Source organism: Thalia democratica, chromosome 9 (assembly GCF_965202585.1).
Source record: "Thalia democratica chromosome 9, ktThaDemo2.hap1.1, whole genome shotgun sequence".
Taxonomy (NCBI): domain Eukaryota; kingdom Metazoa; phylum Chordata; class Thaliacea; order Salpida; family Salpidae; genus Thalia; species Thalia democratica.
In genome coordinates, this window is record NC_139173.1 from 17,188,165 (window position 1) to 17,332,343 (window position 144,179).

General features: G+C 24.8%; 4 protein-coding genes across 4 annotated transcripts in view; 2 read left to right on the forward strand and 2 right to left on the reverse strand.

Annotated features, from left to right (window-relative positions):
- Positions 1-11,039: 11,039 nt before the first annotated feature.
- LOC145844642 (short transient receptor potential channel 5-like) lies at positions 11,040-46,240 on the reverse strand. Its single transcript, XM_082952041.1, has 19 exons — positions 46,137-46,240; positions 45,856-45,949; positions 44,601-44,698; positions 44,183-44,392; positions 43,403-43,598; positions 42,614-42,754; positions 41,982-42,129; positions 40,658-40,786; positions 39,154-39,273; positions 38,359-38,547; positions 36,822-36,899; positions 35,469-35,571; positions 30,797-30,945; positions 17,368-17,529; positions 15,357-15,459; positions 14,984-15,123; positions 14,654-14,784; positions 12,228-12,423; positions 11,040-11,247 (listed from the first exon to the last, which is right to left on the reverse strand). Exons 2-19 carry the CDS (start codon positions 45,864-45,866, stop codon positions 11,119-11,121), a joined length of 2,433 nt encoding a protein of 810 aa, XP_082808167.1. The 5' UTR covers positions 45,867-45,949; positions 46,137-46,240; the 3' UTR covers positions 11,040-11,118.
- LOC145844643 (very long chain fatty acid elongase 4-like) lies at positions 23,200-29,046 on the forward strand. The gene is made up of 6 exons (XM_082952043.1): positions 23,200-23,293; positions 25,733-25,920; positions 25,979-26,059; positions 26,734-26,905; positions 28,295-28,422; positions 28,524-29,046. Exons 1-6 carry the CDS (start codon positions 23,233-23,235, stop codon positions 28,704-28,706), a joined length of 813 nt encoding a protein of 270 aa, XP_082808169.1. The 5' UTR covers positions 23,200-23,232; the 3' UTR covers positions 28,707-29,046.
- Positions 46,241-58,743: 12,503 nt separating the features above from the next.
- On the reverse strand, positions 58,744-60,455 carry LOC145844016 (pre-mRNA-splicing factor Syf2-like). The gene is made up of 2 exons (XM_082951327.1): positions 59,970-60,455; positions 58,744-59,584 (listed from the first exon to the last, which is right to left on the reverse strand). The coding sequence occupies exons 1-2, from the start codon at positions 60,421-60,423 to the stop codon at positions 59,226-59,228; spliced, it is 813 nt and encodes a 270-aa protein (XP_082807453.1). The 5' UTR covers positions 60,424-60,455; the 3' UTR covers positions 58,744-59,225.
- A 77,839-nt stretch (positions 60,456-138,294) lies between these two features.
- Positions 138,295-144,179, forward strand: part of LOC145844860 (uncharacterized) — a 6,719-nt gene continuing 834 nt past the window's right edge. The window contains exons 1-5 of the mRNA XM_082952280.1: positions 138,295-138,347; positions 138,745-138,888; positions 140,902-141,031; positions 141,909-142,039; positions 142,210-142,358. Of these exons, the coding sequence (XP_082808406.1) occupies positions 138,295-138,347; positions 138,745-138,888; positions 140,902-141,031; positions 141,909-142,039; positions 142,210-142,358 (607 nt within the window). The remainder of the gene's footprint in view (positions 138,348-138,744; positions 138,889-140,901; positions 141,032-141,908; positions 142,040-142,209; positions 142,359-144,179) is intronic.

Below are 144,179 nucleotides of genomic sequence, written 5' to 3' on the forward strand. Positions count from 1 at the left end.
TTTCAAATTTTTCTTAAATAAAGCCTTTTCATCATCAAAAGATATACCCATTTCTTTACTGAAAAAATGTTATTAGTACGATTTTATTTTGCTAACAGTCCAGATTTATGCTGAAACTTCTTAAATAGTCTCAAATACCGCAGCTAAATAAGTATAGAAAATTAAAATATTTAGTAAATTGTATTAAAATGAATTATCTCTGTTAGTAAAATAACTTATATATAGTTTTTGGAGCTAAACAGTTTTTTATTCCTTGTACACTGTACACTAGGGGTGGGCAACGGACGGTTTGTGAGACGGATCTGTCCCGTGAGTGAAAATAACTTGGCTACTAATATTTAGAAAATTTAAGTTAAATTCGGCACGCAAAATGTAAAACAGCGGCCTGCGAAATTTGTAACTTACATTAGTAGAAAAAAAAAGGTTACATACATTTAGTATTTTGTTGAAATGAATTAAACAACTGTACAACTTTGTGAAACTTATGAAACTGAAGTGTTACGGCCCGTCAATGACTAAACTTTTGTATATGTAGTCTGCACCTTAAAAACGTTGCCCATCCCTACTGTACACTTTATACAATGGAATATTCATTTTAATTAAAAACAAACGTTGTTTACTGTTTTTAAAATACTTTTAAGTGATTTAAAACTAAAAAAGATAAATTAGAATAAACATTAATAACGATATAATATTAGTTTTTTTATTACCTACTTTGGTTAAAGTTATAATATAAAAAAGCTATAAATAATAGTAGACACTTACTTCATTTTCAAAACTGTTTTGTTATAAGATTCTACAAAAAATACTCTACTATTTAACAAGTAAAGTATGTGCTACCACGCTTAAATTAGTCGGCAAACTGCGGCCCGTGGGCCAAATGCAACCCTAAAAGTCAAACTATGTGGCCCACGAGGTACTTTTTAGCTCTAAACATATCTCTTTAAAAACTTTAAAATGAAAATTTTTTATTGTTAAAGCTTGCAATTTGGCTATTAATTTAATGATTACTCATTACTAATGCTCAAACTTATTACTAATGAAATAGTATTTATATGTTGATTAATACAAGTTTTTCGAAATAACTGCGGCCTGCGGAATATTTTTTTATACACTGCGGCCCGCAAGCACGTTTAATAAGAAAAGTGGCCCGCGACTTATAAAAGGCTGCCGATCCCTGGTCTAAGCACTACACAAGTGCATCATTTTAATATATCTACTTATACTAGCATTTTCAATTGAGAAACTAATGCAGACTAGTGCAGGGTCTTCTTTTTAATATACGCTAACGTTGGTTTAGAACTAGTTATGACATCATAATGAATCTACATATTAAAACTATTATTAACTGCTTTGAAGGTATTCATTTCATACTTATGCTAGTTTTTATCTAACATTTACATTTAGAAGACAATTTGTAAATTGTACAACCATTATTGTTAAATTTTCAAAGAAACAACAAATTTATAAGCATAACTAAATGTTTAAATTAAAAAAAAAGTAAGCATTAACTTTAGTTTATGAAGGGGGTAGCATATGTTCTAGCAAACAAATTTTAAAACTAAAAAGTAGCTTTATGTACTCTTAGTTCTACTAACTTGTAATTACTAATTAAAAACATATACAAAATGATTAAAAAAAACATTATTTTGTTTCACTGAAAACAAAAAACTTCAGTTTTATAAGGATACTTTTAACTTTTTAATAAATATCTAATATCTGTAACTAATAACTGAAGTGACTTCTACGAATTTCAAAATAATATTGTATAAAAATACACAACATTGAAATATTTACAGATTATCTTGCGTCAATACCGTTAGCGGGCTTATTGGTCGGGTTCAGTTAAAAGTTTATTATTGTTAATTCTTGATCAGTCTTTAATATATTTCTTCTTATTCTCTGGGTTATTTATAATTAAATTGCAATTTTTCAGTTTAATATAAAGTGGAAAGTGGTCTGATATATCTGATGATAATATATAAGAACTAGTAACTTTTTCAGGACTTAAACAACAAAATTGATCAATCAATGTACCTCCCATTCTGTTTATCCTAGTTGGTGCTGTGATAAGATTTGTTCAGCCAAACCCTTGGATTTGGTTATAAATATCTAACTACAAATATAAATATCTAATATCTTATATATTATAAAAATAACAAAAAAATAACAACAAAACAAATCTAAAAACAAGAACAAACAAAGCAAAGATAAGTTAACTTGTACATAACTTGTTTTTAAAATAGGCTAACTAAAATTATTCAATTTTAGTTGAAACGTCACAATGTGTTTTTTTGTTTTATTTTTTTTAAATTTTACTTTGTTCTTTATTATCGTTCTGAGGAGATGCATAAAGCATCGAAACTAAGTAAACGATTTGAAAACTAGTTGTTTTTTTTATATTATAAATAATATATTATATATATTATTAATATCTAATATATGTAAGAAATAAAAAAAACTATGTCACACTCAGACAAGATCTCTCAAAAAACTTTCCTTTTTACACCAATAATATTTAAAATATTAATATGTATAAGTTGTTTTATATATTTATTTTTTCATCAAAAAGAAAATTATTCTTATGATTGTTAAACGGAAACAAGATTTTTTTACAAAACTCCAGTTCAAAAAATTTGCTTTTTTTCAATAAAGCTAAAACACCTCATTGCGATTTTGTAGCAACTTTTATATATTTTATAATTATAAAAAATCTATACGATGTTAAAGCAAAAAGGTAATCTTTAATTAATTGTGTTGTTGTTAGGTTTTTCATTAAAACACTAATAAACTATTTTAAAGAATAATTCAACTCTTAAGTTTTAAACTTTTCTTCAAAAATATTTTCTATAAAAAGCTTTTTTTTTTAAGTATAACAATTAGTTAGACTATTAAAATTTAAGTTAGGTTGGCTAAGAGATTTTTCACCTTTAATTTCAGTAGTTGTATATAAAGTTAAAAAGAGTTATTGTAAATTGGCTTATGCCAGGGTTTCTTAAAGTGAGCTATATGGCCCCCTTGGAGGCCATAAGTAGTAAAGGGGTCACAGGGAGCCATTAGTTCATTATTTGAAACTTACACTAGATATTCTGGAGTTGATGGTGAAAAGCAAAAAAAAAGGTCTTAAATGTATTTAACGGTAATTCTGGAACTTATACTAGATATTATGAAAAAATTTCAGAAGATTCGGAGACCATAAGCTGTAAAAAGGGGAGCCATGAGGCTATAATTTAAATTTACATTATAAATTATATCCTCTGGAGTTGATAGTGAAAAGAAAAAAAAAGGTCTTAGTTGTAAAAAGGGAAGTTTTTTGAGAGATCTTGTCTGAGTGTGACATAGCTTTTTTATTTCTTCAAAGCAGGCCTTATAAAACGAAGTTTGGGAAATCCTGGTTTAGGCCCTTAACTTATTCATTTACCAAAACTGTTAGAGTTTTTTATTTATTTAAAGTAATTTTATGGTATATATCTTTTAAACTTTTGCTGCCTCGTAATTTTTTTTTCATGCTACGTTCCTAAACTTTAAGGAGTTTAAAGCCCTTTTTTTTTTTAAACTGAAATAGTCCTAAATACTTGTCTTAAAGTTTTTTAAGCAGTATTTTATTAATTTATAAACTGTTAAATTTCAATTTAGTTACAGATAAGCGACTAAACCAGGTGAACATTTATTTATTTACACTTTCATATGGTATTTTTAACTTCCAATAGAATCTAAATTTTAGTTTGCATGTCACCAAAACTTTGTTTCCCAGTCTCTTTTTTTTTTGTTATCACTGTACAACTTTACCGACAAGATGGTTCGGTTTAACTGGTGGCTACACTTGAACGACAAATAGCTTCTTGTGGTCTTAGAATTAAACAATTATTTTTGAATTGTTCTTTTCGTATCAATTTCAAAACACGGGGCAAGCGCAAGACTATTAAAATTCCGACAATAAAAAATTCAATAGTTCTGAGTTTTTATAAATAGTTTCTTTTAATTAAAAAAATACTTCACCACCATAATCTTAATTTTAAGATGTACAATAGTAATATGTTTTTTTATTGATTGAAAACTTTTTTTTTTTTGAAATATGGCTAAACTACTTTTTAAAACTTGATAAAATATAGTAGTTTCAATAAAGTATTAATATAATGTTTCTATAAACCTAATTTATAGATGTTTTACCTATATAGTCTTATTACTTAGGCCTAAAGGAGCACATTTTTCAAATACATATAAGTTTTGAGATAACGTATTTTTAATTATTTGAAATGTTGCAATTTGAATTGTCATGTAACAAAAAATTTATATACTTAATGGAGTTTAGTTTGTAACCAATTAAGTTGATTTGTAGAAAAACCCGACCAATAAGCCCGCTAACGGTATTGACGCAAGATAGTCTGTAAAATACTTCAATGTTGTGTTTTTTTTATACAATTTTATTTTTAAATTCGTAGAAGTCAGTTCAGTTGATAGTTATAGATATTAGATATTTAAAAAAAATTAAAAGTATCCTTATAAAACTGAAGTTCTTTGTTTACAGTGAAATAAAAGAATGTTTTTTAATCATTCCTAATATTTTTCTAATTAATAATTACAAGTTATTAGAACTAAGAATACATAAAGCTATTTTTTAGTTTTAAAATTTGTTTTAAAATTTGTTATGTTATGTTGTATATAAAGTACCTCGTGGGCCAAATAGTTTGACTTTGAGGGTCGCATTTGGCCCGCGGGCCGCAGTTTGCCGACTAATTTAAGTGTGGTAGCATGATTTTACTTGTTAAATAATACATAACCTCATATACTCATCAGTAAAGCTAAAGTTTATTAATAGTGTTTAACAAAAGTTTAGAATTTGAAAATTTTATGATTATTATGACGTAGTAATAATGAAGGTTTTTTGTACAGAAGTTAAGTTTGAAAAAATACGCTGATCGTTAGTTTAAGAATTTATGTATTTGCAAAGTTTGGAAAGTTAGTATTAGAAAAAGGTTTTGAACTATTCGTGTTCCCGGCTTAATTTTCTTTAATTTAATATTGGGCAGTTTTTATTTTGCTAAAAAAGTATTTTTGGTAATGAATGCATATATATTGTCAATCGCTTTTCTTGTTTAGTGTTATAAACTTGTCTGATTTATCAGTTTATATTTTTTCAAGTAACAAAGGTTCCAGCCGAATTTAGTATTGAATTTTTATTTTGTCCTGTTTAGTATTTCCCATTTAGTGTTATAGTCTGTATTGTTATATTTTAAGTTCCAATTATAGTTTGCCAGTTCTGTTGTATGTCTTTTGTTAAATGTTGTTGAATGAAGGTTTGTGATTCCCATACTTTTGTTTGAAAGTATTTCCTATAGATCCTGCGTACTGTTTGGATGTTTTACTGAATGTTATTGTTGCTCTATATATTATGTTTGAAACTAGGCATTGGTTGTTTAAAGGGCAAAGTTCTTTGCGGCAATTGCAAAATTTATCTTTTGTGTTGCTTTTATCGTTTATATTGTTTTTGTTTAATACTTTATTGTTGTGTGCTGTTATTTTGCTTCTAAAATTACTTGTACTACTGTATGATATTTTAATTGTGTTGCGGTTGAATATTTTATTATATGGATGGTTTTTATCAATAGATGTGGTAATCAGTTTTAAAACTGTTTGCCTATTTTAGAACTTACACTTAGACTAAACGGTGGGTTGAAAAATATTATATCTCTCTTTCTTTATCTTTTATTTCTTTAAGATAGAGTGGTCTTATCTTAATTTAAGGTATCTTTGTAGTTAGCTTAAATTAATGCTTTTTGGTATTCATTTTTTACATTGTTAAAAGATTCTTTATTATTAGAAAGTTTTATTAGTCTTCTGTTTATTGTTTCGGGTAGTTGTTTTAGTACTTGTCGGGGGTGATTAGAGTTGTTGTTTACGTATAAAGTTGGTGAGTTTGGTTTGTTGTAGGGTAACTTGATTTTAATATGTTGAAGGATACATCAAAAAATCTATTTGGAGTAATCCGGATTTTATTGTTATTTTAAAGCCGTTTTGTGTAAATAATTCAGTTAAATATAGCTGTATTTTCAGCTGATCTCGGTGAATTGCTTCTTACTATCCCTAGTGCGTCATCTCTATATTATGCAAATTTATTATTTGTAAAATCTTACTTTTTTAATTTTATTAAGTAAAAATAACCCTATCAAATCGCAGATTTCTGCCCAGTTAAATGATCCTATACTTACATGAAATAACTGGTTTGAACTTATTTTTTCCCATGTTTGATTTTTTTGTGTTAAAATTGCTTTACAAGAGTGTATTATTAGATTCATTTCTTTGTCTGTTATTGGGTAAAAATTTTTAGCTAATTCTAATACGCTAATTAAAATGTTTTTAGTAATACTTTGGTAAAATTTTGTGATATCGAGCTTTATAAATCTGTAGTTTTTATCAAATTTTGAATTTTCGAACCAGGTGATCACTTCGTCTGTATTTTTCCATTGGTTTAGTTTAGAATGATTTCGTATTGTTTATACAACCTTTTCAAATTTTTCAAAATGCATGAATTCTTAAACTAACGATCAGCGTATTTTTTTAAACTTAACTTACTGTACAAAAAACCTTCATTATTACTACGTCAGAGTAATTATAAAATTTTCAATTTCTAAATTTCTGTAAAACAATGTTAATAAACCCTAGCTTTACTGATGAGTATATAAGGTAATATATCTTATATACTAAACAGTCGTATAAACCTATTGTTTTTTATGTAATCAAATAAATATTTAGCTCCAATTCAATTTGTCGAGCCCTATCGACCAGAACTTTAAAAAAAAAAATTAATACATATAAAGTAAAAAAGCGGTTGTAGGTCTTATAAATAAGACTATGATAATAATAATATTTTTTTTTATTAAAAGAAAACTTTAAGTTACTAAAAGTTTTTTTTTTTTAGCCATTTCTGGAGAAATTTTGAAAATTTTGCAAAAATAAAAAATTCTATTGTATATAATAAAAAAGGTTTCAATAACGTACAAAAAAAATTTGAAAAAATATTTATTAAAATAGATAAATAAAAAGAACTAAAATTTATAGAATTTTGTTGTCGTGCCTCTCTGGACAAGACATTAAAATGTATCCGTGGTTTAAGAATTGATAACCGAAAGGTTTTCGTTCATCAGTTTCTTGACTATACTTTTATAGCACTTTTCTGTCGTCCAATAAACAATATAACAATATATAACTTAAAGAAAAGATGGAAAAAAAGTTGTCTAGGTATAAATTTATAATCACCTAATCAAATACTTATAATTGTTTAACTAATTAAAAAGTTTAAAATGATTTTAAGTTCCTTAATTTCTATTTAACTTAATCAGTTCTGAGTTATAAAGTCCTATAAGATATGAGAAATTTTCTTGAGCATTTTAGACTGTCTTTAAACTGTTTTAATACTATCTTTAAAATATTTTTACGCTATTATAAACTAGTAGTTTGAAAAATATATATAAGTGGTCTATCAATAAACATTAAAAAAATACCTAAATGTTTATGAAAACCAGCTAAAGCAGTATAATTGCTATCTTATAAATGATTAAGTTTTTCATTTATATGTGTAAAATTTTAGTCGTATTTTTAAGCAAGACTGTACTTTTTACATCGAAATTAAACTTTAAATCTTAGTTTCTTTTATTAATAAAAAGTTATAGAGTACAAAGCTTGATTTTTTTTTAATTTGTTACGTAAAAAGGAACAAAATAGTTTAATTTAAAGTTATACCTGTACTCATTGTTAAACTTTTGTTATATTTAGCATGATAGTAGCTTATTAGGAACTTAATCGAAAAATAGTTAGTCAACGATTTGCTATATCAAAAAAAAATAGTTAGCTTTAGCTAAACAAATGTATAAAAATTCATAAAAAATTTCAATCAACAATAAAGATAATACAACTTTGATAAAACTAACTACTTTCTTTTTGCTAGTAATAAAAAATTTGTTAATTAGAAATATTAGAAAGTGCTTTTTATGCTTTTAATACTGATATAATCGGAATAACAAACTTTATATAAAGTTTAAACCCTTTTAGTAATACATTCATATAAAACATATTTTTTCTTCTTTTTTTTTCTAATAGAACAATTCAGAATTTAACATAAAAAAGCATCAATTAAATTTTCCTGTACAACATTAGTACTAGTTATTGTATAGTAGACAGGTTGTAGTAAGGTTTTAATGCGAGGACTTTTTAATATTTTACAAATATCTTTTTATTCAAACTGTTTTTCTCTTTCGACATCAATTGAAAAATTTAAAGTATTTTATGATGACACATTTTTCAAGCACCATTTATGATTATTATCATTTTAAGTATCAAAATTAAAACAAAACAATCAAAATAAAGGCATTTTTTCTAGTTCTTCTATTGTTTTGATCATTTTTATTTTAAAACGCTATAGTTTATAAAATTCCCTGAATATAAAAATATTTGCTTTAGCGTTTTTATACATTCTTTAAGTAAAAAATCATCCCTAATTCATTTTAGTTTAATTAAGTTAAACCTTAATAAAGTCCTTTGAAATTAGCACACATAATAAGTAGACCAAAACAGAGGTTCATACAATTGAGTTACGTTCAAAAATAAAACTTAAGAGATATCACAACATTTTTTAACCAAGAAAATAAAAAAACATTTGATAAAGTTTAAAGAATTGTTCAAAATAATGCTTTGTATATAATATGTTTATCTAAATATGGTTTATGAAACTTAGTTTTACATACTTTTAACAAAACTTTAATACTTAAGTTTTACATACTTCAAACAATATTTAATACTTAAATTTATTTTAAGATTAGTCGAGTTTCTATTCTACTTCGTTGTGGAAGTTTTATTACTGTTCAAAAACTAACAGTTTTAAAAACTAACTACCCTTTATACCAGGGTTTCCCAAAGTGGGCGGTACCGCCCCTGGGGGCGATTTTAGTAAGTCAGGGGGGGGGAGGGCGATTTTCTATTTTTGGGCAGTCATAATTTTTTTAGTTTTTAGCTTGCTATTATATTAGTTGTAGCTTGCTGTTGAATATTTGACCCTGAGGTAAAACTTAACCAAAAAAAGTCCATTTTGTTTACGTAGAATATATTTAAAAAAATTAAGTGCTTAGGACTACTATTTTAAAGTAAATTACATATTTTTATTCATATCTTTTCTCATTTAACAACTACATAGGTCATAGATGAATGGAATCCCTCTCACCATTTCATAACCTGACATATATGCTATTTGGGATCATAAATTGTTTGTAAAAGTCTATGTTATCTATTATAAACTATCACCTCATGGTATTTCCAATTGTTTTTTTGAAAAGACACTTAATAAGACTAAAAAATAAAGCTATTTAAAGTAAAATTTTCAATATAATAAAAAAGTTGTTGTAATTAATTAAGATATACTTTTTAAGTTATGCTTTAAAATCAATATTTTTTTTTGAGCTTTAACAACTTAATTTAAAATAGTAACTTTTGATTATCATGTACTCACAAGGTAATCAAATATCTTAAGTATAGGTAGTATGGGTAGCTGTCAAATTTGCATAAGCGTACAAAGTTGCACGAAGATACTTTTGCACGAGGGGATAAAATTGCACGAAGATATTTTTGCACGAAAGGTCACTTTTGCACGAAGAAACTTTTGCACAAGCAGACTATTTTGCAGGAAAACATTTTTGCAAGGGTTGAATTTTCTTTTTTTTATAATTTTTTTTTTTCTTAGTTTATTTATTATTATTTTTTTCTATCACTATTACCCCCTAACCTTAACCCTCGGTCGGAAGCTTTTTTTTTTTTAATTATCTTTTATTTATTTATTTTTTTTTTCTGTTATTTTTTCTCTCGTGCAAAATTGTTTTCGTGCAAAAGTATCTTCGTGCAATTTTGACCCTTTTGGAGGTAGTGTATAAGCAAATTAGTTATCAAAATAAGTATTTGATAATCACAATAATTTAAGTATATTGTGCGTCTTAATTAAGTTACTTAGCATTAACTACTAAATATCCGAAATTCGTTATATCAGAGATTATTTTAATATCAGGTTTTAGTTAAGATTTCAGATGGGTAACGTACGGTCCAGATCCAGTCAAATTTCGGCCTGCTAAGTAACTACTTGTGCAAAACAAGTAAAACTTAGTTTTTTGATACTTAATATTTTGAAATACGCTTTCAATTTGGTGTTCAGTTCACAATAGCACTTCATAGATCACAATAATACGAGATCATTTTATTAAAATTTTGCTCGAGTTTTTTAAAATTCTTATATGTTAGTTTTTTAAATAACGCAGCCAGCAAGTACGTTTTTCTAACAAGTCGACACAAGTAAATATGACATGCTGACTAACCTAAAGGGTTCATTAGTTTCAAAACATTTCATATTTGAAAAGAATTGATTATAGAATACATAAGGCTGTTTAATAATAAAGTATTTTGAAACCCTTTACCAGGCTAATAATAAAATAACTGCAAGTTAATTTCACAAGCCCTGTAAATTACTTTGAACACAGCCCAAACGTGCGTGCCTATGAAGTACCAGTCTAAATTAAATTTCAAACACAACTTTTTTGACTCAAAAGTGCGTACTCAAGAAGAAATTACTGTATAAATTCATGGGGGCGATTTCTTTTCAATTTTCTGAAAAGGGGGAGATTTAGTAAATGAGTTTAGGAAACCCTGCTTTACACGAACCTCGTCAGATACTTTATCTTATTTTAAATTTTAATATGTTAATTTTTTCCTACTGGTTATATTCATTTACTTAAAAGTTAAAAAAAAACTTTAACTTCTTTTTTAATAAAAAAACAGTCATATAAAGTTAATACTATTAACAATTTACAACAGTTATACTTAATTTCTTTAGTAATACTAAATTTTGATTTAGAAATTTAATGTCATAGTAATTATTTTTTGAATTCTAAGTATAATCAGTTCATTTAACAGTATGACTAGCATATTAGTTTTGTATAAAATCAAAATACAAATAGAACGTACAAAAGTTTAATAAGCATATAAATGAAGTATATGAAACTGAGTAAGTGTAAAAAAGTTTTTAAAAGTTAAACATTTTTTAAACAAAATAAAGGCTTATTTTTGTAAAAGTTGTTGTTAGTTTTATACAACCATTTTACCATTAAGTACTTTCTTTTTAACATATCGTCGGACTATCAATCTAAGTACTTTTTCATATTTTTCGTCTTGTATTGGTCTTTGTATTCTAATTTGAGCATTTCTTCTACATTGCTACAATATATTTAGTAAAGAAATATTTTATCCAAGAATTTGTTTTAAGTTTATGTTAATTACTTATTGTAGTATTGAGCTACGATTAGTGTTATATACACTTTTTGAGTAACTTTTTTTTTTTTTTAATTTAAGATCTAAGTTTTACTTTTTACTAAGTAATCGATATCTTTAATATGTTTAACAATGTAGTTAATTAATTATAACAATATAAACCTTAATTGATTTTTTTTCCTGAAAAATGACTTTTCAAATTTTAAAAAGCTAGCTTGTTCATTATTGAAATTATTTCTCTAAATTTTTCTTTTAATTAGAATTTGAAAAGCTTCTAAAGTATTTGCTATTCATATCAACAAATCCGAATAAGTTTGATTTAAAATTTAAATTTTAGTAAGAATAAGAAATGTTTTCAGCTAGTACTTTTACTACTTAAAAAGTAGTTTTGTATTTGAAAATAAAAATAATTGTTTTAAGTACGATAAACTTTCTTTTTTATTTTTCTTTTAGCACGCTGATCATAACTTTTGTAAATACCTACAATCTAAACTTGTATATATAAAAACCTCTACTGTAAAATTAATATTTTACATTAGTTTAAATACTATAAGAAAGTTTTATAAAATATAAGTTTTTAAGTATTTGGACTCTTTTTAAGCACTGAGGCATTTGTTTGTAGGTAAAGTCGAAAACTATCTAAAATTTACTTTACAATTTTTTTATCTACCCTTGAAAACTAATTAAAAGGCATAAAAGGGCAGCTGTGTTCAACACTCTTTTACTAAATTAAATGAAAATAATTTATTTGTATAAAGTAAGCCGCTTTTATTCTATAGCAAAATTGTGTTCTGTCTACCAGTATTAAGTTTTAAGATTCAACAACAAAATTTCATCTTTTTTATAATTTAATTTAAACTAATATGAAGAACACCGTTTATGTTATATGCACTATTTAAACTGTCAATTTACAACAAATACATTACCATTTCAACGGGATTTTCACTTTTAATAATGTCATCTTCTGTACTTTTTCTACATTCCTTAAAATACCTCTTCACTTTTGTTACCATTGACTTGCAAGCATTAGCAACCTTGATAAATATTTTCTTTTCTGGTATGATATTCATAGGTGGCAACCGAGTCATCTTTTTACTAACCAACTTAAGCCACAGTTGTGTCCTAAATTTTTCAATTAAACTTAAAACAAGTTAAATGGAATTTTCAGATTTGAAAATGTTTTTAGTTTGAAATACGTCAAACGTAAAAAAAATAAATAAATATTTTTATCTAACACAATGATCGATTCACTTTTGTGTTGACTTTAAACCAATCTAAACAAGTTTCCATGTGAACTATACTTTTAATTATATAAACTCGTTGATATTTTTTAGTTTAAAACTCAATACGAAAAATGTTATTATTTAAAATAAAAGCTGTATCTCTTAAAAAAGTACTAGTTATAAAACAAGAACTATGTGTTAGGTTTAATTAGACGAAGCGATTTGTTAAAACTAACCCTATAGAAATGCAACTAATAAATGTTACAAAAGTTCAATAAACAACTAAAAGATTACGTTTTTTGTACATATAGACCATAGGTTAGCAGCTTTTTATAAAAATATAATCAACTTTATATATTTTTCTCGCGGGCCGCATATTGAAAAAAAGTTGTAGTGCTCATTTAAAAAGTACTATTTTAAAGCAAACATGTATGATAAAATTAGCAACAATAAAGAAAACTATAGTATAATCTAAATATTTATTAAAAAACAATATTGTAAGTTTTTACAAAAAAAAAAAGATTTAAAAACGTTTGTTTTTAGCTGATAGTTGCATGGCAGCGCAGATTTTTGCTTTGAGGAACATATTTTGCTCACGGGCCGCAGTTTTTCGACTGATTTTATTTCTTAATAGTTTTAATGGGTAGCTGTCAAATTTGTACGAGGGGACAAAATTTCACGAGTGCTCAAAATTGCACAAAGATACTTTTGCACTAAGATACTTTTGCACGAGCAGACAGTTTGGCATGAAGACATTTTTGCACGGGTTGAATTTTTTTTTTTTTATTTAAATTTTTAATTAATTAAAATAAAATCTTTTTTTACTATCACGGTTATTCCTAACCCTTGCCCTGGTCGGTAACTTATCTTTTTTAATAATTTTTTTTTCTTATTATTTTTTTTAATTAATTTCTTTTATTAGTTATCTTTTTATTTTTGTTTTTACTGTCACTGTTACCCTAACCCTTACCCTCGGTCAGTAATTTATTTTTCTTTTTGTGTTTCTATTAATTTATCTTTTTTTTTCTGATTTTTTTAATCCTTTATCTGTTTTTTTTTTACTCTCGTGCAAAAATGTAACTCGTGCAAAATTTTCTTCGTGCAATTTTGTACCCTCGTGCATATTTGTCTTCGTGTAAAAGTATCTTCGTGAAATTTTGTTCTCGTGCAATTTAGTCCCCCCGTACAATTTAATAACCTCGTGCAACTTTGTCTTCATGCAATTTTGACCCGTTCCCAGTTTTAATACATCACTACACTATGAAATTGTCTACTTAATTTTTGCTATAGTTGTCTTGTTGTTAAGTTTTAGTAAAGCTATTTATTACATATTGTCATAGACTATATAAATATACTTTTACAACAGCCTTGTTAGATAAGCATGAGTTATATAAGCTTTTTTAAGAAATATTTACATGAATTTTGTTTTCTACATCTCTGCAATAAAAATACTATCACCTGATCTAAAAATTTTATGTGTATAAGCAGAGTTAACAATATTCAAACATTATTTTTAAGAAGTATGTATTATCTTTTGAACATATTTATATTTTGATTAACTTTTAATTTTTTGTAAGCTAATATTTATTAGATTTGATGAGTTTTTAACTTAATTCCTTTTTTATACCGTAAGTAACTCATTAAAATTGTTCTTTCACTATAAAAACATATAACATAACTCGAGCATTACTAAAACTTTACAAGGTCTTTTTTTAACTTTAAGTAATTAGTTTTATTACAAAGTTAAACGAGCATTATAAGTTTAAATACATCATCAAGAATAAGTTACATTTTTTTTGGGAGAATTATGCGTTGATACGGACTTTATTAAAGACGTTTTGCATTTTTATTCATTTAACGGATAGTTATACCTTTTTTTTTTGTTTCGAATATATCTTTACTTTTAGGACTAGTAATAAAATATCTAAACTTGACTAAGTATGAATAAACCTTAATATTACCGGAACAAAGTAAACATAATCTGTTGTAAGCACGATCAAATAACAATAACTAAAACAAAGTAGTCTGAATAAACGCATCGTTCTTTAAAAAATCTGTTAAATAAAACTGGTCCCTACTACTAGAAAATAACTTTCACAAAATAAACAGTTCAATTACTTTAAACTTACCTGTAAAATTTCCATTCTCTTACCGAGTCATCTTGAGTCAGTTGAAAGCTGTTACTCATCATTGCAATTAACATATTAAATAGAACAATTATAACTGTAAAATGGTACAAGGATACAATGAAAAATCCTACCTATAGTTTATTATAATTATATAGTTTTTGTTCATTGTTTTTATTGATTTTTTGTTTGTAAAAATTGCCCGGTGGATGAAAAAACACAGTGTACTTATTTAAATTTAAACGTAAAAATTGTACTCTGTTATAATTAAAATCTTAGCTAAAATGTTTGTATGAAACTACTACAATTAATAAACTTTCAAAAATGACTTACAAACTGTTGGAGAAAAAACTTATCAGGACAGTTTGATATTTCGTACCATTTTCGAGGATCCCCAAATCCGTATGTGGTCCACCAAATTGCTTGGAGTGAACTAAGCAAAGTAGCTGGGTCTTCTTCATCTGAACTATTTTCTAAGGGACAAATAAATTTAATAAGATTTAAATTTATAGCTTGTAGTTACAGAATTACGCCTAGAGGTTGCTACAAATAAGCTTTTAAATTTAAAAAAAAAGTAGTCATTGACAAAGGGCTATACTGTGAGTTAGATAGAAAATTTACCACTAAAAAGTTAATAAAACTTTTATATTATTAACTAGAATAACAATTTTTATTTACTACAGTTAAAATTTATTAAAAAAATTACTTCTACATAATTGGCAAGGTGGTAGATATGACTGAATATGAAGTTCGTTCGAGTTTATATTCCAGTCACTAGTATTATAATGCTTCTGTGTGTATGGCAAGCTCTGAGAAAGGATTTTTTTATATATAAAACTGCAAAATTGAAAAACTTAGAAAGTTTAAAGTTCTTTATTCTGGAAATATTATAACTTTAGTTGACTAAAACAGTTAAAAAAAGTTGGTAAACTTTGTAAAAAGATTTGAATTAGAAAAGGATATAGTTTTTCAATTGAAAGTAGTATGTTGTTTTCGGTTTATCACTTTGGTCTCTTATATCTTAAAAAATGTTGTTATTGTTTATAAATATTTATTATATATTAATTTTATAACATATAAACATTAATATCATTTTACCTAAACTTCCAAAAACAAAAACTAGGTTTACTGTAAATCTTAAATTGCTTTAATTCAAGCATTAATTAAGACATAACTTAAATATTTAAAAATTAAAATAATCATCATATTTTTATAAAGCTTCTTGAAGAGGTTAAAAACTAATTAGTTCTTCGATACATTTAAGTTCTTACAACTTAAGTTTTTTTCTTAAATGTTTATGACATAACAATTATTGAGATAAGACCTAATTTTTAAATGTATATATAAATTAACTCTTGTTAAAGTAGCGTTTTCAGCTATATACTTTATTAATAACATTCGACCAACTAAAATGCTGCAATTCTGCAAGTACCCAATGCTATTTGATGCACATTAGTAAAATATGATATAAAGACAACTCTAATATTTTTATCAACAGTTTATCTACATACAGTAGGGACATCAATAAGGTACACACGTTAACCGTTACAAAAATATGTAACTGAATGAAATGCGTACCTTGTAGTTTTTAGTGCAGTTCTACCCTTTCCACATTAATTACTAACTAAATTCTATGTTTTTTTGATAAATTTGTAGTTATAAATAAACGTTGTACAAATTAAAAAAAATATACTTTTATTCTGTTCTATTAATCATACTAAAATCATGTTTTTGTTCGTTTATTTTCATTCGACCAACAAAAAACAACTTTATTTTTTTAAACAATTGATCCCACTCATTTTCGAGATTTAAAGCCGTACCTAACGCCGGTAAGTTATCGATATTTTTTGTATTTTTATCCTGGGAACAGAAAATTAAAAATATATACGAATTTAATCCTTTACAATTTTAAGTGAGCTTTGCTGTTTAATTTATTTTGTAGTAAAAATGTAATCAAACTGTAAGAACAAAACTTAAAAATCTGAAGAGTTATAGGAAAAAGGTTTCGTTTTTTAATAAACCTTAATTTTTTGAAAAATTAAAAAGATGCTCAAATAAACTTTAGTCCAAGGATCTGTCTGCACGAAAAGACCTCTCGATCATCGATTTGCACACCAATTAAACCATTAATCCTAACTATTTATGATAACTAAGCTTTTTTAGAGCTTTTTATTTCTTCAGAAGCTACAAGTAAGTAAATAGGGATGTACTCACTGACATTGTTTCATTAGATTTCTTATAAACTGGATTTGTAAGTATAACTCTTTTATCTGCTTTTTTAGTTATACACACTTGTCTAAGTATTAACTTTTAGTTTAGATATTTTGTTAACCTCACCAATGAATTAACAAATATATACTTTAGTATAAACATACATTTGTTTCTATATTATCAAGTTTTACTATCAATAAGATAATGTTTTTCTTATATTGTTCTGTTTCATACATTTTAACTTCAAATCGTTCTTTTATAAGATCAAATATAAATTCAGGTATACAAGTTTAGCAGAAAGTAAATTTATCTAAAAGGTAAAATTATTACAAGCCATGAAATTGTCAAGTTATATACATTTAAGTTTTCTATTTAAGTTCTATAAAAGTGTGCCTAAAATAACTAAAAAAATAATTTTAAAGTCAAAAAACATCGTTGTATATCTGACTTAAAACAAATACAAATAAAACCTATATAGAAATATGTCTAATTGATGATAAGCTTACAGTGTTGCAGTGTTCTTTAGCAGGGTAATCTTGACAAATACAGTGATGTGTTGGTCCATAAGGTGCAAAAAGCTCAGTCAAACCACTGCTAAATGCAAGAAATATAATCAAAAGAATAACCATAAAGTTAATTGCATCGCCTGCCATCCTTTCTAGTGAAACCTGAAAAAATAATTAGTGATGTTATTAATCGATGTTATGAATTAATAAAAGACAGGTAAGTAAATGTAAACTTTAAGTACTACGTTTGGTTAAAATAAAATAAAAAGAATGACAAGTTAATTGCATTACTGGTTTTTAAACGAAAAAAAAGTATGGTAAAAGGGCACAGGAAGCCGGAAAATAATTGGGGTATTAAAACTTAACAAAACCTTTTAAAGTGAACCAAATGCTATTTTTACATAATTCTTTTTATACACATTTTAAAAGACTTAGAAAAACTTGTCCTTTTCAGTTTTGGCAAAAATTACAATGAAAATTTGATATATCTATCGTTATAAAATCCTACAAGTGCAGTAACTTAAAAACTTTAGACAATTATTTTCTAATAAAAAAATAGTTTAAATAATTCATATGTTTTAAGTCTCATTAAAATAATCAATAAAAACACTGTTTCACGTACTATTTTTCATTTCAATTTTTTGATAACGTTGGAATTTGGATCATTAACTAATTTTAAATTAAAGTAAAAGTATTGTTAAAAAATTTGCTATTTAAACACAAAAAAAAAGTTAATTAACTATTTAATGGCTAAGTGATAAAAGACAGTAACAGTATATTGTTTTGAAAATTAGCTTCACAAAGTTTGTTTAAAAATAAAAAAATTTTGTATGTAAAAAATTTACTGTTTTAAGTTAAAAATTAAATCTTTATTTTATGTTAAATTAGGTGTTGTTTTATAAAAAAAATTAATTAACTTTATGATGTCTTATAAACTTTAACATTTTCTTAACCTTTTTTTCATAACTTGTTTAGAGTTTTTATTTAAGTTTGTATTTTTTTAAACCTAAACTGAAAAGTAAGTAACTTTATTACAAAATTACTTTTTTAATTCGACTATTACAAATCAGCAACAAAAGACAAATCAAAAAGTTTTTTTCTCTCTCTCATTTCCGTTTACATAGTATACCGAATACTAAATCATTTTTAAAACAAAGTATAAAACAGGTTAATACAAAAAATTATTCATTCATATTGTATTTTTAATCGTATATTAATAACTTCAGAAGTTTCAATAATTTTGAACTTAAACGCTTCATTTAGTACCAGCTATTTTAACTTATTCAGTCATTACAAGCTTTCGTTAACATGCAACATGTTTGTTTTACAGCAACATACTTTCTCTGAAATCTTTAAGTTTTATTCTAATGGGAAAACTAGTCTGTTTTACATTTATGATAGTTAGGTTCTGAATTTGTTTCTAGAAATAATAACTTTGTTTTTATTTTTGTTTTTTTTACATTTAAGTCAATTTTGAATATAGAGTATGGTAGATTAAATTAGTTAATTTTTATTCAAAATGATCTTTTGTTACATTTTGCGTTGTTTCTGATTTGTTTGCACAAAATTTAAAAGCTCTTTGTTCTGCAATTCGTTTAGTATACATTAAAAAACATCAAATAATCAAACAACTAGCGCTATTTAGTATTTTTTTATTAAAAGAATTCAAACCATTGACAGTTTTCGAAAATAGGCTTGTTTTTAAATTAAATATAGTGGAGTGTTTCATAGTTAATATTTTTATATTTACTGAACGTTTTATTCTGTAAAACACAAACTATTAACACTAAGCAGCTACTAACTTATTAAAAATTGTGCTCCCAAATTTATTAAAATGCTGTGCATAATTAAATTTAAATAATTATTTTGTGCAAATTAGACCACTAAATAAGTATCTATTTCAACTAAACTTGTTTTTTAAAGTGTTAAACAAATTTAATTTAATCTAGCAAATACCAAATTATCATTACCTAGTAAATTTACAGATCATAACATTTGTGCACTCTTAAAAAATTAACATTTTACAATAAAAACTAAAGAATATTTTGTTTTTTTTCTGTATAAACATTATTTTATTTGTATGATATGCTTTGTTTATGACAATTATTAAATCTACTTACTTTTTTCACTTAAAAAACAAAAAAAAAAACTCTAAAATATCTAAATAAAAACTTTAAACTACTTGATTTTTAAAACTTAATTTGACTTACAGAAAATATTTGAAGACTAATCATTTATATATTAAACATTTGATTAGGATGTAATTTAGTGTGTGGTTATATTGGTTTTAAAACGAAGTATAAACTATTACAAACGTCTTTAAGAAACCACAAGTAGAGTTATTTATAGAATAACTTTGTATACCTTGTTAGATTAAAAGTGTTGTAAAGTTTTTATTCTATTTTATTATATAAAATTAATTTTTTGAGTGTTGAAAAAAGCTGTGTTAGATAAGTAGTTAAACAAGTATTTATAAAATTCAAAGTATTTTAAAATTATATATCTAATTCAAGGCTCAATATAGATGTAAATAAATATGATTTTTCTTTTAATTTTTTTTATAGAACCATTTGTAGCATATGTTTATTAGTTACTTTAAACTTTAGTGATTTATATTTAACTTTGTAACTTTACTTAAAAACTAGAACGTCATTAATAAAAAAAAACTGTCTAATTTAAACTACTGTTGAAGGTTCCTAAATTTCAGTCTGTGCATAGTTAGACATAGAAAAAAAAAATATTCAAAACACTGTAGTGATTATCTTTTTTTTCGTACTTAGTGTAATGTTATTAAATTTAAAGTTATGATAAATTTACTGATTTTTAAGTATATATACATATCTACTGGTTAGAATTTTTAAACAGTAATATAAAAATTAAAGTGTGTTGACACTTTGATAAACACTAGCGTAAAAATTCGAGAATTCTTAATTTTACTAAAATTTTAATATTCTTAGAAAGTTACAGTTTTTTTTTTGTTATATACCATTATGTGTTGTACAAAGTTCATTACTAAAGTTTTTATTCAACTTTATACGTTTTTTATTGTTTCCTCTACTGTTATTTACTGTATTTTAGGCACAATCGTTCTTGTAAGCAAGCTAACACCAGAAATTTTTAAAAACAACAAAGTGTAATATTTTATCAATTAAAAACAAAAATCTAATACTAATTGCTTAAATACCATTTTATTTTCTGTTACAAAAACTATTGATATCTTATTCAAAATTTTTAGTAATATAAATTTTTATAAACATAGTTAAAAAATGATGAAAATACATTAAACCTATATTTTTGATTTAAAGTATTTATTTTTAATTGTAAAGTAAAACGTTATATTATTTTTTTACGTATGACACCGATAACAGTGTTTAAAGAGATATATTTTGCAACACTCCTGTTTATTTAATCTAAACTAATAGAAGTGTTTTTTATTGGAACAAAACAGATTTTAGTTTATTTATAATTTATACCAGTGTTTCTTAGAGTGTACAAACATTAATATAATTACAAAACAATGTTTTTTGTATGATACAGATTGTAAAGTATATTCAAGTAACAAAAATACACAGCATTACCTTAATGACTTATTTTATTTTATATGCTTATATGTAAAAGGATATATATACCATGTTCAACGAATAAAATATAGCATTATTTTAAAAGTTCACTTTGTTTATTTTTATTAATCATAAAGTTTTTCTTTTACTTTATACAGAGTACAGTTTGTAATAAAGTTTTTAATTAATAAAAAAATTATTACGTTGAAGTAAATTTTGTTTTAGTTTATAAGTTTTAGTTAATAAGTTTTATCCATCGCATATTTTAAAAATTATTTTATAATCTTTGTTTATAACTTTTATTTCGTGCAATTTTTATTAAATTCGATATAACGTTTTTTGGGTAAATAAAATTACACTTTACTACTTAAAAAACATATTATACATGAGCAAAAATTAGGTTCAATGATTTACCGGCAAGTTGTTGTTAAATAAGTGAAGGATAAAACTGTCTAAATAAAGTTAATAAAGCTTTTAGGTTTGTGTATGTTAACGAGTAGCTATCTTCAACAATGCAAGATGATCTAGTGCTATAGTTAACCTACGCAAACTTAACTATTTTACAAACAGTATTCAGCATATTGTATCTATTTTTAATTTCTTTTTTTAATACTACACTTGAAAACAACTGAAATTCTTTTTTATAGATGTAAAACAATAGTTTTTTGTATTGTAAATTGTTTTTATTTTTATTCTTGTTTAAAAGAGGTTTTATTAAAAGGTATAGTCGGCTATTAAACTAAAGCTCAGTCGTAACCATATTAGTCACTCATATTTGCTGAGTAAGCAAAAATAAATCCTTTTTTGATGCTATTATTAATGTAAAGCATAAAAATTTTATATTTTTGATTAACTTTTAATATGTTTGTTTAAGGTTAATTAGGGATAAGAGTATTAAAAAAAAAGCTTTAAATATTTTTGCTCGCTCAGAGCTTCAGGTTTACTTTCGGTATTGTTAAAAAAATATATATTAACTTTCTTCTAAAACTTTTCTAGTTATATATTTTACCGGTTTTATGTATCTTATTTTAAAGGGGTAATTTATATAAAAAAAAGTAGCAAAAAGTGTTTTTGTAAATTATAGCTATTCATATGTGACTTTATGAAAGTTGGATCTGGCAGCTACTTTTTATCTTTCGTGAATATAATAATAAAGCCATAATGTTTTAATAGGAAAATTTTATATTTTGTTTATGTAACAATAACACCTTTTAAATACGAGCATAAAGTTAATTTTATAGGCAAATTTAAAATTTTTTCAAAAAACATAAAACTTTAATGTCTATTATTTTCCTTATCTTAAAAGCTATCTAAAAAAAATTTTTTTCATCTTAGAGAACGCACCTTTGTCTTTAATTTAAGAAAAAAAAAATTTGGTTTGGAGTTTGAATTATTTCATGGGGTCCCTCCAAAAATAAAGGTTTTTTTTTTGTTTTTTCTATTAAAATTGCTTTATAACCAAAAATATTTTTGTTTTTAATTTTTTTTTTTTGATTTCCCTTAGTTTGCATCTTATTTAAACTCTTAAATAGTTGTTTTATAAATAATGTTAATATCTTTTACGATTTGGCCCCAAAACAAAATGATGTATATTACACTATCATTTGCCTTGGCCATTTCCTAGATAAAAAATTGATAAAAGGAAAAAAACAATTAATAAGAATGTAAATTACAACAAATTTAATTAAACTATAATAATTTAATTAAATTTGTTGTAATTCACATTCTTATTAATTGTTTTTTTCTTTTAATCAATTTTTTATCTAGGAAATGGCCAAGGCAAATGATAGTGTAATATACATCATTTTGTTTTGGGGCCAAATCATAAAAGATATTAACATTATTTAAAAAACAACTATTTAAGAGTTTAAGTAAGATGCAAACTAAGGGGAATCAAAAAACAAAAAATTAAAAAAAACAATATTTTTGGTTTTAAAGCAATTTTAATAGAAAAAACAAAAAAAAAACCTTTATTTTTGGAGGGACCCCATGAAATAATTCAAACCCCAAACCAAATTTTTTTTTCTTAAATTAAAGACAAAGGTGCGTTCTCTAAGATAAAAAAAACTTTTTATATAGCTTTTAAGATAAGAAAAATAATAGACATTAAAGTTTTATGTTTTTTGAAAAATTTATAAATTTGTCTATAAAATTAACTTTATGCTCCTCTTTTAAATGTATACATTTATTGTTTTAATAAAAAAATTATAGTATCTAATGTAGAAATGTGAAATATAATATTTTTAACTTTCTAAACAAAAACCTATTGTATCAGATAAACTGTTTCTAAGATATAACATATTCAATGGATTCTGTAACTAGAGGATTATCTCATCATTATAATTTTTATGTCAATGAAAATGCAGGTATTTATATTATTAGTAATTTTATATAAAAAGTCATTAAAATGTTAAACACATAGTTAACCTAATATATTATTATACATTAAAAATAATCTATATTTAATATCATTTAACTTTTATGTAAGATCACACTTACTTTTTCCTGAAAACATTCATTGTTGCAAAGGGTAGAGTGTAATTTTTATTTACCAATGAAAATAAAGAAAAGTTATAAAAAATATTACTATATGTGCTTTGTATTTACTAAATAATCTTAATCTTTCGATCTCAGGCTTAGCACTAAGATGCTTAACAAGCTCTAAATAGTGGAAATATTTAAGTAGATTCTTACACAGTTTCAGTGTATTATTTATTTGTACACCTCATTGTTGCCACACACTCATTGTATTTCAAAAGTTTATAATTGTAGAGAGAAGGGTAAGACTGATGTTTTCTACCATAAAGTTTTGAAATTTAGAAAATCTCAGGATGACTCAGGACAACTTAAATCAGAAAACTATTCCTTTTTTTTCAAACTTAGGCTGACTCAAAATGGTCTTGTTTTTTATCAAAAACTCAAGAAAGTTAAATGTTTTTTATTAAATCTCAGTACAGATTTTTTCTAGATCTTGAATAAGATTTAGTTAATCCAGTTTCTATATTTTGTTATTATATCAGTTTTGTTCAAGAACTTGGTTTTTATTATTTTAGAAATGCTTATTTAATTTTTTTAGCTTTGGGCTAGCTTTTCACTACTCTTAGAAATAATGTTTTAGTTTTTGTTTTAAATACAAAATTAACGTTTATCATGTCATAGTAACAAATTATACAGTATCTTTCTTTTATTACACTATCACATGTTTCTGTGTGTTAACAGATTAACGCACTTCAACAGAGCTCTGAAAAAAGATAAATACTTTTAGGAAATAATAGAAGCTTAATTAGGTATATACATAAGTAGGTATATGAATTCGTAATCGTGTTTGTCATGTCTTAATTTTATGTTAAACAGAGACAGTTTAGAGATAAAAAAGTTTAACTACGCATTATAAAGTTTTAAATATCTTTTTAATTTAATTAGTTTTCAAATTATTTTTAAATAATTCAGTTTTATGTGTCCTCAGTTCATAAAGTTGTTTGTTATAACTTATAAATACTTGTTTTCAGCAAACAAAGCTAAAATCTGAGTTTATATTAATGTTGTCTTACTTTTACATGAGAGGAAATTAAGCATGAGTTATTAGTAAATTGCGGAAGAGAAATAAAATTAAGATTGAAAAAATCTAGAATAACTTAGATAGTTAAAATTTGTTTAGGACAGTTTTTGGTCACACAGAATAGTTTTTTTTTATACTCAAAGAATGGCAACCTAACATCTGACAAAATTCTGAACCTTAAGCAAGGTTGCCACTTACTCAGGCTAGTATTGAATTTTAGAAAAATTCAGACTCTTTAAAGTTTTTTGCTAAATCCAGGGTTGCCACACACTCAGGATACCTTAAAATTTATTTTCAAACTCAGCCTGATTAAGGATAGTTTTGTTTTTTATAAAAAACTCAGGATAGTTTAAACATTTTTAAATAATCCCATGATAAATTTTGAAAGAGAGAGTTGATTTAGTTTTTTTTTTTTGTTTTTTTATAACCAATTTATTATAAACAAGGTTTTCATTAAATTTGAAAAGTTAAAAAAAAACTCAAGATGACTTAGGATTAGTTAAGATCAATCATGACAGATTTTTTGACTTAAAGAGTGGCAACCTTGTAAATCCTGAAATGTAGTTTGTTTCTTTTTTATTCTAAAAATTGTTATATTTTCTTATTTTTCTTATTTTTATCAGTATTTAAGCATATGGCTTTTGTTACACTAAAAAATACTCCAGAATTCAAGGATGATTCACTTCTATAAATGACAAAGATATAGACCTTAAAAATTCTAAAAAATAAATTCAAGTCTAAAAGTTTAATACTAACCTTATTAAAACTGCTAGCAGGAACAATAAAAAATTTTTTATTAAAAATATATTTTGTTTTGCAAGTAGGTGGTGATCTTAATAAGTTTTTAACATCTCTTTTTATAAATAGTAAAAACTATTTTCTACATAAACTCAGGCAAATTCAGCTAGTTTTTGGTTACTCAGACTAGCATTATTTCCTCAGAAAGTGGCAACCCTGTACTAAATATTATCTTTGTACTATAAAATCTTTCTTATACTTGTTTTTTTTTAATTTTGTGGTTTTATTAACATTATATAACTTCTTTATAACTATTAGAAACTAATTTATGACATTATTTTGAGTAAAAATTTTCAATAGGCATTGACTAAGAACTGTTTGTTAAATGTTTAACATTTAAATGATATGAACTAAAACAAGTTTGAAATTAAGTGCAGAAAGATAATCTATTGAAAGTTATTTTTGTCAATTTTGAACTTAAGTGTTTATAATAATAACATTTTTTTAGATGCGAGAACTGCTGAATGGCATTTGGTTTATAGTCCATGGATACCAACAATTACTGTAATATTGTACGCAGTTTTTTGTATCTGTTCTAGAAAAATCACACAACTACTACCATCTTATGATTTAAAAGGCGTTATACTTGTTTACAATTTTTTAATGACAGTATTAAGTATGTACATGACTAAAGAGGTAAGTTATATCTATTCATTGCCTTATGTACAACAAAGTAAACATTCCGTTGTTACAGTTTTTCTATGTAGCATGGAAAGAGAGTTATGGATGTTTATGTCAGCCAGTTGATTACAGTAATTCAAAGTATGCACTCAGAGTTAGTAATATATGGATATACTTTGTGAATAACTACATTTTTCTTAATTTTTTAATGTATTTTTTCTGAATTTTTTAATGTAAAAATTTTTCTTTTCAAAGTAGTTCAAATATTTTTTGTCAATAGAACTACTTTTTTTTCGAGTAGTAATAAGAATATATATAAGAAATATAAAGTCTTTGTAATAAAAAGATAATATTAGCACTATTTATGTAATTTTTTTGGTATTAAAGCATCTTAGTAGTGGTTATAAAATGTTTTCAATGTATTTCAGAATGTTAACTATATAATGCTATTTCTTTTATATTGATCCTGTAAATGTCAGAAAAAGTTATGTGTAATTTGTAATAAGAATAACAATATTAATCATTATCAATTAAAAATTTCCATTGTTAAGTTTACTGAAATTTTAATTAGTTGTCCATAGTTTGTATTAATTGCTGGTAAATTCTTTATTCTTGTATTAATTTTTTATCAATTCGTTCATATTTTTATACAAAGTTATGGCAGCTGTGAGTATAAAAAAAATCAAATGAATTTTTTTAAGGAGTAAAGTTTGTTATTTTTTAATTAAAACAGTAATTTAACATACTTGTTGTTTTCAAAAGACGCACTCACTAAGCATGTTTGTTGTGATACATAAATATTATTATAGTAACATATTTTGCATTTAGATGGCAAGTGTTTGCTGGGTGTATTACGTTTCAAAATACGCTGAGCTTTTGGAAACATTCATCTTTGCACTGAGAAAGAAATACAACCAAATATCGTTTCTGCACTGCTATCATCACATCACCATGCTTTTGTTGTGGTGGTCAGTTACTAAATGGGCACCGGGAGGTCAAGGTAATTGTTTATTACTTTTTATATCAACCAACAAATAGCTAAATGAGCTGGGCGATAGTTTTTTAAACACTTTGTTTTGAGAAGTATCAAAGTAGTTTATTAACAAAAATATAAATAAAAAGTAGTGTACAGTAACCTCTCGCTCTTTATGCACTTGTGACGTTGCGCACTCTCGTTTAGTTACGCATTTTAGAATTCAAAAATGTACTGTAGTTGAAAGTTTTAATTTTAAACACATTTAAAAGTTTAAAACCATTTTCATCTTATTTTTTGTTTTATATCAGGTAAAACTATATGTATTTTTTTCTTCAATTTGATAAGTAAATAAGGATTGCTTATTATCTATTTATTTTAAAGTACAGTAACCTCTCGCTTATTTACGCACATTGTGTCCACAGAAAAAGCCCGTAAAGATATGAGAGATCGTAAAGATATGAGAGGTACCAAATATACTTTCTATAATGGCTGTTTTTTGATATTGCTTCTAGTTAAAAGCAGACTGGGGACTTTCCTACTTTTAAAAATTTTTTTACTACATTTATAAATATGAAAACAAAAGATAAACACATACATTGAAAAAAAAACGTTTTAAATTTATATAAAATAATAATACTTCAAGAAAAATTTTAGTAATTTTAATAATAATTTGATTTACTCTATCTTTATTTATATGTTACTTATTTGATACTTAACATTTATATTTTATCTATTCTACTTATCAAATTCAATTTATAATTAAGCATTTGTTTACAATAAAGAAATGGTGTGGTGTCTATATTAAAATTTGTTTCTATAGTCTTTTATAAAAATATGCATTTGGTGCTGTAATGGATATCTTCTTTTAAACAAAAATATATAAAATATCAGAAAAATGTTTAATAAAAATTGTTTGTGTTACTACAACTTTTTTTTAATTTGACCTTTGCCCACATAAGGATAAACTTGTTTTGCATTGTATTAAAGAAATGTTATAATTTATTTTTTGAGAGGTGAGTTAGCATTAAAAAGTATATTTTAGATTAAAAATTTACAATAAACTTAATTTTTGCAACATTAAAAAAAAAAAAAATTATCATTATTTCAGAATTCTAAAATGCGTAACTAAACGAGAGTGCGTAACGTCACGAGTACGTAAAGATGCGAAAGGTTACTGTAAAAACTTTATGTATGCGTAGTTATAAATTTAGTTTATTGTATGCCTATAAAGTTTTCACTACATGCAATAATCTGAACGTTCCATTTTTCAGTGAAGTAGGTATTTTTTTATAATATCACTTACACATGATAGTCCCAGGGTTTTAGTATTTTATAGTTTTTATAACATTTAGTTGGTTGTGCTTTCGAAATCAAACTAAAAAATAATAGTATTTGATTTTAATGATTTTCTAGCTTACATATTTGGAGGTATAAACTCTTTTGTTCATTTCGTCATGTACACATATTACGGACTGTCGGCGATGGGACCTGCCGTTAGGAAATATCTCTGGTGGAAAAGACACATAACTAAGTTGCAACTGGTAAGTTGTCATTTAAATATATTCATAAAGTATGACTTGTATACAGTTCTCATACTATCAAAATTTCAAGTTGAAAATCTTAATACAATGCTTTTTTTTAGTCACAGTTCGTCATTCTGTTTGCCTACTGCATACAAAATCTTATGAGAAATTGCAACTACCCGAAGATTTTGTGCGTTTCGATGATTGGTTACGCCGTTTCCCTGTTGGTCCTTTTCCTAAACTTTTACTTTCATGCATATGTTAAAAAAGGAAAAGAAACGAAGAAAGTTAAGTCTACTTAAATGGTTTAGAAACAGATGTTTGATATTTTATGATCATTGAGAGCTCTATTGATATGAAATAGCTTTATGCGCTGTTCTGCGATTGAAATACCTTAAATGTGAAATGTCTTCAAACGGTTAACTTTCTGTTACATTATGATATTACTTTATTTATTTTTTTTATTTATTTACAAGACTTGTGTTTTTATTTATTGTTTTTTAAAAGTTAAGTTACAACTAATTGTTCATATACTAAAGTTTTATGCAAAATGCTAAATAATTTGTATTAGTTAATGGTCATTATTTTACTAATCATACAATTTAAAATTCTTTTTTAATTTTTGTAATTGATTATTAAAAAGCTGTCTGATCAAAGCACTAACAATGTTTTATTAATTTTAAATTTCAATAAATTTACAGAAAGTATTCAATATCTTATTTTTTAGAATAGTTTTTTCAATGATTAATCTTACAAAATTAGTTCATTTATGAAAACAACTTAGCTATAATATGTAAGATAAGAATAGTATGTAATATTTATTTTGTGTGTTTGAATTAATTTTGTTCATTATGTGTTAGTTATTGTTATTGTTTTATCGATAACTCAAAATATCCTTTTTTAATAAACATAACTCTAGTTTTGTTTAAATATATAATTAAGTTTTACTTAAGAATATAATTTCTATAAAAAGCTATGTTGTATCTGGTATTTTTTTTGTTTCAATACTTTTAATGGTTGATTAGACTTTTTTAAGCGTTATCATAACATTTACACTTTTGAAATCTAAGGTAGTAAACTTTTGTTACTCTTTATGATATATTACCAATTATTATCTATAAAAAAACTTTTATAACAATAGATTTTATAGTCCGTAACCTACATAAATATTTTTTTTTCTGACTATTAATGTTATGACGTTCTAAATCTAAAAATATATGATGCTGAAGAACAAAGGAAAGTTAAAACGTATTATATACAGTTTTTGAATTAGAATGAACTTGAGTATTAGTATATTTCTTACTTTAGTCTAGATAACGTTTCCCAAGGTGACTGTTAAACACTAGTTTAAGAAATTTTTACAAAACCAATATATACTTTTACATTCAAAAAGACATGGAAATAAAGTAAACACATTACACTACCTATAGTATTAAAACCGAAATTAAGATAATTCAATAACCGTATTTAAATTGTTTCGATGTTAACTTTTTAGATACTATTATACAATAATAATTTATATAAACATAGGAACTAATTGTTATAAACTACCAAAATCTAAACTTATGGCAATAGTATTTAATGACCAAAAACAGCTTGTTTTATTCAAGCTTGCATAAATTTATTGAAGAAGAGAAATGTTTAAAATAGTAATTTAGAAAACGTTTAAGTTTACTTAAGTCATGTTAAACAAAGTTTCTTCGAACAGACAAAACCAGTTGGGTGAACAAATAAAAATGTCAATACAGTTTTTTCTCTTTAACTTAATGGATGCAAACATAAGTGGTCTAATATTTAACTATGAACGCAGTTTTTTCAGTAACTTAAGTTTATTATAATTGATTGTAAATCTAGGCATATAGTATCTTTTTTACAAAAAATTTTTCATATACCTTGTACTTTCATATATGATTGATCTATTTTTCTTTTTAAGTTAGCATACAATTAGTATTTACGGAATCACTATATAAATAGTTGGATATGTAAAATGACATTAGTTATTACCCAGTTTAGCATGCAACTGATCCATTGTGTAATTTTTACATTTAACATAAAGAGGATTTTCAAACCTATAAAGTTTTAATAAAAGAAAGATGGGTTTAAATCCTACAAATATTTATTAAATTTTGAAATTTATATGTTTTTTTTTTATTATCACTTCATATTTTATTTAAAACTAAAGTAGGTGATTAATAACTAAAGTTTACAAAAATTGAAATATTTTTTATCGAGTGAAACATTTAAAAAAAAGTTGTACTCTTGATTAAATTTTACTACAAGTTACATATTAAAAGCATTTTCAAAATACATTAAGTCTCGAAATATTATCTTATTTTTCGTCAATGTTTCTGTCAAAACATCTATTAAAGTTAGAAATGCACCATAAAGAAACCTGCAAGGGTCCAAATTTTCTATTGACGCGGAGAACTTCTAATATTCGGAAATGAATCATGATATAAGCGATTGAAATGCAAATATCAGATAATTGCAAAGCATTCCACCCGTCACCATCCCTCACTCGTTTTTCGTCATCGTCGAAATCTACTGAAATTTCTAGTTAAATTAAAAACAGTAGCTAAACAAACGTTTGTAAATTATTTTAAAAGTTAATATCAAGCAAGTCGTAAAAAACGGGGTCAAAAAAAACTTAAATTTACAATGTTTCGAAAAGTTGTATCTTAAAATGTTTTTTTTATTATCAAGCAAGCGCTAGAATACAAGGTTTAAAAAGAATTCAATATTTAAAATACCAAGCAAGCTGTAAAACACGGGGTCAAAAAACAACTTCTAATTTACAATGTTTTTAATATCAAGAAAGACGTAAAGTATGGGGTCAAAAATTTATATTCAAGCAATAATAACAGGAGAATAGATTAAAAAAAAAACTAAAACTACTTTAAAGCTTGAAAAAATCAAAACAAATGACATCCGATTTCAACTTACAATTATCATACGACCAGTTTTTGAAAATAAAAAAAGACAAAAAAATTTAGAACAAAAAAAATGAAGAAGATAAAAAAATTAGTCTTCATAGTTAAAGAAAATTATTAAGTCTTTAAAATATAAACACAACTTTTCATACTAAGTAAAATTTCATTTGTAAAACCAGCAGATTTAAGACAGATTTTAAACAAGTACAGTCAATTGCCAAACGTAAACAAACAAAGACTATTTTTAGTAAAGAATGCAAAAAGTTTGCACTATGTGGAAGTCACGGTCGACCTAAAAATATGGTGTTAGATAAAGATTTTTTATTTATTTTAGATAAAATATTAAAACCAAACCTGAACAGTAAGAATTTTGGGATTTACGCAGCATTATCATAAACTGTGATAGTAATTACGTGGGAAAAAAAAAAGTCTCAGTACTAGATGGACAGCTCATAGGAGTTTGAATTGGAATATAACTCAGAAGATGTTTCAGATGAATCTGATTTTTACAAACATTACTTTTACGACAAAAAAAATATTCTAGAAAAATCTAACATTAATTGTGCATACAAAGTTGCTTCCTTAGAACAGCTAAGTTTTTAGAATCTAAACAAGGGTTTCCCAAACTTTTTTTTTCAAAGTCCCCCTTTAGAGAAATTAAAAAGCTACGGCCCCTTTAAACAAGATTACTCAAAAATATACTATTAAAAACACCTAAGGCTTTTTTTTTGCTCTTCATCTGCAACTCCAGAATATCTAGTATAAGTTTCAGAACCACCATTTAAAACACCTAAGACTTTTTTTTGCTCTTCATCTACAACTCCAGAATATCTAGTAAAAGTTTCAAATTATGACCTCATAGCCCCCCTGTGGCTCCTTTACTGCTCATAGCCTCCACCTTTGGACCCTTTGATGCTCCCTGAGTATCTGTCATGAAAAGCCCGCTTTGGGAAATCCTGATCTAAATTATAAATTATTTGTTGATGATTGCCGAAATAAATACTGGCTAAAACTGATCAAACGAGCGCAGACTATAATCTCACAATAAGCTGACAATGTCTGAGGCGTTGGACTGTGAATGATTTAGCTGTGTCATTTTTTCAACTTTACCCACAAACGGTCGCTTTAGTGCTTTGTACTTAAGCCCGCTTGTTTAAAATCACAATAACGGTTTCTTGCGACTATTCCTGCCTGATGAGTCCTAATAAGGACGAAACCGGTCGTAGGATTGTCCCGAATGCTGTTGTTGTTGATCTTTCGGTAAAGTTCATTGTTTGTATATATTGTTTACTAAACTATAAAGAAAAGTTTTGGATCGATATACTGAAATCAAATATAAACTTGGAAAAAACACGATACAGTGATTTGTAAAAAAGTAAGATAGTAAAAGTATATTTTAGTAAGGTGTTGTTTTCTTGTTATTCATATATTTATTATGTGTTTAACTTTGTTAGTGTATTATTTTATATATTATTTATGAAATAAATTTTGAATTTTATAAGTGTTTATCTCAATAGAGATTATTGTTTGTTTAATTTTATGTTAGTTGTCTTAGTTTTAATTCTATTATTAGGATTTTACATATGTTTTAAACTTATTGGTTTGTAAAATTTTTGATATTTTTTGCAGCCGTTTATTTTATTGAAAATATCTTAATAATTGATGAAAGCTTTGAATAAGATAGTTTGGTGTATTTAAATTAAATAGTTTGTTTTAAAGTACTAGAGCATTAAAAAAAAATTATTAAATAAACATTATCATGACTTCAATTTTAACGTTTATCGTTAAAATTACATGCCGAATGTTAAAAATACATACAAAAGATGATTATCATTACAAAAGCGATTCTTAAGTGGACCTACAACTGAAAAAAAACATTTTTGAAACTTTTTTTTTTTAATTTAAGGTTAGAAAGCCAAAATTCTTCTGCACTTTGCGCTTGAAACCAATTTATTGTTTGTCAGTTCGCGAAAGGCAACATAAAAGTTTTTTTTCATAAACTAAGTTTTGACTTCATTAAAAGTTTGAAAATCAATCGTGAAAGATAAAACTATTTTAATCTAAAAACACTCATTTTCTTTTCTCATATTTTCATAACTACACTTTTAATTTTCTGTGATGATTTTGATTAGTACTTAAATATAGAAATTGTTTCGTCTCTTGCAAAGTCAAAGAATATTTTTTTGGTCTTAATCTAATAAACATTCGAACAATGTAAAAAAAACCCTATTTAAGACAATAAAAAATTTATATTAAAACAGTTCTCTGACCTAGTGAATTATAATAAATATAACATAGAATTGTCTCTATATACAACTTTTTTTAATTTTAAGGATACTTGTTGATTTTAATATACTGCTTTAGCCGATGGTACGGCATATATACCTTTTATAATTTTTTTATCAATAAAGTTAAGAAGAACATTTTTTTGAGTCATAAAAAAATATATGTTATATGCTTAACATCTACGAGCTGTTACTTTTAAATAAATACAAAAAAGATTAATTTGTTTTTTAACTTTAAATATTTCTATTATCTCCCAAAAAATGCATATAGCAACAACATATCGGAAGTTTTCTACTTCTTCCTGATTTAGTCTGAGTTAGTCTGATAGCTTTAGTTTAAAAGACTTTTTTAGTCTAGTTTGAAAAATTCAGTAGATGATTTTTTGGGCTACATTAGAATTTAATAATTTGTAAGATTCATTGTCTATTTCCAGTTGAACATTATTCTGATCCACTGTGTATTTAAAGTATATTTAAACGACCCTTTTTTAACATTAAACATTTTCTTTTTTAAAACACTATGCTGACAGAAAATGATTAGAAAGAAATGTATGCAGGTGGTTAAATCAGTTTTTGTTGAACAAACAATAACTATAACTATACAAAAACCTTTAGCTTTAAATTTTTTCTTTAAAAAAAATAAATTTGAGATTTTTACATAACATCTTTACTAGAGATTTTGTATACATTGCTTCTAATTAGCTGTAAAAAAGTCTAGTTCCATTAGAGTAATTTTACAATGCTCGAGTAGCAAGTAGAGCGATTAATTCAATCACTAACAATCGCTACAAATTTAAGTAGCTTTTAGCTTTTTAATAAATAAATTTTAAAACATTCTAAAGAGTTAGGTCTTGACAGTTAAAATGTTATTTTTAGTACTTTATATTTATATTTTTATACTTTTAAAGCATGTTAAAAAAACTATAAGATAATAAAAAGTTACAAAGAAATTTATACTAAAAATATGACAATAAAACCTTTTAAAAGTTATAATGCCAAATTTTGTTTTATAAAAAACTACACATATACAGAAGTCTAAATATTTATGATAAACTAGACTTTTGCAATTTTAAATCTTTTTTTTACTTTACGATTGCAATATCTCTAACATAACCTATTTACAAGGCTACTTTTCTTTTATGACAAAATTTCTATTAAAAAAAAAACTTATTAATAGTTTTATTCATTGTAAAATATTAATTACATCAATTCATTTTACAAATAAAGCTTGTTTTTTTTTTCTTTTCAACATTAGTTGTTATTTTATACTTTAAAATCTGGTTTTATCCAAACAAGCTTAGCTATGGCTTCAATGAAAAACAACAAATAAAAAATATTGAATTAAAAAACAACAATTGTATTAAAACATATTTAATTACACTACCGTATCATTGTTAGCTTTTTGTAATATTTGACTTTTTAAATTAAATTTAGCCTCTTACATATGATTTTATAAACCCAAAACAAGGTTAAAAAACAAACATCTAATGTATTTTTAATTAAAACAAATTCTAGTTTTAGCACTTATACCATAAAATAAACATTTATCTGTATAAACTACTTAAAGCTATCAACTTTACTAAAAATGATACATTGTTAGAAATATTTTGAAAAAAAAAAAAGGTCTTTTAAAAGATGTTTAATGTAATTTTAATTAACAATATATGATTGTACTATAAAGCAAGCATTATCAAAAGTTGTTTTGATTAGTTGCTTTATTTTTTGTATAAGAGTAAACGATCCTTTATATAACTAAATATCTATATTGTTAAACAAAACAGCTAATTAAGTTTAGAGATTTTAATTAAAAAAAAATTGTTTATAATTATTTCTAAAAAAACAAGTTTACCTCGATAATTATGAACCGCCCGAAATATTATATACAACGTGTACGTTACAATTGTTACTAGGTCGTTTAAGTTCCAAGGATCAAGAAAATATTCTTTTAAACTCTGTTTTACATAAAAGTAAATTTAGCAAAGTAAGTATAAGTTACTGTTTATTGAGCGATAAAAGAAAAGCTTTCGAAAATTGTGATCTAAGGACCTGGTGTACGAAAGAACCCCTTTTGGTCACCACTATATAGTAGTACACCATATCCAGTAGTACACAATATATCTAAATTTAATATTTCTAAATTCATAAAAAACCCATTTATTAATTTAAAAGTAGAATTTTCTGCAATAATTTTAATTCTAAATATAATTAATCATCATGACATAAAAACAAAGCAAACTTATAACATAAAACTTTAAGAATTTAAAAATACATACTTTGAAAACACAAATTAAAAACAAAATAGTGTAATCTAAACTAAGAAAATATTAAACAATATGTCTAAAACCATCTATTTAAAATTTTTCAAATCTGTTTTGATCATTAATAGTTGTTATCAGTTATTTTTGAATTCATTTCAAGTTTTGGTTATTCAAAATATTTCCGGTTTTAAATATTTAAAGAAAATATAAATCATTACTGTAATAAAATTACTGCAGTGGTCTTCTTAGTGACCAAGAAATTTTTATATGGGTGCACGAAATTAATTTTAAAACTTACCTAGAAATTCTGAAGTTAATGATGAAAAACAAAAAAAAAATTGGAATGCTTGCAGGAATTTTTATAAATTTAATTTAGATACTTAGGAAAAAGTTTTCAATGTTACAGTAGGTATTTTCAAGACAAAAAAAAATCTTATTGGCGCATCTTTAGGGAGTTTTGACCGTTTGAGTGCACATTTTTTATTCTAATTACGTGTGCAAAATTTCGATTACTGTTAAGACCACTGGCTAATTTTACTTAATTCTGTTAAATTTAAGTTTTGTTTTCTTAAAGTTTGTAAAATATAGTTTTATTTTAGTTTATCACGAATGATCCTTATTGTGTTAAATAAAATTGTTAAAATTTATTATTTTAGATATATTGACTGGTAATAAGTTTAAAGTTTCTACTCAAGTATATAAGGCGACACGAGCTATTTTGTTAGCCAATGTCAAGTTTCTTGGTCATAGAAAAAATATATATAGTCATTACAACGAGTCTTTAGAAAGTTTAGGCAATGTTATTCTAAAACTATAAAGTTTCTTTAGATCTTTACTCCTTGAGTATTAGTTTTATGTTTTTCGAAATACTTCTTCTAAACTATTACTTTCAAACTAATGAAAACTAATTTATTCTTCCTTTAAACAAAAAAGTAAAAACAAACTTCGGTTCTAATCTCACTCAACTCTTGTATAGCTTTTCCAATAACCCAAGAGTAACCAGCAACCAAAATCCAAGAAAGCTGTTAAAAAAGATATAAAGTAAAAAATATATTAGCAAGTTTAAACAAAAATATTTAGACACTATAACTACAGTTAAAAAAAAATATCATGTAAAAAATTAGAAAAGTATTAGTATATTATACCATAAAAAGGTACAAAAAAGAATTATTTGTCCTAGACAAAACGTTTAACTGTGTCCAGCTAGTGTACAACTCGACACATTTTTTTCAGCGCTTTGTTTGTAGTTGAATAAACTATTATTTTTTTATTAAAAAACTTTAATTAAATAAATAAAATAAGTTTTATAACTTTCACTTTTAACAAAAATAAGTAAAAAGTGGACATTTTTTTACGAGTTAAATTTATAACATAAAATTCAAAAATTTAAGTAGACTATTTTTGTAATAAAACATATAAAAAGAATTTAGATTTAAAGTTACAACTTTTGATAGCATATGTTATTGAAAAAGTATTTTTCTCTTTAAAAATTGAAAAAACACTTAATGGTTTACCATACCAGGCGAAGAGTAAGATGGCATCTAATATACTTCCACATAATTACTTTTGGGTTGGGTAATTAGTAAAACTGAATACTTAACTTAATTATGTTATCTTTTTATTTTAGTACTGTATTTTTAATTTTTTTGTAATAACTTATTTTTTGGCTCTTCAACTATTCTTGCTATTTGCACCTTTTTACTTTATTACAATATTAGTCTATAAAATTGTAAAAATTAATTTTAGCAAAGTTTTTTTTGTATAAAGCTCTATGAACTTATAACTATACTTTTACTCTTGTAAAAATAAGAAATATATACTACATCACAATTGCAGTACACGATGAAAATGTTCTTTAATAAAAATTTATATTGACATTTAAGTACTTTTAAAACTAGATTTTTGTTTTTGTTGCGTTTTAATTAACTTTTGTGGTTTATTAAACTTTACTGAGTTAAAGTTTAACCTCAATTAAAAAAACGCCACTGATCTGAAATTAAATGAAGATAACCTAAGTAATTAGAAATTTCTTTATTATAATTTTAAGTACTTAACAAATACAATTGAGATAAACAAAAGCTCAACAAACCATATTTATATAAAAATAGCTTTAGATTAATCTTAACACCTAAAACGAGTATTAGTTCTTAATAGTATTTTTAGGACTAAATATTACTTTGTACAGGTGTTTTTAATTTATTAAGTGTTAGAAATTAGGAAAAAAATGTTTTAACATAACTTGTATCTTCTAAATACTAAATCTTATTTAAAACAAGTTATCAATATTCAAAACCAGAAAATGTACAAGAAATTGTACAATGAAACATATTTTTAGTATTAGTTAACTTTAAAAATTATATGTACCGTAAATTAACCGTGATTAGTTTTCAACCAATTAACCTTATTTTCATAATTCAAAATAAAATATATTACAAAAATACACATGTATTACAGAAATTCAATTTAATAAACTTAACAAACGTTTTCACTGGGTCCTGTTTCATTCTGTATGTGGACAGTGTTCCAAATAAGTAAGGTCACAAAGTAAACCTCAGACATTATCCAACACCAGAACTTAACTGTTGGATTTTTCATCAAGCATCCCGCAGATGACGATGGCGTAATCATGTATGCCAGTGCAAGAAAAGGGTAGATTAAACCGAGAAAAGTCTGTTTGTTTCATTTTAATATTAACGTATATCAGTCTTTAATTTTTCGTTATGTTTAAAACTAATTTAAACTTTAATAAAAAAATGTTTTTATATAGCTTCATGCGCTCGAGTGGTCTTTAAATTCAGCTTAATAAACTAAATTAATTTAAACATTTAAAAATTATTTATTCAATTTTTATATTTAGATAAAACGAAACAAAAGCTTAAATATTATTTATTACAAAAAAATATTAAATCCCGCGCTTTAAATGTAAAAGATGTTTATGTTTAATCAGTAAAAAAAAATACTCTTGAGAGAAAACTAAAGTTAAGTTAAAAGCTATATCGAAAAAATTTTAAAGATAAGTTATTCTTAGTTTTTCTAAACTCTATCTCGCATATAATAAATGACTTTATAAAAGACATATTAACCAAAATAAGATGTTAATTGCTTTACAATAAGCTTTTACGTCTTATTTTGTAGATTTTATGATAAACTGATTGCGGTAAAAATTGTTACGCGATAAAAGCAAGCAAAAATGTAAGTACTTTTTTAGTTACATTAGTTATACTTTAGGAAATTCTCTCTCAAAAGTAAGCAAGTTAGAATAAAAAAACAACTTACTTGAACGAAAACTGCATTAAATCCTTTAATTTGCCTAAATATTTTTCCTTTTTGTATATATATTAAAGCAATTTGTGCGTTGTCAGATGTTACAAAATCTTTCATTTCATTTTTTACCGCCTGTTATGAAACACTAATTAAAATTACCCAGCTGCTAATTAAAGTAATTAACAGATAGTATGGAATGTACTAAATTTTTGATTTTGTTCAAGCAAAATACGTTTTAAAGCACAATTACAGTGTTTTTATTAAAGTCTATTTTTGACCTTTTACTTTATTATACTTTTGTATACTGTTAAAAAAAAAACATTTCAAAATGATATTTTTAACGTTTTCATTCTATTAAGATTTCATAGTATTTCAAAAAAAGTAATTGTAGAGGAGTTAGGTTTTTTATGGAGGTATTTGTTTCAATTGATTTCAAAAAAAAAAAAAAACTCTGTTAATTGAAATATCATTATATTTACACTTTAATTGTGGAAGTCGTTCTTTTCATTTATAAAAATATTAAGTAATACGCCAATAAAAGTGTTTATCGTTAAAAACTATTTTTAGATTAATTTTAGTTTATTAATAAATATTTACTTGAAGTAAGAATCTTAATATTGTAACATATTGTTTCTAAGAAGAAACTAGATATAAAACACAATAAAGCTCTGTTTAAATGTATTTTAAAAGAAATCTTTTATAAGATAACTTCTAACGAATTCGTAAATTTAAACATTTAAACAATTATCTATTTTTGACCTGGGATTTGTCATATTTTACTAAGTACTTAAGAGTCAGAGTTTTAATCATTTAAAAAATACATACTTTTTCAAAGGTCACAATGTTTTATTAGTTTAGTTTTTCATTTGATTTATAACTACATTTACTATATGAGTTTTAATTTGCATTAACAAACATAACTTGTTTAAAAATATTCAAAACCTAGAAGCATTATATAACACTACTTTTCGTTTGTAGGTATAATGTTAAATTGAATAAAGTTTTAATATTCATAGTTTTATAATATATGTCTTTTATGTATTTAAAAACAAGAACTCTTAGAGAAAAAATTTGTTATTTTTTTGTATTCTTTTTTCTAGTATGTTGATTAACACCTGTAGCTATAAATAAATCGTAACTCCTTATAAATAGTCGGTTTTTAGCTGATAGACTGCTTTATAAATTGCAAAAAATTTAGATTTCTAAAATTTAGAAAGACAAAAAAAACTAAAATAAAGCTGTAGTGTATTTTTCAAACTGCTTAATAGCCTACTTAGCAAGTAAGTTAAAACATCAATTGTGGACTTTAAAAAGTTTTGGAATTAAAGTTACAGAGAAATTTAGAAAAACAACGAGATCAAAACAGTACTATAGTATAAACAGAATAAGTCTAGGTTGTTACTAAATAGTTTAGTAATTAGATGATAGATTATTATTTTATATTGAAAGTAATATTTAGCGCAAGATGGTGTACTTCATAGGTAATTTTGAATAGAATTAATGAAAACAGTTTTACCTTTTTTAAAGGTTTCAGAAGGTGTTTATTACAGCTGTCGTTTGTGTTTATGTCAAAGTACGTATCATCATTGTCATCTGATAGTGAGAAACTCATGAGGTCTGCTAATTCTATAGATGACCGTACTTCCTATTTTTTATAGAAAAAAGTGCCAAAAGCAATATTAACCAAAACATACTTTATATTTTTAAAATAGTATCAGTTTAGAAATAAATTCATAAAATTTGTATAAACTATCAGTACAATCCATCATAAATCTTTGTTAATAAGGAGAACTAAAAAAGCAAGTAAACCAAAAAAATGCAATATAGCTGTCTTCATTAACGCTATAAAAATTATTAAAATTAAAGTAATACTGTTAAAAATCGGCTAAGAAACAATAAAACAGCTCCCTTAATGCTTTATATCGTTCATATTCTACTAGTACATATATGAATGATTAACTAAAAGCACATAAACTTTATTCTGTAGTTTTAACGTTAAGTAAGTTAAAGTATTTCTGAAAATATAGTAATTTTAAAAAACTAAACTACCAAGTTTTGGTTTCTATTTACCAAAAGCAATTGGTGTTGAAAATAATAAAGTCGTTATATTTAACATCTTATAGTGAAAATATACATCTTTTTAAGATGTCCCTATTTTTAGAAATGTTTAAATTTTAAAACAGTTAAACAACCTAAGTTTATAAATTTGAAAGTATTTCCGACCAATTTATTAACTTTGTAATTTTGTTTATTTTTTAATTAAGTAAATTAAACTTATGTTTAAAAAAGTTAAAGTTTTACTAATTTCACGATACGTTTATTAAACATTCAAAACAATTAATCTCTACATAAAAGCTTGTTTTTAATACTGTAATTGAATAAAAAAATATTATAACAGTATTCATTAACGCTTTATCTTTATAGCTTAATTAGAATGTGCAACTAGTGCTTTAAGTAATCCTCGCCTAAACTATAATAACTTAACAAAGCTTTTAGGAATTTACCATAAAATGATTGATTGATATTTTTATTGTTACATATAATTGAGTAGAAGTTCAAAGATAAAAATTTATAATTTACGAAAAATGTTAAATAAGGTTAGGTTAAATTGCGTTGTAGGAAAAAGTATTAATTAAAAAAAGCTTGTGCTTGTCGTAAACAAACTAAGTATTACCTTATAAATCATAGATGATGTTAAAAAGTATTTTATTTTGATTAAATAAAAACTGTATTTAAATTAACTACTTAAAGTAAGATAAAAATTGCATACTGAAAATTTTATTTAATTTACATAAAAATACAATAAAATAAATGCTAGTCTTATTATTATTTTTACTTACAGTTAAAAGTTCGACAGCAAAGTTTTCAAAAGTCAGTGCCATTTCTGAGTACTTTTCTTCAACTTCTTGTTCTAGTTTTGCTAATTTTCTCATTTTTCCAAACAAATCCATTGAAACATTAAGTGGATCCCATGACATTCCCTTGTGTCTACAAAAAAAAAGCAGACTTTATCTAAAAAAAAATTTTTATTCATATTTAAAATATAAACTATTAAAATGTCTAGAGCTATATGTTACAAAAATAAAACAATACTTATCTTAAAACTTATACTACATCAAAACGTTTTAGATTTTAAGTTGTATCAAATATTTATAAACTTTGTGTATACAAACTAATGTAACAAAAACATAGACAACTTCTTACTTATTTATTAGTACTTTTTATTTTTTGTAAATACTGTGTACTTAGCGATAAAATTTGTTTATTATAAGTTGTTGTTTTTTTTATTTTATAACATTTAAAAGCTGTTTAAAATACAAAAAAGATCTTGTAAATAAATATTTGTTGCTTATTTTACCTATGATTAATCGAAAAAATGTGTAAATTAACGTTTTTTTTTTTGAAATGATTAAATTTAATAAAATGTGTATTCAAAATATAGAACTGCATAACAAGTGTGTTAAAAACTAACTCAAACATTAGTAGAAGAAAAGCAGGACTAGCTTGTGCTTCATAATGAAGTATTCTCTCATTTACAGCATCCCAGGACCATTCATTTAAAGATTCGGTAACTATGTTATTATTTGATGTAAAGTCAAGTCGATGAGAGTACCTGTAAAGATTAATTTTTTATTTTATTTAGTGTGTTAAAGGTGTTAAACAGTTTTAAGTAGCGATATAATACAATTGTATGATTTGCTGTATACTTGTACTTAAACTCCGTTAACTTACTTTATGTTTAATACTATTCTTAATCAAATTTCATAGCTACCCTAGTAAATTTTTCAAATTTAAATTTTTACACTAAAGTTAAATCTAACAAAAAATATATAAAAACACGTATTTTTCGTAAAAAATTAAATTTTGTTGTATCGTATACATACAATAAACTTAAAAATAAGTCCTGCAAAAGTTGATGCATAAAGCATCAAATTGGAAACATATTTAAAATTAGTGTTTGGTTTATATTAGATATATGTTGTTCTGCATTTCTATAAAGTATCAAGCACTTTAGGTCAAATTTAAAAATTTTTTAGAATAGCTTTTCATAAAACAACTGATAAAAATTGTTAAATATAATATTTATAAATCGCTTTTATAAACATATTTAGTTTAAAAAAATGTAGGTTGATACTAACAAATCTAAAAATATAGTGTTTTTTATAAATAGATAAGAAGTGAGTTAAAGTTTGCGACATCTTAACTTAACTATAAATTTAAGCTAAAGCTCAGAACAATATTTGATTTTTAATAAACTAACTTGTAAAGCATGCTGAGAATTCTGTAGTTATTTTTGCGTGAAGCTTGCTTAAATGGGGTTAGTCCTGGATCAAAAGGTGATGTTGTCCCAAGGGGAATTTTCAGGGTTGTTTGCGGATCTTTCTCAAGTAAAATTTCAATAATTTCATACGCTTCTATTTTTATTGCATAGAATAGAGATTCACCTAAGCTCAGTTCTTAAGTGAAAAGTTTAAAGTTACATATTTTAAAAGTTCAAACAAGTAAGTGTTTTACTAACGAACTTCTATTGTAATAAAAAGTTACTTATTTGCTTTTGTTGTAACTGTTTTGGTAAACAACTTATAAATAAAAATATTGTTTAAATTAGTAAAATTTTAGACTTAAAAGACGTTAAAAACCGTGTCAATGTTTTTTAAAAGTTTTTATATGTTTTAAGCTAATATATATAGGTCTTTTACAAATAGTTTGATACTTACTTTTTACTTAAGTAATTGACCTTAATAAGTATTATGTACATGTTTATTAAATAAGAACTACATACTGAGAAGTTCTCAGTTACATGAGTAGTATCTAAAAATTTAAAAACAACAATTAAATAACACACAGGAATTGCATTTGTATAGTAATTTAATAATTTTTTAGTTAAATTTTGGTGATTCTCTGCTAAAAATCTAAATATTCTTAGTTTTAAAAAGCTTATTTTAGATAAGTCTGTTCAGGAGATGAAAAAGTATAAGTATTTTGACAAAATACAGCTTTTTTAGGCTTTATTTACTGTAAATAATTTCGTTTTACTTACCTTGAAGATCAGCCTCTAACAAAAACTTTACAATATCAACGTGACCTTGAACAATGGCTATACTTAATGCAGTTCTGTCTAATTGATCCGTGCAATTCAAGTCGAAAAATTGTGCGTAGACTAGATATTGGTTGGTCAGCCATCTTATTTTTTCCATATCTCCAACAACTGCTGCTTTTAAGAACATTAACTCTTCATCCGTGTAATTTCCTTTGTAATTAAAATATTAAAAGGTATTAAGGTTTAATCTAAAATATTAAAGGGTTTAAAAACTAAAAAAATGTTATGTATGTTTTTATCAAAACTTTTAGTGTCTTTTTTGATCAAATAAAAAGTCTTAAGAGCTACAAAACATGTTACTTTATCTGTCTAAAAACTAGCTCAACAGAAGTCATAAAATGAATATGCTTTAGTAAACCTGAAGGTTCGGGATTGAAATCACCATGTAGTGTTACATCTTGTGGAGAAGCTGGTACTCCTCTGACGCGTCTCCTTTGACTAATTCCTCTTTCTGAACTGTTTATAAAATTAAGATAGCTTTGACTTAGATAAAAATAAACACAATTTTATTTCTAACATAATTCTACTATACTGTGTATCAAAAGTATCTTTTACATTTTTTTAATTCGAATATATATATATATATTTTCTTATTGAACGATAAAAAAAGCGCTCAAAAAGTTTGATCTAAGAACCTGGTGTACAAAGGAACCTTTCGGTTATCGAGTCGTACACCACTATAACTTAACAAACGTACATATAAAATTCTTATCTTTGTAGAGACTGTTTTTGAACAAAAATGTTTTAATAATATGAAAAACTACAAACTCAACAACTAAACACATTTCAAAGCTTTATTTTGTAAGTAAAACAAAGCTTATTAAGTTAGTATAAATTATTTGATATATTTAGTAATGTAGTCAAACCACTTCGATAATCAAACCACGAGTCTTCAGTAGACTACGACCCGGGTTTCGTTCATATTGAAACTCGTAAGTCAGTCGCAACCGAAAAACCCAAGTCGTCAATCTACAAACGGTTTATGATGTTTTACCATTAAGTTACCGTTTGCTGGTATGATCAGTCACGTCAGCTTTATCTTTTTTCCGTACAACGTTTAATACATTGTCCACGAGGCGAGACAGATGGTACGCTCGTTTTGAATACGATCAAAGAAAACATCGGCTAAAGTCCAATAGAGCCTAAGCCTAGACTTTTGTTTCTTAAGTTGACAAACTCAAGATAACAGAAAGGCTTGATCACACCAATTCGATCTTTTACGTTAACTTGAGCTTTTCTCACAATACACGAAAGTCCAGGCATAGTCTCTACTATATTTTTGCCGATGCTTTCTTCGACTAAATTGATTATGAGTTATGTTTCTGAAATTTTTTTAAAACAATAAGTAAAAACTATAAAAAAATTTACTACTATTTTTTATATTTAAAAAGACTACAAAGTTGTTCTAGTTGAAAAAAAATATTAATTTATCAATTTGTCAACTTAAACAATCGTGTGGCGTTGGAATCAAACTTTTCGAAACACATTTTAAAATCAAAATAGCTAACGACATTCAATTTTTAGTTTTTAGCAGAAAAGTGTAAAATAATTACAAATGTTTCAATAACTATACTTGCTTGTCGATCACAATTAATCACTATCAAGTTACTAACTTTTCTGGCATTGAATCAACTTGAATGCTTTGATCGATTTCAGTTTCTTCTGCTTCTTTTAAATATCGGCCTAAACAGCTGCAAGGCGATTTACCTAAAAGTAACTGTTTTTTAAATCAAAAATAAATTATATATCGTAAGATAAGCAAGAAGAAGGTAAATTGTTTTTTTACATTATTACATTTAAAAGGTTGAACTGTTTTGTAAAATTTTATTTAAAAAAAAGTAAACAAATGACGAACTATTTCAATAAAAACAGTTTTAAGTTTTGAAATTCGTACTTTTTACTTTTTTTGATTTCTTTTTGTGTTTGCTAAAGCTATTGAACGTTGTTGAAACAGGTCTGAATACTTTCTTTGGTACGTTATGTTTAATAGTACTTTTAGTTTCTGTAAAAAAATTGTAAAAAATGTAAAAGATCCTAAAGTTTTTAAAGTTTTATATAGTTATACTTTTTAAATAGTCATACAACTTAAATACTTCTTTAACATTTATCCTCCAGGTTGATTGAAGTTTATTGTTTGTCAATAAGCAACTAAGTTTATATGCTACAATACCTAATTAATGTCTCATTTTTTTACTATTAGTTTAAAAAAGTTTTTAATCTGTTCAGATAGCTTAAATTCTTAACACATTTAGTATAAGTTGGGCTATGATTTTCAAAAAAGTATTAAAAATAAAATATATTACGCTTAACTTGTATAATTAACACATCAAATATTTATCGTAATTCGTGTTTCAAATTTATTTATGTTTGATTAGTTTAGGAAACTCTACATTTTAGTGAATATTACAAGCCAAATAAAAATGATTGAAAAAATAATAAACTTTTGTCGTAACTAAAAGTCTGTTTTCTGTTTAAAACGTTCAAGTATTTAATATCTTTTAATTCAAAGTATTTATTTCATAAGTTGAAAAATTTCAGACGTTTTATTGGATAAAGCTTCTTTTAAACTCTTAGTTTTTTAGTAAAAATTCAAAACTTCTACTACAAACGAACTAAATAACTAGCTACCGCTAATGTTATACTTTGTTAAAGTCATGTTTACAAAGGTTATTATAATAAGTTTATTGTCAAATTTTGTGATTTTATTGTTTTATATTACCAAAAGATGGACCAAGCTGTAGAAACATGTGTTACCTTAAGAAGTGGTAAAAAACTACTCGTTGTTGTAGAAAATAAATGTAAGAGTAGATATTTTAAGTTATTTTAAACAACTTAATATATTACTTTTAAAATAGTTATTGCATATTTAAACTGTTTAGTAACATATCACTTTATCATTAATAAGCATAGAAGCTAATCTAGTATCAAACAACTAAATTTTAGCTACAGTTATACTCAATAGTTTTACTCATAAGTATTTAATAATCTCACTCAACATTTTTACTCTAAAAAAATACTTTTAATGAATTTTACTTTGTCAAACTTTCAAGGTCTTTGTTCTTGGCCCATTAAAAGTATATGACAAACGTTATATACATTTTTTACTCAATTGATATGGTTGAACACTTTTTTTCGCTACAATATAGAAATGAATTTTGCATACAATAAATACAAGCACTACCATATCAAATTATCGTTTGTATTACATTTAAAAAGAGGTTAAACGTCAAATTTTTTAAGTTAATATACTTAAATAATAAAAAAGATAAACAAACTATTTTTATTTATAAATGGTGATTTCTCTAAAAGATACGATATGCAACACACTATTTCTTTGAATACTTATGTTTTTTGATAATGTTTTGATTTAATTGCTAAAGAATAATGTAACATAACATTTGTTTTTACTTTTGATATTATTGATCTTTTTTAAGAAGCTAAGTAACATTACAAATTCGTCCAATAAACTTTATCAAAACAAAAAATGTAATATACACAGTTTTAAAATGTTTTAAACCGAACAAAAATTGTTTAAAACTGTATGTGTTGTGTAACCAAGTTTATCTTTTTAGAACAGGTTATCAACAAAGTAGCTAAGTTTTGTAAGCTATGATTAATCAATGGAGCTCGTTGGTGAATAGCTTTTTAACTAACTATAAGAACTAAAAGAAAACTATGCTATTTTTTTTCTTATTTTATTTCAAAATTGAATTTAAAAATTAGGGTACTTTCAATATAAAATAATTTGAATGTTATATGACTTTAGATATCAGATAACAGTTTTAAATTATTTATTTTATTTTTAGTTAACTCATTATTTGAGTACTTCAATAAAACTGTAATATTTATTGATTTTATTATTTTAAAATTAAATTTTATTAGTGAAATGTGAGTTTTGTTGAAAATCTTAAGAAAATAAATTTAGATTAAAAGAAAATTTAATTACAAAATAAACTGTTTTAAAAAAAACTGAGTTTTTACTAAACCTTTTGTTTAATTCAATAAATACATGGTTTACTCAATAAGATTTTTTTAAACCAAATTTATTAAAATACTCTTTAAATTTTAGTCTAATTAAAAACTTTTTTTTTTATAGAATAAACAACTTATTAACCAATAAAAAAAAATTATAACTAAAAGACACTGTTTGATGAAGATTTGTTCTGAAAATGTTTACAACTCAGCTAATAACAAATTTTCAAAATAAACTTTATTTTATAACTAAAAAAGAACTTCTAATTAAGTTCTAAAAAACCTTCATGTTAAGAAAAACCAAGTTTTGCAAAAACAGGAGCGCTTTTATAAAAAATATGATAAAACTGATAAGGATAAAATAAAAGTTTAATTTATTTTTTGTTAATTTATACATCTCACTTCTTTTTAACAACTTAATTTGGAAAACTATGTTTATTGGATAAAGTAGTTTAATAAGTTATTTTAATAGTCTTTGTTTTAAACCACAAAAAATCTTATAATCTGTTAATTAAAGTATAATACAAAAAACTAAGACCTTAAAACAAAAATTTAGTTTTTAGTAAGAATAATATACTATCATAAAAACATATATTAAAAAAGTTAGCTTTTTATAGTTTGTTCCTACTTGTAAATAAGCTTTTAAAAACTAAAAAATAATCACAAAAGCTTTTCTTTAAACGTTAATTGAAATTGAATGTAATCGGTTTGTTTGAAGTTAAAGTAAGAATTAGTTTAAGGTGCAAATTGTTGCACCAGCAATTACATTTTTTTTAAATGTCAGTAAGCTTGAATAGAAAATGCTTATAATTACAGTCAATTGAATATCTTTACTTTTATATCTTTTTTTTATAAGTTTGATACCATTTTATAAAAATTTTCTGTCAAAACTTATTTATGTTACAATCTTATACTTAAACATAGAAAAATTAATCAAATAACCAAAATAATTTAACCTTTGAAACTTTTGTGTAAATACCTTTAAGTTTTATGAAAGCTAACAGTAAGCAATTTAAAAAATATGTAGTTTTCTCTAATTTAAAGTTTCAAAAGAGAGTAATTTTTATGTACTTAGTTGCTTTATATTTTAAATTACAATAATTTTTCTAAAGTTTAACAACAATAATTTGACTTATTTTGAATTCAGTATAGTTTTTTGCTGCACACTTTTTTATTATATTTACAGTATTACTCAACTACTTTAATTAAAAATGTTGTGTAAATAAAACTACTAATCTAAGTTATTAGAAATTATATAGATGGATGAAGAACGACATTTTTGTTAAAAAATATATTTTTACCTAATTAAAAAAAAAAGTTATGTATTAGGTATTTGAATAGTAAGAAAAACTATTTTTTACTGTTTATGAAGCACGATTATTTAATTTCTAAATAATTAGGGTAAAAATGAATTTGTTTATTCAACAAAGAATACATTTTTTAAACAATCATATGTAAGTTTAGAAGCTTTATGTATAATTTTAAGAATTTTTGAGGTTATGTATTCTTTTATAGAGCATACAACACATTTTAGTTTAAAATACCAAAAATAAAAGCACGATAAGCATAAAAACTAATAAGCGTTAATTTAATTCAAAAGTTAACATAATTAGAATAAAAATACACTTATAAAAACAAAAAAATAATTAGAAATGTTTTTTTTTTTAATTTAGTTACTATTTCCCCCAAAAGATTGTGAATTAATAACTAAATAAAAAAAAACATTTCTAATTATTATTTTTTGTTTTTATAAGTGTATTTTTATTCTAATTATGTTTACATTTCCCCCAAAAGATTGTGAATTGTATTCTATAAATAAAAACACTTATTTGTTATACATTTTTAAAACTTACTAGGTTACTTACGTTAGATGCTTCATAAGTCTTGTGGTAGTTTTTTTCGTTTACATATGTTAAATATTGTTATTTTACATGGTAAATTTTTATACAGTTTATCTTTGTTGACTTTAACGAAGAAGTCAAAGTTAATTTTTATCGTTGAAGTAACAAAAAAAAAATTATTTAAGAACTTGTGTTTTGCGTGTTTAGATATTTGTTTATATTTTAGTTTCAATACTCTAAAATTATAAAGTTTCAAACTTGTATTATTAAATATATATATTGTTTGACTAATAAAATATTTAGTCAATATATAAATTTTGAAATTTTGATAGTAGTTTGAAAACTAGTTAATTTAATTTTTATAATCATCGTATGTTATGAAAATTAAAAAGTTACAACATGTTTTAGTTTATGTCTATCATAATTTTTAAAGTGTGACCTTGGTTAAAAAAATATATTTAAATGTTATTTTATAGTTTTAGTGATGCTAAAATTTTTTAATAAACTAATACGAATTGTTTTCAAACATCTGAAAATCTATTGTTGTATGTATCAAATAACACGTTTTTAAAAACTAATGTCAAATTATTTTTTCCTAACTTATTATTATTATATTCAATGCAAACTTATATTCTTTAAATGTTTAAAAAATAATGGCGAAAGAAACAAGAGCATTACTTATGATTACTTACCTGACTCTTACAAAGTTTTGCTTACCTACGCGCTTAAAAAATATACCATTAAAAAAACGTTTTAACTTTTTAACTTAAGTGTAAAAAATGTTTAATCTAGTCCGAACCAAGCTACATAATATATATATATATATATAAAATAAGGTTAATGTTTAAACTTAAACACTTTCAACTGAGCCCACTTGAAGGGCTTTTAAATAATTTATTCAAATGGCGATTTTAAAAATTCTGGAACATATGTTTCACAAAGCCTTAATTTTTCATAAAGCTTTGATCATCAGCCAGTTAAATTCAAAATAAAGCACTGTACTAAACAAAGATACAAAAGTTTTTGCATAACTTTTGTATCTTTGTTTAGTACAGTGCTTTATTTTGAATTTAACTGGCTGATGATCAAAGCTTTATGAAAAATTAAGGCTTTGTGAAACATATGTTCCAGAATTTTTAAAATCGCCATTTGACTAAATTATATATATATATATATATATATAGAATTAAGTTATTTAACTTGATAAATTAAATTTTTCACACTGAGTCCACCTTAAACTTGTTTTGAAGCTAATGAGTGCATAGGCACGAAACTCGAGTCCTTTGAGTTTTACATCTTGAAATAAACTTTTTTATTATATATATATATATATATATATATATATAATATATTTTTAATATTTATTTACTTTTAAACCTTTTGTTCTTTTACCATACTAAATGATAAAAACTTTTAAAAACTAGACTACACTAATAAGAAATTTAATAAATTTTAGTTATTTTTAAATATTTATGTATTTTTGCTTTGAGTCGCTCTAAATAACTTTTTATTAGCCTATGATAAATTCAGGTACGTTTTTAAACAAATGTAGCTACAATAATGTTAAAGTTTTAAACAATTCAACTTTAACATAAGTTTTTTAATATTTAACTATTTCTAAACAGCTAATAAGAAAAATATATATTTTAAACAGCGTGCTTTTTTAATCATAATAAAAACTTCAACAAATATGAGTTAAATAAAAAAATAGTTATTGCTATTTTTCAAAACTTTTACAATTTTATTTATCTTAAAAACTTAACTTACAGTTACAACAATAAGCTCTTAAATTAATTACTTAAACAATCTTATACAAATTTTTAAATGTTTAATATGAATAGCATAACCAACTAACAGTTTCTAATAAAAATTGTTTAATAGTTTATTTATTCGTTACATGTATGCGTAAAAGTTACTTACAATATGTCAAAAGCTCGTTAAAATGAGTTTATTACTATAAAAAAAAACACTTTTTGCTTAACTAAGTAGTTATTATTATTGAAAATTATTATTTTTTAGCTTAACTTAATTTTACAGAGTACTGCAATAAAGATAAATTTTATTACCATCGGTTTTCCACGGTCTTTCGCCCACGGTCTTCCACGGTCTTTCTGCATAAATCTTCCGCTTTTCACACGCCAGCTTAAGAGACCAGCTGGAAGTTATTGGAATGTTGAATCTTGGATCGTTGATGTCACCAGGAGGTGCAAAAGCAGGAAGCTGGGGTAGAAGAGGAGGAAAAAGCGAGCTGCTGTCGGTTGCCTTAAGGAACTGTTTATTTTGATATGATTTCCAAAAAACACTTAATAACTTTCTAAGTTTTTGTTGTAACTGTACTTGAAAATTCAAACTACTATCAAAAACTTAAAGCTCCATTTAAAAGTTTCATTAAGAAATAGTGTATGTATTCTCGTTAAATTTTGTAAGTGTAAGTTGTTTGAGATCTTTAAGTTAAAATACTAGCTTATATAGAAACATTAGACAAAATAGTACACTATGAATTAAAGTTGCATTTTACGTTCAAACTTAAGTACATAAAAAATATCTTACTATAAAAACTAGCCATAAAAAAAATATGTTTAGAAATTTGAAATTATGTACCTCTAGACTTCTAGATTCTTTTACAAGAACATCCATGCTTCGCCGTCTGAAAATATTTTTCTATTTTTTAACAAATCTAAAAAAACATTTACTTTGTTATTTAACTAAAAGACTATAGACAGTAGAACATATATACTAGCTAAAAAAAATTAAGTCATAGTTGTTTTAAATTTTAGATATTTTTGATAAGTTCAATATACTCATTTCTATTGACAATTAATGTTAAATAAACTTATAAAGCTGATGTTTAAATTTATACTTCCTTATAAATTAACAATTAACATTAATAAATGTTGATCGTAATCTTACATGCAAAAACTACGACGTAAAACGCAAGTTTATAAAATTTATTTTAATCCCTACTTAAAAATGAGTAACAACTTTCGTTTGCGATAGTAACTGCGTTAAATAATGGAAGCTATTGTTTAATCTTAACCATTTTCACTGAAACAAGGTTTGTTTACAGAAAGTTTCATGTTTCTTATGAATGAGTTTTTTAAGAAGAACTATTTTCATCAGATAAAGTTTCATTATTTAATTTATCTTATGCTTAAGTTAATAATCATATAATGCCATTTTAACTAAGGCTCAAAATTTACTGTCTACATATTTTGACAGATTTTAATGCAACTAAAATATTCTTATTGTTAAAATATTATTATAATAGATACAAATAAGACTTTTGTTTGATACATAATAAAATAATGTTAAAAAATACTTAATATGTTCTAATATTTAGTAGTATTTTAAATCAATAAAAACATTAGCTCTAACTCTAAATACGCTTCCGCTGCATATAAAACTTTAAAGGGAAATGCCGTAACTTACGACTCATAAGTTTAATAGGCTTTGAAGATCAGAAACAGTTTGTACAACTTTAGGCTTTTTAACATATACAGACTTCAGTACAAGTCTGCTTTCAATAAAAATGTAATTTTAGTTCAGGGACAAAGCATTAAATTTATTATTTTTGTCTAACAAGCTACTTTCATTTAAAAATAAAGTTTTATTGATGTTAGTTTTAATATCTTAAACGTTGATACACATTTTTACTTGTCCAAAACATATAAAGTCGTTAACTTTTAAACAAAAATTACAGGTTAATGCTTAAAAATTTCAATTTAGGACAATTGAAAAATATTTTTACTATTAAACTAAAGCATTCATTTAAACTAGAGTATTCCGTTTTGGGTGATATTGATGTACTTAAATTAACTAAGAAAATTGTTACTTAACAAGTAAAGGTGTAAGATATATAATAGGGGGTAATAATTCTTTAATAATTTGCCAAAAGAGGCAATTTCGAAAGTGAACTAAGAAAACCCTTAATTAAACTAATAAAATATCAGTTTTGTTACTTTTTACAAATTTTCTAAAAACTTTAGAAAATTTATTTAAAATATAAAACTATTAATTAATAAATAAAACTTAAAAATACAGATATAAAAATATAGTTAAGCACGTAAAAAAATGCATTTTTAAATAGATTTAACAGTTCAAAAAGTTTAAAAACTAAGTTATATAAAAATACTATTTACAAAAAATATTGATTTCTGTATACAGTGTTTTTTGTAATCTTCTCTAAGTAAACATTTTTAATTTGGTTAAAAAGATTAACGTATAAATAAACACACAGTTTTCTATAATATGCAAACAATAAATAATAAACTTAAGTTAAGTCTTCCGTCATTTACTGTAGCTAGCAAATGAAAACATAACACAATATACAAAGTTATATATATGTACATACAAATACAAACAAAATTTTTGTTTTATTAAAAAAGATAAAACACTAAAATAACTTTTAACTTCAATTTACTATTTATTTTTATAGTCGAAATGTAAAACATTAAATATCAATGTAAAAGAAGTAGTTTATATATTTTTATCTATGAATTATAACTTTAAAAAAAAGTCGAAACACTTTTTTACATTTGTGTACAACATTTTATATAATTTTTCTATTAAGTAGCACAAATCAAAACTTATAAAAATCTAAAGAATTATCCTAAATTTATAAAACAAAAACTACATTCATAATATCTCTATGAACGCTTTGAATTAACGAAAAACCGAATTAACACAACATATAAGTTGTTTAGTTGATAAGTGTTTAAAAGTTTTAACGTTTAAAACAAGTCTACAGCTTATTTTTATTCTTTTAAATCTAATTTTGTACATACCTTTTTACGTTTACACACTTAAAACATATCACTTTCAGCTTTTTTTACCAAGTTTAATGTCAGTAAACGTGAAAAGAAAATACTATAAATTCTACACACGTAAATATTTCTATTATTTTGTAATTTTTTGACAACATTATTCTTTTTCTTAAAAAGTAAACTTATAACTTTCATTTTTGTAATAAAAAATCTACAATAGATATTTTTTATAATTTTATAAAAAAAAATAGTTTCAAAGAAAATTCCTAACATATACCTTAAAATATGTTTAAAATTAACAAAGTGAAAGTTAACAATAGACTACAAAACTAATTAATCATTCACATTTACCTTGGGTCTTTGAAAATAATTAAGTATTTTTAATTTATAAACTAAATAAAATAAATTGATTTATATTTTTATCGAATACATGCAAATACAAAGTATTGTTTCTCTGAACAAATACTTATATTTACCTTTTTGAGTCTCAATATTTGAAAGAATATTTTTTCATCCGATGAGCATTTTTCTATTAATTAAGCTTCCTTAAAACAAAATTTCATGTAGTTTTTAAGATGCAAAATGATTTTTACAGTATTTGTTGATAAATTTATACTTATACACAATTTAGTTTACTACTAATAAAAGTATTTCTATGTATGTTAGAAGACAAAAACTTGGTTACAAAACAATTCAAATTCTTAAAAAAATATTTAAAAAATTATTTCAAAAAGTATTTTATATATTAAACATAAAAAGTATGTATGTTAGTTTTATTAATGTCTACAGGTTTTTTTTTTGCAAAATTTTGGTTACTTTTGAGATATTTAAAAATTACTAAAACTTATCTTAGCCATATCTCTAAATATATTTTTTTTTAGAGAAAGAATGGCTTGTAGATATCAATAAGACCTACATACATACTTTTTATTATTTTGTTTAATACATTACTATTGAGTCGTGGCCCTTTAAACATTAAAAAAAGGAATTGATGAAATTTGAATTGTCGGAAATTAAATTGTCCGAATTTAAGTAGTCGTGAACCCCAAAACTTGGAGAAAAAAAATTGCACAGGTTTTTTTGTTAAGAATAATATTTATATGCAAAAATAAAAAACAGTTTGTTAAAAATCTAACAACATAAGCAGTAGTTGCTTAGTTAACACAAGGTTTTTTGTAACATTATATTTGTTAAAGGAATTTTTACTCAGTAAGTAATATATGATAATAATTTTATTAAATTTAATCTAAAAAAATAAAACATTAAGGTCATTAGAGAAATTTTATAAATAATAATTTATCTAAACATTATCATAAACTTTTTATTAAATTTTATTTATTTAACCAGTAGTAAGTATAACTAGCATTATCTATTTTTTTAGTTCTTTCTGTTGTTTATTGAACGTAAAAAAGTATTCAAAATATTTGATTCTGAGACCTGAAGTAGGTTATAATCTTTCAGTTATCGAGTTGCATACCACTTGGATACAGTTTAACGTCTTGCCTAGGACAGTGTCATTAATGCTCACATAAGCATTTTTATTATTTTTGTTTGTTTTTTAAAAAGTATTAAAAAGTATTTAGTTCTATTTAAAAATAAACTTTATTTAATCACAAAGTTTTGTCGAATTTTTTTAAAGTTTGATGTTAAAATGATCTCAAATTTTCTAATAATTTTATCACTTATTTTAATTGTGTGGCCTAGTGGCTTTGGGGTCCTAATGAGGGCATTAGAAATTCTTTTAGTTGATTGTTGCAAAACCGAAGCCTATTGCCGACAAATATACAAAAAGTAAATTATGCAGTATATATTTCTAAACTGTCATTTTTTATAAATTAAAAAAAAAATCTAGTGTTAATTAGACTTTTTAATAAAATAATTTGTACTAGGTCAGTGTAAAGTAAGTTTGAACTTTTTTCCAATGTTTTATCTAATTAAGTATTATTAATAAAACGTTACTTTAATCTAAACATTTTTGTGGATTGAACAACCATATTTCGAATGCATTGTTTTGATCTAACAGTTAAGGCTAGTGAATTGTTTTAGTCACAAACAATCTTATTTTTAAGATAAAAAATCAAAGTTTAAAGAATTAGCGTACTGCAATTTGTCTAAATTCGATTCATTTATTTATGATATCTTCTAAACATAATTTTAGCCACAATCTGGTTAAACAGTATACTTGAAGGACTTATAATAACTTTGAGTCTTAAAAGCTATAAACAGTGTTTAAAAAGCTGTCTGTATTTTTCGACGACCTTTAAGTATTTAAAACATAATAAAACTAAATCACCTAAGTCTATAGAAAAATAATTGAATAATTAAGTTATTAGCTGGTACTACTGTTAAATTATAAACTTTATAGTATATTAGCTGGTCTGTTTATACTGTGCTTCGTATCAAGAAACTATTGTAGTGTACAGCAGGGAAATGTCTTGGCTAGCCGACAATTCAATCACCTACTGAGCGCACTCGTAATCATGCATTACATACACGCATTTCTGGACTGTTGGAACTCTCAGTTGCGTGTGGACGACCTTCAACCGTATTAATAGTAATGTTATAAAACATTAGCTAAATTAAAATTTGCTGTTTTTAGTTGGTACGCATTCAGATTTAACAAAACGAAGTTGTTAAGAACTCTAATGTTTATAACAGAAAATTAAAAACAAATCTAATGCAGTCTTTAAAAACAGTTAATTAGACATACGCAAGAGAAGGCTAGTTACTTTGCAAGCCGCAATTTTACCGACTTCGGAAAACATGTAGTACAACTATTAGAGTCTTTTCGTCTGTAAGTAAGAAAAATATTTGCACGATCGGTTATAAATAAACTTAAATATACAGTTCTATTAGTACTTCCGTTTGAAAATTCATTCTGATTTTTGCTGGTAGAATAAATAAACAAAGCAGATTTCACTGGATCTGTTTAACTTATTTGTAATTCTCTAATACAAGTAGCAATTTACAATATGAAATTGAAAACAAAATTATACTAACAAAAATTTTTCTTAAACAAAAACTACCAACTTAGTTTTATTAATTGAGATTTTCCAGAAGCTTTGATCTTCATTGTAAAATTAGTTTGTACTTAATTTAGTATTTCTTATTAGCCTTAATATTTAATTTTAAATGGTAAAGTTTTCTGTACAACATAAATCCAATAAGAGCTGAGTAAGATTTAACTTGAAAAATTTCCTTAAATAGATAACTTGAGCAAAACTTTAAGACTCAAGTGAAAATAAACGACTGCACAGCATAACTGCCATAACCAAAGCCTTTGTAACTTTAGCAGTTGTGTATGTCACGATCTCTTACTTATATCATTAGACGTCTAGTTTTAAATTAATGTTAATGTGAAAAAAGATAAATTTTTCAACTGGTATATCTAGAGAAGCTTATATACAACTCTGCTTTAAAAAGTAAATTCACATTTGGATATAAGAGTGCAGCTATATTACAAATACGGTTCATAGACTAAATAAAAGAATAAATCTAATATTATTTTACTGATGAATTTGTTTAGGGTATTACATATTACATTATAAGTCATTTTATAACTATTATTTTATAATTATAGTATAAATCATCAAACAGTAGTTTAAAAATACTTTAGCTAGTTCAAGATTTTTAAATAGAAGAAAGGATATTGGCAAATGTAAAGTGCTAAATATTCTATGCAACATTAAATTCAGTCATTCGTATTAATTTAAATTAAAACGTTATAGGTATCTAATTAATCCTTTAATAAATACTTAAAAGTTTTATAACACATAAACTAAAAACTTAATTTATTTTTAACTCATTATCACCATTTGATTTTTCAAGTTGTATTCACGAAATACTTAATAAACTGTAAAACTTTTTCAGCTTAATTTGATAAAAACTTTAAATTCAAAGGTTATTAACTTGAACAATTCCTGCTTTAAGATTCTTGTCATCTTAAAATATACATTTATATAGAATAAAGAGTAGTAAAGTAAATATAAAATAAGTATTTTAGAAAATAAAAAGAGTCTATTTGTTTTTCTACATCTATCAAATGCAAATAAATACTTTTTACATTCAAACACTGTAATGATATGTAAAATACAACTCATATATAAACTAATATTTTTATAAAACTTTTAATAATTATAAAAATCTATACTAATTTCAAAGTCAAATTCAAAGCTAGCAAAAAACAAATGAATAAGATTCTGACCCAACATTGAGCCGAAAACAAACAAATGAACTATTTAGTTTTATTCTAGATTTTTTATTAAAATGCACGTTCCAAATAGAAAAACATAACAACCATATATTTCTAAACAGACTGTTTAAAATTTAGCTAAAGATAAAAAAAAAGCTTGGGTTTTTTATTTTGTTCCTTATAGAAATGGTCATAGTAAAACAATAAAAATCCCTCTACACCGCAGTTCCCCTCTCCAGGTTCTGCTTGATCTCCTGTGTGTACTTTCCATAATACTTTTCCAATTTGGCGTTGTGCTTGGCGTTGCCCTCGTTGATGTAGTCCACGTCCTTGTTGTCGTCCCGGAACCTCCTCCTGCTAAAATGCTTCTTCTTCTCCTTCCTCTCTATCAGGTCGTCCACCATCCGCTTGATGTCCTCGGGTCGGTCTTTGGTGTTTCCTGCTAGCGGAGTGTTCACCCCGGCGTAGAAAAGGTCCTCTCCCATCTCTTGCTTCTTTTGCTCGTATCTTTTCATGTCAGGCGTGAGGTTCTTGGTGAGCTTCTGGTAGTGGCGAGTCCCGTAGTCACCAAATGCTGGAAAATATAAATGTAGTGTTTGATTCTAAATTCTAGTTACTATTTTTAAAGTTACCAGCAAGGAAAATAACCTTAAAGGCTTAAACTGATATTGTCATTTAGCTTCATTTTAAGTTATTTGGCTTTAATGACTCTACTAAAAAAAAAAAATTTTAATTACAATTTTAATAGCTGTTAGTTTTTTGTTTAAATATTAAAGGATAGGCTTTTAGAAAAATAAAATGCACTTTGTTGTATTTTTCATGATCAAAAGTTTAGCTATTTTTATAACAAAATTAGGTAAATAATTTAAATAATTCTAATTTATACCAATATCAAAATATTGTAAAAAAATAATTTATCTATTTTACTTGAACTTTAAAAAGTCTAATAATAAACTTACTTGAAAAACCAGGGTCAAAGTTTTTCTTTCTTGCCTTGGAACGCTCTACTTTATCAGCATCTCTTGCTGAAATGTCTAAAAGTTTGTGCTGGTCATAATCAATTCCCTTTTCCTCACACTCCTTTCTTTTTTTAATGTCATTCAATTTCCATTCAGCCCTTTCCTGTCTTTGGTGAAAGTTTTTTGGCAGCTTGCTGAGTCTGTCTTCTTCAACAACTTCTTGACGGTTGAGTCTCATAATTTCTTTTCTTTTTTCACGCAGTTTTTTCAACTTTGCTTGGAACGCTGCTTTATCAAGACCTTCTGCTTTTTGTTTTGATTTAGAGACTTTTTTTTTGTTGTGTTTAGTAACTTTTTCTAAAGTTACTTTATCTTCTTTATTTTTTACTTCAGTCTCTTTTTTTTCTAAATGATTTTTATTTGTGTCTTTTTCTGTTCCATCTTTGACATCCATATTATTATTATATGTGTGCTGTAATTTTATTGTCATTATTATTGATCTGTTAAAGAAAAATTCTTAATACATTTTAAAACAATTTTTATAATTTACAAATAATAAAGTTGATAAAATTATCATAGACCTGTATAAACTTAATTAACTAAAGTTTGTAAACTAATACTGTAAATGAATAATGTAAAATTTCATTCTAATTAATTATATATTGTAACTATCATTGATAGTTTTTTTTTGCATAAACTTAAATCCAGTTTAATTTTACATATCTTTCTTCTATTTTTTGAAGTACAAGTTGTGATTAATTTTTTATATGTTTTTCAGAACTCCAAGGAATAGTGATACTATTTTAACACAGAGAAACCTGATTCGTTTTAAAAATCTAGTACTTCGTAATTTGTATTAAAAATGTTGTTTAATATACAATATAAACAAGATTACTTATTCAATGCTCACAAAAACAAGAATTTTTTACAACTTAGTCATACGCTTTATATTTTTAATATAGTAACAAGTTGCTTTTAACCATTTTTTTAATTTAAAGTTTTTTTGATTAACATAAAGCAACTACATTGAAGAGTTTAAAGGTTTTTTGAAGAGGCAAACTAGAACAGTAAAAAAGACTATTACATAATAAATATTTTGCACTTGTATCAAAATTTTGATTTTCAACCTTGTAAAAGCAACCAATAAATTGTAGACCTTGTACTTTTTCTATTATATTAAAATTTAATTAGAATTAATAGACGAAATTGCTGAACTAAAAAAGATAAGTACTAAAAACTTATTCATTTGTAATTATCAGTAACTATTAGTGGCTTTTAAATGTAAGCTTATAATAATGGTCCACTTATAGTTTCCAGCCATATGTGATTACACAAAGGATTTGTATACAAAACATCATAACAAATGTATTATGACAAGATTAGCAAACAATAAAGTAGTATTTATTCTAGCATAATGAAAATCAACTAATTTTAGCACTGAAGGAGAAGCATTTAAGTAAGTTATTGTAATAGAACAAAATATCATAGGTCTCTAGAAAGGCTAAAATCCATAGTAGAGGTTCAATTTTTTATACAAAAATTATATTTGACTTTTATTTGAAAATTCAAACTATAAAGTACAAAAAAAAAATAGAGACAGAAAAATGAGAACTAAATTTAACATATAGTTAGTTTTGTGTATGTTTAGTAAATGTTTGGAGTCAAACGTTTGGAGAAGTTAATTTTCATTGCTGGTTTTCTCAGAGTTGAAAAAACACAAAAAATATAATTTTTTAATTTCTTAAACTATTAACTTCAGGAAGTTATCCTTGCATTAAACAGGGTTGCTATCTTTAAGTCAAAAAAACTATTTTGATTGATCAAAAACTCTCTTAAATGACCTTGAACTATCTTAAGTCATCCTGAGTTTTGTAAAATCTTTTTTTAATCTGAAGTAATTTTTTTTTTTTTAAATCAATAAAAATCTAGTGATTTTACAAAATACGTATAAAAATCTCAATATTAAAACTGAAACAACTAAATTTCTTACAAGACAGAGAAAAAAAAACTAGACTGAGATTTTTGAAATTCTAAAAACTATTTTGAGTTTTTCTATAAAAAACCAACTTAAGAATCATTTTGAGCTTTTTTTTAAACTAGCATGAATTGTCGTCTTGAGTATTCAAAAAACTTCAAACTGTCCTGAGTATACTGATTTAGTGACAACCCTGATTATAAAATTAGTATAGTTGTTATGTTAGGAACTTTTAAATATAATAATAAGCATTTTATGAAGTAGTTTCAAACAGTTGTATTTATTTACAGGGTTTTGTATACTTAAGTTTTTTAAAAACATATTTCTAGTCTATTTTTAGTAAAAAATTAAATATAAGTTAAACAAGTGAACTTTGTTCAAAATTCCAGGTTTTTTTTTAAAAATTTCTTTAACTTTAGGTTTAAAAAAATTTTTTTGCAAAAATTGTCAAATTCCAGGTTTTCCAAGACTCCCAAGTTTTTTGGAAACCCTAATTGTATTTTATTTAAAGAAAATAATCTAAAAAAAAATTCTAAGAGTAGGATTGATTATTTCCTAGTTAAGATTAAACTGTGGAAATTTGAGAAAAACTGTTTAAATGCTTTATTTAGATAGATACAGGGTTGCCATTCTTTGAATCAAAAGACTGTCCTGAGTTAGCTTGAAATTTGCTGAGTTATCCTGAGTAATTTTAAATATTCCAAAAAAAAAACTATTTAAACTTAACAAAGATCTAGTTCAACAAATTGGTTATAAAATATTTTAAAAATTGAAACTAAATCAACTAAATCTTATCAGGGTTAACAAATGTGTTTGGAAAATTTTCTTTAGATTTTCAAAATTTGATGCGGGTTTATAAATTAAACATTTTAGGGTTTATTTTTAGTTTAAAATTAAGTTTGAGGTAAAAAACGGTGTTGAAAATAACAATATTAAAAAGATATCTTAAAGCATCTTTAAATGTGTTTTTAATAGAAAACATTGATGATGACAATTTTTTTATTTATACAATATAACTTTTGTTTAAAATCAAAATTTTACAACCTAACATGTAAAATTTTTTTTTAATTCCAGGTTTTTCCAGGTTTTTTAGTGATTTTTGTTCAAAACTCTAGGTGTTTTTCAAAATTTCTCAAGTTCCAGGTTTTTTTTTAGCTTAAATTGTCAAATTCACTGTTTTTCCAGTATTCATGGTTTTTTGGCAACCTTGTCTCATTCAAAATCTAGATATAAAACTATCAGGATTTAAAAATAAAAATATTTTGAGTAATCTTGAGATGCCCTTAGTTATCCTGAGATTTTCAAAAACTTCAAAATATCTTGAGTGTGTGGCAACCCTGTAGATACTTATAAACTTGTCTTTTGTTGCATTTTTTATTTGTTTCTTCTTTAAGGTACCTAATTAAACTTTATAAATTTGAACCTGTATATCTCAAAAACAATTTTTGATTGTAATTTAACAGTAAAAAGTAACTGCTAGCTTAATTCAGGATTGCAACTCTTTGAGTTAAAAAAACTGCCATGAGTCACCATAAGTTTCTTTCAAAACCTTTAAAAAAACTTCTTTTCTGACAAAAACTACTTATACTTATGTTCATTTTATCCTTAATAAGTAAACGAAAGGTTGTGTGTGTATGCTTCTGTATAAGATGTTCTTTAAACTTATGAGAATTAATGTTTTTAAAGATTAGACAACACTAATCTATACTCATTTTTAAGTTTTTTTTACTAAAAACAGGTTTTTATAAGTTATAACAAACAACTTTATCTAGGATTTAAGAACATATAAAAAATATAATTTTACTTTACTATATAAAACCCTATAATTATTAGGCATACTAAAAATTTTCAAAAATTTTATACTTAAACAAAAACTATAACTTTACTTCTAAGAACAGTGAAGAGCTAGCCGCAAGGCTAAAAAAAAATAAAAAAGCATTTCAAAATCAATAAAACTCATGTCTTTGAACAAAACTGGGTATATTAAATAACAAAACATTGAAACTGTATCAAATGATCTCGTTTTAGATCTAGAAAAAAATTAGCCTAGAGATTACCAAAAAAAAAACTATCATACTTTTTTTAAAAAACAAAAACTGTCTTGAGTCATTCTGAGTTTATAAAAAAAGTCAAAATATCCAAAGTAACCCAAAAGTTTTTAAAATTTCAAAATATCTTGAGTTACCCAGAGCGTGTGGCAAGGTTGTTAACTAGAAATATTCGAAACTAGATCAGTTTGGATTAAAAGTGCTCTACTCCCCCTATGACCTTATCATTTTCAGTTACTCAAAATAAACTGATTAGTAATAATAAATCAAATATATAAAAAATAGACCAGCACTAGCATATATTAATATATTATTCCACATAATCCAAGCAAATAATCATTAATTATTCAATACAACTTTCAATTTATAATATCTATATTTTAATAACCTGGTAAATTTAAAACCTTTAAAAAAATCAAGAACAGTTTAAATCAATTAATATTAAATTGTTATCTGTTTAAATACTTATATATATACACAACTAATATTAGGAATTGTTTTTATTAATTTACAAATGTTAAATTCCTTAATGCAAATTGCAGAGATAGTTATAGAACTAATAATTATAAGAAACTAGTTATTGAAGTGTAACATATACCTTTATTTTAAGCAGAGTTGCCACAGATCAAGCTGAGAAAAATTTCTTGACTTTTTACTAAAACTTTCCTGACTTTTCTTAATCAAATTATTTATTTAAACTTATTTTAAAATACATAACCAAACACTTGAAACTATCTGAAGCTTTCATTGTTATTTTTATATAGGTTAAAACAACCATTTTTTTTTTTGCTGAATTCAATCATCTTAGTTCCATTACATCACTTGAACCATCTGTATATGTTTGATGTATTTGCAATAAACAGCTCTATCAGTAAAATATAGTCAGACTTAGCATATATAAGTTGAAAAACAATATAATAATATGTTTAATAAGTAAATAATACTAATAATATTTTATAATAAAAAATATCTATCTAAAACATGTAAAACTTATATAAATTGTTCACTTAGTTTAACAAAATATTACGGTTACATTACTATTCAAATTTGGACAACTTAAATTCCAACAATTCAAATTCTTAAAAAAATATTTAAAGGACTTTATCTCAATAAGTAATATAAATTTGAAAAAAAAAAAAATACATATGTAGATCTTAATAATATCTAAAGCCATTTTTTTTCTTTTTTTCAAAATCTAAAATACTTTCCAAGATATTTTAAAATTAATAAAAATAACTATGTTTTTTACTCTATAAAAGCCATATCTCAAAAAATATTTAATGTTTTGCGAAAAGAAAAAAATGGCCTGTAGATATTAATATGATTTACATATGCATTTTTTATTTAAGTCAAATACACATTACTTTTTTATTTTTAGTGGTTTTAATCTTTTATTTAGAATTTGAATTGTCAGAATTTGAATTGTCCAAATTTGAATAGTCGTGCACCCAATATTACCTATCCATTTAATATGTAATCTTTTAAATAAAAATCAATTAGAAAAGAATGTACTTATAAATGTAAAAAAAATACATAAATAAGTATTCTATATATCTGTTATATAAAATATTTCCTCTTATCATTAATAATAAATAAAGAACTTCACAAGACCAACAAATGCTCTTATCATTTAGTATAAAATTTGTAACAAATATATGTTCTCTTATTTATTTCCAAAACTTAAGCTATTCTAAAAAAAATTACAAATAAGTAAACTTAACCATGTCATATATTTCTCTTTCAACTTATTTTTCAATTTTATCAACTTTGAAAAATTATAAAGAGTTTGAAGTATACACATAAACTTGTTACATAAAATACTAAATTTAGTGCTTAATTATAAAGAACTTAAATATTTACTTAAACAAAAAACCCTTTGATTCAAAAATTCTGCAAGATAAACTTTTGTGTATATATCACAGTTTCACTATGGAAGTAACCTTGCCACAGATCATCAATACTAAAAAGCATACAAATACTGCTTGTTCAAGTAGGGTAGTTGTTCAATATGTTAATTGAAATATTTTGCAGTTTTATGAAGGATATTTTATTAATTTTTAGCAGATAAAGGCATTGGAGATTAAGTAATTTTTGAAATTTCTAGGAAAACTTTGAAATTTAAGTCTGACTTTAAAGGATTTAAATTAAATTTTAACCATTCGAAGGCTTTGTAAAATAAGGATTTTGTAAATTTAAGCCGACAATATCTGATGTTTTTTTTGTCAAACTTCCTGACTTTTGTCTTTTTTTTTTTAGTTTTTCCTGACCATGTGGCAGCCGTGATAAAGACATAAAATATTAATTTCTTATAGGGTAGCTACTCTTGGGAGCAAATTAGCCTTCTGAGAAACTAAAAACTAATCTAAGAATAGAATAAAACTAACCACCAAGCTAGCCTGAGTTTATGACTAGGTTTAAAAATTATTTCTTATTCCAAATTGACTTTATTTTATAATTAGTTTTTGTTTTTTAAACTGTTGTTGTATTTGTTATGTGTTTTTTAACTTTTTGTATTTTTTTGATTATGTTTTAGATCAAGGTTTCCCAAACTTTTTTTCAAAAGACCTCCTTTAAAAAAATTAAAAAAGGTAATCCCTCTCCAACAAGATTTCTCAAAAAATTACTCTTTAAGACCTCTTTAATTTATTACATAGCTCTTCATCACCATCTCAAGCACATATAGTTTAAATTTTAAATCATGGCCTTGTGGCTCCTCTTGTACAGCTTATGGCCCCCTAAATTCCCTAAATTTTTCCATAAATCTAGTATAAGTTTCAAAAATATCATTTAAAAAACATTTAAGATCTTGGTTATATGTACGAACCGGGCACACGATATTTAACAAAATTTGAAGAAACTTTTACCTTTTTTTTTTATTGATATTCAATATATATTTACTACCAGGTCCAAATTTGTTCAATATTCTTTTTAAAAACTAAAGACATGGGTAAGGTACGCACTTTGAGAGGTACGCACTCAAGGTAAGTACGCACTATTTTTTTTTAAATTTAAATATAAATATTCATAAACTTTTTACAGGTGCTATTAGAGAAGCTTTTAACACTAAAGAAAAAAATCTGTAACTACTAATGACATTTCAACTACGTTTGACATTTTTACTATTTTAAAACTTAATCGTCTGACAAATAAAATTATTATTTTTATGAAAAATTTATTTGACTAAAACTAAAAAAATATAATTATATTTAAATTAAGTTTTGTTAAACCAAAGTTTATTTAAACTTGTACAAGAACTGTTTTCAATATAAAAATAATTATATTTATCAGTATATAAAAGTAAGAATGCAACTATTTCATAGAAATGAAACTCTAACATTTATCTAACTTAAATAAAGTATAATAACTTTTTAAGTTTAAACTACAGACCTTTAATAATTAAACAAACAACTTAAATTTAATTCGAAACTAATTAAGTAACTTAAATATACTGCATTTTTTTCTTTAAATATACTACTCTGAGTTTTTATTTTACTATATTTTTTTTTCGTCTGCATTGTTTGCTGAAAATTAAATTTAAATAAACAAACAAACATATTTCATCAGATTGTTCTTATACAATTAAGGTTTTAAAATTATAAAAATAGTTTAAAGTCAAGTTAGTTCCAAAAATATTTGAACACTTTGTCAAAAACTAAAAATTCGAAATCATTTCTTTAAATATGATTATTTACCTAAAGCTTAGTTGTAAAAGGCCGTTTTATAGCAATTCAAAAGCAACTGCTAACCTTTTTTTAGTTTTTTTTTTTTAAACAAAAGTAAAACATTAATTTATAAAAAAGTTGAAACAATATTTAAAACAATTATTTATATAACAATCAGTTTTGCTGAACTTGTTTTATTATCTCTGCAAGTTTATGCACGCATAAATTTTATTGTTTATATAAAATTAACAAGATATTTTACATAAATAAAGCTTTGTTAAATTGCTACATTATATTCAAAAACTATTGCACGCACTATGTATGTGCTTTATAAAACAATAGATTTTTCTATATTTTATTAAGTATCTGCAAAACAATTACTTTTTTCTCTATTCAACAATAAAAATTTGGTAAACTTGTTTTATTTAAACTATTTATTACTACACGCATAATTATAACGATGTAAGCATTAGTTAAAGTCAAAAAAAAATTTTTTTAATTGTTGAAGATAACATTAATATACTAATCAGGCACACATTTTAAAAGAAAACCAAGTTTAAAACTGTTTAATATAAAAAACTGACTAACACTTCGTCAGCTTTGGTGCAAAGCGGTTTAAACTAGCAAAATTGAAAAAAACAACACAATAAACAAAAATTGATATTATTAAAATAAATGTTACTTTATTTGATGGAAATTTATTTTTGTTGAAAGTTATTTTACTAGTTTTTAATTTTTATTTTATATAATTTAGTCTTCTATGTATTTAATATGACCAAAATAATGTTTTTATAACATGCCAATTTTATTGAAATGAACAATACATTATTGAATCAAACAACACATTAATTTTATTGAAAATCATAAAACTACTACTAATTCAAAAATTTAGTACAACTAATATTACATAAAACTTGCCGCAACAAGTGTTTTTAAAACAATTTTGAATAACTTTTGAATAACTGATTTTTTAAACAAAATGTACATTTAAACTTTTCTAACAAATTTAGATAAAAAAAAGTCGTGCCAAAATAGTTTTATATATTGTCTGATTACAATTAAGTATGTGTGCCCCGACTAGAGTTTTGATATAGATGTACAGTTGACTAAGCTAAACTTATTCTTACTGGTTTAGAACATATGTTTAAATTATCAGTTAAGTTAATATTATTACCTATAAGTAGATTAACCTGTTTAATTCAATTAAATATATTCTATACTCGTTCACTTTTGCACGTTATAATCATTTTAAGTGGAGTTTCATATTTAAAAAATTAAGTTATTCTTATACAGCAATAATTAGGCTTAATCGTGGTTTAAAGATTAAAGTGGCATAATCAAAACTTTATCTTGGACTGGTCTCTCAGCTCACAAAAATCCAGATTTTGACATTGTAAGATATTTTTCGTGGACATTTTTTGATTTAAATTGTAACATTTAAAAGAATAGATCAAACATAATTCTAAACAATTAATGCTATATATTGTTTTCATTATTGATTAATTTCACTTGTTTAACGATTCAGTGCTTAAAATTGTAAAATCTTAATTGTGTGAAAACGAAAAACAATAATTAAACTCATTTTGTGTTAGTTTAAAAAATACTTTTGTCAAATAAGCTTGTGTTAAATTATTAGATTAGTTTTTGTATTATAGTGGTTTAGTTAAATCTTGTACCGCTATGATAAGGTTTTTTCGTTACAAAAATTGATGAATCAAATTTTAAAGTTAAATACAAGTTGTTTATTTATTAAAAAAAGGTCTGTAGTTTAAACTAAAAAAGTAATTATATTTTATTTAAGTTAGATAAACGTTAGAGTTTCATTTCTTTGAAATAGTTGCACTCTTATTTTTATATACTGATAAATATAGTTTTTTTATTTTATTTAACACAGTTCTTGTACAAGTTTAAATAAACTTTGGTTTAACAAAACTTAATTTAAATATAATTATTTTTTTTTAGTTTTAGTCAAATAAATTTTTCATAAAATAGTAATTTTTTTTGCTCAGACGGTAAAGTTTTGATATATTAAAAATGTCAATCGTAGTTGAAATGTAATTAGTAGTTACAGAATTCTTTCTTTACTTTAAAAAGCTTCTCTGATAATACCTGTAAAATATTAATGAGTATTTAGTTCTAAAAAAAAAAAAACAGTGCCTACTTAACTTGGGTGCGTACCTCTCGAAGTGCGTACCTTACCGATTACTTACCAATACTTTTAAAAAAGAATATTGAACAAATTTTGACCTGGTAGTAAATATATATACGAGCATAAAGTTAATTTTATAGGCAAATTTATATATTTTTCAAAAAACATAAAACTTTAATGTCAATTATTTTCCTTACCTTAACAGCTATCTAAAAGTTTTTTGTTTTATTTTAGAGAACGCACCTTTGTCTTTAGTTAAAAAAAAAATTGGTTAGGGGTTGGAATTTATTTCATGGGGTTCCTCAAAAAATAAAGGTTTTTTTTTTTTTTTATATGGTATTAAAACCAAAAATAGTGTGGGTTGTACGCACGAATCGGGGCAAACGATATTCAACAATATTTGAAGAAACTTTTACCTATTTTTATTGATATCAATATATATTACGAGCATAAAGTTAATTTTATAGGCAAATTTATTAATTTTTCAAAAAACATAAAACTTTAATGTCAATTATTTTCCTTATCTTAAAAGCTATCTAAATTTTTTTTTTATTTTAGAGAACGCACCTTTGTCTTTATATTAAAAAAAATAATATTTGGTTCGGGGTTGAAATTATTTCATGGGGTCCTTCCAAAAATAAAGGTTTTTTTTTATTTTATTTTTTTAATAATATATTTATATAACCAAAAATAAATATTTTTATTCATTTATTTTTTTCCTTATTTTGCATATTATTTAAACTCCTAAATGTTTATTTTATAAATAATATAAATATCTTTTACGATTTGGCCCCAAAGCAAAATGATGTGTAATATACATCATTTTGCTTTGGGGCCAAATCGTAAAAGATATTAATATTATTTATAAAATAAATATTTAGGAGTTTAAATAACATGCAAACTAAGGAAAAAAAATTAAAAATAAAATAATAAAATATTTATTTTTGGTTGTAATTCCATATAAATGAAAAAAAAAAAACCTCTATTTTTGGAGGGACCACAATAAATAAAATTATTTTAAATTTTAATTATTTTAGTTTAATTAAATTTGTTGTATTTCACATTCTTATAATTTTTTTATCTAGGAAATGGCCAAGGCAAATGATAGTGTAATATACATCATTTTGCTTTAGGGCCAAATTGTAAAAGATATTAATATTATTTATAAAATAAAGATTTAGGAGTTTAAATAACATGCAAACTAAGGGAAAAAAAAAATATTTATTTTTGGTTTTAATACCATATAAATGAAAAAAAAAAACCTTTATTTTTTGAGGTACCCCATGAAATAATTCAAACCCCAAACCAATTTTTTTTTTAACTAAAGACAAAGGTGCGTTCTCTAAAATAAAAAAAAATTTTTTAGATAGCTTTTAAGATAAGGAAAATAATTGACATTAAAGTTTTATGTTTTTTGAAAAATATATAAATTTGCCTATAAAATTAACTTTATGCTCGTCATTATTTTACATTATTTACAGGAAGTTTTTCCTATTTTATATGATATTTAATATATGTTTACTACCAGATCCGAATTTCTACAATGTATTGACAAAAAAGTAAATACATCTTAAAGTACCACTTTAAGTACGTACTTAGAAAGGGTGGCTTCGCGTTTAGCCACCAAATCCTTTGCTCTACTGGGCACGAAAATTAGCTTTTTTCAAGAAAGTGTTCAACGTTTTAAAAAGCTAACTGTTATCTAATATGAAAGTTCATTATCGTAAACAGTTAAATAACGATGAAACCAGTACGAGTTGGATAAATTAAATTTAGATATCAGTTTTAAACGAGCTAATTTTAAAGTGTTTTTACTGTATTCTTACACTATATTTCTATCTAACCTTCACTATTTATACAAATTAGATATGTTGTTTTTTAGGTTAAAATAACTTAATAAAAAATGTTTTATTACAAAATTACATATATAAAGCAACATTATCTATTCAAAAACTAGTTTATATTAAAATAAAATTTTAAGATAAAATGAATGTGGTAAATAAAACTTATAAGAACAATTAAAAGTTTTAAAAAAGCAACTTATATAATTTTGGTACATTTAACGTAAAATAAAATTAAACGATTTTAAAATAAGTTTTGATAAAAGCATAACTTAAAATATTATATTCAAAAATAAATCTACTTACTCAAAGGGATGTTTTTAGTATAAATTTATTTATTAATTGTATCTATGCAAATATAAAGTAATAAAAAGTAGTATTTACTTACTTATAGTATGATAAAAAATTGTATATAGAAAAAATTGAGACTTTAAGATATAAATTTGGTTAAAACTGGTAAACGAATATACTTTTTCTCTTAAAACTAAAAAGAAACTGTTGAAACGTAATAAAACAAATTTATAGATTAAAAGGTTGGATTTGATCAGTTTTAACTAAAAACGGACATCAATAAAATTTATTAACAAAAAAAATTTTTTAACGTAATAACTAGAACTCATTTTTAATATCTATATTTGACAATTTTAAAAGCTTCAATTAAATGTTTTCAATACTTATTCTTTATGTTAAAATAAACACGAAAAACCGTTTAAACGTCCTTAGAAGAGCCCTTTTGTACATAATTGACATTAGTAATTGGTCGAGGCATGGCTTTATAGTCAATTTAAATAGATAATGTGATAATAAATGTACTATTAAGGTTTAATAGACACGAAAACAAAGTTATAGCATCCAAAATATTGTAGTTGTACATAAATTAGACGGACATTGACAATGGTAATTTAAATTTTTAATAAGAAAAATAAATAAATTAAATTTTTAGTTACAAAATACATAAAAACGATCATATAACCTCTTATGTAGAGGTTTTTAGCACAAAATTACATAAAGTAATAAAAATGTAGCAGGTATAGCATATAGACTTACAATAAATAAACTGTTCAACAGAAACAAAAAACAATTAAAGCGTCTTAAAGTTATTTTAAGCAGAGTTTTATGAAAAAAAAAATCAATTGCTGTTTTTAATAAAGAAAATAAACTTTCATAAAAATTTCTATATACAATCCTTATTAACAACAAATATTACAATTCAGATAGTTTCATAATTCGTTCGGCAGTTAAACTTCGTAACAGTTTGTATAGGTAATATAACTTACTATGACAATAAAAAATTTAAAATTTTTGGTAAGCAGTTGAAAAAAGATAATCTTACAAAGTATAAACTTTTTGGTAAAAAAGAATTACAAAAATTTTTTAAAACAATAAGTAGAGGTTTTTATCACATAAATTAGAAAAATAGTTAAAAATGTAAGTTGAGCATGTTTAATAAAAAAATTTACAATAAATTCATTTTTAGGTTTAAACAACCACAAAAGAATATTTAAAACGACTTTAAAGTTGTTGTAAACAATTTATTTTAAAAATAAATAAGTCTGTACTGTATCTTATGTTTGTTTGATGAATTCTTTTATTTTTTTGTAATATTAGCAAAATAGTTAATTGTTTTATTATATATTTCTTAAACTTACATTTAAGAACTTAACTGCAGTGCAGAAATTTTTGAAAAGTTTCATAAGTTATGAAATTTATATAAGATAAATATAATAATTGTATTAAGGTCTAATGGCCGAGCGGCTGGGGTGCCAAGCCTGTAATTGTCAAATCTTAATGTGTTTAGGTTCAAAATCCTTCTCGGCTAAGTTTTTCATCATTAATTGGTGATCTGCTGGACCCACTTTTTAGGATCCGACAACATTTTATGTTTCACGTAATTTTAATAGAAAAAAAAAACAAATTATAAAAACTGTTTTATACTTACATTATCTTGTAGTATAGATATACTCTAGTTTTTTAAGAAGAGTCAATGTTAAATTTAAAAAAAAATCAGCTCCCTATGGCCTTAAAAAATGAATAGTTTGGTCATAAGCTTCTTAATTTTTTTTATCTAACTGTCGAAATAAAATTTTATGTTCTAATGCATCAATCACTTTCTGAAAATATGAGGTTAATTTATTGAAAAACTAAAAAGACATAATTTTAGTAATTTTCTTATTTAATTTAGAGGAAATCACCAATGAAAAATTGTTCTTCTATATTTCTATGAAGCTATTTGTACAAAAGACTTTATCACAAAAATTAATTAGCAATTTTTTTTCTGTGAAAACTATCCTATGGTAATTAATTATCTTATGGCATATAATTTTAGCTTTCATGAATATATCTAAATCTAATAAAAAAAATGGATAAAGGGTTTAAAAAGCATAAGAGTGGTTTCGGATTCATTAAAAAACTTAGTACTCACCCTTTAACTCTGAATTTTTTGTTTTTTAAAAGTTGTTTCTTAAAAAAGTCAGTATAGGAATCACATTACTCTGCTGATATAAAACAGGGCTAATTGAAATTACTCTACTAAAATTTTAAGATACTAATTATAATGTATAAGTTCTTTCCAATAAATGTTTTTATTTATGTGATAAGTCAGAATGTAAGCGTTTACAACAGTGTTTTAAAAGAAAACAAAGTTATAAAAACTACAGTCCTGAGTTTCCATGAATTCAAAAAAAATCTTTCAAAAAAACAAATGGACTTAAAATACTATAATATTCACATTATTATCATATTCTTAGATTAGGCTAACATCAATTTTATTTATCTATGTGCTATTAACTATTAGTCACCATTACTACTGTCTATAACAGGGCTTTCCAAACTCATTTACTAAATCGCCCCCTTTTCAGAAATTTGAAAAAAATCGCCCCCCATGGTTTTATAAAGTAATTTTTTCTTCTTGAGTACGCACTTTTGAGCCAAAAAAGTTGTATTCAAAATATAATTTAGTCTGGAATTTCTAATGCACGCACTTTTGGGCTGTATTCAAAGTAATTTACAGGGCTTAAGAAAAAAATTTACAGTTATTTTCTTATAAGCTTATTAAAGTGTATTTAAGTACTTAAATATTAAAAAGCCTTTTGTAATCTTTAATCAATTCTGTTTAAATATGAACTGTTTAGAAACAAATGAACCCTTTAGTTAAGTTGTTGATAACTTTTGTAGTCAGCAAGTCATTTTTATTAAAAAATCCTTTCTAGTGTCAACTTGTTAAAAAAGTGTATTTGCGGCAGCATATTTTAAAAAACTAACGTATAAGAAAATAAAAAAGACTCGAGCAAAAAAGTAATAAACTGATTTACTATTATTGTGATCTAGGAAGTACTATTGTGAACTGAATATCAAATTGAAAGCGTATTTCAAAGTGTTAAGTATCAAAAAGCTAAATTTTATTTGTTTTGCACAAGTAGTTTTCAAGTTACTCGGCGGCTCGAAATTTGACTGGATCTGGACCATACGTTACCCATCTAAAATCTTAACTGAAACCTGACATTATAATAATCTTTTATATAAAGAATTTCGTACATTTAGAAAAATATGCTAAGTAAATTATTTAAGTCGCACAATATACTTAAATTATTTTCAAATAGGAATATTCTAAAATTACTTAACCATAGATTAAAAAACTACAAAAGAATGAACAGTTTATTTTACACATAATCAAATAAATATTAAAACATCATTGCTGATCTAGTTTTAGGAAGTTTGAACGACTGGTTGATTATCTTACATGAAAAGTGGTTTTATCATTAGGTTATTTTTATGCAGAAAAATTATTAGTTTCAATGCCAAAAGATATTATAAGCAAGTTAGTTGTATAGTCAAAAATTTAATTTTTAATTTTTAAAACTATATGTTTCGTAGTAGAATACCATGAAACAGTATTTGACTTGGAATAACCTTTAGAAAATTAAACCTTAATCCTAACAATATTTTTATTTTTTTAATTTAAATAAATAAAAATTTAAGGTTTTACAGTTAGTTTTGTGATTAATTAATTTTTTTTATGATTTTAAAGTTTTTTTTGTAACTGTAGCAGTCTTTTCGATGGCTTATTTAATTCTGTTCAAAAACGAATTGTTTTCTAGCTATCAAACTATAATAATTTAACAGAGGAAAATAGTAAAAAATTAAAAGCTAGGGTTGAAATATTAAAATAAACGACACACTTTAATTGTTAAAATATTTTGAATTAAGATAAAACAAAAAAAAAAGTTGCACTAATAGTTTAAAATTTCTTAATATACAGATTTTTTAACAATAATAAATCAAGTGAGAAAATAAAACTGACTTTAAGAATCTTTTTAGTGAAATATTTAAAGTCATTTCAAATAAAGACCTCAAATCTATACTCTTTTAAAGTCAAAAAATACTTTTTGAAATAAAAACTTTAATGGTTTACAAGATTATTTTACTTATACAGATTAAACAAGTAATAAAAAAAAACTTGTTAAATAAATATCTTTCAAAAAAATATTTTATCTACTATGCTATGAAAACTTTTAGTGTAATGTAAAACGACAAATATAAACTACAAGATTAACCAAGTCAAAACATAACTATGAATAACTTTAAAACACTCAATAAGTATAGTGGACTTCCGCTCGAATTTGCACTTTGAACAATATCAAAAAGTGGGAACTCAATAATACTTTATCAATTTTTTTACAAAATGGAAAATTTCAATATGTTATAATGCAATAATGTTATGAATAAACGAAAAATCCACTAAAATCTAAAATAAACATTCAATAAAAAAGATCGATCTACATAAGCTATTAAGTATAGTAAAAAAGTTGTTTTATTAATACTTAGTTCGTTATATACTTTATTTAAGTTAAACTTAAGAAATTATAAATTTGCACATTTTCTTGGGTAAAAAAAGCGAACTCAATAGGAAGTCTACCGTATTTAATATTGATTAGGCATTAAGCAGACCTGTTGTAGAATAAATAACTTAATAAAAGTGTTATTATAAAACGACTACCTAAATACAATACAAACCAGCTTAAATAAGAAATCTTTAGAAAAAAAACAACTCAAATTGAAGACCTTACAGAACATAATGTCTGCAATTGAAGTCTAATCTAATGTAAAGGATGAGCTTCATGACTGCTTGCAAGTTTTTCTATATCTGGTTGTAAATCAGTCTCAAAGTTAGGCCTCAAGTCGCCTCCTTTACAAATTTCTAGATTATATCTTTTGCTAAAGATGTTGATAACTGAACTGAAAGCTTTCTTATCAACATAGCTAGAAGGAAAAGCTATAAACAACAATCTAACTTCCTTCCAAATGGTTGGATACTTTTGCCTTAGTTTTTGTTGAGTCCAAAAGCTTTCATATCGTTCTTTGAAAAAATTTACTTTATGTTCAAGGTCAGTTTGTAAGTCTGAAAAAGTTTCCTGTAAGTCAACGTTTACTTTAAAAAGATCTGCTTCGAAGTGATCCATAATCCAATTCCGGACGTTAAATTGAAAAACGTCAGTAAACCGTTTATCAATATCACATTTAAGCTGTTCCAGATGAAATGAAAATACTTCTACTTCACCTTCACTTATTTGAAGTTTTAAGTTTTGTAAACTGTTAAAACTGATTATTTTTGAAACTTTTTCCATACAGTTTAAGTTGGTTTCTGAAACTGGTTATCTTACTTTTGACTTTTACAAGATTTAAGTTTTTACCTTGTAAAGCTTTGTTCAGATTGTTGATCTTACCATATAAGTCTGACATGTAAGCAATGTCAATTGTCAAAATCAATAACTAAATTAAAAACAGCCAAAAACTTTCTAAACAGTTTCCTTTTGATAACCATTTCACTTCTGTATACATTATCAACTTATCAAAAACCTCTTCATTGTCATTGCACAGCTGTTTAAACAGACGACTTTGTAAAGCATGCCTTTTTATATTGTTGGCAGCTTTTATCACAAAGTTTAATGAGTCATTTAAAAGGACGCTCAAACTTTTTGCAACTAAATGTTGGCGATGTATATCGCAATGAAAAGTAAATATATCAAGATTTAACTCTTTGTAAAATGTGATTAATTCACGACACTTTCCTATCATAGACGGAGCACCATCTGTTGCAATTCCTATAAGATGTTTTGAAAGTATTTCATTTACTTCAAAATATTTTTAAATTTTTCAAACATAAACCTTCCTGTGCTATGCGTTTCCATTAGTTGGGAGAACGCTAGTTCTCCGAATGCTGTATCATCGACTATTAAACCCACGCAAACAAGAAACAGACATTTATTTCCGGCAAAGTGGACTCGTCAACCTGCATCGAAAAAAAATTATTACACATCATTCGAACAAACTTTTGTTCAACACATTCTGACATTTCATATATACGTCTTTTTACTCTGTTGTTGCTTAAAGGAATAGAACGTAAAACATTACTGGTGTTTTTATAATGAATGACACAATCCAGAACTGTTTTTTAAGACAGAAATAAACGTTTTTTCTCCAGTGGTATGAGGCAGTCCTTGTTTAGCAACTATGAGAGACAGATAATAAGAAGCTAATTGTCCATCTTCAATACTTTGTGTAGATTTCTTGAACATGTTTGTAACTTTACACTATTTTGTTTTTTCATCTCGATGTTTTCTGAAAAACTCTACACATTCTTATCTACATGTTCGGAATGAAATTTATACTTTACGTATACAAAATGGACTTTTTTTGTTAAAGTTTCAACTCAATCTCAAATATTCAATGACAAGCTAAAATTATTAAAATAACAAGATAGAAAGTAAAAATTTTGTGACTGCCCAAAATTACAAAATTGCCCCCCATTCGCCCCCTTACTAGATATCGCCCCCCCCCCCTTTCGCCCCTTTACTAAAATTCCCCCCTGACTTACTAAAATCGCCCCCAGGGGGGCGATATTGCCCACTTTGGGAAACCCTGGTCTATAACTTCAAATATTATAAGATTTTATTGTTTCACTCAAAAAATGTTATGTTGTGTTTTACTGTTTAGCTCTTAGCATCAATTTTAACGGTTGAATGATTTTATCTCATTGAAAAAAGCTATCTTTCGTGCTCAGTAGAGCGAAGGATTTGGTGGATAAACGCGAAGCCACCCCCTAAAAACGCACTAAGTTTTTTTTTAACTATTCAATATTGATTTTAGGATTCTTACTTAAGCTAAATATTTATAAACTTTTTACAGGTGTTATCAGAGACGAAGACAAGCTTTTATAAGCAAATCTAGAAACTTGTGACTACTAGTGACATTTTAACTATATCAAAACTTTATCTTCAAAAAACAAATTAGTTTACCTACCAACTAGATACGCACTTTGAACACAGAGCAAAAGCGTGTACCCATTCGGCAGTGCGTACCTAGGAAACTTTTGTCTTAATTACCTACATTTAGCTGAATACAATGATTTTTAAAGCCATAAAAGCTTTATTTATTTGTGTATATGACTGTATTCTTAAATGTATTATTCATGTTTCCCTAAAACTATCAACTAACATACATTTATTTTGTTGTTTGTTATAAACATCCAAATGAAATTGCACTAATGTATTATAACATAAATAAATTATCTATATAGTATAAAAAATGTTATATACTATGAAAAATGAAAATTGAATTTTAAACACAGCGTTTTTCGTCTAAAAAGTGCGTACCATACTGGCAGTTCGTACCTAGTTGGCGTGCAACTGTTTTTAAATAATCAAGTTTATACACTTACTTTATTGGTTATTTAAATGAATTTAGAATTTAAAAGATATCAATTGATATAAATTCTTTAACTATATTAATAACATTGTTTTAAAAAATGTACCTTCGTAGGTCTAACTAATATGATTACAATCAAAAAATATATATTTGAAATATTCAACATTGATTTACAAATTAAAAGTTTTATCTAAATTCTTAGAATTTGTTTTGTCAATTTTCCTTTACTACTACAATGTAGTGCAATACTAAAACTAATAAATTAAATATGGTTCATAACTTTAAGGCTTGTAAAGACTCCATCGAAGACCATCAAATTATTGGAAAGTAGGTGTAGTCGTTGAAATAGACGAAACCTACCTTACCTCTAAAGCTAAATACCACGTTGGAAGGGACATAACGAAAGAGCATATGTGGGCGTTTAATGGAATTAATAGACACACGGGCCGAATGTTTTGTGTGTTTCTCAGGCTTTGCGGTAGTCGAAGCATGCCGAACCTCGAGCCCCTCATTAAAAAACACATAAGAAAAGGATCAGTTATAATGAGCGACTGCTGGCCCGCCTACAACAACATCAGTAATTTTGTCGACGCCAACGGGGCGTCGATGGATTACTGCCATTATCTGTTAATCATAGTAACAGTTTTGTCAATCCTTTTAACCGTTGGGTTCATGCCCAAACGGTAGAAAGGTTTTGGGGAGACCTGAAGGAGTACATAGGTGGTCGTGGCAAAGTGCTACAAAGTGAACAAAATGTGTTAAGATACTTGTTTTTTAAAATACACAAAATAAACAAGTTTCATCATTTGCTGATCGAGTGCGGGAAGTCATTTCCGTACGAAGAAGAAGTAGACTAATTTTTCAGCTAACTAAAAGTAATATGTTTATAGTACTGAAGAGGTCTTTGTTTATAATTCGCTTTTTAGTTAAATTGCTAGTTAAGTGCAGGAGACCATTCCTGTACAAACAGAAATATTCTATTAATAGTTTTAAAGTATTAGTTAAAAGTATTATAGTTTTTCTTTATTATTCATTTTCGGTATTTCTTTATGGTTAATCTGTTGGAATCTTGGTCATTAATCCTATTGAAATGTTTTTTCGTAAGTAGTGAAAAGCGTTGATGCAACAGCAGCATAATTAGTTTTATATTTTATTATTGTTTAAACATTGATAACATAGATTTCTGTATGAGAATTTATAAAAATTTAAATACATTAGATTGAATATTATGTCATGCTAAAGTCAAGTCAGTCATACAATATAGTAGTTACGCTTAAAAAATAATCTTTAGTTTCCAAAAAAAGTAAGAGTCATAGATAGAAGCTGTTTTCAAACAAAAAAGGATGAAGTTAAAGTGATATTGTGGCTAAGTTTCTTATACAAATAATAGTTTTTTTTTAAACAAATTAAAGAATGGTTTATTTAAAGTTGTTTGTTAGTTTTTGTATTTCAATACTATTAAAGATAAAAACTTTGCTGAAGCATATGCTTAATAATATTGTTTATCAAACAATATAAAACGCTCAAAAAATTTGGTCAAAGACCTGGTGTAAGAAAAAACCTCTTGGTCATCGAGTCGTACACAATATACTTTTACAAACTATTACAATCTGATAAAAAAATATTTTATTTTATCTTAAACAAATAAAACAAACAAAAAAAAGAAACAAAGAAAAATGAAAAATCTGAATAGTATATTTACTTAGAAAATTGTAAACAAATGTATATAAAAACTTTTCTAACAACATCCAAATGAAAAAAAGGTATAAAAAACACAAGGTTGCCACTCGTTTTTTTCAAAATCTTTTTCAGGTTTTTAAAATTTCCTGCAGGTTTTTAAAACTACACATTTTTGGGTCTGTTTTAAGTTTAAAATTAAGTTTAAGGTAAAAAACTGTGTTAAATAGCATAAAAACATAGAAAAGATACTGTAAAGCTACTTTAAATGTGTTTTTAAATAAAACAATTTTTGATGATGACCAAAATAAGTTATCATATGATAAATGTTTTGTGTCATATCGAAAATTTTCTACTTAAGATGTAAAAGTTATTTAAAATTCAGGTTTTCCAGGTTTTTTTGCCTAAATTGTCAAATTCCAGGTTTCCAGATAAAGTAACAACCCCGAAAATAGTCGTGCCCAAGTAGTTGTATGTATTGTCTGCTTTGATTACAGTTAAGTATGTGTGCCCCGGCTGGAGTCTTGATACAAATGTACAGTTAAATAGGTTTAAGCTTATTGTTTACTGGTTTAAAACATATACTTAAACTAGTAGTTAAGTTAAAATCATTACCTAATAGTAGATTAACCAGTGTATTGTACTAAATATATTCAACACTCGTTTACTATTACAATTTTTAATCATTTATAGTGCAGTTATATATTTAAAAAACTTATATATTTCTATAATGTATTAGTTAAGCTTAATCTTTGTTTAAAAATTGAAATGGTATAATCAAAATTTTATGTTAATTTTAGCTTGTCTCTCAGCTCAAAAAATACAGACTTTGGCATTGTAAGATAACTTTTTGATATTTTTTTGATTTATGTTGTTAATATTTAAAAGAATAAAACGAAAATATTTCTTAAGAATGTATGCTATGCATTATTATTATTAATTGAATTCACTTATTTCATGATTCATTGGTTAAATTCGTAAAACCTTAATTGTGTAAAAACAAAAACCAATAACTAAACTCAATTTGTGTTAATTTAAAATATAGTTTTGTTAATTAAACATGTGTTTACATATTTGATTAGTTTTTGTAATTTAGTTGCTTTGTTAAATCTTGTACCGCTAAGAATAGGTTTTTTCCTGACAGAAGTTGATGAATCAAATTTGAAAATTAAATTAAGGTGTTTATTTATTCATTAAAAACAAAAATGTCTGTAGTTTAAACTTAAATTTAGTTTTTTACAATTTAAGTTTGATAAATTTTAGTGTTTCATTTCTTTAAAATAGTTGTAACTTTATTTTTATCTACAGACAAAAAATTAATCTTTCATTTAAAACAGTTCTAGTACAAGTTTATTTAATTTTGGTTTAACTCAAGTTATTTTAAACCTAATAATTTATTATTTATTTTAGTTTTAGTCAAATACAAGTTTTCATTAAAAGAATAATTTTTATTTATTTGGCGATAAAGTTTTGATATATTTAAAATGTCAAACGTAGTTGAAATGTCACTAGTAGTTACAGTTTTCTATCTTTGCCAAAAAAATAAAATACTTAGTGCGTACCTTACGCGGGTGCGTACCTCTAAAAGTGCGTACCTTACCAATGTCTTTACTTTTTTAAAAGCACTATGTAGAAATTTGGACCTGGTAGTAACTATGTATTGAATATAATTAAAAATAGGAAAAAGTTCTTACAGATAATGTTGAATAATGTGTGCCTTAATCATGCAGATAACCCAATCTGGCTTACTGCACAGTTTGTAAAAAACTGTGCAAATTTACCAAAAATTATTACACTTTTAGTTAGAGGATATACTTTTTATTATACTATCTCAAAATTACTGCATCTGCAAAATAAATTTAGATTAAATCAACAAGTAGTAACTTGCTTCAGAAGTTGAAAACTTTTTAACTTTAAACATTGTTTGTTACATAAAGTGAAACTCCCCTGCAGTTATTGGATTTGTTACTGTGGAATGAGCTGCAACAATTGTTTTTTAAGTTTTAAATTTATCATATGAACTTTGCAGGTGAACACTTTTATTGATTTTATTAACTATACCAGAGCAAAAAAATGTCTTTTTGAATTATTTAGTTTTTCAATTATTACTGTTAAACTTATTTTAGTTTTTATCAATAGTTTGCTTTGAATATGACTAAATAAAAAAAAAAACATAAATTAGTAGTTTAATAAAATAAAGTTACTTACTAATTGTTCATGAAAACTTGTATACGTATTCTACACGACGTTTTTAAGGACCTAAATTAAAATTAACCCGATTCTCTAATTATTGTGAAGTTACCAAAGAAAATAAGTATTTTGCTTTGGAAATCAAACATTTTGCTTTTGACCGCGATTCCAGCAAAGTAAGTTGCTTATTTTTCATGAAAATTTCTATACGTACTCTAAACTACGTCTTTAAGGACCTAAATTAAAATTAACCCAATTCTCTAACTATTATAACGTCACCATGGGAAATAAGTCAAACAATTTGTTGTAACTAAACGTTAAGTACAGTAAATAAATTACAAAATTTGTAGTAAATATATTTTATTATTAATACATTTAAAAATGTTTCTCTTTCCTTTCTCTTTTTTAAACTTTTGAGTTTTGACTTTTTTTGATTTGATCTTTATTCCATTTTTAATTATTAAGTGAATCTTTAGTTCAAGTAGGGCGTAATGACAAATATTTTTTCACTTTACTTTGATCTATGAACATCACTTTATTATCGCTTAATTTTTCAATCTCAAATTATTATTATTTTTTTAAATTTTGTATATAAAAAATTACATAAATATATTGCATTTAAACTCTGAAGTTTTTTGTTTTCTTCAAAGTTGAAGGTTTTTAGTATAACTTGTTTTATTATCTTAAAAGTACAGTCACTTCTCGCGATTTTACGCACTCTTTTGGTTCAAACTCTTGTTTTTGTTACGCAAGAAAGAAAAAAACAAATTAATGTTATAAATTTGGTCCAAAATCAGCACAATTTCTCTAGAAAATACAAAATATGAATTTCATATGAAATATGCACTTTTTAAGGATAACTTTTACTTGAATATAACTATATAGTTCAAATATTTAAGTAACATTTATGTTGAATGCGTTGCTTAAGTTTTATTTACCGCCTTTAATAATAAAACTGATGTTTTGTTATTTAAATGAATTTTAAAACTTGAAATCAGTAACTTTATTATTAAAAGCAAAACTATTTACTGTTTATTAGCTAACATAAAATAAAAGCTGTAATCTTAGTTTAACTGCGTAAATAATCTGTAACATTGTATTATTGTTTTGTAATAAGTATATAAGCTTAGCAAAAAGTTTTATACGTTTAAAAAACACTTTTCAAATTACCTAGATAAAGTCAAAAACAATTTACTTTGTACGAAGTAGTAGTAGTTGTTAATCAAATATGTATAAGAAAAAATCCAATGTAGTAAGTATAATTACTACCTCTCGTTTTGTTACCTTCTCTCGTTTAGTTTCGAACTTTTGCTGTGGACTCAATGTGCGTAGATTTGCGAGTGGTGACTGTAGTTTATAAAAATAACACTCACCTAAAACAAAGCAATGAGGAAGTGAAGAAAAATTCATGGTTAAATTTTCCTATTTAAATAAAAAATAACAGTTAAGCGCTTCACCCCTTTTAAAGCTTGATATGTTACTATCAATTGGGCAAAAAGTTAAAAAATAAGTCAGAAGAGACATACTACAAAATATTAATATTTTAGATCAAGAAAAATTAAAGAAAAAAATGTTGTATAATCAAGTTAAGGACAAAAGAAAAAATCAAATAGTTTTTTTGCTGCACTCAACGTTACTTTCAAACAAGCAATATTTGTTTTTTTTAAGGCGCTCTTTTATGAAAATTAAGCCCAAATTTAGTTTAAAAAAAAGTTCAAAATATATATTTAGATTGTTTGAAAAATAATGAAAATTTTCGATGCTAAAGTTTTAGATTTTATTATTGACAAAATATTTTCTCAATATTGCAGTTTTCAAACTAAATTGGTTATATAATTAATTATTTGTGATCAGCTTACGCTTTTTTACAACACAATATAGTTTGATATTTAACATAATTCTTATACATATTTTTTTTCATTCAAGATTTTGTTATGCAAACTAAGTTAAATTTCATAATCAAAAAATAATAAGACCTAGATGTAGTTGAGATTTTTTTATTGTTTTCTAAAAATCAAAACATATAAAATTTATTGTACCAGAACTTAAAAAGATACCAATTTTACTTATTAACAATTTAGCTTTGATTAAAACATTTGTTTTAAATTTGCTGCAATCAAATATTTTTAATATAACAAACTATAAACTTTACTGTTACTTTAATTACTATTTTATCAAAAAAGTTAATAAAACTATTTATCACTCTATTTAGAGGTCATAAGTTTAATAAAGTTTAAGTAATTCTATTTTTTATGATTAAGATTGAAAACCTTAACGTTGTTTTCATTACCACAAGTTTATTAGATAAACTTGGTTTTTATGTTAATTTTGGTCATTTATTTATTTGTAAAACACACTTTCTAAGCTTAAAAAGACAGTCCAAGTTACAAAAGATTATCATAAACTTTTTTAATAGTAGTTTTTTATATTTCAAAAATTTAACTGGACATCTAAAAATCATTTAATAGCTTAAAACACCAATTTATAAAAAAAAGAAATTAGAATAAGTTAATTTATATGTAGTAATAACGTTTACAAACAAAAATACATATTTTATATTACAGATAAGAGTGATTCGTTAGAGTTAAACATACTGATGGAAGTAATCTTGATTACAACGTATATATTAATTTTATTTATTTATTTTCAAGTAATCTTAAAATAATGTAAGTTATTAACCTGATTATTTAACTAGGTTTTTACACAAAATAGCTTACCTTAATGATTTTATGAGCATATAAAGTTAATTTGAAGTTGCAATTATATACACGATAGAAAACACGGGAACAGCTAGTTTTATTTCGCAATTTTACTCTCTCGGATCTCACAATATAATAAAATGTTCTCATTTTTTAATGATTGTATCTATATGTAGTTAGTGATTGAACAAAGTCATAAAAAAGATTTGGAAAAGTAAACATGTGTAATAAAGTACAAAAATATACAAAGAAACAACTAAATAACGACTTATAAATTAAAGTAATTTTCATCGACTAGTTTAAAAAAATATTTATTTACCAATTCAGAACAGTTTTTTTTGTTTAGACAGATTATAAACATAGTTATAAAGATTTTCATTTGTTAAAAAACGGTAAATCAAAAGTAACAACACTATGATATAAATTCATAAAGCGATTTTTTTGATGATTTTAAACTTGTTCATCACTTTGCTGCACTCCTGATAGATTCTTTTTTATCTCATTGATAGACAACCTTATTCCTTCAGCAAACGTGCACTCTGAATTCTCTTTAAAGTTATTGCTTGAATTTAGACGCAAAAATTTTAATTAAAGTAATATTATGTCAGTTTCTATTGTAAATTAAATTTACAATTTGTAAAAGTACAAACTAAAAGTTTTTGAAATTAAATATATTACAGGTTATCGTATCAAAATACTAATGGTTTTAAGTAAGTTTGGTCAATATTCAAAGGGAAAGAAACTAAATTAAGTATAAATAATCATTTAAGACTCAATCTAAAGAAGTATTTAGGAAAATAAGGTTTACAGCTGAAAACATTTGTATATGTTGTTTGATTTAAATTCAAATAACTTCATATATTTTAATGCAAACTATTAGCTTTGAATAAACATAACTTACTAAACATTTATTTATTTTAGTTTTAATCTTTTAATAAAAAACTATATAACTTTATTTATATACTTTAACTATAAACTAATTTTTGATAAGCTTTTTTCAAACGAGAAGTTAAAAAAAAACCAAGACTACGGCTATAACTTTAATTATTTATGTTATTTTGCTGTTCAACAGCAATCTAATGATTGTTTAATACTTTAAAATCCTGTAACTACAGTGTTGACAAGTAATGAACAAACTGTTTTTCAATACATTAATAAACACTTTAAAATATAAGTATATATAACTTTTAAACTTAAATTCAAAACATAATAATATCATTCAAATAACTTGAAGTTCTAAAAATTAACAAGCTTGAAATAAAAAACACCAACAGCTCAAAAAATACTCTAGTTAAAAAAACGGTTTAAAATTTTCTTAGCTAGTCATTGTGTTTTAGGCAACTTTATACCTGTTTTTATGCAGCCGCTCATCATGTTAGTTTCCAATAGCAAATGATCAGTTTCTCGTTGCTCATTTTCAAAATGGTCCTGACGATCAATGCTAGTGCAATTTTTAATTCTCAGCATAGGCTGCCACATCTTGTTCAACTACAAAAATAATTGAGTTTTACTCTATAGTTGAAAAAAAAACATTTAGAAAGTACAAAAAACTAACAAAGTAAAATAATTATTACTTCAAGAACTCTAGCTTTTAAACATCAAATAATTGATGTTAATAATAACTTTTAGTTCAAACTTGAAAAAAAAAATTTTTAGAGTTATTTTGGATAAAATATCTACTACACTATAGTTTAAAAAAAGCTTATTAAACAACCAATTTTTTATATAAGTATTGTATATTACACAAAATATTAAATCTTAAACATGAGCTATTCTTTAACTTTAACAATAACAAGTTTTAAATTCTAAAATCTATTTTAGATTATTTTTGAAACTGAAAAAGTTATTATACATTTAATAAAAGAAATTTATAAAAACTTCATTACTTAAATATTTCAAAGTCTTAAAAGTTAATTTAATAGTTATGCGTTTAATACAATAAAAACTCGCATTAGTTTATCATAATTTGTTTACTAATTATTTTAGCTAAAAACAAATAAAAAGAGTTAAACTATTCATAATAATCAAAACTGTACACTATTTGTCAGTAACAATACATTGCCCTACTTTACTACAAAATATAAAAATGCAAAGTTACAATTTAGTACCATTTAAGTATTTTAGTTAATTTATTAAAAGCTGGTGTGTTTGTTTTTAAATTCAAGTAAAAGTACATTTACTAACACATAATATTTTTGAATTTTTTGGAATTTGGAAGCTTTCCGCCAATCAATACATTTTTCTTATTTTCCCATATTTAAAACAAAATTAGGCATTATTATTACGTCATACCGGAAATGACTATCATAAAAAATATTCTCACTATATTTAGATGGTTACTGAAAACACTGACCATAAAAAAATACACTAACCATCAAAAGAACGGCAGAATCACATCGCTTCAAAGTTTCTATCATAGAAATAAGATTTTTTCTAACAATTCCCGATATCTAAAAAAAAACTCATAATCAAATTTATATTAAAACAAATAATTTTATACTAACAGGTTCATTTTTTCCTAGTAATACTAAAATACTCGGAGTAATTCTGCTCCAAAACTCCAGCAAATGCATCGAATTTTTTTCATTACTTATGCTCTTTTTAGGTTTCGGCATATAAATCACACCACGGCCTTTTTTTTCCACAAATGTTCCATTTTTGTCGATGGTTTTTATTTGTTCGCAGTATATAGTCCAAAGCTAATAAAAAAGAAAAGAGAAAGTTCTTATATAATGTTTTTAAAAAGTATACCGATTGTGTACCTGACAAAACGCACAAGCATGAAAAAGTGAAGTTGTAGCATTTTCTTCTACCTGATAAAATATTTATAAATATAAAAAAGATGAATTTTAATTGATTATTTCCAATGCATTAAAAAAAATGTCTGTAAAATTTTGTATTTAAATGTAACTTTTCACAACATATACAGAAACTTTATAACTAGTCTACATTATAAATTTTCAAAGCGTTACAATAACCAACAACTATAAAACACTAACTTTATTTGTGTTTAAGCATCCAGTCAACACAACTTGTATGACATTAGCTACTGAAGAAGCTATGTTCAATGGAATCGGAATCCAAACGTCGCTTTCTATTAACATTCTTTCCAGAGACGCCAGCAACACCCAGTTGAACTTCTTTACAAACATCAAGCTTTCAACAAATTCTTTAGGTCTTTGTAAAGGAAAAAACATTGTCAATAAATTAAAGGTAATTTAATTGAACTAATAAAGCCCAATCAAACCGGTTTGGTTCGGATATTTAAAAATACACATTATTACCAATTAATAATTTTAAACTAGTTGATAATTAAAACATTATTACATATATACACAAACCTGAAAGCCTAAAAAAATTACAAATTTGTATTACAGTAAATTTTTTATCTCTTGTTTAAAATCTACAACTAAATTCAAAATGTTCAAAATACTAAAAACCGAAATGAATCAACAACTATAATGTTTAAACCCTCTTTGGAGATTCGAGGGTCGGTTCGTAAGAACTGGAAAAATACTTTGCAAATGGCTGCTGTCTTTGCTGAACTCAAAAGCAACCATGAGGCCGATTGACAGTTTCAGGTCGGCGGCTTCCACCGGGCGAACTATAGAGTATCTGGAGTTAAGTGGAATGGACAAATTTTTGCCTGTTTGATCGCCCTGATGAAAATAAATGAAAAATTATGATTACTTTCTTTTTACCATAAATGCGTTTTTTAGCTATTTAAGTTTATTAAGTTGATAAAGTATTAAACTACAGTAGTTTAAGAGACATAGTCCTTGAGAGGAGTACGTATAGTTGGAGTAGAGAAGGTATTAAAACACTTTAACTTTTCATTTATTAATAGATGTTAAATAAACATATTGTGAAAATTTTGTATTGAATAAGTTTATTAAAAACCAAATGATTTTCACTACATTCCTATAATTTTTTACTTAAAAGTTATGAAATTTTTTTGTTTTATTTTAAACCTTAATTTCAGTTGCTCAAAAAACATGTGCATTTCATTTAAAACGCTCTAAAATTATAGTATAATTGATCTAAAATCGTCTAAATAAAAATTGTATTACATACTCACAAAAATGCAATACTAAAACTAAAGTTAAGTTATTTAAGAGTAAATTATACGTTTTAAATAAGCTTAGCAATTTCAAATAGTAAAGTTAAGTAAAACTTTAGTTTATGTTTAATGTTTCTAAATGTCTATTTAAGATAATTTTAATTTTTTTTCCCTTGAAAATTTTATCTATTAATTATTTTATGACTATCAATAACTCAGAGTTGCCACAGATCAAGCTGAGAAAAAATTCCTGACTTTTACCTGAGCTTTTATTAAAATGTTCCTGATTTTTCTGAATAAAACTCTTAGATAAAACTTATTGTAAAATAAATAATCAAACTTTTGAAACTATATAAAGCTTTCAGTCTAATTTTAATACAGGTTGAAACAAAATTTTTTTTTGCTGAATTCAATCATCAAACTTCCATTATATAACTTGAACCATCTATGTATGATTGATGTACTTGCAATAAACAGCTCTATCAGCAAAATACTTGTATTATTACCTTACAAACACAGCTTGTCTGAAAAAAGACACAATTTTTTAGCATTTCCTAACATAAATGTAACTAAATAAACGAAACGACATATAAGGAACTTTTACAATAAAAACCTTGAATTAATAACGAACTTTCACAACTAAAATCTCAAAACAATAACGAGCTTTTACAATTAAAACCTTAAAACAATAAAGAACTTAGTCAAACACTGTTTTTTTTTTATTATATGTACTTAAATTTATTTTCTTTGTTTCTTTATTAGCACTTTAACCTCTTCATCTTCTTTGCCCTGGACAAGACGTTAAAAGGTATCCGTGGTGTGCGACTCGATAACCGATGGGTTTTTTCGTACACCAAGTCCAAGGACGAAAAATTTTGAGCGCTTTTTTTTTTGTCGTTCAATAAACAATAATGAATATATGGTTTCCTTCATCTGGTCTGCATACCGCTTAAATTTCTTGGCAGTTAAAACTATTTGCCTTATTTTATTTAAATCGTTCTCATCTGCTGCCCTTACACTTGTTGAAGAGAATATTTTTTTCTAAATTTCGCCACAGTTTGTGGGCTTCATTTTTTTTCTTTTTGCACTCATTTTATTAGTTTATACGAGATGAAGGCATTGGAAATTAAGTAATTTTGTAAATATCTAGGAAAATTTTGTAATTTTAGTCTGAATTTAAAGGAATTCAAATTGAACTTTTACCATTTGAAGGCTTTGGAAAATAAAGAATCTTGTATACTTGAACCAACAAAATCTGACGTTTTTTAAACTTGTCAAATTTCCTAACTTTTTATCAAAAACCTTCATTTATTCCTGACTTTTGCCATTTTTATAGCTTTTCCTGACCTTGTGGCAACCCTGATAACTATTTTCACAGTTCTGTCTTAAGTTATTAATAAAAAATTAAGTTGACAATAAATAAGTTTTTTCAATAGTTAAATATTTGACTCCTGTCTTCTATCCTGTAAAACCTTTTTTCCTTTAAATGAATTTTCGTTTCCAAGAACATCTAATAGATCGTTCAAATGTATTCTGATAATTTCAGCAGCGTGACAGGACGTCTATAATTATAAAACTTTTCAAGTAATAGATTAAAGAAAACTAGTTTCTATGCATTGGTAGTGCACAGTAAAATAATACACATCGCAAACTTTAAAAACTTTATTGCTCAAGTTATAACAATTATTAATAAAATGTTTTATATTAGTCAAATTTAAAAATTATTTTTAGAGTGGTAGTTATTCAACTAAAGTAAAATTATATCAACATTTTTGAATTTGTTTTAATCATTTCTTAATAAGAATAATAAGAATAAAAATGTCACTCCCAATAGTTCAAAAAATAAGTTGTATATAACGTTTTCATTTAAAAATCATTACTTATAGTAAATTAAACTGAAAAACTATTTATAATACTACATTTAGTCTCTACTTATAAACAAAGTACAGCTTTAAATAAACTTATTTAAACCTAAACTACGTAGTTATACATCTTAAAGAGTTCATCTATACACTATTTAGGTTTAAATCATGCATACTTCGCTAACAAAATTTTATACTTTTATTTAATATAAACCAAAAAACTTTTCAAGCATTGAAAAGACTTTAATGATTGCATCAATTGTGTTATTTAATTTTCTGTCTATAACAAAAAAAAAAAAAAAAAACTTACAAGACTTGAAATAAATGGAGAATAAGTATACGGAATCAGATCAGGTCCTAAAGTGCTCCCAATGTCGTTTAGTACAAGCTGAAAAATACTGGTTAGTTGTTGCAAATGTGGTAAAAGTAAAGCTTATACCTGCATTATCGACAGAACGTTTTGTTTGATCATGCAAGAAGCGTTATTTTTCAGCGATGCGACGAGTTTTGCACTGATTGCTTTTATCAAGGCAAGCATGTCACGTTCCTAAAAAATATTTTAAACGATTAAGTTTCATCTGGATTTGTTTTTTACTATCTAAAGGATTTGTATGTTACTTTAATTACAATTTAAAATAATTTTAAGAATTTGGTAAGGTTTCGATTTAATTTTATTTTGTTTTTAAAATCCAACGTTTAAAGCTAGTTTAATTTAATAAAGTTTTATGAATCAATAACTACAAACTTTACTGAAACTTCTGTATGATGTAGAGCATAGGTCATGTAAATTTTGAAGATAAAATCGCTTATTTGTTAGTATATTTGATAAGATTTTCAAATATGCTTCTAGTAACCCTTGCTAAAAAATATTTAAGTTACTCTAAGTTTAGAGTAAAGAAATTACAGCTGTGCTATTATTTAATAAACATTTTATTTGACTTAAAAACAAAATAAAAACATTTGGTAATTTGTTTTCAATACTCAATGAACGATTAAAGTTTCTATTACATTTGACAAACGAAGATATTTAAAACAAATAAAAAGGGGAAAATTAATTGATTTTACAAAGTTTACCGTTTATTCCATTAAAATTTTAGAATTTAGCTTAAACGTAGGATATGTTTCTCAAAGTCTTAAAAGTAGTTATTCTATACTTTTTTTTATTAAAAATTATAAAATACAACTAAGTAAATTTTATAATTGTTTATAGTCCATGCAACGAAATTTTTATTTTTATTACTATAAAAAAGATGCGTTTGTTATAAGTTATTTTGCAAATAAAGGTCAGCTTAATTAATTGACAAAACAACTAAAGGTAACAACTTTAATAGATGAGTTAGTTTGAATCTTTAACGTTGAGTTCATCAGTTTCAACAATCTATCACCTGAGATCTGTTAATTTTGTTTTCAAGTAATTTTGTTAATTTACATCAATGGTATTTAGAATGCCTAATACTTAGATTGTTTTTTAAAAGTTTTTTATAAAACTTCACAAAATCGTATGATTTATAAACATTTATGTGACTTAAAAAGTAATAATAATATATAATATTCAACAAAACTTATATTTGTAATGAAGTTTTAAATTTTATCAGAACTTATTTTGGCTATCATACCTAGTGTTAAGATGTTTCGCGCCATTAATAATAATTAATGAACTTCACTACACGACCAACAGCAGTATCCGAGACAACCTACGACCGGTTTTGTCCTTATTATGACTCATCAGGCATCTCAAAATAAACTGTCAATGCCTTAGACGTTGAGCTGTGAACGATTTAGCTACGTCAATTTCTAAAACTTTACCCACAAAGGTCGCTTCAGTGCTGTCGTACTTTTACCCGCTTGGTTAGATCTAAACAGCGGCTTCTCGCGACTATACCTGCTTGATGAGTCTTAATAAGAACAAAACCGGTTATAGGTTGTCTCGGATTTTGATTTTGGTGGTCGTGTGGTGAAGTTTTTTAATTATATATTTTAATTAAAAAAATTAATTAAAGTACTATACTAAGATATAAAAATATTTTTATACAAAATAATTAAATAAGTGTTAACCAATAATGCAAAGTATAAAACTCCAATTTTAGCTTTAAAAGATTAAATAAATTAAAGTTTCAAAAAAGTATTATTCTTTAAAACAGTTTTTTATAGCTCGACAATACACTGCCAATAAAACAAACTTACTCGTCACGCAACTTATATCTACAGCAGTTACGGTTTTCGTAGAATTTAATTTTATCAATATTTTAATTCAACAGCATTTATTTCAAAAATAGTTTCTTACGGAGTTGTTAGTAGATAAATAGGAATAAATTTTGTTGAAAAACGTGTTCATCTGAAAGACTAGTTGCTGCCAGTTACAAGTTACAGTTGTTACTTCTACTACGGAATCGATAAAAGTTGTTAGATTGTTTAGCAGCTTGTTGATAGATGAACACTTCAAGGTTGTTTTTTCGTTTTCCAATCCCTGAAAATCGTTCATATCAGTTTATTTAATCATTATCGCAAAACAGTACCAAACTTACCTTTAGCACATGAGAAATAATATCGCACAAAGATAGCTGCGGACAATTTTTCAAGCAAGAAACTAAAACCGGTATAAAGCAGTTACCTAAAAAGAACTTGACAATTTTTAAACTGAAACTCATTGAACTTTAAATGATAGCAAGCAAGTTACCAAATTGAACGTTTTTGAAGAAGATACGAACCAGGATCTCCAAGTCTGCCAGTTGGCGAAGTATGCATCTTATTTGCTGCTTAGCAACCAAGTCTAGCGGGCTGACCCCGTACTTGTGAATGGCTGGTGCTTTCACGTTGTGCGAGCCGTGGTGGTGCACTGGCTGGTAGACAGCAGCTAACTGAAAACAACAAAATTAGTTAAAAACGATAACGAGTCTGTTTTACCCTTATATGAGAATTGCATGTTTGTGTAATAGAACAATAAAGTAACTATTGTAAAGTTTTAATTAAACAACATTGAAAGCTTTTTGCTAGAAATAAAAGTTAAACGAGTCAATGATATACTTACCTTATAATCAGTATTTAGTGATTACAAACAAAATTTAATTTTTTTAAATACTTACAACTTTAAACTATTTAATAAATTTAAAATTATTTAAATTTACCTTTACTGTTTTTTTGTTAACGGCAACAGTACAAATTTATAGCATGTAAATTGTACCACCATTATAAAGTAAAGTTTAATATATACAAATGTAATATTTTTTATTGATAAAAGTATAGTTCGGTTAGTTATATATAAATAAAAACATATTGCTTGAATTAACTTTATCATCATTTAAAAACTAGAAAATTTATAAATGATAAAAAATAATTTTTTTACAAATTCTATTAAAAAACATTATCTAAAGTTTACACACATGTGTAAACCTATTTAAATTTTAAATTCAATATAAATAATATGCAATTGCATACAAACTAAACTAGCTTTGGAGTAAAACCTCACCTTTGTTGCTTAGATACAACATTAATGGTGCCGAATTTACCACACTTCTAACTACAAAAACAACTTCCAATAAAAACTGATAATTTAAACTTTTGTTTTATAAAAACTAAGTAACTTGTTCTAGTATTCTAGGTAGCAGGGGTATAGCTGAACAAGGGTCGTAGCGGACGTAGTGACCAAGATTAATCATGCATAACGACAACACATTTGTGCTCAAATCTCTTATCGGATTGCTACATCTCCCACATCTGTTGAATAAGTGCACTGATAAAATGTTTAGTAAAAAAAATAAAGAATTTCGCTTGTTTTTTTGTATTATCCAAAGTTCTCATGCTGACAATAGAATACTTTTAAGTTTATCAAAGTTTATAAGAGTTTTTAAAACTGATTAATTTACAATTACGACAATTCGTAATAAAAAATAGTGTAAATTTTTTTGTTCAGAAATTTTAGAAACGTTGTGAATCCAAAAATATGTAATTAATCTTGAAAGTATTGTTTAAAAAATTTGAAAATAGTTTTGTAAAACTAAAAATACTTTCATTTATTATAAAAAGAAGCTTAACTTTAGTTTCATAGGTACTTCTAGGTTACTTTTGTTTTTTAGAAATTTTTAAAATGTATTCCTTATTTATCTAAGCTGTAGAACTAGTTTAATTTTCTCATTTTGTTCACAATGGCAAACGTTTTAGTTAAATATTTTAAAGTCGAATGAACATACATGTTTTTTTTTCTGTTATTTAAGTACATTAACTAATAGCTACAAAACGTGAAAAGGAGCAGAGAAATAGTACTCAAAAAATATCTAGTTTTAAGTTATTTCGAAAAAAAGGATATATGAGCAGCATCTTGTTTGGTTTTCAGCATCTTGTTTGAATTACATTAATTTAGTATATCATAAATAAAATAAACGAACTTTGATAGCCTCTGTACAAAAAAGACAATACTTTGCTAGCGGTGAAATCAAAAGGGTTGATCCTATCATTTCGATCATCAGATCACAAGCCTTCGATAGAATGAGACCGGTTCCCCCCTTATTGGACTTTGAGCCAGTTACAATTTATAAAGTTTATAATTCTTTCAAATAAAGCAACCATATGCTGGTACTAATAATGTTGACGTCACTGATCAATACCAGCAAATGGTTGTTTCATGTGAAAGCATCATAAATCGTTTGTAAAATTATGTCTACCAATTTTTCGGTTGTGTCTAATTAAAAGTCCCAATAAGAACGAAACCGGACTCAGTCTACCGAAGGCTTGTGGTCTGATGACCGAATTTGCATGAACAACCCTTTTGTTAAACCTGTCTCACGGCATATGAACGTCCGGGCTTCTGCTCTGCAGACTTAGCCGATGTTTTTGTTGATTCAAGCGGTGAAATGTGTCAATATTTCAATCTTAACGTAAACTTTTTAATACTTATTTAGTTTTTAATCAGTTGTTTTTTTGGCAGTAATTTGTTTAAATCAGATGTAAAACAATTAGATTTTAAGGATCTTTCGAATAATATTTTTGAACATATTAAATTTTAAATTTTGCTTCCTTGTTATCACTTTTTATAAATTTATTTTTTATATCTTATGATTTGTAGAATTTTTCATGTTTTTGCAACAAAATACAAATCGTAATTATCCTCTAGTTTTGTAGAATAAATAGTTTTCAGATTAGAACTTTAAGTTTTAAACTGCCTTTTATATTTTAGGTAGCACAGATAGTTTTTTATTTATATCGTTAGAAGTAATTTATACTAGTGATTTAATTTTTATGTCTTTAATTACTAAAACCCTCCAACGTAAGAAATTAAATTTGTCACAGAAGTTGAGAGTTTTAATCCGCCCCGTCTAAAATATTTATACTTGAGTAAATAAATGTAGTTCTACACGATTTTACAATGTTGTTGTAGAATGAAGATAATGAAACACAACTTTTAGTTTGTTAAAATTAACAACAGTAATCTAGTTTTCTTTTTTTTGTCATATCTTTATAGTTGTTGAGATCCAAATTTTTAAATAATCTAAAGTTAAATGAATATAAACAATGAGTAAAGCCTTGTTTGAATCAAAATTAGCAAGTCTGCAGACACCACAGAATGAATAAGCAAAATGGGAAGACTCTACTTAATAAATTTTGAAAGTTCTGTACTTTGATTAAAACTCATGTTATCAAAGTATAAGAGATACGGTTCAAAGTTTGATGTTTAAGATAATATAAGCAATAAATTAATACGTACTGCTGGTTGCAAAAAAAAATCATCTAAGTTAACAACTTCAACTTATTCATAAACACATTTAATTTTTTGAACTAAAACACAAGTCTCAGTAAACAAAGTATTTAAATAGTGTAATAGATTTTAAAATCATGTGAAATACGCAGTAAAAAAGATATAGGAAACAGTTTTCTTGTCTTCAAGAGCATGTCAAAACAAGTTATGCTCTTACTTCAAAAAATATTTTCAATTAACAGTTTTCAGTATCACAAAAATTACATATTAACTTGCTGTAGAAATTTATATTATGTTTTTCTAGAAAATGTTGGGTATGTACTAAACTGACTAAAGTATCTATTTAAAACAACTAACTTTAAATCTAATATACGTTTTTCTTGGTTGCAGTCAATTTCATGCACCGATTCAGCTTTTAGATTGTCAGAAATACAAAAATTATTACTTTGTTGGTGTTTCGTCTCTACTTCACCGTTGGTCTCATTCTTAAAAAAAATTCTACGTGAATTTGAATTAACATATAAGTGCTGAAAATTGATATCGAATGACTAAGACATTGAGAATAAGTTTAATTTTAGTTTATTTTTTAGTTACAAATTGAAGTGCTTTTATAGTTTAAAAAAAATTCTTTAGTAAAATGAATACATATTATTAAAATAAGGGATATAGCTATTGTATATTATGCTTAAGTATCAAATTAAGTTTTATTCGATTATCAATGATGATGACCTTTAAATGCATTCTTAAAAAATAACTAAAAATTTAGCCTTAAACTCTAAATTTGAGTAAGGAAAATTAATTTTTAATAAGAAATAAGACAAATAAAAATTAACTTAGTATATTTGAAATAAAGCATTCCCGACTGTTATCAAAAAATATTGTCAATCTAATGAAAATTCTTAACTTATAATAAAGTTAAACAAAGAAAATTTAGCTTTAAAAAAATAATATTTTACCTCTGTTTTACTAACACCATATGAGCATGATGGTTCGCCGTGTTTTAAAGTTTTTAAATTAACTACGTCTCTATACTTCGGGGGGTTCGACTGTTGAAATTATATTATTAGAAAAAAACAGCTATCAAAGTGTTATATATTACTGTAGAAGTTGTTATTACCGAGACTTCAGTTTTAGTAGAATCTTTTTCAGGGTAAACATCTAGGTAGCTAGGAGCATCTTCTTCAACAGATCTAACAAAAGCAGAAGCGAATTTTATTTGACAGAATATTTATGTTTTAAACATGATCAAAGAAAAAAAAACTAAGACAAAAAGTATGGAAGGCGAGTAATATACAAATTTAGCTATTATACACTAGTTAAAAGTTAAATGTTTTCTAATTGAAAACATATCGTGTACAATGTATTAAAATAAAACATTTATATTAATAGCTAGCAGAACTTAGTTTTGTATAAAATTATAATTATAAAATCTCTATATAAGTACTTTATAATTTAAATTATAGATAATTTCATATGATGTTGATATATATAAAATACTAATGTTTTAAATTAACTAGCTTTTACATTTATCAAGAAATGTAGACAATAGCAATCGTAGAAATATTTACGTAAAAGTTAAAAAATTAAAGCATAAGAAAAAAACTGTTTCAATTTAATTTACAATTGTAATTAAAAATATTCTAATCTATAACTAATTATGTATCATAAAAATACTTGTGCTTTCTCATAAAAGACCCTCTATTGAATAATCTGCTTATTTTTACATTTTCGAATAAAGATTCATCTTCTTTTTTATCATCCAAAACTTCTCCTGTTTCATCTTTATTATTTTAATCAAAAAACTAAAGCATAAATTCAAAACATAACAACAATCTTTTCAAGTACTTAATCTAATGATCTTACGGCGTGTATCTTTTGCACAAGGAGACATATTAATTTTAATAAACAAAAGCTTCAAAAAGTTTTTGTTGTTATAGTAATTTTTTTCAATATTTTCTTATTAATAAAATATTAAGTAACATAAAATTAATAACTGCAAAAAAAAAAACAGTATAGCTTTATAGTTTAATGCATTTTTAATTTAATAAGTTTATCCTAAAACTAGTTAGGCAAAATTAATAACACTTTTTAAAATTGTTAATGGTATTTAAATATAAAAAAAGTTTCAATCAGTTTTTTGTTTTTTCTAAGACCAATTATAATTTGAGAGGAAATGATAAAAAAATAAAATTTAAATAAAATTTTAGTAACAGTAAGTGGCAAAATTCTTTTTTCTGCAGAACAATAAATATGTGGAATAAGTTACCGCAGGATGTGGTTTCGTGTGGGAGGGTGGAACATTTTCGATTAAAATTAAAAAAATAGATCGAAATAATATAAACACAAGTAAAATACAGTGATTTTTCATTATTTGATAGTTTGAAGTAATTTTTATTTACTATTTTAAAGTATTAATATCACTAAGAATAATTTTTCTTCCCTACCCCTTCCCCCTACAGATTATAAGTTGTTATAAATTTTTATTGTAATTTTGTAATCTTTTATTGTCAATGCATAAGTTTGTATATTTTTCGTTTTGCTTTTTGTGCATACTAAGTTATAATTGATAGTACAGGACTATTTGTTTGTTATTTTTTACTATGTTATGTCTAGTTTTTTAATTTTCATTGAATGTAATTTGTTTGTTTCTTTTTTTCGTGTGTGTTGTTTAAGCGGCTCAGCTTTTAATGCCCGAGTCCATCTTCGCACAATAAACTCCAACAATAATAATAAAATAAAAGTAAGTTGAGTAAAAGAGAAGTCTTTATTAACTTTGGATTTCAGGACACATTTATTTCAAAAACGGTCACTACATAAACGATTTTTTTGTCATTGTTAGTCGAATCAGTGAATGTAAACAAGATACTTTAGTTTTAGTTACAAAATCAATTAAAATTTGGTAATACTTTAAATGCGAAAAGTATGAGTTTGACAGGACTTAATATTAAAATTTAAACTGATGAGTAAACTAATTGTTATGTTTTGAACTAACCATAGTTTTCTGCACATAAAGTGTAAACAACTCTCTAAAGCAGGGTTTCCTAAACTTTTTTTCAAATGGCCCCTTTTAAGAAATTAAAAAGGCTTATGCCCCCTCCAACAAGACTACTCAAAAAACTACCGTTTAAAAACACCTAAGACATTTTTTTTGCTCTTCATCTGCAACTCAAGAATATTTTGTGTAAATTTCAAAACTTTATGACTGCCCACAACTTTAAAATTGCCTCCCCCCCTTTCGCCCCTTTACTAGTTATTGCCCCCCGAATTACTAAAATCGCTCCCAGGGGGCAATATTGCCTTTTTTTGGAAAACCGTGCTCTAGAGTTTACTTTGATAAAAATTGCAAAAAAGTTGTATACAATTTGTTTTTGTGTATAAGGTATGTTTTTTGAGATTAACTATTGACAAAGTGCCCATATGTACTTAGTTGTTGCAGGTTAAAGCTAAGTATTTTATACAAAATAAACTTTTTTGTTTTTCAAAACATATGTATATAACTAAATAAAATTATTATTTGTACACTGAGCCTACTGAGAAGTGATTTTATAAAAAGCTGTTGTAAAACGCAAAACTTAATAAAAAAAAACGAACTTACAACTTTGAATGGCTGAAAATCTGAAAGGTGAAACAATTGTTCAATTGTATTGTTTTTTTTTTTGGAATTAATTTATTTTAATATGAAAAATAGGTTAAAAAATATTTATATGTTTGTATAACTGTTCAAAAATATAGATTTAAGCGTTTTTTAACAAAAATCCAAGCAAAAACTGTATTTTTTTGATTTTCATAGCTCCATTGAAAGGTATTAATACGTTAAAACACAGAAACATGTGTTAGTGTAATAAAGAAAGAATACTGTTTAATTTGTTTTTATTTATATTCCAGTGAAGTTACTTTACTAGGATCTTTTATTAGCAAACAATTAAAACTATATTTTGAACAGTTATATATATATATATATATTTAACTAATTATATAAAAACTATAATTAAAACAGCTGTTTCACACATTGAAATGTAAAATTTCATGTGATCGTCAGTAAGTTACAGTTTATTATAATAGTGAAGAGAAATTTCGATTTAAAAATATTTATAATAATTGTGACGTAGTAATGGTACAGTTTATTTTACGATTAGCTGAATTTGAAATAATACGCTGTGAATATTATTTTATGCTTTTTAGGAAAGTTTAAAAAGGTTATTTTGGAAAAATGTTTTAAGCTATTAGAAAAAATTTTTTAGACTCTTGGGAAAAATGTTATAAAATACTCGTGTTTGCCGCTTCAATTTTATTTTGTTTTAATATTTAGTTGGTTTTAATTTTGTTAAAAAAATATTTTTGATAATGGATGCATATGTTTTGTCTTTCGCTTTTCTTGTTTAGTGTTACGTTTTTATCTGATTTTTCGATTTCTATTTTTTCTAAGTTACAAAGTTTGCAGCCGAATTTAGCATTGAATTTTAATTTTGTCCTGTTTAATATTTCCTGTTTAATTTTGTAGTCTGTATTGTTATCTTTAAAGTCCCATATGTAATTCGCTAGTTCTGTTGTGTGTCTTTTGTTAATATTGTTGAATGATGATTTGTGGTTTCTGTATCTTTGTTTAAAGGTATTTCCTGTAGATCCTATATACTGCTTTGTTGTTTTATTTGATGTTACTGTTGCTTTGTAAACTATATTTGACACTAGGCATTCGTTATTTAAAGGGCAAGGTTCTTTACGGAAATTACAAAGTTTATCTTTTATGATGCTTTTACCGTCTATATTGCTTTTGTTTAATATTTTGTTGTTGTGAACTATTATTATACTTCTGAAATTATATGTGCAACTGCAAGATATTTTAATTGTGTTTCGGTTGAATATTTTATGGAATGGGTGGTTTTCGTCAAATGATGTAGTAATCAGGTTTAAGAATTGTTTGCCTATTTTGGAACTTATATTTAGACTGAATGGTGGGTTGAAATATATTATGACTCTTTTTCTTTGTTTTTTATTTCTTTCTGGTAAAGTGGTCTTATCGTATTTTAAGGTGTTTTTATAATTGGCCGAATTTAAATTTATAAAACCTTTAATATATATATAAATATATATATAAATATAAATAAATAAATAAATATATATATATATATATATACATAAACAGTTGATTTATTTTCCAACGGGTTTAATACACGTAGTACAACGAAAATAGAGATTAAAACCTTCACTTCATGAAAAGTTTAGTGAAAAATGGTATTTTAACTAAAGATCAAGACGATCACTAATTCAGACACATTTTAGTTATGACTAGTTTTAATGGTGAAAAAATAATACCAAAATGTTATCAGCAAACTTTTACTACCAGAGCTGCACACGTAGCACAAAGAAGCAAAGATTACGATTCGTAAATTTTGCATTATTTCAAAAAGGCATAGACATGAAAAAAATTAAAATAAAGAAAAATATTTGTTTAAGCATTAAGATTATAGGGAAAAAACTAAGACCAAAAAATAAGTTTATTAACTCCTAATTTAATTAAGTGTAGTTTTAGTTTTAATAAGTTATGTTTTTTTAGAAACTATATTTCTTATAAATAGTTTTCTTACTACTGTTGATTTATCATGAAACATAATAAAACTAGTCTTAGCAACAAAGTTATCTTAAACAATGTTTCATAAAAAACATTTGTTTTTTAGTCAGTTAATAAGTCTTAATTAATCTATAAAGGTTCTAGTGTAATGTTTCAACATGCTGCTAAATAGTTATGACAAGTGTTTACTCAGAACATTAAATTAAATTTCCAAAACTTAAAAAACAAATAATATACTTGTACATAATGAAACGAGTATTTTTAATCGGATTACCCGTACCATTATAACAGTTGCTGTCATCGATCGCACACTCGTACGTGTCTACAACCAGTATTCCTCTGAAACATTTGTGAAAGGCGCCCTCTAGTGCTCGTAGACAAATAACCACCATTAAATACAGCTGTTTCTCATGATCAGCATCCAGCAGGTCATACTGAAATTTTACTGTGTTTTAATGATTAAACGAAGTTTTAAATCAAAAAACAAGTAAAGTTTGTTGATTTATTGTTTTTCAAAATATTTTAAAACTATAAACATTTGATAGAACTAATTAGCTAGGTGTGCATGACTATTCAAACTTAAAAAGTTCTATTTCTTTAAAAAAAATTTAAAGAACATTATTTAGAAAACAACGTATATCTGGAAAAAATATGTTTGTAGACAAACTAATCTTAAAAACGCTTTTTTTTTTGGAATTTTTTAAAATATTTTTTGAGATTCAGGCAATATAAGTTTTAAAATACAGTAATTTGAAAGTATTTTTATAATAAATTTTTTTATGAAAACTTTTATTACTACCATATTCTTATTAATTAGACTTACATACGTTTTTTTTTTTTTTTAATAATTTATTTTCTAAGTTGTGGCACTTTTAGGGGTAGGGAGTACAGCACATTTTTGGTCATTTCTTAAAAATTGCATTGACTGGTACGATTCGGATCTGTTTTAGTTCATAACAGGGTTGCCATACTTTGAGTCAAAAAATCTTTCCTGAGTGACCTAAAACTTCCCTGAATTTCTTAAGTTTTTTTCAAATCTTTAAAATTTGTTTTGGGATCTGGCGCAAATTACTAATACCTCATGCTCATTTTTCTTCTTTAATAATAAAAGGAAGTTTGTATGTGTATGCTTCTGCATTAGATGTTTACTAAACTTATAATAAAAACTGTTTTCAAAAATTCTATGTTGAAAGGTTAAATCAATTGAGATTAAAAAACAAAATTTGTGCACAATTTTGTGTAAACTTTTTAGTTAACTTTATAAATAATAGTAAATAGTTTAATTTTTTAAAAACATTTTTATTGACAAACTTAAGTTATTCTGTAATGTTAACATCTACACGAAGAACTCACTTAAATGCATATATAATAACTTCAATGTATGTCTTTCCTAGCAGCTGTTTTGAATGCAGTAAACAAAATTTAAAAGCTTAACATTACTGTAAAAAACCCGAAAAAAAAGTTATAGGAAGTAACTAAAGAAAAACTTCATGTCAAAGTACAACTTAATATCTAACAACTGATACAATGTAATCTAAAAGTAAAAAGTTTATTTTTTAATGGGTTAAGATGTTCATACACAATCTATTTTAAATAACTAAATACATAATTTTGATTTAAAAATAGTTTGACATTGCCTAATAAAAAGTATATTGTCTAACAAAAATATCTTAATAGTCACTGTTTTTTTATTAGGTTATCAATTTTTGAATTGTAAGTTTTGATTTCAATTTCAAGTTTATTAGTGTTATCTTTAGCAGCTCTTCCCCTTGCTAATAATTTTTTCATTGCTTTGAAATGATTGTTTGTTGGCATCTGCAGCATATTTGTCATAGTCTTCATTCAAACATTTAAGTTGCTTTATTTGTTTACTTTTTTTTTCTCTTAACTTGCTCAAAGCATCACCTTTTTTTGGAACATCTTTAACAAAGCGCTGTTGCTTAAGATATGCCAAATATTGGGCCCTAGAAGATTTTACAAATTTAATCAACGCAAAAGTTAGTTCCACTGTGCTTGGTTTTAGACTGTTTGCACATAGTTGATCTTTGATCATTCTTCGGGACCTTATTGTCATCTCTCCCATATTAGTTAATTCCTTATCTAAGTTAAAGCCCCGTTCAACATTTACCTGGCTATTGTGAAGCACAAAAACAGCCTAAAGGACTTTTGTTAAATCTTTATACTTGCTTGGGATGTCCAGTGTTTCAAAATAAAAACTGTCCAAACTGTGATTTTCATCAATAAAACTTTCAATCAATGTATTTTGTTTAACTTTAGTCATGATAAATATAGATTTTAAATTTAAAAATAAAAACAATGTTAATTCTAAGAATATTGAAGAACTAGCCGCAAGGCTAAAAATTTTTAAATAAGCACTTAAGAATGCATAAAATTAATTTTTTAACAAAATATTAAAACCTGATTAACTAAATCTCATTCTAGATCTAGAAAAAAAATCCCTGAGATTTAAAAAAAAATCTTAAAACTTCCTTGAAATTTAAAAAAAAAATCAAAACTTCTCTGTGTTTAAAAAAAATCAAAATTTTCTGAGTTTCCCTGAGTGTTTGGCAACCCTGTCATAAATAACAATCAAACAAAAAAATTAAATTATTACAAAAATTAAATTGCACCTTAAAAAACTAACTTGACCTCCAAAAATCATATACTTTTCCTTTTTCAACCTAAATACTAATAAAGCCACTAATACATGTCCTAAAATTATAGTCTATATCTTAAATGATGCTTATACTTGTAAACCTTTTTTTTTTTTTAATTTTGACGTTTCGGAACTTAGATTGTTCAAATCTAAACTGTGGTGTAACCATTAGCTGTATATAAAACAGGTAAATCAGATTTAGAAAAGCGTAAATACCAGCTTTTCGTTTACAAAACTCACTCAGAAATTCCGATAGAGTAATTAAAACTGTATTTAATGCTTTAAAAATATCCAACTTTGTACATAATGACTTGGCAAGCTGATAACCAAGCTATTCTGAGCGGTTCGGGCAACTGTTCAAAGTGGTAATGTTGGCACTGAATGCCAGATGAATCATACGGCTGGATATTAAATGTATTATTCAATGATAACACGCTTTTTTCAAGATAAACAAACATCATTGGAAGAATAGTAAGTCCAAAAGTGCGGCTCCGATCAAGAATCTGTGTTATTAAATACAAATTTAATTTGTAAATTTATAATAAGTTCTAAAATTGTGTTTAGTTTATTATTTGTGTTAATTTTTTTTAATATTTAAAAAGAACTAGTATGCTTTGAAAAACTTTTTTGAAACTGACAAAAGTAGCAAAAGTTATATCGACACGTCTTATCGAAAATGTGTATATGTTTTAACAATAAAATTTAAGTCAGAAGACATAAGTAAACTTTAAAGATTTGTAAATACAAACTCTTTTAAAAATATTTTAAAAACATTAAGTATTTTATATAAGTGCTCAAAAAGTTTGGTCATAGGAACTGGTGCACGAAGAACCTTTCGGTTATCGAGTCATAAAGCACGGATACCTTTTAACGTCTTGTCCAGGACTTGTACAGTTAACCTAGTTATGACTAAAAATAAAAAATCAGCTTAAAACTTTTACAATTAATAATAATAGTGTTTAATAACACAATTCACACAGATACTTTAGGTATCGATGACAGAAAGCTGAAGAACCCGGGCCGTTTGTACAAGTGTTTTGTCGTATACATGTTAAAGTAGCTGTCTTCTGAATATCCAAAAAGTCTGTACAACTGGTTGGTGAAAATCCTCATTGCCATGTAATTACAGTTTGCTGCGGCCTCTTTCTCACAATCAACCATAAACTTTCAAGAAAATTATTAAAGTTAGGTTTCTTAAATTTTCAACAAGGTAAAGTTGTTAATATTCTAAACAATTTTGGTAATTTGTACTTAATGTCATTAATTATCATTTCAAATTTGAACGTTACCGTTTTTTGTCGTAAAACTTTAATTAAAAACTGAAACAAAAAGAAAGTCTAGTGTTTAAAAACAGTTTTTTAAATAAAAAAATCTGTTTAAAAAATGTTTAGAAATAAAAGTAAAACTTACTAAACACATAACATTTACAAATTGTTGGTGTACTTTCATCAGAGAATAATAGTCCTCAAAATTTTTAGTAATGCTTTTGTTTACTCCAGTTTCTATTCACAATAATAAAAGCGTTATCTTTTTAAATTAAAATTCTTTAAATTCAAAAATCAATTAAGATCTTCAACTATGTTTAAATAAAAAATTAATTGTAGTTAAGTATTAAGTGAAATACCAATTACCTTCTAAACCTTTTTTCAATGATCGTTTTTGTCTCTGTCGGTTTACTTGAAGTTCGTTTTCTATCTTCTGGCTTCCTAAAACTAAAACAACTTGGATTGTAACTACCTTATATTTATTTTTTAACTAATTAGCACATTTAAATAATTCAAAAAATAATGTCTTGAAGTTATTGTTTTGAAAATTATTTACAACCTAAAACGACTCAAGCAAAAATACTAGCAAAATTAAAAAGTCAAATATTTTAACTTTTTTTTTGAATGAGAATCTTACTTTTTGCTCATTAACGAAGTTATAAACAGATTACAGATTTTTTAAACCAAAATTTAATCAAAAACGAATTAAATTAATTTGAAAACATTTTAGTTTTTTGAGCTAATGCTGCCTAAAATATTTTGTTTTAAAGCTTCAACAAAAATGATCAATTAAATTGATATAACTTAATTTATCAAGCTAAAAATTACATGAAAAAGACCAATGTTAAAAAAAATCAAAATAGTAATTGTTTTTAGCGATGTATAATACTGTTTCAACGCGTTTAGAACAAAATATTTTAATCTTTCTCTCAATTCTTTATTTTAATATATTATCTTGTTTTGTTATAATATATTTCAAAGTATACACATTCATTAAATTAGTCTAAAATCACTTAGAACTAAAAAAACAAATATCTGAATTAACTCACTTGAAGGAAAAGGGTGCTTATAGTTATACTTATTATAAAGTTCTGCTTCTTCTGCAAGTGAATCCATTCTTCTTGTAAAGAAAGAAAAAGAGAATATTCTAGCATCGGGTCGCAGCTTATGAAGTTTGGAAAGAGTGTCAAGTATTTTACATCTGTCTGAGCAAGCCACATCAAACTCGAGTTCAAGACATTTGCAAACGTCCTAAAATACAACTTACTTTAAGTATCATTTTTGTTTTTAGCTAACTTTTATCTTTTAATAATGAAATTTTATATAAAAACTAGTTATGTACCGGACCCGGATCCGGACTTTTTTTTTTCAAATTAGGATCCGGCCGGACCCGGATCCGTACTTTTTTTTCAAAATAGAATCCGGCCGGGACCGGATCCGGATTTTTTTTTCAAATTAGAATCCTTCCGGAACCGGATCCAGATTTTTTTTTCAAATTAAGATCCGGCCGGAACCGGACCCGGATATTTTTTTCAAATTAAAATCCGGCCGGATCCGGAACCGGATTCTTAATACTCTAAGTTATTTGTAATGTAAGTAGTATAAAAACTACTATGTACGATAATGCAATTTTATATAACTAACTACTAACTACGTATAATTGTGTGAAGTTTATCTTTTATATGTTATATCTAACTATATACTTTTATATTTTGAAAAACTATAATTAAAAAAAACTTAGACTAAATTATTAATGTGCTGCTAAAATAATTAAATAATAAGAAATTTTATGATATGTTATTAACGTCTAGTTAACATTAACAGTTAAAAATAGTAGCTGGTATGTTTGCTAATTTTCTGAACAATATTTACATTTAAATTTTATTGAAATTGAAAGAACAAAAAAAAACTTGAAATTGAAAGAACGTTAAAATAACTTCAAATTGAAAGAACGATAAAAAACACTAAAATAACTTTTTTGTTAAACTTATAAACTTTCCATGATTTTTGGCAACCAGAATATCACCTAATTTTAGCTAATATCAGGGTTGCCACTCTTTGATTCAAAAAAACTAACCTGAGTGACTATAAACTTTCTTGAGTCAGAATGAGGTTTTGGAAAACCAAAAAAATAATTACTTTAAGCTAATAATCAGTAAAACAGCTAGCCACAAGGTTGAACATTTTAAGTAATGTTTACAATTAAGGCTTTAGGGGGGTTAAACACTTTTTTTACAAGTTGATCTCATTTAATAGAATACTATCTTAGCTACCAGATGTTTTTTATAGCTTTACAAAATTCAAAGTAGTTTTTGAGATATAAGCGGTCGAAGACGGAGAGTTCCATAGAGACCTAATGGAAGGCGCAAGCTAAAAACGCGGAAATATTCGTTTCACTAAAAATCTATTTCCTCCTAGGTATTTAAGCTAGGTACCTCAAATTTTCAAAAAAATATTCCTTACACAGTTTAAAAGCTTTTGAGTGTTGGAACTTCAAATAATTGAAATTTACAGATTTAAGGTCTAAAATTCAAAAAAACACCTTTTTTTGAAAAAAGGGGACTTTTTATCAAAATAAAAAAATTTCCTACACTCAAATGATTTAAAATTTATTAAAGAGTAAACTGTAAAAAATTTTAATAAGGTTGCTTAAAAACTGTAGGAGGAGATAGATTTTTAATAAAGTGGTTTTTTTTCGCCTTTTTAGTTTGCACCTTCTATAAGGAAGCTATTGAGCTGGCCGGCTTTGACCCCTTGTATCCCGAAAACTACTTTGAATTTTGTTAAGCTGTAAAAAGTATCTAATAGCTAAGATTGAAATCTTTCAAATAAGATCAACTTGTAAAAATCAAGGTGGACCCCCCTATAGCCTTACCCATCTAGAATCAATTAAAATCAAGTTCTTGAACAAAACTAACTAGAAAATCACAAAATATTGAAAACTGGATCATCTCAAACTCATTCAAAATCTAAAAGAAAACTAGCCTGAGTTTTTCAAAGAATCTTAAAACTAGCCTGAGTTTTTATAAAAAACTAAACTAGCCTGAGGCAGCATTAGATTTTCAAAAATTCCCAAACATTTTCAAACTAGCAGGGTTGCCACTGTTTAAGTCAAAAAAACTAGCTAGAGTGAGTATAAGATAGCCTGAGTCTAAAATTACTTTAATCTAATAATCAGTAGAACAACTAGCCATAAAGTTGACAATTTGGTAGTAAAGTTTTTAATTTTACAACATAGGTAAAGTGTTGCATTTCTGAAATGTTTGTTTCATAGTTTAAATGTAAACAAATGTAAACTAGTCACGTGTACAAAATGAACCAATCACGGTAGGTGTTTAATTTTCGAACGTATTTTCTGACGAAAATGACTCTTTTTAATTTTCACAGGGTTTGTTTTTGAAAAAATACTTTTCTGTATGCTCTTTTTTACTAACTAGATCCGAATCGGCCGGATCTCTGTTAGGATCCGGCCGGACCCAAATCCGGACTTTTTTTTTCAAATTAGAATCCGGCCGGAACCGGATCCGGACTTTTTTTCATATCAAGATCCGGCCGGATCCGGATATCAGACAAAAATGGCAATATCCGGCCGGATCCGGACCCGGATAGTGAGTCCGGTACATCACTAATAAAAACAAACTCGTTTAAACTATATTAAAAATATGATTTTATCTTTATAACTATCTTGTTAACAATTTTAAAGCATTATAACATTAAAGTCTTCAAATATTTAGAGTTTTTATGTATTAAGTTGTACAAAATTTGCTTTAAAGTGCAATTAAAACATTCAACTAAGCGTTTTTCATTAAGTAAACTAATAATCAATAACTTTTAAGGTTTTTGTATTGTAAATCTCAAGTTATTTTATAGTAGTTAAAAATTAGACTACCGCAATGATAAATAAAATTTAAAAAAATTAATTTAGAATTTAATTTTTATGACTCAACAATTTTTATAGATTCTATCTTACTACATTTTTAAAATAATATATAAATTTAAATAAAACTAGTATTTTAATAAAAGTTAGCTGGAAAATTTCGTTTTATATAAAAACCTCTTTATCAAAGTTGAATACAACTTTAAAAAGTTCTACATAACCAACAGGCATTTTTTGTAGTTTATAATCACTATGATCTTTATATTTGATTGCAAAAACTTGTTGTTTTTAGTACTATTCTATTCAAAACTACTATTTGACCAGCTTATAAACTAAATTTTTTACAGCATGTCAGCTGCTTATACTTTTAGATAGTTTTAGCTACAAAACTTTTATTCATTGCAATACAAAAAAAAATTACGTGTTAGAAACATTAGTCTAAATATTTATTATATTTTTGTTTTTCGCGTCCTCATACAAAAAATGTTTAAATTCTGCTAACAAAGTAAACTATGTACAGAGTAGTCTTTTAATATAATAAATATATAAATAAAAATATATAATTCTAAGTTTTTAGAAAATGGTATTCTTGAAATATATTTTTTTAGTTCACCTATTGATAAAATCCTTTTCTTAGTTTAAAATATTTTAAAAACATTAAATTTTTCTGATAAACTTCTATATAATTTTATTAATCGCACAAGTTATAGTTTTCAATTTAAATTAATTAAGTTAATGAATAAAACTACATGGGCAAAATCTTTTTTGAAAACTAAACGTTTTTGGAACTTGTTTAAAACAAACTTTGAGATTTCGAATACTAAGCGAGTTGATAATGAAAGTTGCTTTTGTGACGACAACAATGCTTGTATGCTCCATACAGTCCAGAACGGCACAAATGCATTTTGTTATTACTTGTGTCACGGGAGACTGACACGAAAACAGAGTACCGTCAACAAATGCCAGCAAGCAGTGTATTTGATCGACTGTTTGTATAGTTGCCGTTTTACAATAGATAAAAAGTAGATCAAAAATTTTCATAATTATTTTATAGCAGGATTTCCCAAACTTTTTTTCAAAAGGACCCCTTTAGAGAAATTAAAAAAGCTATGGAACAAAATTTCTAAAAAACTACCATTAAAACTGCCTAAAACCTTTTTATTTCTTCCCTATCAAATCCAGAATATCTAGTGTATTTTTAAATTTATGACCTCATGGCCCCCTGTGGCCCCTTTACTGCTCATGCCTCCCCCCCCCCCTCTTTGCTGTTCATAGCCTAGTTTGGGAAACCCTGATCTAAAGTTTGCTATAAAAGAAAACTTTACTTAAAATCGTTGAACTAATTTCGCAAATACATAGGTTTTGAATTTTTTAAATAATTTGGAACAAGGTTAAATGTTTTCTGAATAAGTATTATCTGGAATCAATAGTTGCACAATTTCAAACTAACTCGACTTCAATATTGGAGACCAGTTGTCTACACATACGTTTGTTGTTTCTTCATACTTTTCAAACAACTTTTCAAAAAAGTCTAAGGTAGCATCTAAAAAACTTTGTAAAGTGGTCATGCAAGCAAACACTATCGGTGTAGTTTCTTGCACTATGTTAGAATCCTTCATACGTAGCTGTTTCCATAGTCTGTAAAATTTATAAAACTAAATGACGAAAACAATTTAAAGATAGTTTTCAGGATTTAAGATTTAAAATTAATAAATTGAAACGTTATTAAAGATATAAAAAAATTAAATTATTAAATTTAAATTGTATGAAAGTGCATCTAGAAAATCGTACTCATTTTCAATTTTTATCTAATAATAGATTAAAAAACAATCAGAACAAAATAAATTTCAACTTAGTTATAACACGCAATTCTAATATATAATTTTTTTCTACGATTACTTCTAAACTTACTCTTTAAAAAGTAATTCTTTTTCAAACACCCATAGAGCTGCATCGTTAGAGTATTTCATTTGCAAATTAGAGTCTTTGATGTAGTAGTGTAAACATATAAAAGATACACAATTAACAATAGAGGTTTTTATTTCCGTTTTCGGTTTTGTCCTAAGTATCTATAGAAATTATAACAATTTTTATTTTAATTTAAAAACTTAAACATACTTCTTTTTTTATTTATATAATTAAAAAACAGCCAATTTTAAGTTAACGTCTTAAAATGACTAAACACCATTTTTTGCTTAAAAATAGATTAAGTTTTTTTTTTTAATATTTAACTTTATTAAGTATATCGTGTAGTACAATTTAATAAAACTTTTAATATTATCATTATATTAAACAAAAATTTGTAATTAATTTCTTTCTTCTACATTGTCTATCGCAACATTTTAACAAACTTCAGTTCTACTAATAGAAAATACAAACCAATAAAAGGTTTCTGAGGAGTTGGATCTGCGGTGTATAACTATTTTCACCCCAAGTTGAATCTATATCACAGCCTGCCTCAACATTCTTACATATGCGTTTACTGCTCCTAACTATTTCCTGATTGTCATAACTTAATCAGAATATATACTTATTATTTTCAATACGGATACAAAATAAATATATATATATTAGAAAACAGATCATGAATGGATATATATAAGAACTCAAACTTAACATGTATTTAAATTAAATTTTTAATTATAATATATATAAATAAATTGCACTACCATTTTTGGAAGTATGTACTTTAAAAGCTTGTGCAGTAAGTCAAAAAACATTTCAAGTAGCCATTGTGCTGTTTCCTTTAGTTTGTATTCAAGTTCATCTGAAAAACGTTTCTGATTTTAAATAAAAGTTTAAACTGTGAAGAATACGTACTTATTACCTCCAAAGCTTTTAATTTCTGCTTTTACTATGAGCTTTTTTCTAATCTTTGAAACAAAGCCATTTAACAGAACGAATAGTTTTCGATAATTTTCTTTATTTCTTAATGCTTCGTGTCTTGGAAAATTTTGCAGAGACACCTATGAAAAACTACATACACTTTCAAATACTTTGATTCTCTTGATATAGTATATATTTGTTGAAGTTAAAAAAAAAAAAAGGTTTTAAAAGAGTTAATCTTGATTAATTACTTTTAAAAAATTCTAAAAATGTTTTCCTTAACTTAATTATAAAGTGTATGAATAAGTATAATTTGCTTTAGTTTTCAAAAAGGAAAGAAAACAACATAAAAGTTTAATTACTTTTTTATGTTTTTTTTTCTCCAATCTGTATTCAATTTTTTCTACAAACTTTTTTGCTTTATTATAGCGAAAAAAAATATTATATTAAAAAAAAAACTCATAAAATAAAATTTTAAATTTATCTTAAAATTATGTTTAGTAATACTTTTTAATAATAGTAAATACAAACTACTTAAACCTTCAGCACAAAACCGGTAAATTAAGTCAGACACTGATGTTACCGAGTAATCAAAATTTTTGTATTGTAACTTTTTAAATCACAGGTTTTTTGAAAATATAAAGTGAAAATAATTTTTAAGTGCAAACTTATTAGTATATTTATCTATTGTTTATTGTCTATATAAATTTATTTAATCTATTGTAAACAGTTTTCTTATCTACTAAATTCATACAAATCGAACTTATTTAATTTAAACAGTACAATAAGAAAAATTGAATCAATAATTATTTTCAAACATTAAAACTATTTTCCATTTGAATTACTTCATAGGTTCTTTTATTTTTAGTATCTAATTTTTTATTTTATCGATCTTTAAAAAATCTATAAAAAATGCACATACTTTTATAAAGTTAAATCTAAAAGCAAGAACTAACATACCTGCTGGTAAATAATGTCAATCATCTCCACAAAGCAGGAGATGAGCAAAGTGTCGTCGATGCCCGAGCACTGATGAAACTTCATCTCCTGCTTCTTCGGTATGACGTCATCGCACGAGGACTGACGAGACAGTTGCGGAGTGGAAATTATTATTGAGGAGCGGAGTTGCTTTGTGGAGTACACCGCCTGCTTGCACATGCTCCTCGTGCTCTTCGTACGCTTCACGTACGACGCTGCTAAAGTAGACTGACTTCAAAAATAATTGAACTTTTACATGTCAAAAATTTTTATTGACTTTATGTATGTTTATCAAGCTGTTAAAATAATATGTTTACGGAGTTAAATATACAACAATCTTTAGTTTCGGTCTTTAAAGTTTTCTGTTTTTGTAGTAAAAAATTAAGGAAGTTAATTATCATTTCATAAAAAAAAAAATTGAAAAAACTTATCAATAAAGTTTACTTTAAAATTTTTTTGAGATTTTATATAGGTTATTTATATTGCAACTCCTGCTCTGATAACTTCTTGAGTTTATTTTTCTTCAAAATATTTTGAAACAGCTTTTGTTTACCTGTATGTGTTTCAAAAAAGGCTTTACGGCTTATAATGTGTTTGCTGCTTTAAAATTCTTATCTATGGATCTTGTAAATTTCTCAAAAACTAATTTTAGATTTAGTTATCATTTTAATAAAATAACTTTGAGCCTAAAAATTCAAACTATCTTTATTAATTATTCTAAAACATCGGATTAATATTTATAAACTTAACTGCATTATATGTTTTTTTTCAAATCAATCCTATTTGTATAACAAAATATAGTTTTTTGTCCTTCTGAACAGAGTAACTTTTACGTGGAATCTATTTGAAGTAGTAATGCTAAGTAAATAACTAAAAACTTATTTAAAAATACAAAACTTAACAAAAAACGAATTATAACAAAAAATAAATTGTTTTCATTTATTATTTCAAATTTTCTAACAATGATCCAGAAACTAAAAATTAAGTTAGTAGTCTTTTTTTTTTTTTAAATGTTTTAAAGAACAAATAGAAAAAGAAAACAATAAACAAAACAAACGTGTAAACATAGAAAAAGCTTCTTTGACAGGTGGAAAACGCTTATTATGAGAACTAGTTCTTCTAACATTATGAATACTCTTTCGGTTTATATATTCGTTGTTAGTATTTTCATTCCTAAAAAATAAAACTTAACCAAAATTTTTTTAACTGAATGTAATTTTTTTAGAATCTATTTAAAAATCTAAAACAATTATCTACTTAGTATTGTTTACAGGACTCACTTAGAATGAAATTGGAATGACAAAGTACATTATAGCAAAAATTCTATTTTTATTTATCAGTATTTATTTGTATAGCTAGGTAATCTAAAAAAATTGTTTTACCTAACATACAAACTTAAAATCTTTCGACAATCTTTTAACGTTGAAAAAAGTTTGCAAAAAAATTTGTACAACTGTATTTGTTATCTTACCAGTTTTCAGAAAGTACTTTGTTAAAGGCTTGCTCAAAGTTCAGCACACTGTATGCGTTACACTCAACATCTTCTATTAATCTTTTCATCTCTTAAAAAATGCTACGTTATAGATATAAAATTATTAAGTCTATAAATTAAGGTATAAAATATCTCTTTCATTTTAGAACTTTTTTTATTTACTGTAGATTTTTTAGTTATAATATATCTAATTTGTTATTAATGTTAAATTTTATTCAACATGCATATATAAATTTTATCAATAAATGTAAACATTTACGTCTCGTTTTAGTAAATATAAATTTAAAAAAATTGCAAATTTTACAGTTAAAAAATGAATAAATTTACCGTATATTGAGCTCGTGTCTACGCTTTGACATTTTCTTGACATTTGGTAGGCATTACTTTTTTCGAGCTGTAAATTTTATTAAGTATTTAATTTTAAAACAGACGAGTAGTTTTATAAAGATTTTATGTTTGGTATTAAATTAACAGTTAGATTTCTCAATTTACGTCATATATCATAAATCAATGTTTCGCCAAACAGGGCTCTTTAGTTTTTTTTTTCAAATAAAGTAAAATAACTATGTAAACATAAACTACTTACTAAACTAGCGTAAAATTAATTTACGAAGAAGAAGAAAACAAACAAAAAAAATCGGTTATAATTGCAGTAATAAATCAAAAAAAAGAATTGTATGTGTCTAATCACTATATTGAGGAAGATAATTGATAACTGAAAATTTTTAACGCAAATTGTTCCTAAAATCAATAGCTATCAAGTTATTGCAAATATAATGATCGTGTAAACAAATAAATTATTCGATTTTAATCCAAAAAAAAAATTTTTCAATGTTGTTAACAGTTTAAAAAGGTACATAATTAAAAAAAGTGAATTTCTAAACAGACTATAATAACTTTTATTAAATTTTATAGTGGCTGTGGTAAGACTGGAATCTTTAAAATGCTTTAATGATTTAGATTCAGATATGGCTTTTTTTGGTTAATATGTTCGACTGTTTCAATTGTTTTTACAAAATAGGTAATATAATTAATTCGATTAGCTGTCACCAGGTCTACTTTTTTTAAGATTACTTTTAAAACTTTATGATTCATGCATTTTTTACGTGGAAAATAATTATATCAATCTAAGTAAACAAAAACTACACTTTTCTAGCATTAATTAACAATCTAAGAGTCTATAAACTTCGTCTTAATTAAACACATACTATTTAGAACTTAGTTCTACAAAGTTAAATATAAACTTTATCTGAATTAAATAGATTTCACTTGTGAAAATTTTGTTAATACAGTTTATAAAGTAAAACTGTAGTATTAAGTACACCCAAGCTCGTAATGCCTTATGAGTTGTACTCATAAATTTTTAGAAACTATTTTTTTTAATTTTTACCTAATATAATTTTTCCAAATATGCAGGTACTGGTTTGATTTAGTTTCAAAAGCACACTATGTACGACTTTATACAATGTCTTTTAAACTAACTTAATTACATGATTTTTCAAGTTTTATCATTTTTTATAACTTTAGTTTTACTTTTGTTAAACCAGTCGCAACGCGTGATGACTTTATATTGGATGTGGAGCAAGTAAACTATGTTTAATGCAGTTATCTCTTTTACTTAACTGTTGTTATTTAAGCTCTTTCTTTCCAACTTAACATTACTGCATAATTTAGTATAAAGTACAACAGTTTAATTTTATTGAAGCCCCTTTAACGTCGTCCTTGCTTGATACTACTGTTGTACTGAACAAGTCAAAATACATCTAAAATCTGTACATCATACATTAAGATGCATACGAAACAAAATTCTAACACTGCTTATCGTTGTTCGTACTGGGTCTGTAGTGAAACGAAGGTGTGCCTCCGCCTTTAGAAATACATCGATTACCACATTCAATGGAATAAAAACTTCAATTTCTGTAAGTATCTAGATTCGAAAATAATTTTTTAAGAATTTAAGTTGTTTTTCTAATAGCTTTTTTGTATATTAAAATGTTTAAAAAAATTAAAGATATTCAATTTTGCAACAAAAAAATAAGTAAAAGTAAAAAGTTTTCACTTTAATAAATCATTTTTTTCTTTTCATTCAAACTAATTTAAACTCTTTTAAAACTTTCTAAGTCAATCTGAGGTTATTAGTATTTAATTATTACCAAAAAGAGTTTAAAAAGTTTGACTTATCTAAAGAAAAGTTGTAATAAATATTATAAATTATAAAAGAGTTTGATGTTTACCAAGTTAAAAATTCCCAGTTGTTTGACTCATATTTAAGTTTGTTTAAAAATGTAATTAAAACAGGTCAATCAAAATCGTAAAATATAAAAATTTCCTATAAAAAAATAAATGTTTTCGGAGGCAAATTTCTTATAAGATAGTTGACAAATAACTACACGAGTAATTGGTGATTAGTAAATAATATATATAATCTACTTGAAGCTATTTTTAACAATTAGCTTTCTGGTTACTTTAAATAAAAATAAATTTATATGACTTAGAGTTTAAAAAAATAAAACTTACAGCTAGCTTTTTTGCTATTATATTTTTGACTAAGGTATTAATAATTAAAACTACAGTTAGTAAAATTAGAGTTATTTAAACTATTTTGTCAATGTTTTATTTTAATTATTACAGATTAGTTTTTTATGATCTAACCTGCAACCACTCTAGCACACGTTCTTGGTCATGGCGATTCGGTTGGTTAAATAATTTACTGGCAAACTGAAATAAGAAATTTAGGCTCACTGCTAACGGTGACATGTCTTTGTCGAAAAGACCACTGTAAAATTAATTTTGATGTTTACGTATTTTAAACAAAAAGCCTTACTTTAAAGTTCACCAACAATAAGTTAACGTCTAAGTTATTGGTGTTTTTTTTAAGTAACCTTATTAGATGTTATTCTTTTTTTTAAGTATAAATATTATTTTATCTAAATGTTATAGATTAAAAAAATATCCTAAATGGTACATAATACTAAAAACTTTTTTCACGTACTGAGAGTTTTATCAATAGACAAAAATGTATTAAACTACTATCATTCGTAGAATGTAGCTCTTTATAACCTTATCGTTCTTACTTTAAGCTTTTGTTTTGAGACTATATCACTTTTAATCGATTTTACCAATTTTAATCGGTTTTCCAAGCTGATTTTTGTTATCACAAAACTTTGCACAAAATTAACAAAATTATCGCCCCCCATTATTAAATATCGCCCCTTTAACTAATATTTTTCTCCCTTGCCAAATATTATCCGTGACAAAATCACGCCAAGGGGCGGCATTGCCTTTTTTTGGGGAAGCCTTGTTTTAAAAGATAAATACATGTATTTAAATATATAATAAGTTTTTACAATATCTCACTTTAAAACAGATTTCAGTTTAAAAACTTCTGAGCTTTCTAAGTTCTTTGCGATTGCAGTCATCCAAGTAGGCAAAACAGTTTCCCAAATATCTAATCTATGAACAATAAATGTTTTTAAAGTGTTTTTTTTTTATCAACTTTACAGTAGCTTTTTAAATTTAAATATTAAGAATACTAAGCTAATTTTGCGTGACTATGTATTGTAAATAACTCTTAAAATATTTTTTACCATGTTTATCTTTTTAGTCAAACATATCAAATATTTAGTTACTAAAAAACAAACACTTTTTTAACATGTTCAAGTTACTATAAAGTTTTTAAAAAATAAACACTTTACACGTGTAATTAATTTTTTGTAATATCTATTGCATCAGAAGTAGTAAAAAGCTATTAATTGTTGCTAAAACAAGGACTTTAAAATTAAGATTAGGTTAGAGTAAAATAAAATGATCATTAGAAAACATTTTAACTTTAAAAAAAAATGTTTAACGAAAGCTGTGTTTGTGTTATTTACATATATATAGCTAGCTAGATATGGAAAATATGTGTTTTTTTCAATTCTCTGTATATTTTAAAACATAGTAAATAGTTTAATATTGAAAATTTCAAATTTCATTGTTTTGAGCTGTAAAAATAAATACGACCTAAACTTATTTTTCAAAATTTACTTTTTATCAAAAATGCTACAAAAATATTTTAAAACGAGTTTTGATCAAAACAAATAACTAATTAGTTTAGATATCCTAAACTCTAGTCTTCTTTTGTATTTCGTCTGTTATTTAATAGTTAAAAATTAATAAATAGTATTTTTTAGACAGAAAACATTTAATATACAAAATTTGAAACTTTTAATATTGTATTATTATAGATCTGAATTTTAAAGTTATAATATTATTATTATTACTATTTAACCTGACGATTGAATATGCAGCTAGGCATGTGATCAACTCTAAAGCTTGTTTGTATTGTTTCCAAAGTGGTAAAATTTTGTCCCTAATAAAAATAAAGTTTATTTGTTGTTATTGGAAATCTAATATACTATCTAAAACTAAAATTTAAAGGTTTTGAAAGTTAATAGAGGAGTTACTTATAACAATTCGATTTTTAGTAGGAAAATTCTTTATAAACAAAGATCTACATTGCTAAAAAAGTCCAAATATTATCTTTATTTTAAAGTATAACAAAAATATTAATTATCTATAGACATAACCTTGGATTAGTAAAAAAATGTGTTTAGCCGTTTATATATATGTTTTCAAAATTTGGTAAAAAAAAGAGCACTTTGTTTATATACAAAAAATTTTCAAAGAGCAATAAAAACTATCTCATGTGTTTTTTAATTTTTAGCTTTATACTTTGACTTTTAGCTTTATAATCGCATTTTTTATTAATTCAATATATTTTAAAACTTGATTTATGAATAATGATATACTATAAGGTATCCGCAAGCCGGATTCAGCCCGTTAAGCAGGAATTTCCGTATCGCAAAGTGTTTTTATCTAAAAATATTTTTCAAATAGTCGAAGTTTTTATAATAAAATTTACAATTTTGCTCTTAATTTGATTGTCAGTAACCGGTAAAAACATTTAATAAATGTATATTTAAATATGGTTCTTAAAAAAAGCTAAACAATGTTAAAAAATTACGTCGGCTCAAGAAAGATCTTTTCTTAACTTGTCCGGTTTTCAATTTTTTTTTTCTAGATATTATGCACTGTTATTTATAAAAGACTTCCAACAACGATATTTACTTTTAAAAAAAAATATGTTTGTCCACATTATTTTTTGTACTATATAAATAATATTCTAGTAAAGTAAAACGAACTGTTTGAAAGTATGCATTACTGACTTTAAATTGTAATCCATACCAATTTATTATAATAAAAAGTTATAGCTATCTGAGTATTTAGTAAATTACAATCAAAGTAGAGTCTTACCAGTGACCAGTCACTCTGTTTTCTGGAGGAGGGTTTGGTATTAACGACGATACAAACGTTTTTGGGTGAAAGCAATACATCTTACGCAGCCACTCAACCAAATACTAAAAAATGATTATATTTTAAAAACTAGTTTTTTTATTAATCTGAGTTAAGTTTTCTATTTTACTAGTCTTTAAACCACTAGTTTTAAATATATTAAAACTTTAAATATAAATTGAACAAAAGTTCAATTTTTTTTTCTAAATAAAGCAACATTATCTGCAAAAGACATTTACATTAATTAATGTACTGATAATTAAACAACTCTGATTTTTAGTTGCTTAGCCAATGGTTTTTAAAAATTTTACGAAGTGGTTTTGTTTTCACGGGGTTAAACAATGTGCAAATTTAAAAATTTTCCGCTAAAATTATTGAAAAAACTGCTATTTCTTTTATTAGAGTTCATAAGTGTCAAACTTATTAATAGTTGGGTTATAATAAGTAATATTTTTATTACAGTGTTCTGACTTTCTAAAACAATTATAGTTTTTTTCGCAAAAAAAAAGCCTTTTATTTTATCCCAGTACATATTAAAAAAATATTACATTCACAAGTATACTTATACACATTTTAAGAAATTACTAAAATTAGAACAAAAAACATAATGAATATTCTTTAATGAATAGATTAATCAAAATTATTCACTTAATGATGGATAAGTTTTTTTTTTGAGTGCTTGTACTTTATTATTTTTAGTTTGTGACGTCTTACAAAATTAAGCCTTACTGAAAAATTGAAGTTACCACTTTATAAAATTCAGTAAGTTATAAATAATTTTATTAAAGCTTTTCTTTTTAAAAGCATCATAAGTATTTTATGAATTTCAATAATTGTATCAAAACAAAGTTTTAAAAACTGTTTGATTGTTTATTTTTATATTTACCAAGATTTAAAAAATCAAGTTAATAATGTTAATTTTTTCCTACTTAAATGGTTTATCTAAACTAGTGGTCGTCAAACTAATCAAATTCTGTGTACACCAAGCTGCAAAAAATAAAATCGGTGCACCCTAACATCTAATTTTGTTAAGCGCCGCTAGTGGTGGGACTACATAAACACTTTTATTAGTGCATTTCTCCTTAAAAGTCATAACTCAGTTTGTATTTACATGCAAACCATATAAAAACTGAAACTTATTTTTTTTTATTTGGTCCTCTTTTTATTTGATCCTCTTTTTAATTGACCTCTTTTTTGTTTTACCTTATTTTCACAATGATATTTTAGTTGTATGGCTTTGTTATATATACTTATTAATTGAACACTTCTCCGCAGCTACTACAAAAGCCCCAGTTCAGTATTCTTTAAATACTTTATTAAATATTAACTACATACTTAATCTAACTCTATGTATTTTTGTGTAATCTCAAAATTTCGTGCACCCCTAAATGAGTTTCGTGTACCCTAAAAATTTCGTGCCCCCTAACACAAGTTTCCTGTACACTAGTGTGCACCAGTGTACACATTGACGACCACTGATCTAAACAACTCACGTCTGATTTTAGCCTTTCCACTTCATTTCCAAACTTATCTGTTTAAAATTATACAGGTTAGTGAAATGGATATAAATTCAAATACTAAGCTCTTGAGTGATTTTATAAATTCTCTTACTTGAGAAATCAAAATAAACTGGTAAAAACTTTTTCGAAAATAAAAGGTATGCTGTATTTATAAATTTTAGCCAAGTGCTAATAGTTTAAAAACATATTTATTACTACAAATTTATGATTTTAGAACAAAATATAATATAAACAATAAATTTAGTTTATTTTTTTAAATTTTAGTAAAAATTTTTGAGATTAAACTTCTACTACTATTAATTTTATTATACTTAATAAAAAACTTATGTTTATTGTTTTGCTTATTTGAAATATTCTCTTGTAGTGTATATGTTGCTTTAAACGTTTAAACATCTCTAAAATGTTTCTTAAAACTTCCTACGAATTAAGATGTAACTCGAAAGTTTCATTTTCAATTTTTCGACCGTTTAACTATGGCTTTTTTGGTAAAAAAATAAGTTTATGTACATCTTTTTGTTACAGGCAACTTTTAATTTTGCTATTAAATGTTTATATCTTAAGTAAATTAAAATGAACAATTAGATAAAAATAAAGAGTTTAAGTTTTTACTTCAGAGACTACTATAGTAAAAACAAGTATATAACTTTCATTAAACTTAATAACCTTTTCAATTAGAATTTAAGACTTTTATTCTGAAGCAACACCTTTGAAATAAAGCACAAAAAAAGTACAAATATATGTATAATAAATTAGTATAATTAATGTTACATAAACAAACCACAACTTAGTTTTGAGTTTTTACTGAACCAAACAATCACTGCAGATATCAATTGAGCAGAAATTTCCTATTGAAATCGTTAGAAAATTACATTCGTCAATTTAATAAAAAAACATGTAAAATTTTTAATTTAGAAAAAATTAGTAAATGCTGATTTATCTTTTAGTTTAATTGTTAATTTATAATTTATAAAAAAAATAACTGTATTTGAATAAGAGTAAATTTCAGAATCTAAAAAAATTAAAAGCTTTATTGATAATTTTAAAAACATTAATTAAACAATTTTCGCTTAGTTTGTATTTTTTTTACTTGATGAAGTTTAAAGTAAATTTAACTTTTGAAAATTATATTTTGATATCTCGTATATAGATTGTAAAAACATGTTGTGTACGATTCGATAACCAAAAGGTCCTTAGACCAAAATTTTTGAGCGGTTTTTTATCGTTCAATAAACAATAAAATATAATTTAGGATTTCCAAAACTTTTTTTATAAATGCCTCTCTTTGAAAAAATTTAAAAAAAAGCTATGGCCTCCTCCGACTACCCTTAAATACGCCTAATTTTTTTTTTGCTATTTCATCAACTTCAGAATATATATTGTAAGTTTTAAATTGTGTCCTCATGTCCCCCTTTTACAGCTTATCGCCTCTAAACTTCTGAAATATTCTTGTTATATCTAGTACAAGTTTCAAAACTACCCCTAAATACGCGTAAGACTTTTTTTTTGGTTTTTATCATCAAATGCAGAATATCTAGTGTATTTTTTAAATTATGGCATCACGCCCTCCCCCTCTTTGCAGCTTATGACCCCTAAACTTCTGAAATAGCTCTCAAGTAGGCGATATGGCCCACTTTGGGAGGACCTGATTAAATTAGTTTATTTGAAATTTTTAGAATTTTTATAAATTTTAAGTTAGAATAGACATATTTTTTTAAGTTATGCCAATTTTTTGACAAAATTTTCGAATCTTAACTATTTTTTTTATTTGGGTTTTACTTCAAAGATCTTACTTTAGAAATGTTTTGATCAGCTGGACATAGCTTTAACAGCATCCAAATTCCTAAATGTCCAACCAAGCATTTGTCGTTCTGATACCACAAACTTTCCATACATGCTGCACATGTGTAAGTTTCTGAAAAAATTTAGTAATTTTTAGTTTTACTTTCTTTAGATACTTTTACTTTAACAAGGCTCGCGCTAAATGCTAAAAGACCATTTAGAGGTAAGGCACATTTTTTACATGTTAATCTTGTTTTTAAAATGTATAACTTAGCTAGCAGTTGCTTTTTGCTTTTGTTTAAGTTTTACTTTAAAAACTGAGATATAACGGTACAAAATCGGAGAGTTCAGTAGTTTAATTTAATAGGTTTATTACGGAAAGACCGAAGTAAAATGACAGATAAAAACAATTTCATTAGAATCCTATTAACTCCTAAACTTTTTTAGTTGAATATTAGGCTAATATCGAACAACCCTACGATAAGATTTTTAAAATATTCAGTAAAATTTACAACACTAAAAGTATTAAAACTTAAGTTTATTTTTAGTGTTTATATCATACAGAAAAAACATTTCAAGAAGCTACTACTTATAGTCTGATGACTTTTATTTTTTAGTTTACTTAGTATCAAGTTGATGCTAGTCTTATCATTTAATTTAATTGATAAAATCTTGGCTACATTGAAAAAACAATATTTTTTTTAATATTTACAATCAAGGCTTTATACATAATTTTACTCTCTTTATCTAGTTAAAACCCACTGTACCCATTGTACAATAAACAATACTCATCAAAAAATGGTTTGAAAAAATAATAGATAAAATACTACTTTCCCAGAATTAAGTAACTATTAATAGTATCTAACTTTATCTTAGTGTACTATGGAGACAATTTTTAGCAAAGTTTATTTTGGGTTAAAGACAAACTTTACAGAGCAACCAATTAAAACTTCATTTGTTTTGTACAAGTGTTTGTATTATTGATGCAACTTATTTTGCAAAAGAAAACTTCTCAACGTTAAACAAGAGTTATAAAAAGAAACTTACTTTAATAACTTTTATCAAAATTTCTATAAATATAATTAATAAAAGTTCGAAGATGAATTTAAACCAGTTTACCTAGCTCAGGAAAGCAATCACTGGTTTCATTGGATATTACCGGGCTGTTACTGCTTATCAGGTGATTGTTCGATGAAACTACGTTGTTTTCTGCATGCTTCTGATCAAAGTTGTTTGCACTAATGGAGTCATACGCGAGCAATCTTTGCAAATTTTTATCTACTTAAATAGTTTACAATCATTAAATTTAAAAAACGAACATTTTACTCCATTATTAGATATTTTGTTTCAAAAGTTTTGTTTTACATAAGTGTTTTACTCTCTTAGATCTTTTCAGATATACTTAATTTCTGGAAATCAAAACAAACATAAATGTAGATATAAATGCTTGACTAAAAATTTTATCGAATAAAAACTATATAGAAACTTTTTTAATATATTGAAGTTACTGAATGCACGTTTTATAAACTACACTTAAATTTAAACTACAACTTAGTATTGAAGAAAAGTATATTAACACTATGACGTAACTAAAAGCCATTAGGTTTTTAAGAATATCAAGTTTTTTTTAACTAGCTTTTTGATTATTTTTAGATATTAATATAGGAATATATTAACAATACTTTTATAGCAACATTCTAAGTTTCAAAAAGAAGTTTCTAAAGTACCCTGTACCCAAGTTAAAAACTTTAATTATTACACTTAAAACCAAAATTATACAGCTTAGTTTGATTTCATTTATAAAAACACTACCAATATATTTTTTTGTTTTTTATGTAGTTGTGAATATATAATTAGTCTTTTAAGTAAATTTCTTATTAGTATTATTTTTAGTTGTACGCTCACTAACATATAACATTTGCTAAATTCTTAATAAAAAAAAACTTTAATGGTAAGTATTATATATCAAACATTTTAAATTTAAACAGTTAAATACAATAATCTCAACTATAGCCGTTTTAAAAAAGAGAAGCATCGAAATCAATAAATAAAGATTTAAATATTTTTTTATCTATTTTACCAATATTTACTACAAAGCTATCTTTAAACTTCACTTTAAATATAAACTTTTTAATTATACTAACCACATTAAACACAAAGTTTAATTATACAATGCATATATATTTATTACTAATTGAATATACCATTAATCAATATCCTAACTTTTGAGACACTTTTAGAATAAGATATTCACATTAAATTATTTATTTTATTACTACTTTAAATAAAAAATATTATTTTAGATTAAATCAAACAAAACCATATCTTTTGGTTTTAAGTGTTTTTAAAAGTTTTAAAAGTTGGATACAAAGTTTTTTGAAATCAACTCACTTCGAGCTAAACTTGAACTTTTTTACTAAAACAATAAATTTTTTAATCAACATTTTGTGTAAATGATAATCTGTAACAGTACTTATGCTAAGATTTATACTTTAGCCTTCCACTAAATAAAAGCAATTTTTTCAGCGTTAAATTTTTTTTATGTGTGTAAAAAACAAAACAAACCCAAGTATGCATTCAACGATTAAATGTCTTGCTTCCTCCTTTCTCTTCCATGCGCAAGACGGAGACGTTTGCACGATCAGCTGAGTTTTGCACGACTGTTTTATTCCATCGAAACATTTTTCGCAATACCTTCAACAAATTCACAGACTTTCGGCCGATTACGAACATTATGATTTAAGTAAGGTTTCGCCTAAAAGCTATTTTTTTCGTTCAAGACGTTTTTACATAAACTAGAACAACAAAATATTTAAAGATTATTATAAATTATAAAACTTAACATTTCGCACACATTTATTGTAAGCAACTACTTTTTAGAAATAACACACTTTATAACAACAAGCTTCATAAAGGTTGTTTATTTCAAGTGTGCAGTTAAAATAGCCTTGACAAAAACTAAACAATTTTTATAACTTTTTTAACAAAAGGGTTGATCATGCCAATTCGATCATCAGACCACAAGTTTCGGTAGACTGATACGGTATCAGTCTACCGAAACTTGTGGTCTGATGATCGAATTGGCATGATCAACCCTTTTGTTAAATTTGAGCTTGTCTCACGGCAAACGGAAGTCCGGACTTGTTCTGCAGACTTTCGCCGATCTTTTTTGTTGATAACTTTTTTAAGGGTTTTAATACACTAATAATCTCTACTGAGTGCTAAAAAAATAATCTTTATTTAATTTTTGTACAGAAAGTTTTAACAATGATAAGTATTTCTTTGAGTAATTTTTGTTTGTTTTTACTACTGTAAAAAGGTATCAGAAGATACTTTCGAAAAATTCATACTATCGTTTAATTTGAATAGTAGAATATAATTTTCAGATTCTTGAAATATATAAACTTTATTTTTCATAAATCTGACTACGTAAACAGTATAATTTAATATCAAATTGCTCCACAGGTAATCTCTTATTCATAAAACCTGATGAGTTCTTGACTTTCAACTTCGTATGACTCCTCATCGTAAACGAACTTCTGAACTACTTCGTTTTCACTTATTTGAGAACTCGTCCTCTGCATATAGTTCTCCGTTCTGAACTGCTTGCAGAACGTCTGACCGCAGACTGATGTGAGTTGGCTGTTTATTGTAATTGATGGAGCATCTTGTGGTTGCTTAGGGCGCTCGTAAGTACAGTTACTTTGCTGTTAAAAAACACTCATTAGCTTTAATTTTTTCTCACACTCAAATTTTTGTCTTTATAAGAAAATAGTATTATTTTCATCACTCTTTTACGATCTAGAAAGACTTAAATGAATTTCTACGGACTATATTTTTTAGTTCAAGTTGTGTTTAAATTTTACTTATGTTATAATTCATGATTACTTATTTTAAGAGCATGTTTATAGTATTAGAATACTTTTTAGGTAACTTTTATGAAATAAATTTTAGTTATTGAAACTAAAACATTGAACATAAAACAACAACTATAAAATAAATAGTATAAAACTGTTAATAACAACTGAATTTAAGCAGCGATTTGATATTTTTGAAATTGGCATCATCAAAGCCACTTTTGTAATTTCTTCATCGTTTCCAAGTAGAGTCTGTTTTTTTGATTTCTTATATATTTTTAAACACTTTATCACTTAGTTGTTTAAGCAATTAGAAATATTTTAAAAATATGCACCAACTTCAATTTATTTTTTGCATAAATTGAATATTGTTTGAGAAAGTTTACAAAAAACAAAAAAAAAATTGTTCATGATTGCCCAAGTTTTACTAAGCTGTATCATCAAATCTAAACAAAATTGTAAAACACTATTCACTTTTTCTATATAAGAAATCGTTATACGACTAGGTATAAAGTAAAAAAGGAACTTAAAACTTATAGAAATTTATAGAAGATTTTTTTTAATAACAAAAAAAAATCACTTTGCTGCAATTCGAGCAGAGATAAAGTGGAGGAGAAGTTGATCCGTGTTTAGCGGCAAGGAAAGGATCGTAAACAATGAAAGTGGCCAGTGAAGATATTTCAGCAATTTCACTGGTGCACTTTTGATTTCCGCACTTCACTCTTTTATAAACTGTATAATGAAAAAAAAAAGTTGTTTGAACCAGTTAGTATCAATAATCATATTTTCTATCTGCATCTAAAACCATAAAACTTGATTGACATTAAAAAAATATAATTCACTTATTGCCAATACTATTGAAAGCTCATTCTAATATTTGATTATACAATTTAAAGCTTTAGAAATAAAGAAGCTAGCATATTTAAAAAAAATTTAAGATAAAAAACAACTAAAAGTTCTAGACAAGAAAAAGTAAACGTTCTAAAAAGAACAAATGAATATAAAGTCCTCTTAGACATTTAAGCTTTTAAATTTTAAGAACGTGCAATGTTTTGTCATGTAACTGTTAAAAAGAATTAATTGAAGTGGTAATTTAATTTTTTTACTTTTATAAAGCAGAAAATCTAACTTTAGTTATGTTATTTTACACAACTTTCTTTTTTTTTTTTTTAAAAACCAACAGTAAAGTTTGCTTACGAAAAAGTTTATGAGAAAAAAATATACAATATATCAATTTTTTTAGTTTACGTAAGCGTCAACATACGACACTCGGGGCGAACTTCGTGCTCTAACGAGTTGTTCATGCACAAATCTGGGTAGTAATGGAGTAGAAGCTGAACGGCGAGTTTCGTTGTTTTCCCGTCGTTGTAAGCGATAACTGTCATCAAGTCCTGTTTCGTACTAAAGTTTAACAAGTTACTTGTTCTTATATTTAAATACTTGGTTTTATGAAAACTGACTAAGGTAATAAATACAATGCCAAAGCACTGAATGCTGTTTTAAAAGGTTTTCATTATAAACGTGTTTTGCTCTGTAACGATTTAGAAAAAAATTATTTGGCTTAATTATTTTAAGCTTTCGAAGAATTTATTAATTAAAGATAACACTATATATGTATATATATGGATAAAAAAGCTGAAAACATGAGATGGAGTACATTACACGTGAATAATATATATATACAATAGAAATATTTTGTTAGATTTTCAGCTGAAAGACAACAGTTTTTTTTTTTTGTTTTAAAATATTTGAAACGAGAAACTACTTTTTAGTTTTAAAACCTTATGTAAAAACTTAGATTTATTGAGAAAACTTTATAAACTATGTAGCAACAATCAATATGATTAAAACTAATGTGAACTTAAACATGAAATTAGTTTATATAAACAAAAAGATTGATAATATTAAGTACATTTGTCGATAAATATTTAAAATCAATTGTTTTTTGTTTTTGAATCTTTTTTTTCAAAATTTTGAAATAGATTCTTAGATTCTTATTTTAGGCAAAAATTTTTAAAGTTATACATTAAGTTAGTCGTAACATGTTTTTATATAAGACATGCTTTTTTTACCACTTCATTTTTACTTATATACAAAGAACATATGACTTAGTAAAATTTATTCACGTCGTTTACAAATTTATCTAAACTGATTACCAAATTTGTAAATTAGTTACAAAACAGTATAATTAATGTTTTAAGAAAGTTTTTAAGATGTGTTTTTTTTTTAGTTTGAAAGTATAAGTTACAAAAAACATTCTTATAAAATAGTTTAAGCCAGAAAGACTCAAGTCTAGATGCATTAAACAAGATATAAAATAAGTATGTATAAAATGTTTTGAATAATTTATTTACTAGCCTTCCAAATTTCAGGTTTTACAAGCATAAGTGTCTCTACAAGCTTATAGTGTTGCCTTACATCTGAAATTTGTTCTAGTACAAAAGCAATTACCCTCGGAATACCACTAACATCGAGCTTTAAGTCTTCATTTGCTGCATAAGAACCTGGAGTAAAAAAACACTTTATTTGAACAAACTAATTTTATCAAAGCAAGTTTGTTTGTTTTACATATAGATTGTACTAATTTACCGAAAAGAGAAAAAATATTTTTTACACAATATTTAAATATTTAAATTGAATAAAACTAAATAGTATTTAAAAAAAAGTTTTAATTAATTCATTTTTTACAATTTACGTGAATTGTTAAAATTCCAGTCATACAATCTAATGTCTAGTTGCTTAAAAAATTTGAAATTTTACTTTACTCATACGAAATCTATCATGTTGATTCTTGAACTTAAATAAAAAAACTATATTTTGTTACATTTCAACATAGTTTTTGTACTTGTATAAAAACCTAGCACAAATTGGTTGTTGTTGTAAGGCCAAAACTACAAAACTTTTCTTGTTTTGTTTTCTGAAATATGGTTTCTAAGATTTATTTTTAGAAAAACTGTTTTTAGGGTTAATACATAATCATTATGTTTTGATGAGTATCATTTAATAAACTAAATTGAATATTATGTTAACTTTTTGTTAAAAGCTATAAAACAAAATAAAAGCTAAAGCTACGATGTTTCACAAAAACATTAAATTTTCATAAACTGTTTTTAAACTTAAGTTTATTTTCACTAAAAACATTAAATCATATGAAATTATTACACAGTTTTAATAAATTTTATAACTAAAGCTAATCAACAAAATTTTGTAGTAAATAGTATAGTATTGTACTTTCGAGGTCATTCTTAAAACTATAATAAGTATAATTAATAACAATCTTTGGTATACAACATTAAAGTACGTAATGATATTTTATAAACTGTACTAGATATTAGTAGAAGTAATAAACTTTAAGCAACAATATAACAAAAGAATAGATAACTAACTAATTGGTAAGTCTTTTTGGCTAAAAATACTTTATGTAAAAAAAAAAACTTGTTTTACTTGCTTTTAATAAGTATTAAAAGTAAGCACTGTTAGCGATATACCATAACATAGCGGAATGATTTTAATGCATAGAGATTCCATCATAAAAACTTGTAGGGAAGTGTCAGTTTTTGAAAATGTTATTAGCTGTTCGCTGATGATCACAGGAAGTTCAACTTGAGTACTTTTGTTAACAAACGCCATCAACAAAGACAAACAAGAAAACAGTAGGTTCATCATTTCTGAAATCAAAAATTTCTGAAATTTATTGTTTTTCTGTTGTATATCTATTATGTGTTCTTTTTTGACAAAAAGTACATACAAAGTAACTACGTTATAATTAATTATAAAAACGATTGTTAAAGTGAAGTGGTTTTAGATATTAGAGTACTAAAACTTTATTTAAGTTAAATGATGTAGTCTACAAAAGAAATGCAAATGATATCATATACAAACATATTTAAAGACTAACTTAACTATTAATTATTAAATAAGACTTATAATTTTTTTGATATTTTATCTTCAATTTTTAATTACTTTACTTTGTTTTAAAAGCAATGCTATATATTTGAAGCTAAAAATATGTTTAACTTTTTTATACAAGTATTACAAAAGCGTTTGTTTTGGTAATAAGAAACAATAGTTGACAAAAAATATTCTATCTCCAAACATAGATTGTTTTAGAAAGTAAAACTCAGATTTTATTCTCACACATATCATAAATTGTAAAATAATCTTTTAATTAAAAAAAACTATTAAGATTATAAAAACTAATAAAATATAGTTTACTTAATATATACTTTGAAAGAATTTAAAAAAACAAAAACTGAAATAAGTGTTAAACATTTTATAATTTTGTTAGTTTTGTTTGTTAGTTTGTTAGTTTTAACAATATATAGTTTCAATTTTCTAGTAATATTTAATCAAAAGTTTAATTTTTCACTTAATTTATTTTTGTAATTAAACCTCTTTTGTCACTTGAAACTTCTTGAATCCCTGGAATTAGAGCAACTAAGACATCAAACAGTAAAGAATAGTCAAGATCTGGAAAGTTGCACTTATCTCTCCACGAAAAACTTTCAGTTAAATCTGAGCTAGTAGAAAGATCATCTTCGATTTTACTGACAGATTTCTTTTTTATTGTCAATTCCTTCAGAATTCTGTAGTTTAAAATACGTTTTTTTATATATAAACTAAACTTCTTTTTAAGAAACAGGCTTAGTTGTATCAACTAGTTTTAATTAGACAATAAAATACTTTAAATTTAAAGTTGTTTTTAGACATCGAATTAAAAACTAAACTTGTTTATAAGTTGTATTTTTATCAATTAGAAATTCTCAACGTTTGTAAAGCAAATCTCAATTAAAAACTTAAAGTTTAGTATTTTTCAAATTTTACAATAATGTGCAACTACTAAGCACTAAATTCATTTGTTTTCACGTTCATATAGGTTTGATATAAAGATTTTTTTTAAATCATACAAAACAGTAATTGTTTTTAATATCCCTATTTTAATTTCATTGATTAAAATAACACTATACAAAGAAACTCTTTGTAAATTTGTAAAAATGTGTTTTTTAAATTTAAGATTGACGAATAATTTCTAAAACAAGAATAAGTAACTTTTGTATTAAATAAACTTGGATATGAATTTTTTAATCTATATTAATATTTTATTATTAACTAAAACTTATGTTTTATTTAATAAGAAGGTCTTACGATAGTAATGTTCTTTCAAAATAGTTCAAAGTTTTCAAAATTGAACTTGGAGGTACATTTCTTGAATTCCAAAACAATCTACTGGCATAATCTTCCAGACATCTAGTCTTTGAAGCAACTGTAAAAATAATTCCGAAAATATTAGACATGTATTTTAAACCATTCACGGTATACAAAAAGTACAAATTTATCAATTTAAGAATTTGTTCATAAATTAATGTTTCACTCAGATAATCAACGACATTAATGAGATCCTTATTTACAACTTAGTTTTTATTTAAATGAGGATCTAACTACTTGATTAATTAAACTGAGTAAAACAATGTGTTATAAATTATCTCCAAAATTAATAAGTTAGTACTTATTTCTTTGGATTAAAGTTGATAACTTTAATTTTTGTTTTTAAAATAAGCCAAAATTATACAATAAACAGAAATTAATAAATTATAACGATTCATATGTAGCATACAAATTTTAAAAACTTTTGACTTTTTGCTACAAATTTTATATTTATCAGCATCTTAATATGTAGTGAGTCATATTTTATTAATGTTATCGAAAAGTATGTCAAGTATAGAATAATTACTTTATAGCTATTTTTGGTATACTTCATATTATAAAATAACTTATAGATATTTGTGCTTAAATAAAAATACTATAAAAATAGTTTTAATAAAGTTCTTTATTTAACTGTTTGTGCTTTACAATCATAGTTATAATTTAAACTTATTTATACACAACTTAGAAAATAAGCTACAAAAAAGACGTATGAAAAATTTTAAATGTTAGTATTTTTAAAATACTTTTACAGTAAATATAAAATTTAATTTAAAAGACTTACACTGTTCAAATTCGTTATACATGTTTTCTACTTTTAAAACAACTATGAATTAAAGCCAATCTAAGACCTTCACAAAAAAAAAATCATCTACTAACAGCTAGTTTAAGTGTATGCTTAAAAACTTATATTGGAAATTGTTCGCAACTTAAATTCGATATAGTATTTATTTTTTTTAATCTAAGTATCAAAAAATATTTTTTGAAATCTATTTTTAATAGGTTTTTTTTATTACTAGTTTATTGAATTATACTTAAATTTTCAGTAACTAAAACCAAACTTCTTATATACTTTGAAAAAGCTTAAACTAAAAACTGAAAACAGACTGCAAAATTTTTTTATCAACTTCAAACTTCTAAAAAGATTATAAATTTTTCATGTGCAATAACAGCGCCTTTAATTTCATTCGTCTCGAAAAAACTATTGATTTTAATGCATGTGATGCAGTGATCCATTCGTAGTAAATATGTATATGCATACTAACGGTTAAAGCTTTTGGTTGGGTTTGCGTGTTATTTTCTTTGATTTAATATTACAAATTCTATTTTTATTTACATTATAAAACACTTGACTTACTAAAATTATTTCGCTTTAAACCTGATATTTACTCTCTGATTTTTACGAGATACATTTTTAAGAGTATTTGTTGTTCGTATATTATTATTTTGTTATTAGTTTAATGTTTGAAATAAGCAACACCTTCAAAATTTAACAGTTTGTAGTCAGTTATAGGTAGAATTTTACTATTATGTATGGTTGTTAGGACTAAAGTATAGAGTACAGCTTTATATTAATGATGTAATTATTATTTTTTAATTATAAATCAACAAAAGCTATAAACATGAGCGATTAAATTAAAGCATTTTTAATAACTAACTTAATACAAAAAAGTATATATTAATTACTAACTTTTTTGGGTATTGTTTTCTTTAATTTAGGACAACAAATAGAATGAAAATAACTTTTAAAACTTTTTTCTATTATAGTTTATTTTTGGATTTTTAAGTTTTTCTTTTGCTTTTTTCATATTTTGTTTTGCTTCTAGGCTTAACCTGTTTTAACTTATCAATACTAGAAAAAAGGCTGGCGTTATAAACCAATGTACCAAAACAAAAAACATAGTTCAGTATAATAGTTAATCATTTTCAAAACTTTTGGAAAGTTTTATGTAAAGTTTAGATTAAATACTATTTATTTTTCTAAACAAAAGTTTTCATATACACCTACTTTATTATATGCTTCTATTCTTATATTACAGTGATTTTTTTACAGAACCCAGTTGAAGTGTGTTGATTAGTTAACACACAGAAACATATGTTGGTACAATAAAGGAAGATTACTGTATAATTCATTTTAAAAATATAAGCTTTATATTTTTACATATAAAACCACTTATCGTTTTTACTTTATTTTGTACCTAAAAAAAGACTGTTATTTTTTAAACAATAATAATAATAAAGTATAATAGTCTAGCTCTAGCGTTATATAAATTTATTTACTTAAAGTAGGTAATTAAACTTAAAAAAATAACATTAGCAAAAAGTTAGTTATGTAATGATTTTTTTCAATAATAAAAGATTTTTTTTACAACAACTATATTTCTAAGTATTTTTTAAATAAAAACTTTCCCTGTTTTGTGGCATTTTATATTTTATTTTAATAAAGCCGTTTTACAGTGGATAAAAAAGAATATTATAACAATAAAGAGTTTATAAATAGGTAATCTGTAAATGCAAACTTATGGTACTAAATAAACCAAGTTTTTTTTTAAATACTAAACAAAAATAAGAATCTAGAATGCATTTTAACAAAAAGTTAAATTATTCAATTTATGTAAGATTTTTATTTTAGATAAAATATAAAATAAAAGTTATTTGATTTAGTTGTATTTAGCAATACAAATGTTTTAATAAAAAATAAAAGATAAAAACATAAAAAATAATACTCTAGGAAACAAAATTTAGAAAGTTGATCATTCTAAAAGTTATAAGTAAAGCACATAACAATAAACAATAACGCCTAAATATTTAATAAATAAAGTCATTTTACTATCAAATAGTATTGTTGCGAACCTTTTTATCAATATCTTTTATTATAAAACATTTGTAAAAAATAACGTTTTTTAGATTTGTACATATCAGGTGTATAAAAATAGTTAGGTTTATTTGAGTTTAAGAACAGTTATGTATGCGTTGCAAAGTGAACATAAACAAAAGCAAACAAATTGAATATATAAGGAAACATTACTTTTAGAATTTTTTTACATTTCTCTTTATTTTATTAAAATCTAATATTGTTTTTAAATATATTTATTACCATTTTTTTAAATAAAGAACTAGCTTCGAACATTCATAATAAACTAATTTGTGCCTAAAATTCTTGTAATGTTACAACGGAAGGTAGGTTTATCGTTGACAGTAAAATTATATGCCTACTGTTCAAACAAAAGGTTGTCTCAACATATGTCAGAAAAACTGAATAATTTTAACTTGTGATTTTTTTCACTAAGCGTATGTTTTTGTTTGTTTTTGATAAAAATGTATATTCTTAAAAATACTGTTTATATATAGTTTTGTAATACTAGTTTCTCATGTGTAGTTTTTCATCATTTATCTGACAGCTTTTAAAATGGACTTTACCAAAAGCCAAATGGTGTAGTAGTTTTTTTTTTTAAGTGTTAAAGAAACAAAAAAACTATAAAAATAGTCAAAACTAGCTTATGAAAAAGATTAAGTCATTAAAGGATAGCATATAGTTGTATAAAGTTTTGGTTTTTTACTACTAAATGTAGTTTAATTCCAGTTTTTTTGCTTATAAGACTGTAATAAATTTTTTGGGTTAATAAAGCATAACAATAAACATAAACGTAGTCATATAAGTACAAGTTAGTTCTCGTTGGTGTATTAATACAGTATCTAGAAAAAATCTAGTTATTGACTATTATTCTTTTTTTTTTTCATTTTTACAAAATTTAATGAAAACTATTATGTCCTATTCTAAAATATGGTCAAGTTTTTCCTTATTAATTCTTTCTTAAGTAAAAAAAAAAGTAAATCTGCTTAGGTTTGTGTTTACTTTTGTAAATTATATAACTATAAGTTGCTAAAAGTACTACTGAAATTTTATCACTAAACTCAAGTTTTAGAATTTTATTAGACTTATAAACATGTTTCTTTTCACGTTTATTAATACTATAAATTATAAAGTTTACACTTTTTAATAATTTTATAGCTTTATTATTCAATAAAAGTCAACAAATAAAATTACTTACAACTTTGACCACAGATCAAACATATTAAACTTTTTATTTAGAGTAAAAATTATTTCATGAATTGAAAGCAAACAAAATATTAATACTCTCTGTGTTTATAACTTTATACTTGACCTGATAGTTTTTTTTACGAGTTAGTTTACTACTAAAATATAGTAAAAATAAACAGAAGGTTTTGCCTTTCGACTAAAAAAGTTAGTATTGGATGTGTGTCTTTATTTCTACTTGCATACAGGCTTGTAGAAAAGTTCTAAAAATTACATTTTAACTTGCTTTTTTTACCATAGTTTTAAGTTATAAAATTTGACTAGTTAATCTTATAAAATACATTAATAATTAAAATATGTGTTTATTCTAAGAAAATGGATTCTAAGGAGCAAAAAATTATAAACTGCACACAACAATTACATCTAAGGTAAGTGTCTACTACAACTTAATAGTTATTTCAAACTTTAAGAGCTTTATGAAAACTACTTTTAAATAATAAAAAATATGTACATATTTAAATTTAACAGTCTTTAGGTTTCTAAAACCGTCACAGTAATAAAAAAAATTATTATTAAAAATTTAATTTGACAAAGAACTTTGTGATATATACATTTTGAATTTTCACTGAGTTTATATAAAAACTTACATAAAACTTATGTCAATAAATATTCTTAATAAATTTTGTAACCTAAAAATAATTTTACAACAAATCGTTCTTACCTTCAAACTCACGAGCGCTTAAAAAGAGTAACAGACTAGTTTTTTTTTATTTCAAGTTAAAAGTAAAATTTATAAAAAACTATTGGTAACACATATGATTAAAGTTTAGAAAGTGAACTCCAGTATGATCCGATAAAAGAAGGGCACACAAAGCTACTAGCTGCTATTCTTATCCCACTTGCCGTGTTTGGCTTAATATCAAACGCTTTTACACTTGTTGTAATTACTGGTTCAGATATACTCTGCAAGTTAGTGTTTGGTTATTTAAACAATAGCTGACAAGTTATTTTAACTTTTGAGAAATAAGAATGTTTACGTACGAATTTTTATGTGTAGTTAGTGTTATATATAAAATGAAAACAGTCACTATGAAAACTATAAACAAGTTTTTCTAAGTTTTAAATGAAAATTTCTAGTTTAAAATAGTTAAACATATTTAAAAAAATTTATACGCGTCTTTTTAAACTATTTTTTTTAATCAATTTATACGAAAACGACATGGTTTTATTTTCATTGGAATCAACTACTTTTGTTTTAAAGGCAAATGCACTTCATACTTTTGTAAATCTGACAGAGTAGCATTTGTAGTGCTTAATGGTAAACAAATCTAAATAGTTAAATTAATGTTCTAGAAAGAGTAAAGTTTTTATTTAAAAAAAATTACGGTAAACAAATTAGTCGTATATAAATATATTTATCTATTTATATTTAGTAAATACTTTTTTAAGTACACGAAACATAAACTTCTTCAATGCAACAAAATTCTTGCAGGATCTGAGTTACACTACAAAAGTGAAAAAAAAAAAAGCTGTAAGCTTTAGTTTAACTTTTTATACAAATTTGAAATATTTTTGAAGTTGCATAAAAAATAAAGCTTTAGTTTTTTAACAAATTATCTTTTTACGTTACAGACCAATCATTAGGCCAAAGGTTGGCCGCCCTTTAAAAGTAATTGGCCGAATTTCATAAACAATTTTTACCGTGGGCTGTTTTTATGTAAATTTAGACTATTAAAGTTATGTTAGAAATTAACAATGATTTAATCATTAGTTTAGTACAAGCTCAATGTCTCAGTTAAACGACCAGTAAATTTATGGTTGTGTAGCTTATTTTGAACGTTTAACTTAAACTTCGGGCAGGTTACTTCTATTTGACGGAACACAGTTTTCTGATACCTGATATAAATTTTAAATATTTAAATAAAAAAAATAAAAAAAAGCTTTGAAGATAAAATATTTATCAATTAAAATTTAGAAAATCTTTTAAAAGTTTTAATATTTGTTTAAGTCATTTATTTTAACTAATAGATTTAAAGATTATTAAACTAATAAATTTTGAACATTTTCAACTACTCTTTAAAACATTATTCATCTCACCCGTATTTGGTGCAGTTTTACAGTACAACTGGTTACATATGCATTTTTTTATTGGTAGTTTTTTTCATAAATAAAAAGTGAAAGTCGAAAATAAAGTGCTACTGTCTTTTAAGTACGATCAACGAAAACGTCAGCGAAATTCTACAGAGCCTAAACCTTGACTTTCGTATGCCGTGAGATAAGCTCAAATTTAACATAAGATTTTATCATACTAATTCGATCATCAGACCACAAGCTTTTTTCGATTGTGGCTGATTGATGAGTCCTAATAAAGACGAAACCAGTCTCAGTCTACCGAAGGATTGTGTTCTGATGATCTAATTGGTATGATCAAATTATATGTTTCTAAAATATGAACATTTATAGTCCTAAACTTAATTTATACATAATCTTATTTAAGTAGATTTATCAATATCTTTAACAAATACGACAATCTTTCTGGTTTAATTTTAATTACTACTCTAATTTTGTTAAAAATAGAAATTAAGAAGCAATTTATACTGTAATTTATGTATAAATAAGAGTCATTTCAAAACAATTAACTTTTAATAAGCTAATTAAAAACTAACAATAAGAAACTTTAGACTTTGAAGTATAGTTTGGTTTTAGAATTAGATTAATTAATTAATTTTCTACAATATTTCATCATAATTGTTTGATTCTAAAAAGTAAGTCATTAAATAAACTGTATATTTGGTAAAACATTTGCTCATAGTCCATAAACTTTTAATTTGTTTAAATTTACAAATAGTTTATACTTTCTTCTTTATATTTCAATTTTTTCTAATTTTATTGTATTCTACCCTTAACGTTAACAACTTAAAAACTGCACAACTCTCAGACTTTTCTTTTTTTTTTGATTGCAAATGTTGATTTTTTTTTCAGGTCGACAAGCAACATAGTAATTTTAAGCTTGTGCGTTTCAGATCTATTATCATCAATCATAAGTCCTTTTTTCTTGTACAGACTCACATGGGGGTTTAATGACTCATCCGTGCCTAATCTAATGTGCAAAGTCAGTAAAACTTAGTAAACTATTTATTATGCATACTGGCAGCTATTAATAGATGGTGTAATTTACTTACTCGCAAAAAATATATTTTCTTTTGTTTCTACTAGTTGTCATTAAAAAAACTTATTTTCAATTGTAGTATTAAAATCTTAGTACTAAACTAAAAACGTAGCAACTTTTTTAAAGTTGGTTATTTAGTATTTTTTTTAGCTTAACTAGTTTTCAAATATTTTAAACTTTTTATACTTAGGCCGAACATTAATAATATTATTACAATTATTGTTATCCGAAATGGTTTGGACAAGACGTTAAAAGGTATCCAAGAGGTGTGCGACTCGATAACCGAAAGGTTCATCGTGCATTAGGTCATCGGACAAAATATTTTTAACTTCTGTTTTTTTATCCGCTTCATTTTTATGTTTCTGAGTTTAGGTCTAAAATCTAAATTTGATAAAAATGAAAAATAAGTTAAATATGATCTATAACTTGTATTGGAATTTAAACTTATTGATTATTTTTAAAACTATTTTACAAAATAAGTAATAAATATATGAAAACTAATGTTCATATGTTTATTCTAGAAGCTATTTTTTAAGTTTTAAGTTACTTTAAGTTTGTTAAAAATTATACCATTTATAACTTATCTTTATAAAGATTTATGTTTCAACAGTAATTAATTTTAAAAGAGTTTATGGGGAATGAACTTTTGGATGCAGTTTTTGACAGCTATACTTATTTTCCTTTTCACAGTCATAAGGTTTTTATCAATACACAAACCATTATTGTACATCAAAGTGAAAAAATCACACATCAAGGTTATTAAATTTTAGGTAAGCAATAAAACAAATTATATATTATTTATATCAGTTAATTTGTTTAGACTGTCATCGTAGTTTTTTGGTTATTAAGTTTTTCTGCTGGGTTTTTTCCAGCAGCAACTTTTGTATCTGTAGCTGGAGAAAACGAGCGTAAAAACAGAATGAGAGCTGTCTGTGCATTGGATATAGATTGGTAAGTTTTATTATATGCTGATATGGGCTTTGTATGTTCTTTTGTCAACTAAAAAAATATAAAACAAAAACATTAAAAAAAACTTTTAAAAGCTTTAACTAAAATGTATAAAAAATTGAAAATTCAAAATTATGTTACTATGAAGTTTTATTTGATAATGTTATTTAAAGGTTAGAAGCTTTTAAACTGTACTCTTTGATCTCTTACACAACGTTTCTGTATATACCTATACTTGGAACTTTAATCTTATCTAGTGCAATGGTATTTCTTTTAATGAAAATGAGAAAAAAGCGCAAGAATGTATCTCGGAAAAACTCAGGTTTTTCTTTTTAAACGTTTTTTGTGCTAAGGTAAACATTTTTTATGTCTTAGCATTAAACAGTCTTTCTTTTTACTTTTTTAACCTATAAAATTTACTTTTGATTACTATAACTTCTTAACTTTTATTTGCTGATAAAATAAACTATAAAAATTTGTTTCGCAAAAACAAATGCAGCTTACGTTTATTAAAAAAGTATTGATTATAAAAAAAAATCTAATTAGCAAAATATAAAACAAATATTAAGATTGCTTTAAGTATATAATTTATGAATTTATTCTTTCAATAATTTATTTTACAAACTAAGTTTCGGTCAAAGACCTCGTCAGTGCTTAAATAAATCTAAAAAGATATGTGACAGTCATGGAAAATAGCATTTTAACAATTAAATTAAAATGAAAACAATTTTTTACTTAAAAAGCTAAACAAATTAAATTTTATATTAAGATTAAGTTTAAGGTAAAGTTTAAATTTTAGTTAAGTTTCAAAATCAATATAACAACAATAATAATAATAATAATAATAAAAGCTGTATTTAACTTTCTTTTTTCTTCTAGTTAATTTTCAAAGTAGTTATAGTTTATATTAAAGCTAAACACGTATTTTTTTATTATTCATTAAATCGTATTTTTTAAATCTTTACCTATTCTACCGCTTTGTCAGAGATAGAAACACTTGTTATGACACAGCACATTGACTATAAATAAAAAGTTTAAACAAAAAAAATATCTAAAAAAATATCAAATATAGAAAATTTTAGTAAAGCTTTATTAGACTAGTTTAATTTCTAAAATTAATATAAATAAAATTATAAATAAAAACAAAATAAAAACAAATTAGCAAACAATTAAAACTATATTTTGAACAGTTATAAATAAAATTACAAACTTGATTGCTTTAGTACGAAACTTAAAATCACTAAGCTAGCGATTACAAAAAATAGTTTTTGAAATTAAAAAATCTCCTTTCATAAGTTTCAAAAAGTAAGAAACTATAATACACTATCTCTTTAAATTTTACTATATTTTTGCTATAAAGTTATGTTTCATGTAGCAATAAAAACATCAAGTTAAAGTTTATTTTTTCACAGTATTAAAACAAAACTAAAAAGTTTTAAGTCTGTAGATTTAAAAATGTAAAAAACGTGCCGGCGTTAATCAGATTATTACTAAAGAATTTATCTTATAATCATACCTAATTTTTAAGATTCATCACTTTAACTTTTGCCACGGTCGATCAAGTGGCTTACTAAGACATAGATTCGAACTCTTAATCTCTCGAAGAGGGGTCAGAACTATGTACGTTGAGCTAAACAACTGGCAATAATATCTACAATACCACATTTATATATATTCAAACTATGTTGTTAAACTAATCAAAGTATTTAGAAAAATACCCAAATATCAAAATATATTTTTCATTTTAACATAGAAACAAGTTTGATATGTCTAAAAACTCCCTACTACTATATAAAACATTTAACAACATTTATCTTATAAATTAACTGTAACATTATTTTGTTAACAACAAATAAAACATTATACACGAGTGTTTGAAACTTTTAAACAAATTTTGCAACATAGAACAAATTAAACCATGTATTCATTTTAGATACAAATACTAGATAAGTCGAAATATGAAGTAAATTACAAAAGTCTTATTCTATTTACAGCTTTTAAAACAATAAACATAATAATGTTCAGTTGGGAATTATAAAAGTTTATTTAGTAATATTGCTGTAATTTTTCTAACACATACTGAACTTTTTACCCCGATAATGGCCGACAAAAACTATAACGTAAATGTAAAGCTAAAACTAAA

Excerpts from the sequence above, each read along its gene's own strand:
- LOC145844643 (XM_082952043.1), top strand. The coding sequence starts at position 23,233 with ATGGATTCTGTAACTAGAGGATTATCTCATCATTATAATTTTTATGTC. Across the intron at positions 25,921-25,978 it reads GTATGTACATGACTAAAGAG|TTTTTCTATGTAGCATGGAA; the intron begins GTAAGTTATATC and ends CCGTTGTTACAG. Across the intron at positions 26,060-26,733 it reads ATTCAAAGTATGCACTCAGA|ATGGCAAGTGTTTGCTGGGT; the intron begins GTTAGTAATATA and ends TTTTGCATTTAG.
- LOC145844642 (XM_082952041.1), bottom strand. Across the intron at positions 44,393-44,600 it reads TTTCAATCCCGAACCTTCAG|GAAATTACACGGATGAAGAG; the intron begins GTTTACTAAAGC and ends TTAATTACAAAG. Across the intron at positions 43,599-44,182 it reads GTTAGAGGCTGATCTTCAAG|AACTGAGCTTAGGTGAATCT; the intron begins GTAAGTAAAACG and ends TTTTCACTTAAG.
- LOC145844016 (XM_082951327.1), bottom strand. The coding sequence starts at position 60,423 with ATGGATGTCAAAGATGGAACAGAAAAAGACACAAATAAAAATCATTTA. Across the intron at positions 59,585-59,969 it reads CTTTGACCCTGGTTTTTCAA|CATTTGGTGACTACGGGACT; the intron begins GTAAGTTTATTA and ends TATATTTTCCAG.